The following is a 117,031-nucleotide window of genomic DNA, read 5'->3' as shown; positions in this document are numbered from 1 at the left end:
CTGACAAGCAAAGCTCCAAGACAGTGGCCTGTTGCAGTCCACGAACTTGGCAGGACCAGGGCTGCCTGTCAGACCGGCTACACCTTGGGCAGGCCTATGGAGGAAGTCAGGCCTCCAGCCAACACTTCTGAAGACTTTCATCCTTGGTCACCAAAAACACTGCCAAGGCCACACAGGTGCTTCCCAGAGACCAGACCAGTGTGCCTCCTCCCCACCCATGGCAGAGACATAAGCCCAAACTCACAGCAATATAAAACCATTTGTTTAATCTAAGTCAAATCACTTTCACAATAGTGAAAATTAGTGCCTGGTAAAGGTGTGCTGCTGTACGTATTGCCATTTTCTGACTGTGCTCAGGACTGGTTGTTGTCCACAAGGGTGGCAGGAGGGTGAGGACTGAAAACACAGACCACACACACACAGAAGAAAGGTAAGCTGCCTTGGCAGAGGGTGAGTGGTGAGTCTAGAGGGGAGGGAAAGAGGATCCCCAGGTGGCTCCGACTCCTGGCACAGGGTGAGAGTGGGGTTTGTACACAATCAAGGGTACACAGCCAACCTAGCTTTGCTAACAGCATGTTCCTGGGATGCCTTTGCTGATGGAGCTCTCCTGGGCTCACTCTGCTTCACTGGAGTCCAAATGATTGGTTCTCCTACCTGTAAGTCGTCTTCAATCTTTTGGAAACTCAATTCTGTTGGGCTCACCTGGGTAAGGTTTTCCTCTTATTAGTTGGGGCCACTGCAACTTTGGTGACTTCCATCCAGGTAATGAGGGGGTGCCCAAGAGTGTTTAAAATCCAGCAATCACACTGTAATGCTGGTGGCTTATTCCTATCACATGGACTGTGCAAGTGAGCCACCTAGTCAATACTTTGTATTTGAACACTGAACTCTGACATTGGCAGGAGAAAGAGAAGGGCGGGGCTGTGTGGACAGAGGAGGGCTTCTTGCATCTCTGCAAAGTCTTGCTTTCCATAAATTACATAGAGCCAAATCTGGAAAGAAAGCACCAGGTAAGGCTTTCTCCCATGTGTGGGCTATTGCTGTAGGTAGGCTGGAGAAGTGAGCAAGAGGCCCCAGTGGAAGTCCTTCTCCCCTTACCATCAGGAAGAATTTCTAGGATGAAGCCTGGAAGGCAGAGCGAGAATTGTCCCACTAGGCGGGCTGTCCTACCTACCTGGTACCACACTCCCACAAGCAGACCTGGAGGAAAAGCATAGGAAATTCAAAACAAATCAGGGCTTGGGAAGAGAAATTCTCCTAGATTCCAAAGGACGACCACTGTGTCACCATGCTGAGAGTCCCCAGGTCATGCCACCTGGCTTTACACATCAGGAGTTGCTTAGGAGTCACAGGCTTCCCTGGTTCTAGCATACATATAAGGAGTTTTCAGGGACTCCATCAAGCCCTACCAAAAGTAGGGTCACAGGTGGGTCTCCTTGCCCCGTCTCTTCCTAAAGGACAACTTGGCTTCTGAAGATGGTTGGTCTTCCACATCAGCTGGGCTGACCTGTCAAAGCCTCCTTTCTTCTGGAAAGTTCTGAGAGGGCGCACTCAGAGCTTCTGAAAGCTACAGGGCAGGGCTGCTTGCTTGAGCCCACCGAAGGCCTGACTCCAAGTCCTTCCTAACACACAGCATTGAGCCTCAGCTTCAGTGGCGTCTGGTTGCTTGCCCTCTGGAAGAGAGGGACAGGTGCACACAGTTTTGAGGGGAGGATGACTGGAAATCCGAGCAAAGTGAGAGGAGGACCAAAGATACAAGGCCCACAGCTCATGAAAGATCTTTCGAGTCTCTGGTAAATTCATGAAGCGACCCCAGCTTCAGCTGCTGCAGCTGTGATCTCCTGGAACAGCGATTTCTTCTGTCTCTGCTGAGGAAGGGGAGGAGAGGAAGGAGGACAGGGCAGCACTGAGATCTGGTAGAGGAACGTCTTTGTATGAGGAGCCCCGCTGGCTTTGGAGGCCACTTAAAAAGGGGTATTTAAAGAGATGAAAGAATGTTTCCATAAATACCATTTGGCTCATCCCTTTGTTTTTGTATGTAAAACTGGGATGAAAGAAACTGTGAGTTTCTTTCTTCCCATCGTTTCCCAGTGCAGAGTCAGGACCTGCAGAGTAGGCTGGAATGGGATTTCATGGTACCACACACGAGAGGGAACTCAACACCAAGGCCTGAGGTTACAGAAGGGTGTTAGAGTAGTGACAACAGTCAGGGTCCTTGCCATCTGGTCTTGAGTTCCATAGGTCTGATGGAAAAGCAAGATTCCAGGGAGTGTTACTGACCCCAGTGACTCCAGGGGTTAGGATTAGCCAGGAGTTGGGGTGGCAGGTCACCTCCAGAGGCCCGGCCGTGGGTGCAGACAGGAGCCAGGCATTAGGCAATCAGGAGCCAGAACATGATCACTAGGGCGACAAACAGGAAAAGGCGCGACAGGAACTGCTCATCCACGTATTGCGGCGTCCCAGGGACAGCTGGAGAGGCAGGAGGAAGGGGAGACGCTGTCAGAGGCTGTGCCCGTGCAGCTGCCCAATCAGGCCAGAAGTGCAGAGTACCAGTCATCACAATAAAAAGATTTCCAAACTCCAAATAATGAGAGGCAAAAGAAAAAGCATGTGGAACAGTGTAACAATAAGGACATGCAAATAAACCAGTGGCTAGCAGGAAACTCCTCAAGGGAACAGTAAACAAGAGCCGCTGGGACGCATCTTCTGCGCTGTGCTCTGCAAATGCTATCACTTGGTAGGTATTAGTCCTATTTTGAGCAAGAGGCAGCTGAGGCACAGTATGTGACCTGCTGAGGTCAGAGAGGCTCCCAAGGCAGGGCAGAGAGGCAGTGTTGTTCTCTTGCCTCTCTACACACTGCTCCCAGAAGGCTCTGCCTGCCTTTTTGGGAAAGAACTAGGATCCAGACATCCATAGCAACGTAGCAGGGGAACTGGGGTAAGGACCTGGGTCTCGTCTCCTCTCTGCTTTGAGAAAGGCTGCTATTTAGAGCTCCCTGTCCTGACTTTGGAGGAAGAAAATCCACATTCAGGATGAGCAAATTGTAGCAAACGTGACGAAGGAAAACTGTCATTGTTGTAGTGAGGAGATCCAAAGTCCAGCCTGGCTGAGGGACTAACTGGGGAATCCAGGCTGAGCCCTGGACCAGGTTAGAAGGAAGCAAGCTACCAGGCAGGTACCTACTGCCTCCACAGGGCTCTGTCCTTCCTTCAAGGCAAAAATGCATCCTGCCCTTTGCAGTCTCCTGCCCCTAAGAAAATAATATGTGAACAAAGGAGAAACATTCCAGGTAGATAAGGCAAGGAAGGGCGCCCCTATCATCTCTCAGTGTTGTACTACACTCCCCAGACGCAGGTGGCAAAGACTTAACGATCACCTGCTATATGGCAAGGACCAGGGTAAGGCAGGGAACAATTCAGTGACTTCTAAGTGGGTACCATCTTTAGAGCACAACTTATATACACAATGATGTGCCCACAGCACAGGATGCTCCAATGAGTACAAGCAGAGCTCAACAGATCTTGACTTGGGTGTCAGTTTGATAAAATCCAGGTTACCTACCTCAATGCCCTGCTCTACTCTGAATGCAGCTGGTATAGACAAATGGCTGGAGAAAGAAACGCAGAAGCAGATGACAATTCCCAAAAGGCTGAGGTTTGGGATCACGTGTCCTGAGGGAAGCTGGATAGAGATGCCAGAGAACAGAGAGAGTCGGGGGTAGATGTGCAGGACTAGGCTTTTCCTCAGCTTGGTATCATTTACACTTTTTCATTTTATGAACATAGGATGTGTAAACATGACTGAGAATTTCCTAATCTGTAAAGCAGAGCTAACCACACACAGATTCCCAGGGAGGCTATGATGATATCGAGTTTGGAACAGAAAGCACTCTGTGTGTCCTTGCCACTAGGTAAGTGCTCAGTATCATTGGCGTGAATACCAGTAATCTGAAAAGAATTTATGACATTTTGAAAAGGCTGGTTATCCGTGTAATGACAATTATCTGTAAGTTATATACTGCTGAATTCCAAGGAACTTTCAGGTAGGGTTACTAAGATACCTTCTTGATTTCTCAAGGAAGTAGGCTTACCTGGAGGAGGCCGTCCATCATTTATGTTAAATGCTGTGGCAAATATCCCAAAGGGAAATGCCCCAATTCCAAAAGACATCTGGAAGCCACCATCTCCAAATCCAAATCCCTGAAATCCCTGTGTGGAAGAAATGAAATTGAGAAAAGTAAGCATGTTCCCCCACACCTGTCAAACATGACCCATCTCAGAGGCCATGCCGTATGTGGCACCCATGTCTGCTCCTAGTTCCCAAGGGGTGGACGGTCAGCTTTTCCTCTCCGGGAATCCCAAAGCAGAGAAACTCTGAGGTCCATCTGCCCTTCCAGCTTAACTTTAAGCTAAAGAGCTAGAAATGGACCAAAAAAGAGCAGCTGTGACCAAATTAAACCACACTGAGGAGAGTCGGGATTGCAGGCCTAGAGGTTCTTTTCCAGACATGCTTTATAACACAACTGGGAATCACCCCACGCGCCAAAACAAAGGAGCACCGAAAGAAGCTGCACATTATCCGTAACAGCAAAGAAGTGGAACCCTCAATGGTCAACAATGGAAGTCATGATCAATATCCTGTTAACGTGATCTCTAGGGACCCCTATGCTGACTTACGCAACTGAACAGAACTCCTGTGACCGTGTTATCAGACAAAATTCTTTTGACCTCGTGGTGACAAATACATAACATGTAGGTATAGGGATAAGTAGTCTCTCTCAAAAATTTCTTTTAAGGACTGGCAAAGTGGCTCAAACAGTAGAGCACCTGCATAGCAAGCGTGAAGCCCTGAGTTCAAAACCCAGTAAAACCAAAAAAAAAAAAAATCTTTTCAGCTGGGCATGGTGCATGCTTGCAATCCCAGCACTTGGGCCATGTAATGAGAATCTGTCTCAAAAACCCAAACCAGAAAACAGCAAAAAGGCTTAAAGTTTTTCTTTTCATGCTGTCACACAGATTTTTTTCTCCCTGTTACTGGGGTTTGAACTCAGGATGTTGTGTGTCACACAGAATTTAAAAAATCACAACACGTTTTTTTTGTTTTGATTAAAAAAGTAACACAAGCTTGTTGTAAGAAACTCATACATTCCAGGGTCTCCCTGGCCACTCCCGGGTCCTCCCAGGTAACAGCACCGGCAAGTGGGGGCAGGTTTCCCACACCTTTCCCGTGAACAGCAGTACGGTGAAGCAGCAGCTTCTTCTTCTAAGTGCAAACTCTGCTGGGCTCAGCGCTAAACGCTGGGACACACAAGTCATGTTCAGTGCCTCTTTTCTTTTATTGAGTCAGAGTCTCACAACGTAGCACAGGCTATCCTCAAACTTGCCATCTTCCTGCCTCAGAGCCTCAGCCTCCCAAGTGCTGGGATTACAGCTGTGAACCACAATGTCTGGCTTACGTTTAATTCTTGCCTTAGCATCCTGTACATTTTAAAGAGAACTAAATTCAAGTTTGGAGAACAAGGTGTACAGTTTAAATCTAATTAACCTGATCTAAAACCTCAGCTCTTAATTACTGCATGTATTTTACAATTTTTTTTCTCTTTCCCTGTATCCCTGGTGAGATCTTTACAACAAATGATGAAAGAAACAATAAAAAGAAGAAAAAATACTGGACCAACTGTTCTTCACTAAGAGCTGATGCTTGTAAATCTTTTGCAAGTCACAAAAGTAGCCACTGCCTGTCCTATACAGAGAACCGTAGCATCAGGCTCCAAACTTCTGCTGGGCAGAACTCCCCAAAAAGGCTAACGGATGATTTAATAAGAGGGCAAACCTACTGGGAAGAAAAACAACTGGTTTCCACCTCCTTGGTGCAGCAATGCCTCCTACTTAGACCCAGCCTAGGTGAGTCTGAGGGCTCCTGGGACTGAGGCTGCCTTACTGGGGAAGGTGCAATTGTTTCATCAGGACCTACAGCTTCGTTGGTGCAATCCTGAAGGCCGACCTGCTCTCTTCCCTTCTAGCAATATCTATGTGATCCCTCAATCCTCACATTTGGTGGGTTTATGTGGCTTCAGGTGCTTGTGAAAGCTGGGGTGTACCTATGGCCACCAAAGCCCAGATCCCTTAGTAACTAATGCTCCAAGAGAAACAGAGTCTGAGAAGGCTAGGGGTTGTTGTCTGACGGTCAAGAGCAGGGTCTCCAGTAACACCCAGACCTGGGTTTAGCTCTGCCCATGGCCCTGCACAGGTCACCTCACATATCTGCACTTCAGTTTCATCTTTTAGATGACACAAGGCTTAAACAAAATCATACATATAAAGCTCTTAAAACACAGTTCTACCAATGTAAGAACCATTCAATAAGTAGTCACTGATAATATTATTATGGACAATCTGGAGAAGAGACCCTCAATTTCTATCAAGATCCTTGACTAAAATCCTAGTTCCAGGAATCCTTGTTCAAGTTAGAAAAAGAATGTATGCAAAGACTGTTACCACAGTATTATTTAAACAGTAAATTCTAGAAGCAACTAGAAGGTCCTGCAATCAGGAAAACCTAAATTATAATGCATCAAAATTCAATGGAAAAAACAGCAGCCTTTAAAAATAACAGAGCTGGGCGCCATGGCTCTGTTAATTAATTCTAGTTGCTCAGACGGCAGTGATCAGGAGGATCATGGTTCAAAGCCAGCCCGGGGCAAACAGTTCACAAGACCCTGTCTTGAAAAAAAATCCAACACAAAAAAGGACTGGTGGAGTGGTCAAGGTGTAGACCAAGTTCAAACCCCAGTACTACAAGAAAATAAAAATAAGAAGAGGAGACTGACATGGCTCAAGTGGTAGAGCACCTGCTTTGTAAGAGCAAAGCCTTGCGTTCAAATCCCACTCCCACCAAGTCATCAAAATAGTAATAATGAGGAGGCAGGAGTGGTGGCTCACACCTATAATCCAAGCACTTAGAGCTGGGGCAGGAGACTGCAAATTCTCAGCCAGCCTAGGCTACACAGCAAGACCCGGTCTCAAAGGTCTTTTATATATATATATATATATATATATATATATATATATATATATATATATATATATATATAAATAAAATAATTACAAAAATAAAAATCAAATAAAACACATCAGCACATCATGGAAAATATTGCCAAAATTAGACATGAAAGCAGCACGTCTGGTGGTGGCCACACAGAAACACAAGTGCACAGCACACAGATGAAGACACAGAGAAATAACTTATAGACTTGGTTCTGGGATTCTAGCAGTTTGGTTATTTTGCTTTTAAAATTTCTTTAAAATTTTACCCCCTTTTTCACAGTACTGGAGCTTGAGCCCAGGGCCTTGCACTTGCTAAGCAGGTGTTCTTCCTGCCTGAGCCACAACTCCAATCCTTTATGCTTTTCTTAATTTTGGAACAGGGCTTGCTTTTATGCCTGGCCAGCCTGACAGCCTCCTATTTATGCTTCCTGGGTAGCTGATCTGATAGGCGCTTGCCGCCATGCCCAGCTTTTTATTGGTTGAGACGAGGTCTCAGGGAACTTTTTGCCTGGGCTGGCCTGGCCTGGAACTGTGATCTCTGCTGTCTGAGAAGCTGGGATAACAGACATGAGCCACTGAGCCCAGCTAAAATTTCTTTAGCAATTTAACAAGAAATTGCTTTTTCACAAAAGACGAATACTTGTTTTACATGTGCATATTTTCGAGTCAGTAATTCTAAGAATTTATCCTAATAAGATACACATTTTGTGGAACTGGGGGTTTGAACTCAGGTTTTGCACTCAAAAAGCAGGAGCTCTACCACTTGAGCCACAACCCCCCCCCCCCCATTCTGCTCTCGTTATTTTGGAGAAGAGATCTCCAGAACTATTTGCCTAGTCTGGCCTGGAACCTCAATCCTCCAGATCTCAGCAGCTAGGATTACAGGAGTAAGCCACCAGTGCCTGGCTCACCTGAAATTTTTTTTTTTTTTTGGTAGGAAAAAAATGGCTTTGTACATAAGATGAAACAAAATAAATTCAACTTACAGATAAGGGTTAGCTCTATCACTCATCTCTTTAAAAAGTTTATATGACTATCCAATCAAAATCACCTGAGTATTTTTAAAGTAGAAAAAGCAGCAGCTAACTGTCCCCATGGGTTAGCTACATAAATGATGTTAAGTGCATACACTGGACACCAGTCATGACATAAAATATTCCCAGCAATGTGTCTTCAGTGAAACCTCAAGCTATACTGTTCAACGTTCCCAGTCTGGGTAAACTCCACAAGGGCAGGCACCATTGCTGTGTTCACTCATAAACCACCACTGCCAGGAATTATGAGCAGCACGCAAAAGGCACTTACTAGATGAAATTTTTAAAGTTACAAAAAGGAAAGGAGCTACACACTGTAAACATAAAAAAGAAATGCAAGCATAGTCAGTAAAATAAATATACATAATCAACAAATTTGTGTGCATATAATTATAGAAAAAAAGCAGGAACCAAATAGCCTTCTTAATTTTATAAAGTAAACAAAAAAAAAACCCTAAAAAACAAAAGGAAGAAAGAAGGAAAAAGAAAAGAGGCCAAAATGCTCCCGGTGGCTATCTCTGGGTGGTGTGGTTATGAGTGATTTCCCTCCTCCTTTTCCTTTCTGCACTTCACAAGTTCTTTACTTTTATAATCAAGGGGAAAAACTGTAGGGATGAGAGGGAAACTTGTAAAGCCATGGCTTATTTCTAGAAGCTTCTCGCAGAATACTTCTCACCCCTCTGTTCTCCGGCTCTGGCCTCTGACCTTGGGGACGAGGAGGGGTCTTCTCTCTGAAAAGAAACAGTGTAAAGTGAGTGTGCGATCAAATGTCTTTAGTTGCTCCCTGTGAGGACTGGGAGCGCTTCACCAAGAGGGTCAGGCCATGGTCCCTCTCCTGCCCAGCACATAAGCTGTGCCACTTTAAACCAATTCAATTCTTCCCAGCTGTATAGAAAACCAGCTTGTTACACAACATTTACCAGGCTGCACTACAGCCTTAGCCTTGCAGAGACTCTGATCCACATGCCTTATGGAATTCTGCTTTTGGGTTTTTTTGTTTTTATTTTCAGTAGGACTAGGGTTTGAACTTAGGGCTTCACGCTTGGTAGGCAGGCCCTCTATGGGTTGAGCCACACCTCCAACCCAGATTGGAGATGGACAGTTGCCTTCCCTGGACCTGTGTATGGGCTCATAGCTGAGGTGACTGAGGTCCACGGTCTCTCTGATCGGCCCCTATGAACCTTAGCTTTACCTCTCACTACCTCTCACTGGGCCAGTACTCCATGCTGCTCTTTTTTGCCTCTAGGTCTCAGTCCCTCCCATCACTCACTTTATGAATGCTCAAATGAGGGCTTGTTACCTGACAGGCACTTGGGCAGGATGCAACCAATCATACCGTAGGGTGGGAAGGATTAAAAGAGTGTGATGGGAGAATGGGTGAAGAAAGACTAGTTTAAGGAGCAGGTGACTTAGAGCTGAACAATAAAAGATAGGTAGAAGCTAGAGGAAGAGGTGGTGAGTGCAGTGGTCATTTGAGCAGGACTTGGGAAGGCAGAAAAGGCAGAGCAGAGACCAAATACAAAGGCTGCTGAATGTGACAGGGCGGCTGTTTAAAAGCAGTCCAATATATCTGGTGTACAGGGAATGCTGGGGTGGGAGAAGGTGAGAGATGCTTTTGGACAGGTCTGGGGTACCAGACATTAAGGGCTTATGCCTGTAGAATGCTGGAGTGACCCCCTTCTCCATTTCAACAATCCCAAACTCCACAAAGCCCCCCAGACTCCCTGTTTCTGTCTCGCCATTCTGCACATATCCCTGCTGTAGCAACCCCACCTCCTGGATGCACTTTGTGCACATGCAATAGTGATGGGACTGTCTTGTGTACTCCTGGGTCCCCAGACCCAGCAAAGCTCCTGCTTGTTGGTAGATGACACTCAAGCTGAGCAGTCATCAAGCACCAAGTAAAGTGTTAGAGGGTGCTGAGTGGGAGTTGGTTCACCTGCAAGGGGAGAATAGGTGTGTGATGCACCCCAATCCCTTACCTGGGGTCCTGCTGCCCGGTGCTGCCTCTGCCATAGAGCGGGATGACCTTGTCTCGACTGATGCCGGCTTTGCAAACTGGACACACCTGTCTATTAGGTCGTGTCTCCAACCACTGCAAACAGAGAGCAAAATGCATTACTGGCCCAAGGCCCACCACAGAACCCTCATTAGAGGCAGCAGAATACCTGCCAGAGGCCTCAAAGTGGCAAATACCAGCACAAGCAGGGACCACCTTGCAGAGCCTAACTTGATTCCTGCTCCTAGTACTCGATAAATATTTACTAGAAGCGAAATAAAAATTGCCTTTAAGTACCACATAATTAAACAGGCTTCTTCATGCTTTGTTGCTCTCTAGGGGCTGCTAGCAATACAGCAGGAAGGAGCTGCAACCCTGGGGCTGTCAAGTCTCAGGTCAGGCTGCTGGTGTGGGTATAACAAACCTTAAACCTCCATCTTCCCCAAGGATCATTTGTATTATCCTTATGTAAGTCATATTTCCTTTCTGTGATTTTTCTCATTTTTAATGGCATTTCCTCAACAAATATCAGCACCTGAACATAAGTTGATTTACTATAAGGTGATTTACTATGTTAAAGGAAAAGATTTTGCTCACTGTCAAAATTTATTTATTTATTTATATTTATTTTTGCATTACTGGGGTTTGAACTCAGAGCCTACACCTTCACCAACCCTTTTTTGTGATGGATTTTTTTGAGATAGGGTCTCAAGAACTATTTGTCAGGGTTGGCTTAGAACCAAGATCCTCCTTATCTCTGCCTCCTGAGTAGCTAGGATTATAGGCCACCCGGAGGCCAGCTCTTTATTTATTTATTTTTTAATGAACTCTCAGAGATTGTTGTATTCAACTATTTTTTTCAATATCAAAAACACCAGAATCTTGCTTGGGGTTCTGCAGGCTCTTTTTGTTGGTTACATTAAAAATATTTTGTGTAGAGCTGATGGTGTGGCTGAAGTGGTAGAGCACCTGCCTAGCAAGCTCTAGGCCCTGAATTCAATCCCCAGTACTGGAAAAAAAAAAAAATCCTGGCCCAGTGGCTCATGCCTATAATCCTACCTATTTGGGAGGCTGAGACCAGGAGGGTCATGGTTCCAGCCCAGTCCAGGCAAAAAGTTAGTGAAACCCCCATCTCCACCAATAGCTGGGCACAGTGGCACATGCCTGTCATCTCAAGCTACAAAGGAGGCTGCAATCGGGAGGACTGCAGTTTCAGGCTGGCCCCAGCAAAAAAGAAGGTGGGCATGGGTAGCATCCCAATGATGGCAGGAAGCATAAAATGGAGGGGTGACAGAACACACCATCTGGGCAAAATAACCTGCGCAAAAAGGGCTGGAGGCGTGGCTCAAGCAGTAAAGCGCCTTTCTAGCAAGAGTAAAACCCTGAGTTCAAACAACAGTATCACCAAAAAAACCAAAAAACAAAAAACAAAGTACTTAAATTTCTTAGAAATAAAAGACAAAACGCCCGTAATTATAAACCTATAATGTCTTTGTAGACATTAGATAATTTCACTTGCATATTTTGCCCGCTAGGGATGAAACCCAGGGCCTTGCATGTGCTTAAGTGTAACTCTACCACTAACAGACTCTCAACATTTATTTAGAACATAAATTGCATCCAAAGATAGGTGGTTTATTATATGAATGCCAATCTAAGGCTCAGGGATACAGAGGAAGCAGCATTTAATGACTTTATACCCTGCTTTACCTTTTTTTTTTTTTTCGGGCAGCACTGAGGTTTGAACTCAGGGCCTCACGCTCACTAGGCAGGCTCCACCACTTGAGCCCCACCTCCAGACCTTACTTATCCACTTTCTTTATCTGTCAGTGGCTCCAAACCTGTGTTCCTCCCAAACACACAGCGGATACGTGCCACCAGGTTCCACGGAGCTAGAATCTCATCTCCACCCATTCCTCCTCCTCCCACCCAGACTCTGAGCTCTGGCCGTCTGGAACTTACCTCCCATACATTCCTAACCACCTCTGAGTGGCCAGCCACCTGAAGTGTGGTGCTCCACCACAATGGCTACTCAGCTGCCAGTGACAGCCACACCCAGATGCGAATGTAAGGCCCAAGCAGGTGTGTGGATCTTGGGCGACTACTAATTGGTTTTCATGATAACCTAATGCTTGGAAAACAGATTTTCCTCTCTCAAAGAAGCTCTCTATTAATACCAAAAGTTACCCCTTCTTAACATTTTCAAGCTCTTTCAGGGAAGGGGGGGGACTGTTGATATGACAAATAATTCTTTTTTTTTTTTTTTTTTTTTGGTGGGACTGGGGTTTGAACTCAGGGCTTCATGCTAGCAAAGCAGGCACTCTACCACTTGAGCCACTCCTCCAGTCCATTTTGCTCTGCTTATTTTGGAGATGGGGCCTTGTGAACTATTTGCCTGAACTGGCCTGGAACCACGATCTTCCCAATCTCAGCCTCCCAAGTAGCTAGGATTACAGATGGAGAAAAAATACTTTTTATTTTAGAATCTTTAAAAGAAAAAAAAAAAAAGGAGGTAACACATTATCAAATCAACCCAATTTACAAAGGAGGACTTGAGACCCAGAGAGGCAGTGGCTGGGCAAAGCCAGCAGTGACATAGTACCATCTCAGGTGTCACAATGTCCCCTGATCACAGTAAGTGCCTGTCAGTGGACAGGTGTGTAAAAAGCGTTGGGGGTAAGCCAGCAAATGAGCCCAGAAGGGGGAGAGTGCAGCGTGTGACAGCAGTCTCCTGAGACAAGGGCCACCCTGTGCAACCACAGCTGATGAAAGACAGAGTAAATGGGATGCGTCTTACCTGATGTAAACACGGCCAACTGCCAGAGTCCCCAGGGCAACCAGTCATTGAGGAGAAGGAGAAAGGGGAAAAGGGAGAAAAATGCTTTCATTAGCAGAAACCCTTGATGAGTTGTCAGAATGGGAGAACCTCCCTACTGAGGTTCTGTAGGGATTACTGGCATCAGAAAAATGAAGAGAGTAGGCTAAAATCATGGGAAGAAGGTAAGCCCTAAGTCTCCACCCCAGGATCCCTCTATACGTGCAGACCCCCAGGGCCCAGACCACCCCCACCACCTACAAGTTAGCCTCCGAGAAGTCATAGACTCTGAAGGAATCCAACAAGAGCTAAGTACTCTCTGCAAGAAAACTCATGGGAACCTTGTGCAGTGCACACACTCAGACACACACACGCAAGCATCACATACACAATTTTATGCCCAGTGTCAGAGGGTTCACAGTCTCCTTGGGCTCACACAGGATCTAGTTTAACAAAGCCTTCAGGCTATCCTCAGTCTTGAGAGCAATCCTGGCACAAAGTGGCTTACAGTTCAGCCTACAATAAAACATCTTGAAGTAATGGGGAGGGCAGAAGGCTACGTGGCAGAAAGGGTTGCCTTGGGCCTGGAGAGCTGCTGTCCAGTGTCTCATTTTTCAAAGGACGAAACCCAGGTCAGAAACATGCACCAACTTGACCAGGACTAAAAACTAAGTCTCTGGATTTCCAGTTTACTGCCCTTTCAACAGCCAGCACAGCGTGCAAAAAATGACATGTACAGAATTAAAGGAAAAAGTATTCCTTTCCGATTTTCCAACGAATATCCACTGCACTCCTACCACGTCCAGGGGACAATGCAGAAGGAGTGTCTGTCCCCTACACATCATGGTTTCCTCTATCTAGGTAAACCCTGGGTGAGGATGGCTCCTTTCTTAATTTCTTAGCAAGCTTGTTTCCCAAACCAGACCCAGCCTTCCCGGATGTAACAGATGCCTCGCATCTGAGTGATCCCACTCTAACCTCTGCAGAGGGCACCCCAAGTCATGGCAGACCTCCACTGGCAGCTTCCCTCAAAGGCAGTGGGGGAGAAGTGCAGGTGGATGAATGACAATGATGGGGATTCCTCCTATTTACTAACCTCCTATTGCCAGACTGCAGCTGACAGCTTTTCCTCTCTTAATGTCACGGAATGGTCACATTAACCTACCAGGGGGCACAATTCTTTCCACTTCACAGATTTTCCCAAACATGTATCGCCCAGTCTGGAAGCCCTGCTTCATTTTTGAGTCTCTGTTCTTTCCAACGGCACCTTGCCTCTTAATTCTTAATTCTGGCACTCATTTCAAGACCTGATTTTATGATGCCCTGAAGAATTCTCCAGGGGAAGGCTGATCACAATTTCTTTATATAACCACCATTAGAACAAGAGTCTCAAGCTGGAGGCATGGTTAAGAGGTAGAGTGCCTGCCTAGCAAGCACAAGATCCTGAGTTCAAACCCCAGCACCATCAAAAAAAAAAAAAAAAAAAAAAAAGAAGAGTCTCGAGAATAAAAATCTCTGCCCCATTCTATTAATTCACCCATAAATTTATCTTTTACACTGTTGCCAACTTAAATTTCCCTAAATATTGCTTAAATGACCCTCTCTTCATATCTTCCTGCTCAAAAAAATGTACATTAGCTCTAGGCTATGTCCTGTTAGTTAAATCTAGGTTTAACAATACAGCCCAACCCTCTACAACCATCCTCTCTCCTGACAAGCCCAGTCCCCACCAGGGTGCTATGAAAGGTGTGCAGTAGCCTCAGGGACTCAGATGAGGCGAACAGCGTACATGTCTGTCTTTCAAAATTGCCTATCTTGGGGTGACACACCCTTCACCCTTCCTGCCATTCTTTCCTCTGTTTTCAGTTTCCCCTCACCCTCTGAGGTTCAGCTCAAAATCTCAATAGAAAAAAACCCACAAAACTCAACATTCACCCAGGTTCTCAGAACCAGCAGGGAACTTCTGTAACCATGGAGGGTGCCACTTCATTTTGATATACACACATATAAGTAAACTACAGTGACAATTATGATCACAGCTAACCCACAGTGTTCTTCTAAGCCTTTTGTATATTTTGGGTCATTTAATACTCACAGACAACCTGTAAAATGAGGCAGAGAGAGTGTGTAAGCACTTTGTCCAAGGTCATCAGTTGGAAGGTGGCAGTCACTCTGGCACCACAGACCTTGCTTATAACCTCTATACTCTACTGCCGCTAGGTTCAGCAAGGGGCAGGCAGTGAACGATCGCTAAGTGAGGAGATAATGGGGAGAAGCCCAGGTTGGAGATGGGACTTGCCCAAGGTCACCCAGATCATCAACAGCAGAGCTGGTATGGAAACTGAGGTCTCCTACTCCTCGGGCCTGAGTGTAACAGGACCCAAAGAGGACAAGACGCCCTCTCCTCCAAAGCTGCCCAGGACCATGGGCTTTCCAACCTTGACAGTTGTCCTCTGGGATGGCAGCAGGGGTACTGACCAGAAGAGGTGGCCACACAGGCTGATGACGGCGTCCTTGGCTGTATCCAGGCATATGTTGCACTCAAAGGTGCTGTCCTGTCCTCCACTCTCACCAGTGCCATTGCTGCTCCCGCTGGGCCCCCCTGCACTGGAGTTCTCAGGGGACGCAGAGGCCGAGGGCCCCTTGCTGGCCATCCTTGGCTGTCAGCAAAGCTTTGAGTGAAGATTCTCCTTGGAAAACCCTGAAAGGCAGAAAGCCCTCAATTGCCATTTCTGTAGCTCGCAACCCCCGCCCTTGGGTCCCCCAAACCAGCTTCCATGCTAACATCCCATCTTCTCTCAGCTGCAGAAGCAGATCACTACTGAATCCCTGAGCAGACTTCCCAGAGGGCTGCAGGACAACAGCTCTGGGCTGGTACCCATGAACTTGTCATGAACGTGGCCCAGAATATTCCCTATGAATACACAGAGCAGCCTCTACAAGGTTCTCAATAGGAGCTGTCTCACTTGTCTTTGTTTTCTCCTGCAATGCCCAATGCAGGTGGTAAACGCAAGCTCGCTTAACGCGAACTTCCAGGCTGCCCCGACAGATGGCCTCTGCGTCGGCCAGAAAGGAACGTGCTCAAGGCTGTGGCTGGTAGTGCTGGAATGCACACAGAAACCGCGTAACTATGGCACATTAGGAAGCTAGGAGGAGCAGATGATGCCTTCCGCCTTCGCTTTCCTCCTCCTGCCATGCGGGAGGACCACCTACCCTCTTTTGTCTAAGTGTATCAGCACTTTAGCCTGAGTGCATTTAAGGAGAACTTCATGTCACTGCTGGAAACGGAGAGTCACTGTGCTACCTACTCTAAGTGCAAAATAGATACAAACACAACAAAGGACAAGTTGTTGATCCTTGGGCCACCTGAAGTCATGTGGCATGCTCCCGCCGTATGTGGTCCCATCCCTTCAGGAAACTGCAGCCTGAGTTACCTTGGCTAGCTCTAACACAAAGCTGAGATCTGGACTTGTGACCCTCCATTTGTATGCAAACCACTGAACCACCACAGACCAAGCTAGACACCAAATGCCAGTGTTGACTACCACTTCCAAGTCAGAGCCCAGCCAGGAGCAGAACAAGGGACACCATCACCAAGGGACACCCAGAAATTCTGGGTACATGCTAAATATCCATCAGAAGCCCAATCTGTCTACTCTCACACCTCAGAAATTCTAGGTAGGAAATGTCATAGAACTGGAGGCTTGGAGGCTGGCCTCAGCCCAGCTTCCAGCTTGCTAGGAGGCGCCCACTTCTCTCCTGACCACACTTTCCTTATCTGTAAAATGAGGCACTGGGCTACGTGGTTTCTTAGGTGCCCCCTTCTTTCCAGCTCCAGGTCATCTCACCTACCGCCTCCAAAGCAGGTGGCCCTCCACAAGTCTAGGACTCACCACTAGAACACCTGATCTCAGCTTCAAAAGTATGAGAAGATGAGGACTGGATCCAAAACCTGCAGGTTCCTCAGACCAAGAAGCCCTCCACTGCGTCTTCATGGGGTAAACTCAACGTGTGGGGCTCCTGAGTGTCTCTCACTACGGCAACAGCTTAGTGAGTTGAGCAGGAACAGGAGGCTGGCTCTCTACCACTTTTTCACTTAGTTACATCATTTTACGTGATGTCCCAGAAGGGCAGCTGCTGCCGACAGTGCCTCAGTTCCAAGGCCTTCTCCCTGCCCGAGCTCCCGCCTTTTCATCCACATCCCTCTTCATCTGAGAACACAGCCTGCTTTTCTAGTCATGCCAGTTCAAGAACCCTAGGCACCTGATCTCTGTGTGTTCTTTTTCTTTCTTTGCCAGGGCCTTGTGCATGCTAGGCAAGCACTCTACCACTGAGTTCTCCCCTCAACCTCAGTGCTTCCTTGTTAAACATTTTTTATCTTTTAAAATTAAGAATAAGCCAGCATGGGTGTGCAGGCCTGTAATTCTAGCACTCCAGAGGCTGAAGCAGGAGGATCTTGAGTTTGAGGTTAAACTGGGATACATAGTGAGAACCTGTCTTAAAATACAAAACATAAAAACCCACAAAAAAACTACATAATCAGAGAGAAGACTACCGTAAGGCCAGGCTCACCAGTCAATCCTAACAAGTCTCCTGATATGATGCAATAGGAGGTACTCAACACCAACCAAGCACGCTTGCCTTAAAGCATATATTGTTTTGGTTTTTGTTGTTTGTTTCAGTCAGGGTCTCACTATATAATCCAGGCTGGCCTCGAACTCATTATCCGACTGCCCCCATCTCCTGACTGCTGGGATTATAGGTACACGCGATGATACCCTTCTAAAATAGGACTTTTTTTGCGGTTCTGGGGTTTGAACTCAGCACTTTCTACTTGCTAAGCAGGCGCTCTATCACTTGAGCCACTCCACCAGCTCCCTAAAACATAAAATTTTTAATCAAACCACAAAAACAAATTACTGTAATCTCAGCTAGATAGGAGAATCACAGTCTGAGGCCAGCCCTAGGTAAAAACTCAGGACCCTACCTGAAAAATAACTAACGCAAAAAAAGGGCTGAAGGCATGGCTCAAATGGAAGAGCCTAGCAAGCTTGAGGCCCTGAGTTCCAACCCCAATAATGCCAAAACAAAACCCAAAATGGTGACCATAACTGTTTACAGACAACATAGAGGATGCATGTATTAAACAGCTCCAGAGAACGCAATCAGCCAAATCCTGAATGTGATACTTTCTACAGGACAGATAACTCAAGTTCTCAAAAAATTAAATAGTGCGGGTAGGGCTCAATGTAGATCTTACTGGAAGCTGACACAAATAAATCCACTGTAAAAGAATATTTGTGAAATGAATGACAAAAACTGGACTTGTGTATTACTTGATATGGTGGCTCACACCTGTAATCTTAGCTACTCAGGAGGCAGAGATCAGGAGGACCATGGTTTGAAGCCAGTCTGGGCAAACAGTTTGCAACCCTATGTCAAGACAACCATCACAAAAAAGGCTGGTGGAGTGGCTCAAGGTGGAGGCCCTGAGTTCAAACTCCTGTACCGCAACAAAGAAACTGTGCCGGAAGGTTTTACAACTAGGCAGCTGTCTTTGCAGCTTTAAACGGTGAGGGGAGGTAGATCTCACATCTCTTCGTAGTTGAGAAGTGAGTGGCTCTGGCAGCAGATAAGCTGACTTGTAAGAAAGGGACTGGGCAGTATGTGGAAAGGGGTCCTTTGTAGAGAATGTCAGCAGAGGTTAACAATGTTCCAAAGGTCAACTTCCATCTGGGAGTGGGTGGGTCCAGCCTAGTTCAAAGATTCAACTGGGGAAGTGTCTGAGATAGAATTAACAATGGCCTTCCTATTCTGTTTTAAGGGCCTGGAATTTAAGCTCCTCACTTTCCCCGCCTTTGGCAGAATTATTAATTTTGTTGGGTATGATTGTGGTATTATGTGACTTTCTTAAAAATCTCATCTGCCAGACATATGTACTGAGAGATGAAAAGGGTAGATCTTTGGGACTCGCTTTAAAATATTCCAGGGGAAAACTCAAAGTGCAGAGAAAAGAAAAAAACACAAGAACAAGGAAGTTGGTTATTGGAGCTGGCTAATGAGTAGGGATTGTGTACAAGTCCATTCTGGTGTGTATTTCAACATTTTCATAGTAACAGGTACTTTTTTAAGAGGTCAGGCTGCAGTAAATCATGTTTATGAACTTGAACTTGTTTGGGTAAAAAAAACCAAAGTACATAAATGAGTATATGTAGATATATGCACATGCACAAACAAAATATCGAGAAGACACTAAGCTATCAACAGTTATTTCTGATATTATGAGGACCGGAAACTTGGAATTTCTATATTCTTATCTTGCTTTAATGCTTTATAACAAGCAAGTTCTTACTTTTATAATAACTTTTTAAAAAGAAATCTGTAAAATATACGTATATTACGTGTGTTACAATAACAAATATAATATTAGAAAATATCTTACAATATGCTAACAGTGGTTTTAGTTCTATATTGGTAGGGATTTTTAGTAATAACTTACATGTTCTAAGTCCTCCAAGTTGATAAAACTGATTTTTTTTTTTTGTGGGACTGGGGTTTGAACTTGGGGCTTCACCTTTGCAAAGCAGGTGTTCTGCTGTTCGAGCCACGTATCCAGTCCATGTTACTCTGGTTATTTTGGAGATAGGATCTCACAAACTATTTGCTCAGGATGGCTTCAAACCATGACCCTCCCGAACTCAGCCTCTGAAGTAGCTAGGATTACAGGTGTGAACCACTGGTCCCTTGCTTAAAACTAACATTTTCACATATATTACTTATTTTTTGGCGATACTGAGGTTTGAACTCAGGGCCCACACTTTAAGCCACTCCACCAGCCCTTTCTTGTGATGAGTTTTTTCAAGATAGGGTCTTGTAAACTCTTTGCCCTGGCTGGCTTTGAATCTCGATCCTCCTGATCTCTGCCTCCTGAGTAGCTAGGTTTGCAGGTGTGAGTCGCCGTTGCCCAGCTCCACATACATTACTTTTGAACTCAGACAAAAGAGTAATAGTACATTTAAGAAAAGGTCCCCCAATGTTCCAGTTTTCCCCAATCTTGAAAAGCTCTGAGTTCAAGTCCTGACTCCCTTACTGAGGGTTATGACTTGAATTTCTTTTCTCCCCTGAAAAGTGAGGATATTATGCCTCCTACTCACTGAGCTACTGAGGTGGCCCTATGAGGCAGCAGTGACCCACAGGGCATGCCACAGGAGTTGCTGTTGCTGAGGAGATACATGTACACTGCATTTACCATGGCTCACGATACCTGGACCAACAAGACTCTGCACGGCCTATATTCTTACACACCGCATAAGAGAAAAACGAGGATGAAGACAGGTAGAGGTGGGAATGGTCAGGAGACAAGAGATCAGCTTGGGTCAGCAAGGCGTGGCATGCTTGCAGCAGGCCAGATATTGGGACAGGCTTGTAAGTCCCAACTTTAGACTGCTCCCTTCCCTGGTCTCATTTTACTAGGCACTCAAACATCAGCTGAGTGGGTGCAGGCATCCATGACTGGTTTTGGTCAATTGCCAAGCCAGCTGCTCACAAACCTCTCTGCAATGTATTCTGAGTTCCAGAGTCACACCCATCCCTGGAACCTCCTCTCCTTACCTCCTCCCTGATCCCATGCACAAGAACCTCAATACACCAGGGTGGCAGAACAGAGATGACCAGTCTCCCCTGGGGGCCTGAGAGGAGCTGCCGCTACTCCCACCACCATCACCACCACCACCACCGAGCAACCTCATTGTGTCTGGGTCCCTGTCACTGTACCTATCCTTTTTGAGAAAGGGTCTCGCTATATCGCCCAGCTGGCATCCAGTCTCTGGGTTCGAGTGCCCCTCCTAGCTCAGCCTCAGCCTCCAGGAATGCTCTACTGTGCCTGGCCATCCCCACTCTTAGCCTGAACCACGTTCTACTTTTCAAAGCACATTCACATCTACCTCTGCTTCTGATCCTCAACAAGTTTACAGATGAGGACATCAGGCCAGAGAGGTCAGAGGAGCTGCCCAAGGCAGGTCACAACACAGTGCCAAACCGGGACTTCCCAACGCAACGTCAGCACTTTTCACACTCTCATATGCTACCCTTTTAACACACAGCTCACTAAAATGCCTAGCTTGTGGTTTCCCTCAAATTTTGTGCAGCACTGCAACTTTTGTGCTCTTTAAAGGGAGTTCGGAACAAACTCCTCACTCACTCAGTTCTGCAGTGGGAACCCCATTCACCCCTGCTTCTACCGAGGGGAGGTTCACAAAGAAGAACGCGACCACGCTGAACTCTGGGGCCTAGCGCAGGAGCTGAAGAAACCACATGGGTAACTGTAAAAAATTCTTAACAGGGGCTCCATCCAAATTACCTGGTTTTTCTAAAAAAAAAAAAAAAAAAAAAAAAAAAAGTACTTCACCCCAAGATATCTGGCTCCCAGACTGCCCTCACTGATGGAAATAGGAGCCAGATCAGGCCTAAAATCTCTCTTTTTTGGTGGGTCTGGGGTTTGAACTCAGGGCCTCCCACTTGCAAACCAGGCATTGCACTGTTTGAGCCACACCTCCAGTCCATTTTGCTCTGGTTATTTTGCAGATGGGGTCTCAAAATATTTCCCCGGGCTGGCACTGAACCGCAGTCCTCCTGATCTCAGCCTCCCAAGTAGCCAGAATTACAGGTATGAGCCACCAGTACCCAGCTTCTCTCTGTCTGTCTCTTTCTCTGATGAATGCAGTTTAAGAAACACAACTCTAGAATGGGGAGAATGCTACCAAAGGCAGAGAGCAGTGGCAGGACGACACGGTCTTTAAGAGGGACAGTAAACCTCAGGGCCTGTCCTTCAGAATGCACAACTCTCAGCTACACAGAGAAGGCAGATAAATTGGGGTGGGGGACAAGTCTGCAGAGATCTCAGACCAATCAGTATGTGACCCATTTGGGACACTAATGATCACTTAAGAAACAAGTACTCAGAGGGGAGAGGGGATAAAGAAGAATGACAGAGGGAGTAAGCACTTTTGTAAATGTCACAATGTACTCCCAGTACAACAATAATTTTTTAAAAAAGTACACACCTAGTTTTGAATAACATTCCTCAATTTGAGACTTCCAGGTGACACCTGTGGTACTGAGACTAAGGCAGATTTACAATACTTAATTATCTGTTAGTGCAGAGCCTAAAGGTGACTGAGCCAGCATCCTCACTCCAATTACCTTTGGTCTGCTTCTTGGGAACTGAGCAAGCCAGATAACAAAGAGTTGACTATCCCTGCAGGAACCACCAAAGAACTTGACCTCAAGAGGAAATCTCTTTGTAGCATTCTTTGTTCAGTTCTTAAGTTCTAGAGAACTGTAGGAATTTAGGAATTCTTTGCCCCTTTTAAAAAGAATTCCTGGCTGGGTGCCAGTGGCTCATGCCTGTAATCCTAGCACTTGGGAGGCTGAGATCAGGAGGTCAGTCCAGGCAAACAGTTCAAGAGACCCCCATCTCCAGAGCAAAATGGACTGGAGGTGTGGCTCAAGGAGTAGAGCACCTGCTTTGCAAGTGTGAAGCCCTGAGTTCAAACCCCAGTCCCACCAAAAATAAATAAAAGAATTCCTGCACCCAGGTAAGCAGAGGCACCCAGAAATATTAATCTTCATTCTAAAGATTACAAATTCGGGTTGTGCCTGTGGGGACGTACCTGTCCATATGGAAGCTTCTGCCAGGAACCTGGCATGCCTGAGCTGTCTGTGCTGCTCTAGACTGCTGCCAGAGCACAAGGAGGCAGAGATGAGCCCCACATTCCAAGAAGGTTGGGGAGAAAGAAATGAGTAGGTTGACTAGAATGTGGAATACACAGAAACCAGCTCTAAAGTGCGAGAGTCTAAATGGTGCGTAGGTCCCTAGGCTAGCCCTCAGACACCAGCCTTCAAATCTTGGACAAAGAGAAGACTGGCCTCTTTTCTTGGAGGGCTGCACGGTCCTTTCCTCTGGTACCAAGAAATCTCCCTATCTACTCAACCTCCCCAACCTTTTACATTTAAAAATTTGTTAAAAAGAAAATCCTATCATTTAGCAGGCATTCAGGATAGAGGTTTCCGTTTAAAGGGAGACACGGACAAGTGAACCAACAAGGCAGCCCAGGGTACTGGCACCGACAGAGCTGTGCACACGTAAGGCCAGGAGGTACGGGGAACAAGTGAACAGTCACAGTGCCAAGTACAGTGCAGCTGGAGCCCAGCGCACACACGGGGAAGAAGGCAGCAAGAGCTGTGACTGAGGCACGAAGAAGTCCTTAGACTCCCAGAGCTCCTCAGCCCTGGCCTCCCTGGCTTCCACTCCCAACAGGGGCGTCCAATCCAGGCCCCCACCCAACCCGCCCAAGGCTCCTGGAGTTTAAGTCTTTCTCCCCCATCCAGCTCCCATTCTCTGGCTAAGGAACCAGTACATCTGTACGACAGGTAACACTACGTAGCGTTACATGACTGCATTATCCTTAAAGAACGTTTTTATGGTGCTGGGGATCCTACGCAGAACCTCATGCGGGAAAGGAATTACCACGAAGCTGAATCCCCTCTATTTCATTATCTTTTTGTGTGTGTAGTACTGGGGTTTGAACTCAGGGCCTCACACGTGCTAGGCAGGTGCTCTACCACTTAAGCCACTCTGCCAGCCCTGTTGTTTGGTGCTGGGCTTTTTTGAGACAGGGTCCTATAAACCATTTGCCCTGGTTGGCTTCGAACTTTGTTCCTGATCTCTGCCTCCTGAGTAGCTGGGATTTGGGTAAAAGCAAACACCCTCCAGAAAGGATGTGCTGTCTGTGTCCCCATGAGAAATGCATGGGAGAGCTTGTCTCTCCATGTCCCTGACAAGCCATGCATGTTTTCTTTTTTTTGACGGCACTGGAGTTCAAACTCAGGGCCTCACACTTGCTAGGTAGGTGCTCTTACTAACTGAGCCGCTCTGCCAGCCCCAATTTTTTTTTTTTTTTTGGGACAGGGTCTCACTATGTGCCCAAACTGGCCTAGAACTCACTATATAGCCCAGGCTGGCCTGGAACTCATGATCCTCCTACCTCAGTTTCCCAAGCACTAAGATTTAAGGGTGCACTACCATGCTGTAATGAAAAGCACTGAATTGGTCACTTTTTTCCAGTGGCTGGGCTTCTCGCCCAGGGCCTTGTACACGCTAAGCAAGTGTTCTACCACTGCTATATCCCCAGCTAAGCTTCTGTTTTTTTTTTTAAGATTACCAGGTTTTTTTTAAAAGGCTGGGCTGAGGATGGTGCTCAGCGATAGAGCACTTGCCCAGCACGCAAGTGAAACCCTTGGATCAGTCCCCAGTACCACAAAGAAAAAAGAAAAACGAACAACAAACAAAAAAACACCCTGTTTTTTACTGGGCATGGTGGCTCATGCCTGTTAATCCCAGCACTTGGGAGGCTGGAGGATGAGTTTGAGCCCAGTCTGGGTTACACGGCAAGAGTGTCTCAAAAAACCAAAGTGAAATGGGATTTATATTTTGCTGGCACAAACTTTTTAAAGGTAATCCAAGAGGCTGCCTTTTGTCATCCCTTCTATCACTGTCTTAAAATGCTCCTTAACTTTTTATAGACTTTTGCCTTTAAAGACTAGTATGGCACACAGGAGTCTGATGGCTGTCAGTTCAAACCTCACTTCTGCTACTTGTTTTGTGACTTCAGACCAGTTCTTTTCTCTCCAGCCCTTGTTTCACTTGTCTGTGAAAAACGGTGCTGTTACCTTCTTCACTACCCAGATGGAAAAATTAAAGAGCAAAGGGGGACAAGTGGGAGGCACGAGCAGAGTGCCTGGCACACAGGGAGGAGTCCGAGAAGCGTCAGTCCCCTTCCCGGTCAGGTGCGCTCCCTCCCCAGAGTCCAGCACTTGGCTGGTAAGTGGTAACTGCTCTGCTGAAGGAGTGAGTCACAGCCTTCCTTTCTGAAGAAACGCCCCTCCTTGAAGCTCTTAGGTGAGAGGAAACCTAGACCTAGACACAGCTTGATCCAGGCTAGTCAGATTTTCCCCTAAAGTGTTCAAATCAGGAACATTTGTTTTATTTCTTATCACTATTGATAACACCAGCTAAACCTGCTCAGCCTTTGTATTAATGAGGTCACTTCATCCTTATGGCCTGGCTGAGGCAAACAGTACTGGAACTTTAGCCCTTCTGGAATGCTCAATGAAGGCTCAGAGGAGCGAGGTCACAGGCCAGTCAGAGCCAAAGCGTCCCAACCTCCAGCCCTCAGGGATGGGCTCTGTCCCTGTTTCCTCTGCCCTGTCCCAGCTTCCAGGTGCCTTACTCAGATCAGGGCTCAGCACCCGGGAGCAATTAGAACCACACAGCTCCACACGTATCAGTACAGCCAAATGCTGTGCAAAGTCAGTATCAGTTATGGTTTGCAGACCTAGAAATGTTACATAACTGAGTCAGTACCATTTTTTTTTAAATAATTGCTGCCCCCCAATTTTTGAGGGGGTGGAGTGGGTGGTGCTGAGGTTTGAAACTAGGGTCTCAAAACGCCAGGTAAGCATCCTATGACAGAGTAACCCCAAGTCCTGCCCCAAACTCTTAAACAAATGGCAGGGGAGAATCAAGGATCTGCAACCAGCAAACACTTCGGATCTTCCCAAACTGACTTCCCAAACCATGTCTATTAGAGACAGCACTACTCACACACTAAACTATTTACTGCCCACTTCAGTAAGATACTCCCGTGTCCATACATTACCATCCAGGATCGGATGTTAGATAAATGTGTAAGAATGAATGATAGGAATTTGGCAATTTTAACTCAAACTAACACAGATGGAAGAAACACTGTATTAGAGAAAAGCTCTTCAGTTCTGTCGATTATGAAGTGTGCAACACAGTGAAAGAAGCAATTTGGAGTCAGAGGACTGAGTCTGAGGCTCAGCTTTGCCGCTGACTAAGCCAGTGTCTCTCACCTTGGAAACAGGCATACTTGGGCCTGACCTCCTTTTATTAGGAGAAAAGTTTGCACAATGAGGGCTTTGCTTTTGTTTTTATAAAGGCAGTGGAACCTCATTAGTTCAGCGTCAATAAAATCCCAGTAATTCATATTTTACCTGAGGTTGAGCTAAAGACCTCTAAAATACTCTGAAGGTAGAACATGAAAAGAAAATGAGTAAGGTTGATGAGAATTAGCCAATTAAGGAGAGAACTTTTTACAGGTCTAATAATAGCCAATAAATACTTTACAAAGTAATGACCTCACTTCTCTTTTCAGTAAGCTGTGTTGAAGAGGACCAAGTGTGGTTAAAAGAATAAAACCAAAGTGATACCATTTTGAATAATCTATACTACTGACTTTTACAAATCAAACTTGAGTCCTAAGTCATCTCTAAGTCACTAAAGGTGTTTGCCACCAGTGCAGTTTGTCAAACAAACAAACCAGACTATGGTCAAGTCTGAATTCACCTGTTATTTTAAAACACAAGCAAGGGCTAAGAGCATAGTTCAAGTGGAAGAGCCTCTGCCTAGCAAGTGCAAGGCCCTTGAGTTCAAACCCCAGTACTGAAAGGAAAATAACTGACTAAATGTACTGCTTGGTGGGGAATGGGAGGAGTGTGTGACTCAGATGGTGGAACACTTGTGAGGCCCTGAGTTCAAATTCCCACAGGGGTGGGGGAGAGGAGGGACAAAACCAATCTTACATTATGATGTGCCTCAGCAGAAATGACAGCATTAAAAGAACCCAGAGGCTTTCCTGGGCTTTGTCTGGGACCCACTCTCATATTCAGAGGTGTACATCTTTATAAACCTCACCAGCCTACACTTCAAGGTGCTTCTGAGCAGTAACTGGGAGCACATGCTATAGAGTCCACCAAAGGAATCAAAGGAATCAACCTCAGAAGCAGTCCTAGAGGTCAAAACTGGAGACAGAGTCAGGCACCAGTGCTCACGCCTGTAATCCGAGCTACTCAGGGGGCAGAGATCAGAAGGATCACAGTTTGAAGCCAGCCTGGGCACAAGCTCCTATCTTGAAAAACCCTTCACAAAAATAAGGCTGGTGGAGTGGCTCAAGGTGAAGGCCCTGAGTTCACCTCCCAGTACCACAAAAAATAAAAAATAAACAAACCAACTGGGGACAGAAAGTAGCAGGTGGTTACCAGTGGCTGGGGCAGGAGGAACGCAGAGTTACTGCTTAGTGAGTTTCAGTGCGGCAACACAAAGAGAGTTCTGGAGAGGGATGGTGAGGCTTCCACAAAACTATGAGTGTGCTCAACAGCAGTGAACCGTAAACAAAATGGCTAAGATGTAGATTCTACGTGCATCTTAACGCAGCAAAGCTGGGGAACTCCTCAGTGTCCTGTGAAAGGCCATGTACTGGGTGACATTTTCTAGTAGGACATTTCTACACGAGGCAAATTCACACAGACGGTGGATCGAAGGTTAGCAGGAGCTTGGGCAGAGTTCTATTTGGGGGATGAAAACACTGTGGAAATAGAGATAATGTAGTTGAAAGAACATTAATGAATTACACACTTCAAAATGAGGAAAATGGGCCAAGGTGCCAGCCCCGGGGGCCTTTAGGCGACATTACTGGCGTCGTCCTCTCCCCTGCTTCCCGGGGGCAGAGAAGAAAGGCTGTCGTAACCTGCTCAGCCTACTGGACAACAACGAGATCATGGCCCTATGTGACACCGTCATCAACCGCCTAGTACAGCCTGCGGACCACCAAGGTGCTATTCATGCAAAATGTTAGAGTACAGTCAAAGCGCAGAACTTCTGAAGCGTTTTAAAAAAGTCCATCGAGAAGTCCTATTTAAGTACTCGGCAACACAGACAGTCATTCTGCCTCCAGCTACCGAAAAACATAGCATTATTCAGCATGCAAAAGATTACTGGAAAAAGCAGTCTCAACTGAAACTGAAGGGAACACCAGAGCCAGTTACAAAGACAGAAGACATCCAACTCTTTCAACAGCAGGCAAAAGAAGATAAAAAAGCTGACAAAGTTGATTTTCATCATCTAAAAGAAGAATTCTGTCACTGGCTCTTTGAACTTAATTCTCAGAATCCTTTTCTGGGACCACCTCAAGATGAATGGGGGCCACAACACTTCTGGCATGATGTCAAGCTTAGGTTTTTTTCATAACACCTCAGAACAGAATGTGATAGACTACCATGGGAGCAGAAATTGTGAGCCTTCATTTGCTATCACTGGTGAAAGAGGAATTTCTTTTTCTCAGCCCCAACCTGGATTCCCATTAGTTATGGTTGGAGTTGCAGGGACTGTCCACAGAGGAAACAGTTGTGTGGGCATTTTTGAACTAATTTTGGGACTTATTCTCTGTCCTTTTGTGGAGAATACTTGGAAAATCAAATTTATTAACCTAAGAATTGTTAGGGAAAGTTTCCTTGCTCCTGGAGCATCAAGGAAACCAGCTGTTACATTTGAGCAGAGTGATCTGGAGGCCTTTTATAATGTCATTACTTTGTGTGGCAACAGTGAAGTAAGATTTAATGTAAGGCAGGCAGCAGATAGTGGGACTGGAGACCAGATTTCATGCAGTGGAAATGAGACATTGCTGAAAAAAAGAGAACTGAGTTTGTCTAACACTGTAAAGCATTGAGCACGTAAGTCAGCCGAAAATTGCTTTACAGAAACTTCCGAGCACAACGGTAATTTCTAAGTGATTACAGATGTGACAATTGACATATTTTAGTTGAAATACCTTTCTGGACTACAAACTGATATATTATGTGAATACACGCCTATTTCTACCCGAGTACAGCAAATGTTCTTAAAGCTTATAGCAGTGCATCAAATGTCACAGTTTAGATGCTGTAAAAAAAAAAAAAAAAGAATAAGGAAAATGGTAAATTTTGTGTCTATCTTACAATCAAGTTTTTTTTTCTTTTAAATCTGTTCTCCTTATTTAAAAACATCAGTACAGCATTTTCATCCCACCGAGGACATGCTGAGTGGTGTTGCACAGTGAGGCTTACTGGCACCATGATGGACTGAATAAGCAAACGTTAAGGACACAGGAAACCATGCAGACATTAGAAGTAATGTTTGCTGAAGAAGCTGCAAGAACATGGAGACGTGAACGTTAAAACATTAATAGGCTGCCTGGCAGTGGTGGTGGCACATGCCTGTAGCCCTAGCTTCTTGGAAGACTGAGGCAGGAGGATCAATTGAGCCCAAAAGTTGAGAGACCAGCTTGGGCAACGTAGTGGAAAGCCATCTCAAAAAAAGTAGTAGCAGTTAATAGTGCTGTATGCACAGCTACAACTGTAATCCCAGCTACTTGGAAGGCAGAGACAAGAAGACTGGGGTCCAGGGCCAACGAGAGCAAAAATGTTAGCAAAACCCAATCTCAAAGAACAAGCTGGGCATGGTGGCGCATACCTGTAATCCCAGCAGGGAGGTTGTAGGTACAAGGATCTCAGTCGAAGGAAAGCCTGGGCACAAAGTGTAAGACCCTAGCTGAAAAATAACTAAAAGTACTGGGAGCTAGCAAAGGCAAGGCCCTGAGTTTGAACCCCAGTATCCCCCAAAAAATTAAATAAAAAATTAAAACTGTTAATAAGAAAAGTTAGATATACCACTGCACACAGTGAGTAACCTAACTGTTCACCATGCACCTAGTGGCAAGAGATGGGGAGGAAATACAGCAACTGTGACAAAGGCTTTCTCAGAATAATGTAAAGAGGGACAATTTGGGGAGGAGAGAGGAGGATTTCCTAAAGTTTTTTCCAAAATATCTAAAGCGAGCACACGTTACTTTCACAATTTAAATGACTGAGGAGTGATTTTGTTTTAAAGTACATGTCTAAGACAGTGTGGTTACAGTCAAATGCTGTGGGGTCAGAAAAAGCCTGGTGGCTTAGTAAGTGGTAGAGCACTTGCCTAGCATGCACAGGGTCCTGAGTTCAATCCCCAGCAAGGGGCGGGGGCATAGACTAGAAAGAAAAAAGGCTGAGGGGTGGAACAAAAAAAAAAGCTGGGCTGGAGGCCTAGCTTAAGTGTTAAGAGCACCTGTATAGCAAGCACGAAGCCCTGAGTTCAAGCTTCTGTACTGCCAAAAAATACATATAAATAAATAAGAAGAAAAAAGCCTGGGGGCACTGACAGGTCTGCAGCCAGGAGCAGCTGCCTAAGACTAGGCCGAGTGTCCCACACAGCCTGCACACTCCTCTATGCTGCTATAGTTTGTGGGCATCTGCAGGCCCCCTTCCCCTTGACCACGGTTCCCCAGCTCTGCGTGGTCAGCAGTGGCTGTGCCTGTGCCATGCTCTGCACCGTCAGCAGTCGCTGGGCTTCTGTTTGTCCAAATCCTACTACATCCAGCCTCACTCTGTCAGCTCACTGTGAGTCACTTTACTTCCAGGGCCTCCAGGGGATCTGCAAACTCTCTATTTATGCTCAAAATTGTACACGAAGGGCTGGAGGCTTGGCTCAAGTGGTAAAGCACCTGCCTAACAAGTATGACGCCCAGAGTTCAAATCCCAGTACCGCACCCCTCAAAAAACCGTACACGAGGAGAAACCACTCAATTACAAAAGGAACTAAATAGGTATTTCTCCCAGTAAGATGTAACTGAAAATCAAAACCACAATGAGGCGGTACCTCACACTCACGAGGAGGAATATGACTTTTTTTTTTTTTGAAATAGGGTTTTGTTACCTTAAACTCTTGATCCTCCTGCCTCAGCCTCCCCAGTGCTGGGATTACTTGACAACAATTTCTTTTTAAACTGTCAATAACAAGTGTTGGTGAGGATGTAGAGGAATTGAGACCTGCCTATATTGTGAGAGGGATGCAAGGGCACAGCCATTATGGAAAAGGGTTTGGCATTTCCTCAAGAACTTAAGCACAGTGCTACCATATGGCCGAGAGACTGCATGGCTAAGTACACATAAGAGGACTGAGGATCTGTTTACACAAGTACAGCATACCAAATTTGTGTCAGGCTGGTGGAATGGCTCAAGAGGCAGAGTACCCGCTTAGCCAGCCAAGGCCTGAGTTCAAACCCCAGCATCGAAAAAAGGTGAAAACAGCCTCCGTGTCATTCAGCTAAGGAATAAACTGATGGATAAACAGGGATGTATATCCCTACAAGGGAGCATTATTGAGAAAAGGAGGAGGAAAGAAATACTGAACCTTGAAAACCTGCTTGATGAAAGATGTCCACAATAAAATCAAGAGACAACAAGGTTAGTGATTGGCAGAAGGAAAGCGAGAAGAAAGAGTGACTGCTGTCACGTGCAGAGTTTCTTTTGGGGTAACAAGAACATTCTGGAATCATACAGTGCTGTACAACCTTGTGAGTATACCAAAGCCAGTGCATTGCTCATTTTAAGATAATGAACTCTGTGCTATGTGAATTATATTTCAGAAAAGCTGGAGAAACATTCTACAAAATAACTGACCAGCACTGTTCAAAAGTTTACAGTTGGTAGCCCTGGTGGAGCACACCTGTGATCCCAGCCACTCACGAGGCCAAAGTGGGAGGATCATGAGTTCAAGGCCAGCCTGGGCAACATATGGAAACCCTCCCATAGTCACCCCACCCCCCAAAAGACTAAGGAACTAACCCAGATTGGAAGAGACTAAAGAGACTTGATAACTAAATGTGATTGGGACAAATGGCAAAAGTTGACTAAATTATATAGATTAGTCGGTAGTGTTCTATGAATGCTAATTTTGGTTTTGGTGTCCTGGAGTGTGAACTTAGGACTTCATGCTTGCAAGGCAAGTACTCTGTCACTTGAGCCTCGCCCCCAGTCCTTTTTAGCTTCAGTTATTTTTCAGATAGGGTCTTGTGTTCTTACCTAGAGCAGGCTTTGGATCACAACCTCCTACCTATGCTTCCCTTATAGTTGGGATTACAGATGAGCACCACCACATTCAGCTTATTCAGTGAAGTGGGGTCTCACTAACTTTTTGACTGAGTTGGTCTCCAGCTGCGATCCTCCTGATCTTGCCTTCAGAGTAGTTGAGATTACAGGTGTACGTCATCATGCCTACCCCCACAATGTTACATTTTTTGTTTAGATACTTTTAATGTAGTTATGTAAAGTGCTAACATTAGGAGGGGTTAGGTGAAGAGGACACAGAAAGTTTGTGTATATTTTTGCAAGTTTTTTTAAATTTAAAATTAGGATCACAAAGTAAATATTGAGACATGGACTTCTGTCCACAGACATTTGTCTTTGTGGTAACTACTCAACTGCACTGTTGGAGCATTAAGACAGACAAAGACAATATGTAAATAAAGGGGTGTGGCTGAAACAGACACTGACATTCAATTTCCTATGACTGCCACGTAAAATGAAATATTATTAGTATAGATTTTTCCTTCACTTGTCTTGAGACAGGCTCTCGCTACACAGACCAGGCTGGCTAAGCCTTTAACGAGGTACTACAGACTGAGCCACTAAGCAAGGATAATGGCGTGGAGCTTTTTCTAAACTTACTTTCACCATCGAACCCTTCTTTCACAGGGATCTCTTCAGCCCAGTGGCCTGAACAGCACTTTACTACAGCACCAATTCAGGCATTTCTTTAAAAGGAAACTTCCAGATTGAGAAGTTTTTTTAAAAAACTCCAGCAAATTAAAAGAATTCTTATACAGCACTCACATATCTGAATATGCATTTCACAATTTATTTTAAATCTTGAGAAACACAAACAAGTAGAAAAACACAGGCAGCTGGGCACCAGTGGCTCATACCTGTAATCCCAGCTACTCAGGAGGCAAAGATCATGAGGACTGAGGTTCAAAGCCAGCCCGGGCAAATAGTTTGTGAGTCCCTGTCTCGAAAAACCCATCACAAAAAAAAAGCAGGTGGAGTGGCTCAAGGTGTAGGCCCTGAGTTCAAGTCCCAGTACTGAAAAAAAAAAAAAAAAGACAGAAAGACACAGGCAGGAAGTTCTGGCTAAACCTTAACCTTTTGTTCACGGTGGGGAGGGGAGTGTCAGCTAAACTTGTCCATAGTAAGGAATCTGTGCTCCTCAAGACACCACAAGCATTCTAATAACTTGTGTTGAAAAGTGATTGACTTGAAGTTTCATAAAGCACGACATAAGGAAATTTGATGCTTGATTAGAGAACTAAAGGTATACTAGAAGCATCATCTGTGAATAATGTAGTGAAGATAAGCTGGTAAGTCAAGTTCATGAGAGGACTGGTCTTACCTGCTGGATGGAAAGCATAAGCAAAAATCCCCTCATCTCCACACACAGCCTGCTCCAGAAAGGATTAAAGAGGGATTTATGTCCCAGGGAGGTGACTGCTGGCCTGCACAACTTCAAAGAGCCTCCATTCTGTGATCCGAAGAGTTCACTGATTTCTTCTGACACACAGAGTCTTCAGAGGCATTTCCAAGTTATTCTTAGAAAACAAACTAACAACCAATTGGATGGCACCCTGTTTAGTTATTCATAAAACAAACATTTCAGACACCTCTACCAGATGTTAGGTCATGCCAAAGTCCTTGGAAAAAAGGATGGCACACAGGACACCCGGGCAGAGATTACATAAGAGCAGGTGTGCTAGCCTTCCTTACTGGAGATGTAGGCTAGGGGGATGGTGGAGGTGTCAAGAAAAGAAAGCAGGACAAAGAAATGTCACATTTACTCTGAGGGCAGAGTTAGCACCAGAAAAAGTCAAAATAACTACTCAGAATCAGAGCCTTTGAGATTGGGAAGGAGCTCTAAGGAACACTTGCACTGGTTACCTCTGAAGAGTCATTCATTAACTAATTAAGTAAAATCTTCTCATCTTGTAGAACCCATCTGTTAGTCCTAGTTCTGCCCCTTTTAGTCCCCAAGATGAAGTGGCAGTCCTCTTCGCCTTAACATTTTTTTTTTCAGTTTTTAAAGACAGTTTTTTGGGGTTTTTTTTTCCCCCTTCCAGTGTTCTTTCTGAGGTTAAACAACCCAGTTCTTCCAAACTTCCTGAACTGGCTCCAGCTGCCTCAAAGCCAAGAAAGGCTGCGTCGTTTCCACAGCAGGGGAGCCCTTAAAGTCAGCAGGCTTCAAACATCAGTAGGGATAGGACCCCACCTCCAGCGAACGTTCACAACAAGCTTTCCTAGGTTCCAAACCCGGATTCTAGACAAGTTGTTGACTGGTGGCTCACACCTGTAATCCTAGCTACTTTTTGGGAGGCTGAAATTGGGAGGCTCGAGGCTCGAGGTCAGCCCCAGGACTCCCATCTGGAAAAAAACCAGAGCAAAATGGACTAGAGGTGTGGCTCAAGAGGCAGAGTGCGTGCTTTGCAAGCGTGAAGTCCTGAGTTCAAACCCCGGTAAACAAACGAACAAGTCCGCTTTGAGTCCAGGGGATTTCGAAGCAGATGGTGTTGAGAGCCGCATTCAGGGAAAGGGGTCTGGAGGAAAGGGATCTGGGCTCGAAGGCGTAACTGGCTGTCGGTGGCGAAGTCTCAAACCCAGGTCCTCTGCTTTCACCCCGAAGGTGTCCGCCCCCCGTCCCTGTACCCGTGACAGACGCGATCCCATACGGGGCAAAGAAAGGAAGCTCACGGGAGCCCCTGCCCTTTCTCAAGGCCTCAGTTTCCCCAATCTATATTCATGGGCCGGCAGACCATAATGCCAGCCTGACCTTTGTTCTGGGACTCGAGCAGGGCCGGGCTTGTAAGTCTGTGTACCCCGGACTCAGGTGTCTTAGCCCATGAGCCCCCGGAAGGCGGAACCGGGTCTCCCGCCCCCGTCCCCTGGCCTCCACGACTCCTGTCGCCGCTCCAGCCCCTCACATACCTCCCTCCGCGCAGCCAAGGCCGCCGAGGCCGCCCCCGCCTAGCTGGTCTGTCGGTCCGGCAGTCAGTCTGGCCGCCTCCTCTGTGAACTGTAACTCCGACTCCTCCTCCTACGCGGACGCTGATCACCTGACGCGGAGCCGCCCCCTTCGGAGGGACTTCCGCTCGCAACCGGAAATGGGTGGTCCGCAGCACTGTTTTCCGGGTCAGGCATGTGGCTCAAAGGTTCCGCATGCGGACAGGAAGCGGAGTAACACAGGGGCCTTAGATAGCTTTTCAAAGAGCGAGGGCATCTGCGCTCCCTGAGCTGGTTCTGGAAGAACCAGATAAGCTTGGTGCTTGGCACTCGGGAGGCACTAGGATCCAGAGTTCAGGTCAACCCCGACCAAAGTTAGCGAGATCCTGTTCCAAAAAACAGATTAAAACTGAGACCTGTTGAAACTATTCCAGGAATGGGGGGGGAGGATAAAGGAGAATGATGGAGGGGGTGAATTCAGCTATGATACAGTGTAAGAATTTTTGTAAATGTCACGATGTACTCCCAATACAACAATAATCAAAAAACCCCTTTAATTTAAAAAATAAATAAATAAATAAAAGCCAGGTGCTCACCCAGTGGCTCAAGCCTGTAATCCTAACTATTTGGGAGGCTGAGATTAGGAGGATCATGGTTCGAGGCCCCCCAGGCAAATAGTTCACCAGAGACCCATCTCCAAAATAACCACTGCACAATGGACTGGAGGTGTGGCTCAAGCAGTAGAGCGCCTGCTTTGCCAAGTGTGAAGTCCTGAGTTCCAACCCCAGTCCCACCAAAATAAATAAATGAAAACAAGAGAACTGGGGGCGTGGTTCTAATGGTAGAGGGTTCAATCCCCAGTATCACAAAACAAAACAAAACAAAAATAACGGGAATGTGTATGGTGACAGAAAGATCCCCTGGCCAAATTTGTGATTGAAACATTAAAATGCATAGCGAGTGTAACTAATTGGATAAAATAGTGATCTGACGAGTTTTCCCTCCTGGTAGGGAGTACATTTATTATACAAATAGGTGGATAGAAATAAATACGTTTTTCCCAGCACTGGTGACTCACGCCTGTAATCCTAGCAACTCAAGAGGCAGAGATCAGGAGGATAGAGGTTCAAAGCCAGCCCCAGGCAAATAGTTCTCAAGACCCTACCTCAAAAATACTCATGACAAAAAAGGGCTGGTGGAGGGGCTCAAGTGGTAAAGTCCCCTGCCTAGCACGGGTGAGGCTCTGAGTTCAAACTCCAGTGCTGCAAAAGAAAAGAAAAGAAAAGAAATGTGTTTTAATTTCTGGATACATGACAAATGTTAGGTTCAGTGCAGACTTGTGGTTCTGCCCTGGCCAGAGGACCCCTGGTGTGTTGTGCAGGTGGGGTTGCCGCACAGGGTGGGGTGAGGGTCAGGACACCTCACCCCTTAGAACAGGATGGGTCTTCCATCCTGGGGTCCCATGAGAAGCTACTCCCCTCTGGCAAGCAGGTAGGGGGTGAGGTGCTGGCACACTAGCCTTTTAAGTATTCCTGCACCAAATGGCTTAAAGCTAAGGCTTGACAGCTTGGGGGACCAAACCCCATATGAGAGCCAAGCCTGCCCCTCCCCCAAATGCTCCTGACCTCATCTCTGCAGCCAGTGCCACAGGTGGTTCCCAATGACCCAGTCTGATCCATGACCAAAGTGAACTATTAGAGTGTCCCCAACTGAGTTGGGGACAGAGTCTGAGAGCACTCACCCTGCCAAAGGTGTCACGCTGTGCAGGGGTTCCAGCTTCTGGGACCTGTTGGCAATAATGGCGCTGATATAGGACCGAGGCCCAGGCCTCCAGCCACTGGGCACCCCAAATCTAATGTACTCCCTCATGTACTTGGTAGTTTTGCTGTTAGAATGAATCCAGCAGGATCTGCCTTTTAGGACTCCTGTCTCTGGGACATCTGGTACAGCAAGGAGGCAAACTTTTCCTCCAATTCTTTTTTTTTTTTTTGCAGGGGATGGATGGGGAGACCGGGATTTGAACTTAGGGCTTTGTGCTTGCAAAGCAAGCACTTTACTTCTCAAGCCACACCTCCATTCAGTCCATTTTCCTCTGGTTATTTTGGAGATCCCATGAACTATTTGCCCAGGCTGGCCTCAAACCACAATCATCCAGATCTCAACCTCCCAAGTTGCTGGTATTACAGGCATGAACCACTGCACCTGGCCTTCCTCCAGTTCTTATATCTCACTTTGAGCCAATTCCCAATCTAACCTTTCTGATATGAAGTCCTCCTTGTAAGAGAGGACCTGCCTGTCCCAGCATCTGAACAACAGCGTCCTGCTCCATTCTCATGGCCGCCAGTTCCTGCTTCACTCTGCAGTTGTTTATTTTCTCCTCCAGCCATCTGTTGAGCCAGGAGATCTTCCTCTCAGCTGGGACTCATTGGGGGGTTGCAGCCCCTTCAGTTGCACGTGGACCCCTCACATACTTGCCCAAGCTGGGATTGCGTTGCTACTTAGCACTCAGATCTTCCATGTGAGTCATCCCTCCCTCCCTCCTTTCTTCCCTCCCTCCTTCCGTCTTCTTCCCTCCTTCAAAGTGATCAAAGTTAGCTTCACTGGTAATAGTCAAGTGCCTCCTAATAAAATACACTGAGAAAGACACACGCATCTCATCTGTTGAGATTAGGGGTGTCGATCAGGTGTAGAACACTTGCCTAGCAGTCCTGAAGACCCAGGTTCCATCCCCTGCACCACACACACACACAGAATGCACGGCCCAAATCTCATGAGGAAGCATTACATCAACCCAAATTGAAAGACACTGCTCAAAATGACTTTCAGGATCGTGAAAAAGTAAGGAACTGCTCCAGTTTAAAGGAGACTAGAGCTGGGCATGGTGGCTCACCGCTGTAATCCCAGCCACTTGGGAGGCAAAGATGAAAAGATAGAGTTTAAGGCCAGCCTAGGCAAAAAGTTAGGGAGACCTGATCTCAAATAACAAACTGGACATGGTGGTACTGCCTGGCTGAAATTCTAGCCTCAAGGGAGGCAGAGGTAAGAAGATCTTGGTCCCAGGCCAGTCCCACGCAAAAGTGCCAGACCCTATTTGAAAAATAACTAAAGCAAAAAGGCACAGCTCAGGTGACAAAGTGCCTGCCTAGCAAGCAGGAGGCCCTGAATTCAAACCCCAATATCACCAAAATGAATAATTAATTTTACAAGATTTTTTTTTTTGGCTGTGCTGGGGTTTGAAGATGCTCTACCACCTGAGCCACCAGCAATAATAATTTTTAAAAATAAAAGTAGGCCAGGTGTGGTAGTTTACACCTGTAATCCCAGCTATTTGAGAGGTGGAGCTCGGGAGGATCCCAGTACAAGGCAAGCCTGGTGAGACCCCATCTCAACCAAGAAAGAGGTGGCTGTGGTGGCCTATCATCCCAGCTATGAAGGAAGCAAAAATAGGAGGATCAAAGTCCAGGCCTGCCCAGGCATAAACACAGGATCCTATTTAAAGAAAAAAAACTAAAGCAGAAAGGACTGGGGGCATGGCTCAAGTGGTAGAGCTCCTGCTTTGCAAGCTAGAGGCCCTGAGTTCAAATCCCAGCACCATCAAAAAAAATTATTGCAATCTCTGCTCATAGGCAGCTTTCAATGCAGATCAAAACTCCACTTCCACTTCCTTCAACCTTCCCCCCAAATCATTGTTCCTCACAGCTGGAATCCTGCCACTGCCTGTCACCTGCCCAACCCCTAAGAACTGATAAACCAACCTGTCTAACCACAGGTGTGTTTGGATTGCCTCCTCCCTGAGAAGGCTGTTGTGAGAACACTTGGAACAGACTCAGCACACAGTAACCCTCAACATACATGCTTAAAAAATGGTTGCTCCTCTGGGCCGCCGGTGGCTCACACCCGTAATCCTAGCTGCTTGGGAGGCTGAGATCAGGAGGATCACGATTGGAGGTCAGTCCAGGCAAACAGTTCAAGAGACCCCCATCTCCAGAGCAAAATGGACTGGAGGTGTGGTTTAAGCAGTAGAGCACCTGCTTTGCAAGCCCTGAGTTCAAACCCCAGGAAGAGCACAACTGTTTACTTTTTCTTTTTCTTCTTTTTTGGTGACACTGTGGTTTGAACTCAGGGCCTTGCTCTTGCTAGGCAGGTGCTCCGCCACTTAAACCACAACCTCAGCCCTCTTTTTTCTTTTGCGGTGTTTGCTTTTTTGGTTTTTTTGGTGCTGGGAATGGAACCCAGGGCCTCATGCATGCTAGGCAAGCACTCTCCCACTGAGCTGCACCCCGGGCCTAACTTTCCCTTGGTCAGAAATGAGGTCTGTCTTCTGATCTTTTCTGCAAAGTAACAACCAGATCCCCGAGATTCAAACAGTAGGGGACCAGCACTGCTTATTTCATCGTGCTGTTATTAAAAACTTTCCCAAGAAATAACAGAATTAGAAATTCCAAACTCGGAAACACTTCAGCCTCAAAAAATAAATGAAGTTGAGTCAAGTGGTTTATGTTAAGTGATTCTCCTGCTTCAGTCTCCCAGATAGCTAAGCTCACTTTCTCAATAGCAGGAACAGGCAGAGGCTAGGAGTAAGGTCCAAGAGAGAAGTGTGGGTGACACTGTGACCCCTCATGGGCCTTAAGGAGGTAATGACATCTGACCACCAGGGGACAGCAGAGGCCAACACAGCTCAAACTTGATAACAGTCCAGGCTCAGGGCCCGCGTAGACTTAAGCAACTCTCAGCCTTCCCAGCGCTCCACCCCATCTGTTCACCCTCAGCCTCCTCCATCCCAGAAACTTGCTCTGCCCTTGTCCATCCATGTTCAGGCCGGAAATCCTGGAATCACTTTTTTTTTGGGGGGGGTGGGGTAGTGGAGAGACTGGGATTTGAACTCAGGGCTTCCCACTTGCAAAGCAGTGCTGCCTGAGCCACACCTCCACGTCCATTTTGCTCTGGTTATTTTGGAGATGGGGTCTTGAGAACTATTTGCCTGGGCTGGCCTTGAACTGTGATCCTCCCGATCTCAGCCTCCTAAGTAGCTAGGATGACAGGCGTGAGCCACCAGCACCCAACTTTTTTTTTTTTTTTTTTTTGAGACAGGGTCTTGCTCTGTATATCGCAGACTGGGCTTGAGTTCTCCATCCTCCCACTGCAGTTTCCTAAATGCTGGGATTGCAGGCATGCCCCACCACGCCTGGCTTGTCTCTTTTACTATTTATTCATCGATTTATTAATTCATTTATTCATTTTTGTGGTACTGGGGATCGAACCCAGGGCCTCATACATGCTAGGCAAGCAACTCAACCACAGACCCTTACTTTTTAAACTGTAGCTGGAAAATTCACGTTACATTTGCTTTTTGCTGTTGTTTTTAATGGTACTGAGATTCAAACTCAGGGCCTCACGCTTGCTAGGCAGGCGTGCTCTTACTGCTTGAGCCACTCTGCCAGCCCAACGGGTATTTTCAAAGTAAATCTCACAAACTGTCTTCCTGGGCTGGCTTTGAACTGCCATCCTCCTGATCGCTACCTCGTGAGTGGCTGGGATTACAGGCGTGAGCCACAGGCACCCAGCTCAAAATACATTCGCGGTTCATGTTAGAGTTCTAAGATCGGAGCTGGTGTGGACACAAAATCTAATTTGCTCAACTATGAAACAGCAATGTGGCCCCGTGTAGTCACCGACTGACAATCACAGCCACTGCTCAACCACAGAAGTGTGGGAGGAAAATCAGGTCAGCTCAACCTTGAACCTGTGGCTACTTACAGATCTCCCCTTCAGCCCCCTGGCTTGACACTTGACCTCTTCCAAGGTCATATCCTCCCCCGTTTTTTGTGTGTGGTGCTGGGGATGGAACCCATGACCTCACACTTGCCAGACAAGCACTGTAATTCTGGGCTACCCCCTTCACATTCATCTCGAAACCTCAGTCAATCCCCAGTGGTGTGGGGACATGAGGGTGGGGTGGGGGACGTCCTGCAGGGATGGCTAAGCCAACTTTGAAGGATGACTAGGAAGGAGCCGGGTGAAGGGACAGGAAGCAGTTTTAAGCAGGTGCAAAGGGCCTGGGGGAGCCTGGTCTGGAAGACATAAACGTAGCTGTGTGTGTTTGGAACAGGGAAGTGGGGAGTAAGCGATGCCACCATGGCTCAGATCCTTTCAGGGCTTGCCTGGCTCCAACGTGAAGGCTGGAAGGGTCAGGGGACAGATTTACACGAAAGGTGTTTATTTTTAGGACGATTGGGCTTGCCACCATTTGGGGAATCCTTATTCCAAGAGAAAACTGAGGGTCAGAGAAGCGAAAGTCCTGTAACAGATCGGGGGTAGAGATGGCAAGGACAATTGTTAGGCAGGTCCAAGTGACCGATGGCCTTCAGTAGTTTCTCAAGGAGGCGCTTGTGCTGAGTGTCCACTAGGGGGCAGCAGAGGCTGGATCAAATTCCAGGGCCTGTCATTGCTTTCTCACCACCCTCCGTCCCATCTCCCTGGTCTGGGCACAGGGACCCCATGTCACCACCCCAGAGCAGCAAGGTGAGCCTTGGATGCCACAAGGCTCAGAAACTGGTCTTTGCTCCCTGACCCTCCCTTTTGCCCCTGATCTTGGGCAAATTCATAGATAAAATTGTGCTGGAGAGCCTGAGTGCTTGGCTCTAGAAGTGGGAAAAAAGTTTGAGAGACCCCATCTCCAAAAATCACCAGAGAAAAATGGATGGGGAGGGGTGGCTCAAGTGGTACAGCGCCTGCTTTGCAAGTGTGAAACCCTGAGTTCAAACCCCAGTCCCACCAAGACAACAAAATGATACCCCAAGGAACATTCAGTTAAAGTAAAATTTCAAATAACAAAAAAATAACTGCAATGTTTGGGGCATACGCTTGCATTAAATTATTCAGTATTTGGCCAGGAATGGTGGCTCACAGCTGTAATCCCAGCTACTCAGGAGACGGAGATGAGGAGGATCACAGTTCAAAGCCAGCCCCCGGCAAACAGTTCCCAAGACCCTATCTCAAAAAAAGGCATCACAAAAAAGGGCTGGTGGAGTGGCTCAAGGTGTAGGCCCTGAGTTCAAATCCCAGTGACACCAAAAATCAAAACCCAAATGGGTTGGGGGGATGGCCCGAGAAGTACAGCGCCCGCTCAGCTCCAGTGTCAACCCCAAATGACTCAGTATTTCCTGAAATTCAGATTTAACTAGGTGTCTCTGTTTTATCTGCCCCCCCCCCAACCACTGGGGCATTGTGCGACAAGATCCGAACAGGACGACTACGATCTGATGCCTGGCACCCTACTGGCCCCATCCCGTGATCCTCTGTGGCTCCACTGTGCAGCTAGACAGACACCTCAGAGTCCACACGGCCCCTTGTTCCTGTTGGGTTTGGGGACAGGTCAGGGGCTCTGACCCTTATTGTACTCTGGGGATGCGCTGGGATTTGGGTCTTAAATGACATTTCAAGTCCCCTATACTAAACGCTTGGTCACCAAACTGTGGCACTACTGGGGGGGCGGTGGATCCTGTAGGAGGTAGAGCCTAGTAGAGGGGTTTAGATAACTGGGGGTGTACCATTGAAGGGGACATTGGGACCCTGATCCCTTACTCTTGCTATTTTTTTTGTGGGACTGGGATTTGAACTCAGGACTTCACACTTGCAAAGTGTGTGCTCTACTGTTTGAGCCACGCCTCCAGTCTATTCTGCTCTGGTTATTTTGGAGATGGGGTCTCGAGGACTATTTGCCTGGGCTGACCTTGGACCACGATCCTCCTGATCTCAGCCTCCCAAATAGCTTGGATTACAGGTGTGGCCACCAGCACCCGGCTTCTCTCATTACTTTTGCTTCCTGGCTCTCACGAGGCGGACAGACCTCCCTCACTTCATTTTTCCCTCAGTGATGCACTGGGCAGCCACAGGTCCACCGTGATGGGGCCAAGAGACAATGGAGTGAAACCTGAGAAACCATGAACCAAAATATATCTTTCTTCTTTTTAGGTTCTCTGCCTCAGGTAATTTGTTACAGGGACAGAAAGCTGAGTAACCCAGGAAGTTAGGCATGACCATCCCAACCAGTGACGATGTCACAGGGGCTCAGCCAAAGAAAGTGACATGACCAAGGCTGCCCAGTGACAAGAAGTGGAGCTGGGTATTGATTACAGGTTTATGGGTGAGGGTCTCTTGGTTTCTTCAGACCCCATGAGCAGGCGGGAGTCTGCTGGAAGAGTCCAGGTTCTGTAGCCTGGACACTGGGCACCAAGTCAGTACAATGCCATCCTGACTGCCCCCTGCCCTCAAGTGCCCAACTCAAATGGAGATCATATTTGTCAAAAGCTACTGTGTGTGACGGGCACTGGTGGTCACGCCTGTAATCCCAGCTACTTGGGAGGCAGTGATCAAGAGGATTGAGATTTAAGGCCAGACTGGAGAAATAGTTTAAAAGACCCCATCTCCAAAATAACCAGAGCAAAATGGACTGGAGTTGTGGCTCAAGAGGTAGAGCGCCTGTTTGCAGCTAAAGCCTTGAGTTCAAACCCCAGTTCCATTAAAAAAAAAAAAAGTAATGGAAAACTAGAACTTGAATTCGGTTCTGTCCTGGGCTTATTTCATTCTGTCATACTGTTCTCCCTACATCCTAGATATGGATACTTCTGGAATGTATAAAAGAAAAATCAGTCTGCAGCCAATGAGTTTGTTTCTTCCTTCCTAAGCTTGACAGTCTGTTTTCATTTTTCGTGTGTTATTGCATTGGCTGGGGCTTTCAGAGGCATTTGGTATTGACACCAAGGTGTTTCCTCATCTTTACTGACTGTTTCTATGTTAGTCATTTATTGGCTGTGTAGAATCAAATACCCAAATTTGGTTTTGATCCCAGCACTGCAAAGTAATAACACAAATAATAATAACAGCAATAATCACATATTTTTCACACGTGCTCTGAAGGTTGGGAATTCAGCAGTATCTTACTTGAGTGCCTTTGGCTCAAGGTTCATTTGGTTACAATAATTATGCTAGCTATATTTATCCAAAGGAGATACCCAAATGGCCAATAAAGATACTCAAATCACAACCCATCAGGGAGACGCAAGGATTAAAAAACAATGAGTCAGGCACCGGTGGCTCACGCCTATAGTCCCGGAGCTGAGATCAGGAGGATCGAGGGTCAAAGCCAGTCTGGGGCAAAGAGTTCACGAGATCCTGTCTCAAAAAAACTCTTCAGGAAACAGGGCTGGTCGAGTGGCTCAAGTGGTAGAGCACCTGCCTGGCGAACGTGAGGCCCTGAGTTCAAACCCCAACACCACAAAAAAAAGAAAAACCACAGTGAGATGTGACTTCACAATAAAATGGTTATAGATTAAACACAGACATACAGACAACCACAATAAGGATTTGAGAAATCGAAACTCTCCTACACTGTCTTGAGAATCTAAAATGGAAATCAGTCTGGCCGTTCCTAAAAATATTAATTATAGAGTGGCCATATGACTCAGCAATTTCACTCCAAAGTATGTACCTAAGAGAAATAAAATATGTCCACCCCAAAACTTGTACATGAATATTCATAGCAGAAGTATTCATAAGAGTCAGAAGTATAAACAACATAAGTGTTCACCAGCTGATGAATGGATAGACAAACTGTGGTACATCCATACAGTGGAATACTATGCAGTCATAAAAAAGGAACGAAGTGCCAGGTGCCGGGGGCTCACACCTGTAATTCCAGCTACTCAGGAGGCAGAGATCAGGAGGATCGAGGTTCGAAGCCAGCCCAGGCAAATAGTTCACAAGACTCTAGGTTGAAAATATCTAACACAAAAAGCGTTGGTTGAATGGCTCAAGGTAAAGGCCCTGAGCTCAAGCCCCAGTACTGGAAGAGAGAGAGAGAGAGAGAGAGAGAGAGAGAGAGAGAGAGAGAGAGAGAGAGAGAGACTGCTTTACAAAGGTGAAGCCCTGAGTTTACATCCCAGGGCCCGCCCTTCACACACACACAAATACCAGGGAAGGGTCTGATTGGTCCAACTGAGTCCCATGTCTCCCCCTGGACCAATCAACTGAGAGGTCTGTAACAACATGGCAGCCTCCATGGGACGGTCATGGTTGGAGTCAGAGGGAAGCAGAGCCAGGCAGGGGAGGTGGTGAAGAAGACGTTGGGTGTCCTGACAGACACGCAGCCATGACACTTGAAAGAGTGTCAAGTGCCAGAGGAGCGGCTCAGGTGCTAAAGCGCCTGCCTCGCAAGCAAAAGACCCTGAGTTCAAACCCCAGTGCTGCCAAAAAGAAAAAGGAAAACAAAATGTACCACAGGCACTGAGGGGAGAAAGGCACGACTCGTGGGTGGAGCAATCACGCAGAGCTTCCTGGAAGAGGCGGCGTTTGAGCTGGGCCTTGAAGCTGAGAGCAAATTGGAACATCTAGAGCTTCTAAACGCCATCTCAGATTGCTCTGCAGTCACAAAGCCCTGAGTTCAAATCCAACCCCCACCAAAAAAAAAGGAATGAAGTATTATATGCACAAACCTCACAAACCTGATGCTAAGAGAAAGAAGCCAGTCATCAAAGTCCCCATGTCACCCGCCTCTAAACACAGTCAAGGACCACGTGACAATCAACGACCGACTACATGCACACGGTGGGGCCTGGAAGGCTGTGGCCTGGTGAGGCTGTACCCAGGGTGGTGTTGAGGCAGACCGTGCGTTCAGAATGGCAAGTCACATAACGTGTGCAGTGGGGACAAATGACTTACTCATTTACATTTGTTATATTTCCATCGTTATTTCAGAGGGCTTACAAAAACAGTTCACTGAAAAGCATGCCAGCCTGCTATGTGGGCAGCAGCCATATCTAATGCCATTTATTTTTTTTTGGGTGGCACTGGGATTTGAACTCAGGGCTTCACACTTGCAAAGCAGGTGCTCAACCCCTTGAGCCCCACCTCTGGCTATTTGGGAGATAAGTTCTAAGAACTGTTTGCTCAGGCTGGCCTCGAACCTCAATCCTCCCTATCTCTGCCTCCCAATAGCTAGGATTACAGGCGTGAGCCATGGCGCCCGGCTCCTAAGCCTCGTTTTTACCAGGTCTCTCAACTGTATCACGACCTTGTCAAGTGATTGACCCGTGCCGTCTAGGTGTGCATAAGGGCACCCTGAGAAGTTGGCACAGTGACAAAACTGGGTCACGATGCACTGGTCAGAACTTAGCCCAGTTGTTAAACAACGTGTGACTCTACATGGAATGTATAGAAAGGTAACGCACAGAAACACAAGGTAGCTGGGCGCCATGGCTCACGCCTGTAATCCTGGCTATTGGGAGGCAGAGATAGGGAGGATTGAGGTTCGAGGCCAGCCTGAGCAAACAGTTCTTAGAACTTATCTCGCGAATAAGAGATCAGGAGGATGGCAGTTTGAAACCAGAGTGGGCAAATAGTTCGAGAGACCCTATCTTGACAGAACTCATCACAAAAAACGCTGGTGAAGAGTGGCTCAAGGTGTAGGTCCTGAGTTAAAAAAAAGAAAAAAGAAAAAAAAAACCAACCAAAAAACCACAAAGTAAATTCATGGTTACCAAGAGATAAAAGAAGGCAGAAGGACTGGAATTAGTGGTGCCTACATTGTCTACTTTTAAAATTTATTTTTTTATTGTTATGCTGGGGTACATTCTGGCATTTACAAAAGTTCTTAAAATGTATCAAATATCAATTCACCCCTGCACTTTACTTTTCTTTAATTTTTTTTTGGTAGGTCTGGGATTTGAACTCAGGACTTCACACTTGCAAAGCAGGTACTTCACCACTTGAGCCTCACCTCCCGTCCCTTTTTTGCTCTGGTAATTTTGGAGATTGGGGGAATCTCATGAACTATTTGCCTGGGCTGGCCTCGAACCTCGATCCTCCTGCTCTCAGCCTCCCAAGTAGCTAGGGTGACAGGCGTGAGCCACTGGCACCTGGGGGACTTTGTGTACTTCGAGAGGCTAGATTGCATGGTACGTGAATTCTAGCTCTAAAAAGTCATCCTGGCTGGCGGAGTGGCTCAAGTACTAGAGCGCCTGCCTACCAAAACTCTGAGGCCCTGAGTTCAAATCCCAGCACCACAAAATAAATAAATAAATAAATAAATAAAAAATTTAAAAAGTCATCGTGCACACACACAAAAGCCACTCGGGGGCTGTGTACTCCCTAGGACTGGGGTTCGAGGCTCTGATTTCAAGCGACCCTCTCCCAAGGCTGTGGACAGGAAACCGTTCCTCTCTTGTCCCATGAGCCTCTGCTTAGGGCTGCCTGGGTGACATGGCCCGGCTTTCCCAGAGTGAGAGTTGCAAGAGAGCAAGGAGGAGAGCAAAATGCCTTTTAGGACTGTCACTTCCTCCAGGCTAAGTAGAGTTCGTAGGCAAGGGAGGGCTTTTAGGTTCGCCCATTTCAAGAGGGAGCTTCAAAGAGTTACTGTATTTTTAAACCACCACAATTGTTGCTCAAGGTGGCCAAATTATTTTTTGCTTTTCTTTTTTTTAGCAGTACTGGGGATTGAACTCAGGGCCTCCATGCTTGCTAGGCAGGCTTTCTACCCCCTAGCCTTTTTTTATTTATTTTTTTTTGCTTTAGTTATAGTTCAGATAGGGTCTCGCTTTTTGCCAGGGATTGGTCTCGAACAGCAATCCAAATAGCTAGAATTACAGACTCACCCAATTTATTGATTGAGATGGGCTGGCCTCGAACCGTGATCCCCAGCAGCTGGGATCACAGGCATGCCCCATGATGGTTGCATTTCTCTGACTTTCCTTCTCTTCTATTTTGGTTTAATAAGCTGTTGAGCTGAGTCTAATATATTTCTTCCTGTGCACTGGATGTCCATTAGGGTAAACTGAGTCCCAGGGTGGGCATAGCTGGACTCAGGTGAAAAAGGTCTAATCCTACCTGGAAATCCTACCGGGGTGGCCCTGAACCTACAGATTCCTACTCCTTAGTCTGAGTTCTCCTGGAGGAAGACTGTCTTCCTAGCAGAGTGGTGGTGGCTCACACCTGTAATCCCAACTACTCAGGAGGCAGAGATCAGGAGGATCGCGGTTCAAAGCCAGCCCTGAGCAAACAGTTCAAGAGACCCTATCTTGAAACAACCCATCACAAGAAAAGGGCTGGTGGAGTGGCTCAAGTTTAGTGCCTGCCGAGCAAGCGTGAGGCCCTGAGTTCAAATCCCAGTGCCTCCAAAGGAAAAGAAGAAGGAGGAAGAGGAGAAGAAGGAAAGCCCTCTGGGCTTCCCCTGTCTGTCTTCCTAGGTTTTCTCTCCTGGTCCCACCAAGATGGGTGACTGAGGTCCCATGCAGCAGCCACCAGCTGTGACAAAACTCTGGCCACAGCACCTGTAAAATTTTCTACATCATTGGAGCAGAGACCACCTTCTTCTCGGGGAGTCCCCAGCCAATGCCCAGACACAACTGGGTCCCTAAGGCCTGGCTCTTTCTGCCACACTGGGACTCATCTGTGGGAAATCTTTGCTCTGGAGCCCTTGCCAGCTGGGGTGGGAGACTTCTCAGCCATCCTCCTTTCCTTCGCCCCTCTTCCCACAGATGTCAAGGCTGAGGCATGGCCGGAAGGCGTTCCCTGCCCTGTCCTCCTTCCTGTCCTTTCATCCTTCCCTGGGATTTTTTTCCCTGGGAATAAGTCTCTAACTCTGTCTTGGTGGCAGTTTCCTGGGGGATTCAGCTGACACCAGGCTGTGGCCTTTCTGGGCCTGCCAGACCCCTTTCTCCCAGGGAGTGAGGGGGAGTCCCCTAGCCTCCCCCATTGCCCTGGGGATGCTCAGTCCTTCCTGCTTCTCTCATAAGCTGTCCCCAGGGTGTCACCCTGTGCCTGGCCCCCAGGAAACTCAGCCACTACACAGCGAGCTCTGAGGCTCTGGCCCACTTCCCAGCATGGAGAGCGCAGAGAACCTTCCAGGTAAGGCTGGACGGAGGGAGGACACCCTTCAGCGAGAGAGAGGACGGCCCTAGGGTGGGCAGTACCTCTCTCGGGTTCTACGGAGGTGTCCCCACCTGCCAGGGGAAGTCACAGCTGGTGTCTCTCCTGATTGACTGGGTGACACCCAGTCACTCCTCTCCTTGGGCCTCCATGTCATCTCCCTGCCTGGGGCCAGGCTGGGGTTTGTGAGCCTTGAGTGAGGTCACACCCAGGGCTCACTGGGTGGGGGACTGGGGTCATTGTGTGTGTGGGAGGGGGGCAAACAGAAAGAGAGAACAGGAGAGAGGAAGAGAGAGAGAGAAATTTAGAAAGTTCTGGGCTGGGGTGGGGTGGAGCTCAGAAAGAGGGAGGAAAGCAGGAAGAGAAGGAAATGGAGGGTTGGTGAAAACTCAAGAGAGAAAGAGAGAGAGAGAGAGAGACAGAAAGAGAGAGAGGAGAGAGAGAGAGAGAGAGAAGGAAGGAAGGAAGGAGGGAGGGACAAAGAAAGGAAGAGAAAGGAAAAAGAAATGGGGCAGAGAGCCAGGGAGAGAGAGAACTAAGTTCTCCCACAGGTCCTGCCCCTCCCTCCATGTGCCAGCCCCACCCCAAGTGTGTGGGGACACTCAGAGCAAAGCATGGCCCTTTTCCTTCCAGCCCAGCCCTTCCTGTCCTGCTGGTTCCGCCCCTTGTCCCTCTGAGGGGCACCCAGTGGGAGACAGTAGGCAAAGTACCTGCAGGCTGGCTGATGTGGCACCCAGGTGCAGCGTGGATGGAAAACCCAGTGACACCCTCCCTGCAGGCCTGAGCAGGCCCCAGCCTGCCTCCCTTTGGGGCGTAGACAGGAAGAGCCCTCAAAGGTCAACCCCACTGTACCTCTCACTGCACAGAGGAGGAAACTGAGGCCCAGAGAGGGGCAGGGACAAGTCTGAAGTTGCACAGACAGGCAGTGGACCAGTCACTAGTCACTAGTCGCCGCACAGATAGAACTGGTAAAAATACTGCAGATACTGTCGCCTGAAAAGCCTGGGGACTTACTTTCTCCGGATTTAGCCTGGTTTCTTCCCAGAAGTGTCCTGAGGCGGTAGTGACAGGGCTCTGGATGTCAGGTGCCTTGCTAAGCCTTACCTGACATCCTGTGAAGCGCCTGTCACACAGAAGTGGAAACTAAGGCTCAGAGAGGTTGACTTCTAAACCCGGGGTCACACAGTGGCAGAACAGAAGCTGGGTCCATCTGACCTCCGAAGCGGGGTTCCTGCTATGACACCTCCCACCCGGCAGGAAAGATGTCTGAGATATGGAAGGGATAGGGGGTGCAGAGGTGGATGGCACGCTTCCTATGATGGCAGAAAGTACTAGAATGACAGATTGTTTTATTTTTTACTTTGGGCAGTACTGAGGATCGAACCCAGGTCCCACGTGTTAGTGTTAGGCAGGTGTTCTAACACTTGGGCCATGGCCCAGCTTTGTTTTATATATATATAAATATATATATATACATATATATATATATGTATATAATATATACATATTTTTTTGTTTGCCGTACTGGGGTTTGAACTCAGGGCCTACACCTTGAGTCACTCCACCAGCCCTTTTTCTTTCTTTCTTTTTTTTTTTTTGTGATGGGTTTTTTTGAGATAGGGTCTCTTGAACCATTGGCCCAGGCTGGCTTCGAACCACGATCCTCCTGCTCTCTGCCTCCTGAGTAGCTGGGATTACAGGCGTGAGGCACAGCTCCCAGCATTGTATTTTTGCTTTTGAGATACGGTCTTGCTAACTTTGTCCAGGCTAGCTCCAAACTCTAGATCCTCCTGCATCCTGAGCAGCATACGCCACCATGCCTGGCATTTTTTTTTGTCAGAATTCTTCCCAGAGGGATACAATTTGGTTCACTTATGTCCTGCTGCGGGGAGCCCCGGGTGTTCTCCAGCCCCCCCCAAACCACTTGCTCTTCTCTACACCCCCTTTCTCAACCTCTGGAGAGTAGGACTTTGGCGCCTGAGCTATGTCCATCCTTTTGTCATTGTCCCCTTTGGGCCCCAGGGCCTATCCACCCTGCAACCCCTGTCCCCCGTCCACTGCACACTGACTTCCCCCTCCCCAGCTCTGCCCCTGGCTCTTCCTCTTCCTCCTGGACGGAGATTAAGGGAATGTTGGGGGAGCAGTGAGCTGCCAGGCAGAAAGACAGACAGACAGACAAACCACTGACGCAGCCAGCCCTGATTCCCAGCCAAGCCCTGAAGACCTGCTCTCCTAGCCTCTGACCCCTCCCCAGGTGGGGCCCATGTGTCACCCAAGGTTTTCCCAATCTTATGAGCCTCGGTTTCTTCATCTGTATTATGGGTGTGAGCACCCAGCTTTGCCAGAGGGTTGAATGACACATTGGCTTGAGGATATGGGAACTGGTGCTGGGTATAGCCCCTTCCTGACGGAGAAGACCCCTGGCTCTTGGGGGACAAGGTGGTCGCAGTCCGGGGATAGAGTTGGCTGCAGACCTAGACCCCTGGGCCACTCTTTGCTACCTTAGGGGCCCTAGTTCCTTCAAATCCCCATCATCAGCCCTGCTCTGTGCTGTCAAGTCCTGGCTCTCCCCTGTCCCTAAGACCTGGAGGGTTGTCACTGGGCGTATCCGTGCTTGGAGTCCAGGAAGCGGGGGAGGGGAGACCTGGGTCGCTGTCTCCTAGTTGAGCCAAGAATTTTTCTACGAGCCAGGACCAGAACCTGAGCTTGGGGACAGGTCTCCCCTTTCCCAGAAGCCTTGGGAACTCCCGGGGTGGCGGCCCCAGAGCCCTAGCCCTGCCCTGGTCTCCTTCATCCAGGACCTTGATCCATGGTCTCCTTTCAATCTGATGGAGTCGGGTGTAGCAGCCACCACTGGGTTGGGAGGACAAGGACAATTTAGGAGGAGGCACATCCTCCAAGCCCCCCCACCCCAACCTCAATAGCTCAGGGCCTTGGCTCTCACAGTCCCCATCCAGGCGGGGCTGTGGCAGTAGGTGACTGGATGGTGCTGAGAGAGCAGGGTGAGTGGAGGCGTGGGCCCCACAAAGTGCATCCCTCAGCCAATCAGCAGCCTGGATTCGGTTACAAGCCCAAAGATCACCCCATACTTCTGCCTCCTTCCTCCTCCTCCTGCAGCTCCATTCATTGGCGGCCACTCTGGCCTGCTGGGCAGAGCCAGGCTGCCTCGTGGGCAGGCAGCCAGGGGGCTTTGTTTGACAGGGCTGGGCTAGGGCAGAATGGGGGTCCTGGCAGTGTTCCTGGGGGTGCTGGCCTGCCTCTGGGTAGCTCCAGGGGCCTCCCCCACCCACTACTGGGACAGCACCTCCTGCCACTTGGCTAGGGTCATCCCTGGCAGCCATCTGGGGTCTCTGATCTTCCTAAGCAAGGATGACCAGGGCCTGGCTCTGTTCCACGCCCACTGGGACGCACGTGGCAGGCTGCAAGTGTGCAGCCGGCAGGATGAGCCAGAGCTCACTGCAGCCTTTGGTGACCTCTGTGCTCGTGAGCCCACCCGGGGGGCCTTCATCCACAGCCCCGGGCCGGAGCTGCAGGCAGCACTGGCCACCCTGGGGAGTCAGTGGGAGAGCTGTCGAGGGTCCGAGGAGAGTCCTGCAGGGGCCAGGGAGAAGCGAGCAGCAGGACAGAGAGGAACGGCTGGCAGGGGACACCTGCGAAGGAAGAGAGGCTGGACCATGCCTGGCACGCTGTGGTGTGGCCTTGGGGACTCGGCCGCGAACTCCTCGGAGCTGGGTGAGCCACTGGGGTGTGGGTGGGCGTCTGATGGGGGAAGTGCAGGATACAGTCCTGGACCCCATTCTCTCAGGCTGTGTGTCCTTAGGGGAGTGACTTAGCCATTCGGAACCTCGATTTCCTTGTCTGTAAAACGGTGGTGACTATGACTCTTAACCATGGGACGCTTAGATGAAATCATGGATCAAACCTAGGATTCCACATTAGTCACCATCTGAGGGAGGCTGGGATGGATCCAGGGTCTGCTGAGCCAAAAAGCCACTACCCAAGCGGAGGCTTCAGTAGAACGGTGCTGTGACTCAAAGTGCTGTGTTCAAATCCCACCTCAGCACTTTCATGCCGAGGAAGTCACTTTCCTTCTCCGAACCCGTTTCCTCACCTGCAGTTGTCATTGGGGGTAGGGTCTCCCTAACTAGCCCTGGCTGGCTTTGAGTTCACCATCTTCCTACCTTGGCCTCCCTGGTGCTGGGATTACAGGTGTGTACCACCACGCCCAGCTTCCTCGCCTGTAAAATGAAGGTGACACTCCCTGGCAGGACGGTTGAGTTTGGGTGTGGAAAGTGCCAGGCACATGGGAACTGCCCAGTCAAGGCTTGGACTGCAGTGAGTCGCTGTCCGCGTGTCTGCACGGAGGGTGGGGAGAGGGTTGGGAACCTGAGTGGGACAGGCTGCCACCCAACTCCTCTTTGTGCTAGTGAGAAAGGTGGCACCCTGCCTCTTCGTCATTCTGTTACACAATCCTCACTTTGGAGTTTTATTTGGGAACTCTAGGGATAGATTGCAATCCCCCCAAGAAAGACAATCTCATGTGCTCACGGGTGGATTGACGTGCACCCAAAAGGGAACGCAGCTGGGCGTTCTCTGTAAGCTTTTTTTTTTTTTTTGGTAGGACTGGGATTTGAACTCAGGACTTGTGCGCTTGCAAAACAGGCAATCTACTGCTTGAGCCACACCTCCAGTCCATTTTGCTCTGGTTATTTTTAGAGATGGGGGGGGTCTCGTGAACTATGTGCCCAGGCTGACCCCAAAATGCGATCCTCCCGATCTCAGCCTCCCAAGTAGCTGGGATTACAGGCGTAAGCTTTGAAATTGTGAGGGTCTCATGGGAGAATGCCTTGCCCAAGGCTACCCAGGGAGGATGGGGGGGCGTTGCATCAGGACTGGGGTCAGGATCAGGCGGGCGTAGGTGGCATATGGTGCCTGGGACACTGCTGAGCTGCTGCTCCTTTCCCTCTGCCCACGCAGGTCTCTTCCAGGGCCCCGATCTCTGCTGTCGCGAACATGACCGCTGTCCCCAGACCATCTCGCCCTTGCAGTACAATTATGGCATCCGGAACTTCCGCTTCCACACCATCTCCCACTGTGACTGTGATGCCAGGTTGGTGGCCGGCAGGGAGGGCCTGGGGCCGAGGGACAGGACAGAGTTACCCAGTTCCAGAGTGTAGGATCCCAGAGATTCCCTGGAGATCAGCAGCGAGCTGAGTCCCCAGAGAAGGAACTCTTGGAGCTCCAAATGCTGGCCGGGTGGCAGATGGCCTGCAGGAGGAGCCAGGAGGCCCCTGTGGTGCAGGGACCTGAATGTCAGCCCTGGGGCAGGTTCCAGCAGTGTCTAAGGAACCAGCAGGACTCCATCTCGGACGTCGTGGGGGTGGCCTTCTTCAACGTGCTGGAGGTCCCCTGTTTTGTGCTGAAGGAGCAGGAGGCGTGTGTGGCGTGGTACTGGTGGGGCGGGTACGTGGATGTCCCCTTGGGTCCCCTTCCTAGCCAGTTCCTTCCTTGGGGTAAATCTGAGCCCGACCCTGGTGAGGGAGGGCTGTCTGTCTGTCTGTCCTCAGGGAATGAGGTCCTCCTTTCTTTAGGTCGGGGTCCAGGGCCTAATTAAACCCTTCTTGGGTGCCTCCTATAACCCTGTGGGATGGGGATAGGACTGGCAGAGACTTTGTCTCTGTGGGGACAAACCTGGGGGTCTCTGGGAGCAGGGAGTTCAGATCACCAAATGCCTCCAACTGCCACCTTCCAGGTGTAAGACGTACGGCCCAGTCGCCCTCGCCCACCTCCAGCCCAGGACCCTCTACAACGCCTCTTGGAATTCCCTGCCCACCTCCTGGACCCCCAGTCCCCAGAGCCCAGCCCCCAGAAAACAGCGACACAAGCAGCGCCCTCAGAAGAAGTGGCCACAGCATAAAGGGTCCAGGCACCCCAACAGAGCCAACGCTACAGCCCCCCGGAAAGCACGGGATGGCCTAAAACCTCAGAGTAAGCTCAGAACCTAACTTTGGGGGGGTCCTAATGTGGGGGGGTGGCCCTACCCCCGTGTGCACGGAGGGAGTTGCCCCTTTCCCTGCTCCATACGTTTCCTGGGGTCTCCCCACCCTTTCCCATCAAATCCTTCCCTCCGTAATCCACAAATCGACTGTGTCACTCGCGCTCCACTGAGCCTGTCCCCCTGCCATCATGGCTTCTTTGTATCTCAACTGACAAAGTCCCAACACCCAGAGGCTCTCAGGCCTCTCCGGTCTCACAAAGTTCATTTGGTTTCTCAAATGCAGCCTGCATTTGTTGGGGGGGTGCAACTTCTGCCTACAATAAGCACATCTAAGAACAAAAGCAAGGCCAAGAATGGTGGTGCAGCCCTGTAATCCCAGCTACTCGGGAGGCAGAGGTAGGAGCATCGTCGTCCCTGGCTAGCCTGGGCAAAAGTACAAGACTCTAGAAAAAACACGAAATGAAACAAATTAAAGTAAAAAAGGGCTAGAGGTGTGGCTCAGATGAGGTACTCTGTTCAACCCCTAGTACCTCAGAAAACAAAATAACAAGCACAGCTTGCTCTCTGTCACCTCTGGGCCTTTGCACACGCTGTGCTGCCTGAAGCCCATTTCCTCTTCTCTTCCTCTCGCAGTCTCAGATTAGCAGTCTCTGCCTCCAGGAAGCCTTCCCTGATTGCTCTCACGGTGGCACTATTTATATGTGTGTGTATGTGTGTCTCGTATGGGTGACACTCAGATGCACAAAGGACAGGAGACAGAGCGTGACAGAGCACATGTACTGGTGGTGTTTTCCCTGGATGGATGGGGCCTCCCCGGTTGGACCTGGCTCCCCTTACTACCACCCCCTCCCTCACCCCCAGGTGCCCACCGGGCCTGCCGCGGCTTCCTCCACCTGGACCACTGTGAGCACCGGATCCAGCCCCAGGAAACCAAGTTCCAGCTGCTCAGTGGCGCCCGGGAGCCCCTCTTCCACTGCAATTGCACACGCCGGTGAGGCCAGCTGGGCCCCGTGGGGGTGGGCGGCCTGCTGCCGGGCGCTGGGAAGGGACACCTGGCTGGTGACATCCTGCCCCAGCCTGAGCCTGCCTCTGCCCTCAGTCTGGCGCGCTTCCTGAGGCTGCACGGCCCAGCCGTGGGCACCATGCTTGGGGAACGGCTCGGCACGATCTGTTTCAAGCTGGCCACTCCACTGCACTGTGCTGAGGTCAAAGGGTAAGTGACAGCGGAGCCAGGAGGGGTGGGGGGCTTTCCCTAGGGCCAGGTTGCCTAGAGGTACCCCAGTTGTGTGCCTGGACCAAGGGAGTGGGAAAAGGGTCAGGGGATCCCTAAGTCCCATTGTGATCGTTGTCCTGATCCATCCCCCAGGTCCTGTTCTGCACCTGGCCTGGGGAGCTGCATCCTGGCCCTGTCGTTTAGTCCTGGGTGTCCCAGACGACTTGAAACTTTCCAAGTCTCTGTTTCCTTGTCTGTAAAACAGCTGGAGGAAAGTCGGGTGTGGCGGTGCACGTCTATAATCCCAGCTACTCTGCAGGCAGAGATCAGGAGGATCGTGGTTCAAAACCAGCCCGGGAGGGGAAAAAAAAGTTAGTGAGACCTCATCTCAATCAACAAACTGGGCACGGTGGTGTATGCCTTTCATCCCAGCTAGAAGGAAAGCTGTAGGTAGGAAGATTGCAGCCTGAGGCTGGCTCCATGCAGAAATAAAAACCCTACCTAAAAAGTGATGGCGCCATGGCTTAAGTGGTAGGAGTTCTGCTTAGGAAGTACAAGGCCCTGAGTGTCCACTCCAATACCCCTTCCCCCCCAAATAAGCCCCCCAAATGCTGCAGGGACCAAAGGCATGTGTGTTACGGTCACAGCTCGAGACCACCCGCACATCGCGCTTGGGTTCTGAGTGTCAAAGCCAGCTCCGTAGTAATTCCCATTTGACAGATGAGGAAACTGAGGCCTCGGTGTCTGGCTCGGGCTTCCACAGTCAGCTAGTAGCAGAACCCAGGGCTCTGGATAGCAGCCCAGGTTTATTCTGCCTTCTGATAATTTTTTTTTTTTTTTTTTTTTTTGGTGGGACTGGGGTTTGAACTCAGGACTTTGTGTTTGCAAAGCAAGCACTGTACCCCTTGAGCCACACCTCCAGGCCATTTTGCTCTGCTTATTTTGGAGATGGCTGGCCTCGAACCTCCATCCTCCTGATCTCAGCCTCCCAAGTAGCTGGGATTACAGGCGTGAGCCAATGGCGCCCAGCATATTCTGTCCCCTTCTGGGTGTAATCCTACCCTTCCTACCTTGCTGGCGACCATGACCCCATCCCTGCTCCGCTCTGGGCCTCGCTCTCCCTTTCTGCAGAGTAGGGTGGTCTTCTGCTACCCCTGACCACTGTCCCCTCTGTGCTCTTCCCGCAGCTGTTCCAGTGACCCTAGGGCCATCAAGGTGTCAGCTCGGCACCTGCGGCGACTTCGGCAGAGACGACTGCAACTCTGGGATAAAGGCACAGGCGAGGGGCAGGTGTGGCCTTCGGAGTCCCCAGGGACCCCCAAGTCATTCTATAACCAGTGCCTGCAGCTAGCTGAGGCAGCCCAGAGACCCAAAGGACAGCAAAAATTCAGGAGCTAGCAGGCTCGGTGACAGCCTGGTCCCCAGAAGCCTCGGCTTCGGGTCTATGGTTTATACTGCAGTGTGCCAGCCGGGAGGCCAGGTGGCCACCTGCAGTGCTGGACCTTGTCTCCTGCTGTGCTGTGGCACAACCTCTCTGAGCCCGGGTGTGGCGCTGTGGCAGCCTCGGGAGGTACCAGAAGTCGAGGTCCATGCTGTAAATTAACACGAGTCCCCGGGAACCTGGCTGTGGGGCCTGGGGTAGCAGGCGGGAAATGAGGGGTGTCCCAGAAGTGTCTGCATCTGAATCCAGGATGGAGGGAGGACAGTGAGAAGGACTCCCCGACACCCTCCTCCCTTTTAATAGCTGCTGTGCCCGTTCCTTTTACCCTAAACCTACATTCAAACCCCATCTGTGCTCTGGGGCAGGGATTTCCCTCCCCCGTACTGAGTCTCGGTTTCCTCCTCTGAAAAAGGGAGCTGTGGGCAAGAGCTACCTCGTAGTGCTGCTAAGGACTAAGTGACTTGATGTACGTGGACTGAAAATGTAACACGCAGGGCTGAGGGCCCAGTAAACACCACCTCTCTCTCACACACACCCGAAGTGTTGTTCTCTGGTGTCTGATCTCGAGCCGTTGGCCTGACTTCTTAGAGGCCTCAGTGGTGCTCATCTGGGAAATGGGTCCAGCTGAAAGGAGATGACAGCTAATCCCGCACGCTAACGAGTCAGGAAGGAGCCAGAAGTGAAGCTGGAGAATTTAATTCCAGGACTGGACGTCTGCCAGAGCTCCCCTTCTCATCCCGGATTGGGGGGCCCCGGCTGGACTTTGCCGATTGTCACAGTTGAGGTGCCAGGACTGAGTTTTGGGGGACCATCAGTTGGCCACCCCTGATGTGGGAGCAGCAGGAGAGAGGCAGGCTGGTTTGTGACCTTCGTCCTCAGGGCCCGGGTGACCTCCCTCCAGCCCCTGCCGGCCCTGGGGACTGGGAGACAGGCTGTTGGGGTTGGTGGGTCCCCAAGAGCCACCACCACCGGGGTCCACAGACTCCAGGCGAAGGGCTGGCAGCAGGCCCAGACTTCGAGGCACAGCTGGTGGGAAAACCCAGGGGCCAGGCGGCCCCAAAGGTGCTTCCTCACTGCTGCCCCGGCTGCCGTCACCACTGCCCCTACTGGGGGCCACCCGGGGCAGCCGGCGACCCTGGGGCGAGGGGCTGCGGCTGGCACCACGGCATTCACGGGATGAGGGCCGGAGGGCCAGCCCAGGGAAACGGGCCAGGCCTGGGCTGCGACTACGGTGTCGCTTGGACTTCCCAGGACTGGGACTGCGGGACTTGGGTGCCAGAAGCTCAAGGGTGCTGTCATCCTCCCCGTCCGAGCTGGTCCCCGAGCTGTCGGCGGTGCTGCTGGCCGACTCCGAGGTAGGCAGCAAGATCTGGGGTGAAGACAGGGTGCAGTGGGGGGACCCTGCTTCACCCTCCCTCTTGGCAGACCTTGGGAGGTGGAGCTGCTGAGGTCACAGATGTGACAGTGATGACCTTGACGTGGGGCTCAGGCCTGGGTACCTGGAATGGTTCGGTGACACCGATGAGGATGCTATGGTGATGGCTGTAATAACCCAGGATGAAGACCCCATGGTCCTTGGGCAGAGACTCCTCACTGAAGGTCACCTGGTGGGCACAGGGGCTCGGGTCAGGTGGCTCCCAAGCCGAGTCCTGAGGTCCCCAGGGCAGTGAGGAATTACCTGGTAGACACTCCCAGTCACATCTTCATGTTTGGCCCAGACATAAGCCACATAGTCCTTGCAGTGACGAAAGCCTACCTAGAGCGACAGCAATCACGGCTGTGACCCCTCACACCGAGGGCCGGATCCCGGCAGCCTCTTTGTGACCCTTGAGGCCCAGCTGCTCCTCCAGGCCCCTTTGTCCCCCGAGTCACGCCCCACCCCTGCCCTTCTCACCCGGTACAAGCCGATCCAGTCCCACGAGCTGCGGGCGAACACGGTCTCTATGCGGTACCTCACCACGGCCTGCTCGGGTCGCAGCCACTCGTCTGCCACCTCCAGCCGCACCAGAGGCACGTCGTCCCTGAAGGCAAACTGCCCACGCAAAGCAGGGACAGGAGGGGACGTTAGGAAAGACCCCCTCTAACATGCCATGCACCCAGGACTGAAGTCAGGGCACATCAACTGAGATGTCTACTTCACAGACTGGGAAACTGAGGCAGAACAGGTCTAGGATAAATGTCAAACATCCAGCTTGCCAACTCAGGGTTCCTTCTGCCCAGATCCTCTTTACAGGCTAAGTGCAATTCGGCTTTTTAATTTTTTTTTTTTTTTGCCAGTACTGAGATTTGAACTCAGAGCCTTGCACTTGCTAGGCAGGTGCTCTACCACTCGAGCCACGCCCCCAGCCCTTTTTACTTTGGTTATTTTTCAGATAGGGTCTCTTGCTTTTGCCAGGGGCCAGCCTCATATAGTGATCCTTCTAATTCCTCCTCTCTAGTAGCTGAGACTACAGGCATGCACCACCGTGCCCAGCCCTGTCTGGAATTCAGCTTTGAAGTGATCCAATCCTATATATGGTCATTGTCAGGCTCTTATCCAACACATGAGTCACTGAGACACCATTTGTAAAGCATTCACAGCTTCCCAGACTAACAACAGGTGCTCAATCAATGATTTGCCTATATCCTAAAAGGGAGACAGGTAAAGTCCCACATCCGGGTATTCTGGGGTACGCTGAGCATAACTGGGCAGACGAGGAGAGCCCTAGGTGAGCGGCTGGAGATCTTACTTCATTTGTCACTAACTTGCTGTGTGACCTCAGGCAAGGCCCTACCATCCTGAGACTCAGTTTCCCCACCGAGTCTTAAGTACTAAGGGCCCATTACTGACAGGCCATGAACTATCTGCCCCCTGGGAACAGCCAGGTCAGAGGTGGGGGTAAGCGCGGAGGCCATCCGAATGGTGGTGTTTCTGCCTGGGGTGGCAGGCAGCCAGGGTTTTGGCCACCTGTGTCCCTAAGGGAAGGGCTCAGGTGGTGCCAGCTCAGGCCTTTGTCTGCTCCCTGTTGAGCTGGTTTCAGGTTTTCTTCTCTCGGCTTCTGAGCCAAGTTGTTCCAGAAGAAACTGGAACATTCTCTCCCTGCCTCTGGACTCCTTGCAGAACGGCTGCTTGAAATGTCCTCCAGGGCCTTGCAAGGTCAAAACACTCAACCACATTTTGACTGTGTTGCCTCGGGTAAGGAAATTAAATTCTCTGAGCCTTGGTTTCCCTCCCAGGAAAACAGGAAGGAGACACTAGGGTACCAGTGGCTTGAGCCTCTAATCCTGGCTACTTGGAGGCTGAGATCAGGAGGATAGAGGTTAGAGGCCAGCTTGAGCAAATAGTTTGTGAGACTCCTTCTACAAAACAACCAGAACAAAATGGACTGGAGGTGTGGCTCAAGAGCAAAACTCTGAGTTCAAACTCCAGTGCCACCAACGAGGAGCAAACAAACAAAAAACAGGAAGAACTGGACAGCTGAGTCCCAAGATTTTCAGAGAGGGGGCATAGGTAAAGTGCCTGAGATACAGTTGGTGCTCAATAGGCAATGATGCTTTTGTTATTTTTTGAGATGGGGTCTCACTGTGTAGTCCAGGCTGGCCTCAAACTCATGGTCCTCTTGCCTCAGCCTCCTGAGTGCTGGGATTACAGGTGTGCACCACCAGGCCCAGCTCATGGGAAGATTTAAAATTATTGTTGTTTTATTAATTTCTCTTTTTGTGGTCCTGGGGATTGAGCCCAGGGCCTTGCACCTGCTAGGGAAACACTGTACCATCGAGCTGGAACCTCAGCTCCAGGTAACAGCATTTCAGGGACAGTGTCCTGGACAAGGCAAGAAGGTCAAGGTGAGGCACCCAAAGTAGTAATTTTCAGGGTGAGGTTCCCGGTTGAGTGCCAAAACTCATGCCAGGCCCTTTACCAAAGGTCACAGGAGGTCAGGCACAGGCAGATCTGCATTCCCAGCTGCGGACATTGGCCAGTGTCCCACCGATGGGTCATGTGACAAAGTTGCCAGGGAAAACATTCTCTGGCCTACACAGCTCCTTATCAGATCCAGAGACGCAGAGAACCCCGAGCTCGGTTTCAGGGTGGAAAGATGGGACCTAGCCTGCTCTGCTTCTCTCACGGAGCCCTGCTGTGCCGTGGGCCCCAGATGCCTCCTGAGAAAAACAGTAAGTTAACACTTCATGGTCTTTCGCTTCTAGTTCTGATAGTCTAGGACTAGCCCTTTTTACTCTGGCAACCAGGAAACTCAATCTGAAATACACAGTCATCTCTCAGCAATGTACCAAAATCCAGATACCTAAGTCCCTCATATAAAGGGGTTTGTAATATGTGCATATAAACATGTAATCTTCCTGTGCATGTTAAATCATTGCTAGACTACTTATGACAATTCTTTATATGCAAATAATTGTTACACCGTATCATTTAAGGGAAAAATGACCAAAAAAGTCTAAAACTGTTTACTACTTTTTTTCTGATTTTTTTTTTTTTTTTTTTTTTTTTAGCTGTACTGGGGTTTGAGCTCAGGGAGTTTGCTAGGCAGGTGCTCTTACCACTCGAGCCACTCCCCAACTCAGAACCTACACCTTGAGTCACTCCACCAGCCCCTTTTCGTGATGGGTTTTTTCAAGATAGGGTCTCGTAAACTATTTGCCCAGGCTGGCTTTGAACCGCAATCCTCCTGATCTCTGGGATTACGGGCGTGCACCACTGGTGCCTGGCCCTCTGAATATATTTTTTAATCTGTAGTTGATTGAATTCCTACATACAGAACATGGTGGCCTGGAGGGTTAACTGTTCTAAACTCACAGAGCCTGTTTCAAGTTTGGGTTTGTATTTTTAACCTCTCTGTAATGAGCGACACGTGGGGTTTTGACTCTGCTGGTCTTGCTATACATGAATTTTAATATAAGTGGCCCTAAGCTTTTCTGAGAAGAGAGACAGTCAGAAATTAGTGGAAAAGACATGGAGTCTGCAATCAGATTGGCTTAGATTCAAATCCTAACCTTTCCTCTTCATAGCTGTGTGGCCCTGGGCAAGTGATGCGGTGTCTCTGAGCCTCACCCGCCTCCTCGTCTGAAATACGGCTGAGGACAGGTGCAGACAGTTACTGGGGAACAGCAGGATGCTCAGAGGGGCCAGAAGATGTCATAAGGGAAGGATGAGGTCAGGACTCACCTGCAGGACAAACTGGGCGGCCACCGGCTTGTGGTCACTGACTGTGTATTCCATGTGGCTGCAGTAGCTGTGCTGGGTCACTTGTAGCCGGTGGCTCTCCCGACCAGAGGGGCTGGGACCTCCACCTGGAGCTTTCACCTTCCATAAGATGCGATCCGTCCAGGCTGGCTTCCGCTTCTTGGCACTGCAATGGGTGCAGTAGCCTAGTTTCAGGGGTTGGGGTGTGAGGTCAAGGCACAGCCCCTCCTCCCCCTGCCTCCCCCTTGCCTCTGGCTCCTCTCCCTACAGTCTCCCTTTTCCAGAATACTTCAACCCACATCCCCACCCCATCCCAGGCCTCACCTGGTATCGTATTTGTTGGTACCGACATCAAACTTGAAGGTGGGTGCGAAGTTCAGCGGCCCCTCCTGGAAACCCTTCAAGGTGGGCCAGGTATTCTTTGCCATATTGAGCTGTGGGAATCCAGAAGTGGACAACACCTTGGGTTTTCCAGAATCCAGAGATGAGATGGGGCAGGTGAGGACAAGGACCATAGCTTTGAGGTACAAGTGCGTCTGTGTGCTGGGGTGGGGGCTGGGGAGAGGCTGGGGTTTGGGACTAGACTTTCCCCACCTGGTCCTTTTCCCAGAGCTGATGTAGCTGGCCACTGTCGATGGCGAACTTGACAAAGTGAAGATCATAGCTCTCAATGCGGAAGTTCAGATCGCCAAACCAGAACACAAGGCTGTTCATGGGTGGGGGGCAGTGGGTCCATGGGGTGCAAGGGATCAATCCAGATCCTTCCTGCACCCCCCCACCCCCACCCCCACCCCCACCCCCACCCCACATCCAACCCGGTGACACTGGCGCTTTTAGAGATGTTGGGTGGCACCAGAGCCTTCAGTCAGCCAAGGAGCAGAGGGGAGTGTGTACAGGGTGGGGGGCGGGTCTGGAGGACATGAGTTTGGGGGTGGAACCCCCTCCGCAAGGCCACGCCCCTCTCACTGAGAGCCCCGCCCCCGCCCCGCCCCTACTCGTGATCCAGGATGCCTTGTGCGCCGGGTCCCTGGAATTGCTGGAGGCTCAGGATGGTTTGAAAGTTGTCCTTGCGCTGCTCGGCCTTGTCCATGTGCGCGGGCAGGTGACAGTTCAGGAAGCAGAGCATGTGCCCGAAGGTCGCCAGGCGCACGCTCACTCCGCCCTTGTTACCCTAAGGTGGCAGGACGGGACAGGTGACTGGCAGGTGGGATACGTGGCAGGGCGGGACAGGTCACGGGCGGAAGATCATCCCTGGGCGGGATGGACAGGGGTGCGTCCTAGGGAAAGTGCCTGAACCCTGGATGGAAAGGGCGGGGAGAGGACGGGGCGTGGCCTGCGCCGGGGGGCGTGGCCGTGGGCGGTGCTTGGGGAGGGGCAGGCTGCAAGGGGTAAAGGGTGCAGTGTGCGTGCGGAGGGGACCTTGCAGGTGCATGGGGGACCGCGGAACGTCTCAAGGGCCACCTGTGGGTCGCATTCCCTCCCGGGGCGCTCCCACGCTCACCCAGTAGCCACCCAGGCCGGTGCGCGTGCAATCGGTCTGTACGTCCCGCAGGAAGGGCAGGTGGTAGTACTTGGCGAACAGCAGAAGGATAACGCCTTGCATCCTCACTGTACTCACCTGCAAGGGCAGGTGACACGGTGCGGGGCGGGGACACAACACATTTGCCTCTCCTGGCCCTTTCCTTTTAGGGGTGCTGGAACTTGAACTTGAACCTGGCGCGATCCCTAGGCCACTGCACGACCCTCCCCCACAAGTCCACTTCCTCTGGTCCCTTAAGGTCTGCTCCTTCATTCTCCTATTTCACAGGCCACCAGTGAGACCCACTGTCCCCTCATGGGGAGTCAGGGCAGAGCTGGGGCCAGGAATCTGGCTCCAGCTTGTGGGAAGGGTGAGAGAGGTCATTACCAGCACGAAATTGAAGGGCCCCAGAGCGTCCATGAAGAGCTCGCTCCACTGGTCGGTGAAGAGAGCATCCTTGAGCCGTTTGTTGATCATGGAGTTCACTTCCTGCAACCTGGGGAGGGGGACGAGGCTGTCATCATATTGGAAGGACATCTGCCATGGGTGAGGGTTCTGGAGGCCCCAGGGGCTTAGGAAGGGGTCCACCCGCCCTGCCTCTCACCCTATGGCGATCATGTCTGCATCGTCACTGTTATCGCCACCTCCAAGGTGGAGGAGGGATGTGACATCGTCAGGGGGCATGGCAGTCCCCACATTCCATGTAACCACAGTGATCCTGGGAACAGAGGTACAGGAGGTAAATCCCGGTGCTGGGTACCACTTCCTCACCCTCCCACAGAGCTCACTGATAAACTGAGGCAGGGTGGGTGTAAGTCCTTAGGAAGATGGGTGGTGGGCTCAACCTCCCACCTACCAGACTCCCTGAGGAGATAGACTGAGGAAGGAGCCAGTTCCCTTCATCAGTTACAATTCATCACCACCCCGGAAGAGCGGCTAGTCTCCAGGCTCAAACCCCAATGACCGAGAGACCCTCACCGGAATCCGGGGTCACTCTTGCAGGTAGGTTGAGCTGACCAAGAGGAGGAGGATGAGGAAGATGTAGGAGGAGAGATGGGGACTGGAGCATCTCGGGCCTGAAGGTTAGGGCTTAGGCTCCTGCCAGGTCCTGTAGGCCCTGTACCCGGGTTGCCAGGCCCTGCACCTTGGGTGGCAGACCCTGGACTCTGGGTGGCAGGCCTGACGAGGGCCACTTCAGGGGCCGGGGATACACAGGAAGAGCGGTTGGGGGAGCGGCTGGGGGAGCGGCTGGGAGACCGGGGTGGCTTGGGCAGAGGTGGGGGTACAGTTTGGCCTGAGGGGGTCCCTGGCCGGAAGGTAGGAGACAAAAGTCCAAGGGAGCGGGTGCCAGGCTCTGGAAGACCAGAGCCCACCTCCAAGGGCAGGGTCTGAGGTGGCCGTGGCAAGACAGGATCCTCAGGTCTGTTACAGGGGGCTTCAGGCCGGGCTCGAAAGGAAGAGGAAAACTGAGGGTCAGGGGAGGTTTGGATCAAGGATGGGGGACTCATAGGACCAGGTGCCTGAGCTGGAGGCTGGAGACACCCTTCGGCAGTGGGGAGAAGGCCGGGGGCTAGGGTGTCTCTCTGTCTAGCTGGTGTCTGTCCCATAGAAGCCGGGGCTGATGTCGTGAATGCTAGAGCCAGGGTCTGCTCCTGAGAGGGTGACAGAACTGGACTGGACACTGGGGAAAGACTGGAGGGGGACTGGAGGGGATGCTCCTGAGAGGCCAGAGCCAGACTCAGGCCTGAGGCTGCCAGCGCTGGCTTAGATCCTATGGAGGTGGGTGACAACTGATTCTGGTCCCTGGAAGTTGGAGACAGACTGGGCCCCAGGGCGGCTGGGGGAGGCCTTGGCACAGCCGAGGCAGACATGACCAGCTGACCCACGGAGGTTGGAGCCAGGCTGGAACTGTGCTGGGCAGGAGTTCTCTTCTGTCCTCCGGGGGTAGACGGTGGAGTCAGGATGGGTCGGGGAGATGATAGAGCCAGCTCTGGATCATCTGAGGGAGGTGACATAGCTGCTCTTGGCCCCACGGGTGACAGAGCAAACCTTGGTTCTGACGGTCTTGGGGCTGTGTTCTTTGCTGGAGGCTGAAAATTTGAGTCCACCTTGAAGAGGGCAAGTCAATGACTCAGAGTGACCCTAACTAGGGGGGTGGAACCTCGACTCCCACATGGACTCCAGCACAGACCCCATCTAGCTGAGAAAGGCACATCTTTACCAAGAGAGTTCTTCCTATTATCTAACTCAAACCATTCTGCTGCAGGTCAGTTTCTTTCTTGGAGGAAAAAGGACAGAAAACCCTGTCCTCTCCACTACAAACTACATCCCAAACTCCTTGCCCCGCTCTGTCATCAACTCCCTGCATCCAGAGGCAAGAACTGCTGGGCACCAGTGGCTCACGCCTGTAATTCCAGCTACTAGGGAGCCTGAGGTAGGGAGGATCGAGGCTTGAGGCCAGACTGGGCAAAAAGTTCCTGAGACCCCCCCATCTCCAAAATAACCAGAGCAAAGAGGACTGGAGGTGTGGCTCAAGCAGTAGAGCATCTGCTTTGCAAGAGCAAAGCCCTGAGTTCAAATCTCAGTCCCACGAAAAAAGAAAAAGGGCGCAGAAGCAAGATTTGGGGAATGAGGCTGGCCATGTAGATTCCCAGCCCAGTGCTGTGTAACTCTAGGCAAGCACCTCTCTCTGCCCAGGGCCTCAGTTTCCCTGTCTGTAGAACAAAAGGGCTGGGAGAAGGGTCCTTGATCACACCATGTCCTGAGGTATCATTTATTCGAATTCCACAGAGCGCTGTGCAATCAGTCCACCCCCGCCAAGTGTCACAGCTCTCTGTGTCCGGGCTGTGCTCTCTTACCCCACCACCCTCTCCCCCACCTGTGAGGACAGCAAGCAGGTCCCTTTTATGTCTGGCAAGCCGGGCCAGCAGCAGAAAATCTTCAGGGATCTGCTTCCCCACCCCATCCATCCTGTATCATGAAGCCAGGATAAAGTGTCTTTTGGCAGGGAGGACAGAAGAAGGTTTATATTCACCCTAGGGTGGACCATCCGTGCCTCCAGAGATGCAGCTCTGTCTCTGCCCCATGTCCTTCTCGGTTCAGAGAACCTGAAACTCCACCTTCCTGCCCCAAACTCAGTTCTTTGAGACTGCATTCTGGACAACCTCCTGGGCTCCAAGTGTCTCACTGTGTGTGTCCCCTCCTCCCCAAGCACCACACCGCCTCCAGAACTAACAACTTAAGACATCCCAGATGTCACAGTTCTAGTCTTCAGACACAAACCCCCTCATTTTGCATTGGCTCAGAAAACACAAGCAACTTGCCCAAGGTCACACAGCAAAGCCAGAGAACAACTGACGCCCCATGCAGGGCTCTTCAGGGCTCTTCTGGGGACTCTTGGAGATGGCTGACTCCATCTCTCTCTCTGGGCATCCCATCACTGCCCCTTAACCCCCAGGATGACCTCCTGTTTGTCCCTGCTTGGTGGGTATAGGGGAGTGCCAGCTCTTTAGCCAGGGGCACCAGGGTGCCTGCAGTGTGTGTGGGGGTGTGAGAGCAGGGATCAGAAATAGAGGGCCAGGTTTGAAGGGGTCTTACCTTGGAGGACATCCCAGTTTTAGAAACCACATGGGGTGCAGGTGAGGGGCCCAGGCCAGCCCGGGTCCCTGGTCTCCTGCTGCCACCGCTGCTCTGGCCCTCCATGTCTGCAGCCCCCAGCAGCCCGGCTCCCTTGGGCTCCAGCTCCAGCAACTCAGCTCCCGGGAACCAGTGATGTCACCAGCCGTTTCAACCTGCTGAGAATTTAAAGGTACAGGCACAATTCTCAGCCAGGAGGTGGCCAGGACGAGGTGGCTTGCCCTATGGGAGCCCTTCTAGTTGCTGCTGGGGCTGGAATAGCCAAGGAGAGGGAGGAGTGTCCATCAGCCTAGCCCAGGTCCTAACTGGAGAAGGTCCTCTGTCTGTTCCCACCCTCTATCCAGGAAGCCTGGCCAGCCCTGGCTTCAGGGAGGGGCACAGATACACCTGCCGATAAGATAGGGACAGGTGGTTCTGAGGTCAGAGCCCTCTCCAGGGCCTCAGAGACACCTGAGTCCCTGCTCTGATCCACTGACCTTCCTGACTCCAAGCTAGCTCGGGCTTTGCTTTGGCCCCCACCCTTGCCCCATTTTCAGGTCTTGCTGTCACCCCCTCCATTTCCTCCCCCCTTCCACCTCCTGCCTGGCTCCATTCTTCCCATTCCAGAAGCAGACAGCCAGGCTCCAGCCACTCTCCCATCTTAGCCTCAGCAGCAGCTCCTTCTCTTCTGCGGACACCTCTTGCCCTCAGATGTCCCCACACCAGGCCTGTATCACCCCCCCACAGCTTTCCTCTGTCCAGCACTCACTGGGTGTGGTTTGGGAGGCCACTTGCTCAAGGTCACCTGGGGAACTAGGACAATCTGAGTTTCAGGGAAGGAAACTCAGTGATCCAAGTTAGGCAGGAGGTAAATTGGAGGTGTGGGGGAAGGAAGTGGGGTGGAGAAGAGTCCAGTACTGGGGGGAACAGACTTGGCAGGAAGGTCAAGGTGAGAGCTGCAGGGGCCCAGTCTGCAACAGGCCTAGAGGAATGTCTGCTGATTGAACAAATGAATGAATGAATGAATGTGTTAGAAGTGTGAGTGAGTGATGAGAGTCAGACCTGGACATGGATGCCTGTGGGCTGTTTCTGCCTCCAGCCCCTGAAATCCAATAACTAGATTGCTTAATTCAGTTCGGATAGAAAATGGTCAGACTTCTGGACCTCTGCGTCTTCTTTGGGATCCCCCATGTGAAGGTCACGTGGACAGATGCCTCCTGCTCCTCTCCTGCCTCCTCGGGACTGTCTCTGGGTCTAGTTTGCATTTCCCAGCTAGCATCTTTGTGAGACTGAACATTCCAGGGACAAAGACTCAGGCCAGGCCCAGCACTGGTGGCTCACGCCTATAATCCTAGCTACTTTTGAGGCTGAAGTTGAGGATTGAGGTCCAAGGCCAGTCTGGGCAAATAGTTCTCGTGACCCCATCTCCAAAATAACCAGAGCAAAATGGACTGGAGGTGACGCTCGAGCGGTAGGGCACCTGCCTAGCAGTATGAAGCCCTGAGTTCAAATCCCAGTTCCAGCCCCCAAGAAAAAAGACTCAGATCGTATTAGGGTCATATTAGAGTGCTGGGGTAGACAGGTCTTTGGACGGTGATGGTGGAGATTGTGATGGGGGTGTCTAGTCATGGGTGTGAGGTCGGTGATGACAGAAGTGGGGGTACTGACACTGATGTGATCCAGGTGGAGAGGTAGCGTGGGAAAAGTGGGAGGAGATGCTGATGGCGGGGTGGGGGTGACAACAAAGGCACAGGGGATGGTGGAGGTAGTGGCCTGAAGGTAGAGTGACGCCTGGTGGCCAGGGGCCTGGTGGAAGAGGTGGGGGTGGAGTTGGCCGTGAAGGTGGGGGTGGCAGTAAGTGACAATGTGAGAGTGGACTTGATGGTGGTGCTCAGATCACCAGAGAGGGAAGGAAAATTTGAACGGCCCGGTCCTCTGACTCCCTTTATACGAATGAGGAAACAGGCACCCAAGGGTGCCAGCTCCTGATGCAACCCTGTGAAACCTCTGGGACCAATCCTAGGCTGGAACCGGGACAGCAATGCTCTTTGAAAGCCACGCAAATGTCGTGCAAATGAGCGTGCAGAGGGCTCCTGGGCCCCAGGGGGACAGCGGAGAATTTCTCAGCATCTTTGTTCCTGACCTCTGACCTGCAGTGGGGGACTTTAATTCTGGCCCTGCCACTGCCACTTACCTGGAGAGGTCACTGAGATGCCTAATTTGCATAAGGGAGATAAAAAATTGGTAAATATCTCCTCCGTTTGCTGGGAAAACTAAGCAAGATGATGCATATGAGGTGCTTGGCATAGAGGTGGTACAAGCAAAGACAGCTTTCAGTGCTGTCACCATTGTCACCATCGTCACCATCACCGTCATCATCCACCCATTTGGTGGATGCTGAAACTGAGGCCTGGAGTGGTTGTGTTCCGGGAAGGGGAAGGGGGTGGCATGGGGAGGGCCCCTGCTGAGAGCACAGCGGGTGGGAGCTATATTTGTGCTCTTGCTGTGATGACTAAGGAGGTTGATAACAGGATCTTGGTCTCAGGGCGGCAGGCTGGGGGCAGCTGCCAGGGAGAACCGCCCCCCTGGAGACGGCTGCTGTCTCTGGAGGCCCCCTCCTGGCTCCCTCCCTCCGCTCACTCTGCAGGGTGGGAGTGAGGATGCAAGGAGGCAGAGGGTACTTGGTCACCCAGGCCTTTCCCCGGGTGCTCCTCAGACTGTTCAGGTCAGTGACACTTTGCACAGTTCCTCTGTGAGCCTGGTCACAAGTCTTCCGTTGGATACAGGAAGAAAGGTGGCCCAGTAGAGCACAAAGCATGGATGCTGTTTTGAGGGAGCTAGTGGGAAAATTCTCCCCCCACAGAAGGGGTGACCCTAGAACCCCAGCTTAGGGGGACAATCCAGGAGGCCCTGGGAGTCAGAGAGAATGGCAGATGTCAAGTGCTGGGGTGTGCATTGTTCTGGCTGAGAAAGGATGCAAAATTTGGCCCTGTGCCCTCCCAGCCTTTTGGCTCCAACTCAACCCATCCTGAGCTGGGAAGGGAGAGAAATTTCCTTTTTCCTTCCTCACTCCTGCCAGGGGCACCTGAGATGGTGATGTTACAGCAAGCTCTGCTTCCTTTTCTTTCCCTGGTCACCCCGGTCTACCATGAAGGTCATGCCCTGAGAAATGTCCAGAAAATGTATAGAGCGTGTCATCCTGTTACATGACAGGATGAATGGAAAAGAGCACACACACACAAAAAAGCATTTCTTTCAAGACCTCACACGGAGGTTTCAAGTGCCATATGTTGTGTCACCGGCCCCTTTCCCACCCTCTGGGGCAGGCAGTCATCCTCGCCTGCCGTGCTCCCACTCTGGAGCTGTGACTTTCCCAAGGTCACACAGCTGGGGCTGAGCTCAGGCCTCTGTCCTCCCTCTCCTCAGCTCCCCCTCCTCCTAGGCAGCCCAGCACCCGCTGTCAGCTGCTCTGAACTGAGTGGCTATTTTTATTCTGGTGCAAGGGGACCTCAAGCAGCAGAGCCATGTAGGTTAGAAGATGCTAACAGGCAAGGGGATGCTTGCTGTGGGTACCTGCTGCTAAGCTGGCCTGGGGACTCTCATTTCTTATAGACTGACCTCTCCTGGGCTTCCATGTCTCCAAAAACTTCTCCATTGGACCCCAGAACACAGCAGAGAGCTAGAATAAGCCCTGATCCCACTTCCAGCTTGAACCCTAATCTTGTTATTGACTGAGCCTTGATCTCATGTCAAGACTGAGCCTCTTCTCCAGCTGTAGACTGGGCTCTGATCATCACCTTAGAATTGAACCTGGACTCTAATCACATACTGAACCCTGATCTAAGCCTAATGAAAGACTGATACAAACTTGAGATCTTGATTCTGGACTCAAACTAAGCCCTGATCCTAGCCTAAGACTGAGCCCTAATCACAGACTGATCTCTAACCCCAGTTCAGATTAATGCTTGTTTTAGATTGACCCCTGGCTCTGGTGGAAGATTAACTCTGATCTTGGTCACAAACTGAGCCCTGAGTTTAATCATTTACTAAACCCTGAACTCAGGCTGATTTCTGACTCTGAGCCATGCAAATTCTGCTTATTCTAGTCATACCCTGAGCCCTGACCTTAAACCCTGAATCCGATCAAAATCTGAGCCCTGAACTTAAGTCATTGACTGAGCCATGACTCTGGTCACACACTGAGCTTTAATCCTTGTCACAGATTGAAGACTAAGTGCAATCATTGCCTCAGCCCTGACTCCATGCTGCTCGAACTCATTTCTAAATCCTCTGATTTTTGTTTTGTTTGTTTGTTCAATTGTTTTCAGACCTGGTTTCGCTATGTAGCCTAAGCTGGCCTCAAACTTGTGATCCTCCTGCCTGAGTGCTAGAAATGCAAGTACTTGTCATTGGCTCTTGCAAACTGACCTGCTTTTTCTTTTCTTTTTTTTTTTTGGTGGGACTAAGGATTTGAATTCAGGGCTTTGCACTTGCAAAGCAGGAGCTCTACCTCTTGAGCCTCACCTCCAGTCCATTTTGCTCTGGTTATTTTGGAGATGAGGTCTCAAGACCTATTTGCCCATGCTGGCCTTAAGCCGTGATCTTCCCGATCTCAGCCTCCCCAGTAGCTGGGATTACAGGTGTGAGCCACCATGCCTGGCTTCTTCACAGACTAACTCCCAGTCCTAGCCCCACCTAAGGAAGGTTGCTGGCCGAGAAAACATGCTGCTCACTAAGGGCATATGGATTAAGAGCAGAGATCTGTCCTGGGAGGTCTTGGGCCTACCAGGCTGCTGATGACAGAACGTTCCTGATACTGTTCTGCCCACTGTCTCCATGGCTGTTCCACTGGCTGGCTGGTCAGCCCTCAGCAGCCCAAGCGATGGTCCCTACAGGCCACAGTGTCCAGGTTAATGCAATGAGAGTGGTTTGGTGGCCTCTGTCCAGCAAACAACAAGGGACCCCGGGGTATAAACCACAGGCTCTGTGAGGCACTGGGGGGTCCTTGCTGGGATATATAGGGGTTTGGGTAGGGGGAACCGATTGCATATGTTCCATTGTTTTGTAAACGAGGTTTATTATTTGTGCATAGCTAATATCTACTTTTTGTAGAAAATACAGAGACTGTGTAAAGGAGAAAAATAATTCACCAATTATCTCATGCAGCAAGAGATGGCCATTTTTACTTTGTGGATTTTTTTTTCCTTTTAGCTTTCTTTGGGGGTGGAAAGATTGAACTCATCAGGACCTTGACCTTGCTAGGCGGGGGCTCTATCACTTGAGCCCCACCCCCAGCCCCTATTGCTTTAGTTATTTTTCAGAGAAGGGCTCATGTTTTTGCTGTATCCTGCTGCCTGGCTGGGATTACAGACATACACCACCATGCCTTGGCTTAAACCTGCTTTCAGCAGGGAGGTCATGCTAACTCTTTTTGCCCAGGCTGGCCTCGAACTGAGATTCTTCTCGTCTTCACATCCTGAGAAGTTGGGAATTACAGGTGTGAGACCCCAGACTCGGCCGCCCACCTCCTTTTTTAACAGGAACTGGAACATGATTGGCTCTGCCCGTGCCCTGGCTACGGCTTCAATTGAGGAATGGGCTTCAGTTGGTGAAGGAGACGACCAATATTGTGCCACATGGCTTCGACATGAGGGGACTGGTGAGATAAAGGAGATGTTTGCTGGGGATTTGGAAAAGAAAACATTTTTTTCTCCTGACAAGTTTGCAAAAAAAAAAAAAAAGACTACCCTTCTATTAGACATGGCTGAGGATGCCTGTGACTTCATTAGCTACCTACGATCTTCATTCAGCCATTTTTTTTGGGTGGGGCTGGGATTTGAACTCAGGACTTCACCCTTGTAGAGCAGGTGCTCTACCACTGGAGGCACACCCCCAGTCTATTTTGCTTGGGTTATTTTGGAGCTGGGATCCTGTGAACTATTTGCCCAGGTTGTCCTCAAATTGCAGTCATCCTGATCTCAGCCTCCCAAGTAGCTGGGATTACAGGCGTGAGCCACCGGTGCCTGACTCATTCAGTCAATCCTGACAGGGGGTCGATCATATGGGTCAGCCGACGCTATGAAAAGTAGAATGGAGGGAGACCAGGTTTTGGTTACTAAATTACTGGATCAAACCTTACTTGACAGTCACAGTCTATTGGGATTTTAAGAAATTATTTGCAAGGCTGGTGGAGTGGCTCAGGTGGTGGAGTGCTTGCCTGCCTAGCAAGCAAGTGGCGTTTAGTTTAACCCCCAGTACTGCCAAAGTACTGCCAAAAACAAAACGAAAAGAAATTATTTGAGCCAGCAGATTGCCTTGAGCAAGTGTGTGATTTGCAGTACAAAGCATCACAATTCCCAACTGACGTTACATTGCTGTTTTATCACCTTGTTCTTTTTCTGGTAGCATTGGGATTTGAACTCAAGGCTTCACGCTTGCAAAGCTAGCATTTTACTGCTTGAGCCACACCTCCAGTCCATTCTGCTCGGGTTAATTAGGAAATGGGGGATCTCATGAATTATTTTCCTGGGCTGGTTTTGAACCTTGACCCTTCCAAATCTCAGCCTCTGGAGCAGTTAGGATTACAGGTGTGAGCTACTGGTGCCCAGCTGCAAAATCCAATTTTTTTTTGTAGCGGTACTGGGACTTGAACTCAGGGCCTCACACTTGCTAGGCAGGCACTCTACCACTTGAGCCACTCTGCCAGTCCTAAAATCCAATTTTTGATATACATTTTTTTAATGGAGGAAGATGTCCAGGAAGGCAACAACACTTGTGATCTATGAGAATCACAGTGCAGCCTTGGCTCGGTGTCGAGAAGGATTCTGTAGATTTATTGGGTTTGAAGTTTCTTTTTCTTTTGATTTCTTTTTATTCTTGGCAGCACTGGGGTTTGAACTCAGAGCCTTGCACTTGCTAGGCAGGTGCTCTACCACTTGAGTCACTCTGCCAGCCCTGCAGATTTATTGGGAAACAGCACAGAGAACTCCTATCTGCCAGGGATTGGCTCTAGGACCCAATTTATAAAATGGCTGCGTGTGTCCTCCCAGGTACCTTAAACCACCTCTAGGTAACTTATAATAAACGCTATGTAGACAGCTCTTATACTATATTGGTTGGAAAAAGGACAAGAAAAAAGTGCACGTGTTCCGTACATATGCAGATTTTATTCTCTAAATATTTTCAACTTGATCTTGGTTGAATCTACAGTTGTGACAAAGAGCTGCCTATTTCTTGTGTCTTCCCTGATGGAGTCAGATAACAAGATTTAGTTATCTTTGGTCTGGGGAGATGAGCACGGGAATGTTTTGAACTTCACAACTTAATCTATTTCACCTTTTTTTTTTGAGGGGGCGAGCATAGAGCTGAGGTTTGAACGCAGGGCTTTGTGCTTGCAAAGCAGGTGCTCTGTTTGAGACACACACAAACTTCCTTTGGTGGGGAGAGATGGAGTCTTGCAAACCATTTGTCAGGGCTGGCCTCCATTCAAGATCCTCCTGATCTCAGCCTCCCAAGTAGCTAGGATTACAGGAGTGAGCCCCCAGCGTCCAGGTCTGTTTCATCTTTCTGAGCCTGTGTTTTCATCTGCAAAAAGGAGTTCATGGGGCTTTGATGAGTGAGTTGATAAGGAGTTTTATGTATATTATTAACTTTCTTTAGCAAAGCTTTATTCAATACTTTTATTATAATTATTCATTTTTAAATTTATTAGCCTGTTATAAATTGTACTGGGAGTACACTGTGACATTTACAAAAGTGTTTCCAGTACATCTTGGTTAGATTTATCCCCTCCATCTTTTTCCTTTCTCCTCCCTCCTCCCCCCGACTTTCACTATTAATTTTTATTTCCCCTTCCCCCCACAGAATAGGTCATCTTCCTGTCACCACCATGTGGGGGATGGAAATCTTGATCGCAATTGCATCCAAACACGTGAAATGTACAAACAAGGATCTCCCAGGCTTCAGTTTCCCTGTCTTAGAAAGTTCTGACCCAGACACCTTGGTGTCCATCTGCGTCCCGCCTGCACCCCCTGGTGGCGTGAGGTGACGCTGCCCGGTCACATCCTGTGGGAGGATTCACTCCCTCAGTCGGCAGGAGCAGGGACATTTTGGGGACCCGGAAAGTAAAGGTGCGAGGATCAGCGAGAAGCTGGGTCAGCACACGTGGAGCTGGCGGGAGGGGGGCGTGGCTTATTGAGGGGCGTGGTCTTTGGTGGGCGTGGTCCGCGGCGGTGGGGCGGGGCTTCCGGCAGGGGCGGGGCCAGCCTGCGGGCCCAGACGTGGCGCAGCGGCCGGGGCGGTTTCGCCTCCAGCTTGCGGATCATCCTCTGCCGGGTACCGATGAGCCTCCTGCTGCTGCCGCCGCCACTGCTGCTGCTTCTCGCAGCAATTGTGGCTCCAGCCACTGCCGCCACCACCTACCGGCCTGACTGGAACCGACTTCAAGGCCTGGCCCGGGCTCGGGTGGAGGTGAGAGCTCCCACGCCAACCTCACCCCTCCCCCACCCTGCCCCCCCCACCCCCGGGCCCCCGTACTTTGGGCCTCTGCAGCATCAGACCCTTATATGGCCCAGAAACACCCCGATCCCCGAATCCCCTTCCTTCCCTCTCCGATGAATCCCGCACCATCCTTCCCGCTGCCCCCAGCTCATGATGCTCTGGCTCCAGTGAGCAAGTCCGAGACACCGACATTGCGGCCTGGCACCCCGAACCCTTGCTTTGCTCCCCATCTGGTCAGACAGCAGGCCCCTGGACACCTTGATCCCCTAACTCTTCTCCAGTCTACATGCTCCCAAACTTGCCCTGGGGAGTCCAACCTGCCTTCCCCATCTCTCCACTTTTTCCTGGAATTCCGGTTCTGGAGTCTCTCTTCCTTCTCCTGGGGGAGGGAAGACTTTCTGGGAGCCTACTGTCACAGTCCAGGAGCCAGAGAAAGGAACTGGGAACTTGGTTACCAACACTTAGTTCACAGCAATCCCCGACTCTCCCCAGGCAGGAAATTGCCCTCCTAAGCCTGTCTTGTGAAGTGACTTGGACCATCACAGCCTCTCTCTGGGCCTTAGGGTTTTTTTTTTTTTTTTCTTCAATACTGGGATTTGAACTCAGGACTTGCACCTTGAACCACTTCACTAGCCCTTTTTTTGTGACTTTTTTTTCTTGAGATATGGTCTCATAAACTTCCCCCCTGCCCACCGGCTGGCTTCAAACCTCCATCCTCCTGTTCTCTGCCTCTCAAGTAGCTAGGATTACAGGCGTGAGCCACTGGTGCCTAACTTGGGCTTTAGTTTTCTGAGAAGAGAGGGTAGAATAAAGGAGGCCTGGAGAGGTTGGCTGGTCCTGGGGTGCTCTCAGGGAATGTCAGGAGGGACCCTGCCATCCTCCCAAGTGAGGGAAGCAGGCAGATGGTCTGTAGGACTGGGGTGCAGGTGGCTGGCAAAGCCAGCCAGCTCTCCATGGGGTTGGGCAGGGACCAGATGGCAGGTGCCTTTAATGGGGGACCCCATCTGGAGTAGTACTGCGCTGTTTTCTTCTGGTCTGCCTTATCCCCTGAGGTTTCAGGATCCAAAGACCTGGCCTAGGTCTCTATTACCTGAAAGTAGCAAAGCCATCATGTCTGTCTCCTGGGCATAGGGAGTCAACCATAAATAGGGTGTTCAGGCAGGAGCCCCAGGGCTGACAAGCTCCCTGTGGGTCTCTGCTCTTGGACCTCTTTTCCCTGGTGTCTCTAGTCCTGAGTTTTCCCACCTGTACCCAGTATCTCCTGCCCGCAAGGGACTCTACCTCTTTCACACCTTGGGACCTGCTCTTCCAGGGATAATGCACAGCCTCACTCAACTCAGGGATGAGGTCTTGGGAGTGTGGTTGGGGTCAGATGTGACAGACCCCTGATTTACCCCTTTTATTCCCCCCCCCCAGACCTGTGGAGGATGACAGCTAAACCGCCTGAAGGAGGTGAGTTTGAAGGAGGGATCCTTGGCTCTTCCCCCCACACCTCTTAAGGAGTGGGCAACTTGTTTTCAGTGATGACAGGCTGGGGGTCAGGAGCCTGGGCCTAACTTGCTGTATGACCTTAGTGGCTCTCTGTGGAAGGGTCATTTTTTTCTGATGTTCTGATTCCTCCCCAGGTGAAGGCCTTCGTCACTCAGGACATCCCACTCTAGTATCCTTCTGTTCTGGGGATGGGAAGATGGGGAGGGTACCTGAAGAATTTCCTTCCCCTTAACTGTGAAAAGATGGCACATGAAGCCGGGCGCTGGTGGCTCACGCCTATAATCTGGGCTACCCAAGAGGCAGAGATCAGGAGGATTATGGTTCAAAGCCATCCCTGGACAATATCTCGAAAAAAACCCATCACACAAAAAAAGGGCTGGTGGAGTGGCTCAAGGCATAGGCCCTGAGTTCAAGCCCCAGAGTTCAAGCACATGGTTTTCCTCTGACAAGTAGAACTGATTACTGTGGACTGTCCAGAGGAGTCCGAGGTGGTGTCCAAACTGGGGAGGCGAGAGAGACTGACTAATAGAAAGGCCTTTTGGTTATTTAGAACCCAGGGCACAGAATATGCACTCAGCAAAGGAGGCATTGCTTTCCCATCAGAAGCCCCCCGAGTCCCCCACCCCCTTCTGCCCACCGTCACCCCCCTTAACGCCCCCCTGCAGCCACAACCTGGTGATGAAACACCTCCCTGGGGCCGACCCGGAGCTCGTGCTGTTGGACCGGCGCTATGAGGAACTGGAGGTGAGGCGGCCTTGGGAGGCGGGCCGGGGGCGGGGCTAGGGGCGGGGCCCGCCGCGCTGACCACGCCCCCTCGCCGCAGCGCATCCCGCTTAGCGCGATGACCCGCGATGAGATCAACGCGCTGGTGCAGGAGCTCGGCTTCTACCGCAAGGTGGCGCCCGACGCGCGGGTGCCCCCCGAATACCTGTGGGCGCCCGCCAAGCCCCCCGAGGCGGCTTCGGACCGCGCGGACCTGTAGATCCGGAGCCTCGGCGAGCTGGGGCGAACCTGCCTGAGCCCCGGAGACCGAATGACGCGCTCAGCATCCCGGGACTCCTCCCTTGCTGAGGGCCGACGCCGGGTCCCCGAGCCAGCAGGAATGGGATGGGGGGGGTGTCCTCCCTGCCACCCTCCACCCTTATTCCCCTCCCCCAGCTCCACTAAATCCTTCCGCCTTCACCGAGGCTCCCCTCCTTCTTTGCTGCGGGAAGCCGGACACCCCCGGAGACCTCGCATCCCTGGCTGCAGGAGTTGGGGACCTTCCTGGGGCAATCAAAAGAGGCAGAGAGGAGTCAAGATCGTTGAAAACCAATAATTTATCAAAAGGCTGCGTGTGGGGGCGGGGAGGGTGTCGCGACGACGCGGCAGCGGTGGGCGCGCAGGAGGCTGACGGTGCCGGGGTGGCGGCGGCGGCCGGCGGCGTGGGCGGTGCGGGGCGGCGGGCTAGACGTTCTTGCCGCGCAGGCGCAGCTCGTGGCGCCGCAGGTGGTTGTAGAGCGACTGCACGTAGGTGAAGACGCACTTGGGGTCTGGCTTCTTGCCCATGACCATCATGTCCTCCACCTCCACCAGGGGTACGCAGTCCACCAGCATCCTGCGGGGAAGGGGCGGAGTGGGGATTGTCAGCGGCAGCCCCCCTCTTGCGGCGCCCCTGTACCCCGAGATCTTTGCATCGCGACATCGTCCACCCTGCTCAGCGATTGCAGGGAAAGCCTTCCAGCAAGGCAGGACGGCCCGGCCCCAGTAGCCCAAGCCTGGGGCAGGCAGTGGAGGAGCCTGGGGTGGGGGAACAGAGCTGTGTCCCGCCAATCGGGCAGGCTCTGGGGCTGACCCTCCGCCCGGGGAAGGTCCTGGCTTTAGTCCCAGCCCACGTTCTTTCTGCAGGGCTGTCTCCTGCTCACCCTCGCTGGCACACACCAGTTGGTAGTGGCCTCTCAGCTGGGCCAGCGCACCCCATGGCCAGAGTCAGGGCTCAGCCCACCAGCTCCTGCCCCTGTTCCTCTGGGCCCCTGAACATTATCTGCCTGACCTGGTACTTCCTGCCGGGAGGTCCTGGAACCCTGGCCCTTCCCCCAGTGGCAGCCTTGGTGCTGGAAACAGGGAGGGCATGTGTACGGGGAGTGGTTTTTTTTTTTTTCTTCTTCCGCACTGGGGTTTGAAACCAGGACCTACACCTTGAGCCATCCTACCAGCCCTTTTTTGGGAATGTTTTTTTGAGATAGGGTCTCGCAAACCATTAGCCCGGGCTGGCCTCGAACTATTATCTTCCTGATCTCTGCCTCCTGAGTAGCTAGGATTACAGCCAGCGACTGGCTGGGGAGCATTTTTTTTTTTTTTAAACCCCTACCGCCTGCCTTGGGTAAAGCAGGGGAGGCAGATGAGGGGGCCACCCAGTACCAGCTGGACCATCCTTTTAGAGTGCAAGCTACACTTTACAGATGGGGAAACTAAGTCACAGAGCAGAAAAGCTTGTTTTAAACCTCACAGCTCAATAGGTGCCAGGCTGAGAGCTGATGGGACCCAGGCCCCCCAACCTTGGGTGTTGGCATTTGCCTGGACCCTCCAGTTCTCTACCATGGGAACCTTTTCTCCCAACTCCGGGGTGACTAGTTGTGGCTGCTATGAAGCTGACAGCCCAAAGAGCAAAGCTGGAATCTGCTCTCTGGCTCTATTTTCCTTCCTCTCTCACAGCAACACCTCCTTGTTTCTTGAGTGTATGTAGTCCAGACTGGCTATCCTCCTGTCTCCACCTCCTGAGGGCTGGATTACAGGTGTGTGCCACCATGCCTGCCTACAAGACCTGCCTTCTCTCTGCACTCTCTTGCCTGTCATGCCTGGCACGAGGCATGCACTCCGTGTTGAATGAGTGTGCTTTGGCAGGGATGGGAAGAGCAGGGGTTACAGTATTTCCTGTTCCCAAGACATGGGAGAGCCCAAGACCACTTCCCATCTTGCAACTTGGTCAAACTCAAGACTGTTAGTAGGGCTAGGGCCTACACCCAACTTACCTGGACTCTTTCAAGGAAGAAACAAGGGGGCAGAAAACCTCTCTTTCAGCCCCAGTTCTACCTCTGACCATCTGCTCTGTTCTATTCTGTTTCCTTTTTTTTGGAGGCACTGGGATTTGAACTCAGGGTCCCACGCTTAGTAGGCAGGCGCTCTACCACTTGAGCCTGCTGTTCCCTCCTCTTTATAACAATATAGTCATTCCCTACCTCATCTGAGACCTTGAAAACACTTAAGATGAGTGACAGGTGCCTGACATGCCTTTGGGGTCATCCGTGCCCCACACTGGGCTTATCTCCCCAGCTGTACCATGGTGCACAGGCAGCCTCTCTCTGAAGCTTCTTCCAGCTCTGGCTATCTTTCTGGGGTTCCCGGCCTCCCTCCCCCAACCTGAATCTCCCTCTCATTCCTGGTGCCTTCCCTGGAGACCTTATAAAGCCATTGTTTACACTGGGGCACACGGCTCAGGGCTCAGGCTGCCCCAGTGACAGGCCAAACACCAACAACTGCAGCAACAGCACGCTGAGTCACACTTTCCAGCTGGGGCTGCACCAGGCCCCTCTCCCTCCTAAGTCCATATATGACCTGGAGACAGCACTGAATTCATCTTCTTTCACCTGCATCTCTGAGTACACATGTGCATGCGTGGGTGGGCTGCCCTCCACAACAACCCCAGGCCTGGAAGGGCATCTAGCTGGCTCTGTCCCTGACTCATTTACTTTGGGCACTCCTTCTGCTCCTTCTGGGCCTCTTTTCACTTTGGTCTACAAAACAGTGATAGGGCAAGAAAAAGAGTCACCAAGTGAAGAGGTTTTGGTCCCGGTTTCTGGCCCCAGCTCTGATCTAATCCACCACCCCTGGGGACACTCTTGAACTCCAAATTTCTTGTCTGTAATGGTGCAGTTTAGGATCTGATTTCTCTTACTGTGCCCCTGAGGTAAGATGACCAGAGAGGAAAGCCATAGCTGGCTTGGGGAAACTGGATCCTCAGCCAGAAACATTTTTCTGTTGAACTGGCCCTGTCCCCAAACTCCCCACCTTGGAGTAGGACACCACCAAGTCCCATACTACAGGCTTGGGTGACTTCCTGATCCTCCCTCTCCTTTTCCAAACCAGATCCAGCAGGAAGGCTGTCCACTTCTGATGCTGTCTTAGTCACCTAGTTTATCCATCCCAGGCTTCTTCCAAAGATTGTTCTAGAATGCTAACCTGAGTACCCCCATCCCTCCTGTTTGGATAGCTTTTAGGACTCCTGTTGTCCTCAGGGGGACGGAAGGAAGTTCATACTCCTGACAGTGGCCCCTTCCTCCAACCTGACAGCCAGATTCAAGTCCCTCTCCTTCTGGGGTACACCATATCCTTCCTCTCTCTTGTCCCGGGTTCTCTGGACACACTGACCCTTCCGCTTGGAACTCCTTTAGCCTGATTTTCTCGTTCACATCCCAGCTGCCTCTGCAGTTTTTTTTTTTAGATAGCCATGGTGGGCTTGCAGCCCCCACCCCTCCCACACCCTCCTGGTTTCCTCCATCATCGTCCTCCTCAGTACCCACTGATAATGGTTTCACCTGCTAGGCCTTGAACTACCCAGAAGACAGGGCCCTGTCTGCTTCCTCTGGCTTTTACAAGGGTCTCTCTCCCTCCATACTCCCCCATGCCCCCCGGCCCCTCTTTGTGCCAGGATAGCAGATTCTGGTGAAACAGGGCAGGTGGGAGAGTGGCGTTTCTCACCGTGGGGCCTGGAGCAGGGGTTAGGACTTTTTGGTTTTTACCAGCCCCTTCTGGACCAGACAGCGGTAGAACTCCTGGATGTACGTGTACACGCACTTCCAGTCGGGCTCTCGAAGCCGCACCATGTCCTCTGTATCCAGGAGCTGCGGGCAGTCCGCATGGGTCCTGGGGAGGGTAGGGGGGCCGGGAAGGGGCGGGGGGGGGGGACACAGGGCCCAGTGGGGGAAGAGAGGGAAGAGACGGAGAAGAGAGAAGGGAGGAGAACAGAGAGACACACATACACACACACACACACACAGAGACATGAGTTCAGTTACATTGTCGGTGCTGCAGTCTGCCAGCCCCCCGCCCCGCATGCCCCCAACCCCATCGTGGACGTGCTGCTCACTACCCATCACTAACGGTGTGCGATGCAGACAGGGGTGGGGAGGACCAAACCAGTCACAGGTGCAGAGGATTCTTGGGGCAAGCGGGGACGCAGGGTGGGGGGACGATGGAGCTGGCACCGAGGTTGGAGAGGAGGGCTGTGCCCCGGGGATGGGGGGTGAGGGAGGCGTGAGAGGAGGTGGGGAAGGAGGAGGAAGAAGTCTGGAAGGAACCAGAAAGAGGAGAGAGAGGATGAAAGAGATGGAGGAGGGTGCTAGGGTGAGGTGAGCAGAAGAGGCAACGATTCCAAAGTGGACGGCTGGTGGTTTTCTATATAAGCCTCTCTCTGTGCCTATATAGACCGCACGGGCATGGTGCCCGAGCAAGGAGCCTCCTTTTGGAATCTCCAGCCGGGATCCCGTGGGAGCAGGAAGCTCTTGTGACAGTGGGAGGAGCAGGACAGAGAAAGGGAGAAAAGAGGAAGAAGGGGCACAGGGAAGAGGGAGGGGACAGGGACTAGGGCCACCTGGTGGGCTTTGGCCTGGGCTGGTAGGCGGGCCTGCCGCTCCTTCCTTCCGGCGGGCACCTGGCACACTCAGCAGCAGGTGGGCAGGGACAGAGGAGGATGGGGACTCTCTGGGCAAGGGGGTCTCAGCTGCAGACCCAGAATGGGGCTGGCCACTTCTGGGGTGTGTGGGGGCTCTCAGGGCAGCTGAGCCCAGCCGACACCAGCAGGGCCGGGGCCCACACTTACTCAGCAGACGAGAAGGCCACCTCGAAGTTTTGGCGCCGGTTCTGGGGGCTAAGCTGCCCGTAGTCGAAGGCCTCAGGGAAGAAGTTGTGCACCAGGGCACAGAAGGCCATCCCGTCACTCCAGCTGGAGGAGAAGTTCTGGATGTCCACATGCTGTGGGCAGTAAGAGGGACAGGTCAGGATCCAGGGGGGCAACTCCTCCATGCCCACTGGGTTGCTTAGACGCCACGTGTCTTGCTCAAGGCTGCACAGGACATGGGCCTCCGCCAACTCAGAGTGCTCACTCCCACGTCCATGATTTAGGGGCCCAAAGCGACCTTCCCTCATTTACAAAAATGTGCCCAATGCCCCCTCAGTGCTACAAAGACAGAGTGGGGTCTGGCCTTGAACCATACCCACCACCCAAGGGGCCCTCATTAGATATGACCACTTAATCACTGATCCTGGGATAGCACGCATGTCATAATTCCTATTAATTAATTTATAGGCAGGGTCTCACTATGTAGCCCAGGCTGGCCTTGAACTCATGACCCTCCTGTGTCGGCCTTGACAGTGCTGGCATTACAGGTGTGAACCACCACACCTGGTTTAACATACTCTTTTCTTTTTGGATATACTGAGGAGTGAACTCAGGGATCTCTATCCCTGGAGCCACGTCCCCATGTGTCTTCTTTGGGCCTCAGTTTCCCCATCTTAGAGGCGTTCTGCCAGGGCCGAGGTGCCGAGCTGGGGTGTGGGAGGCCACTGGGCGGCTTGGCCCCCGGGGCTCACCTCGTAGCCACGGGTCTTGGCTCGGCACCAGTCCAGCAACATCTGCTTGATGCTGTTGGCGTTGGGGACCCCGAAGCTGGTGGAGCGCTGCACAGCTGTCCGGGGTCCTCCAGGGCTCCTGTGGGAAGGGCGGTGCTGGGTCAGGGTCACAAGGCGACAGGGGGTGCCACCTCAGTGGGCCCACAGTGCGGGCCGGGCCCGCCCTCCACGACCTTCGGACCCTTCCACCTGCCAGAGCCCAGGGCCTCAGCATCTTGGCCCCGCCCACCACCACTCAGGCCCCGCCCACCCTCACTGGGGCCCCGCCCTCCACGACCTTCAGACCCACCTGCCGGAGCCCAGGGCCTCAGGTTCCTGGCCCCGCCCCCCGCCACTGGGGCCCCGCCCCCGCCCTCTGCCACTCACCCCGCGGCCCCCTCCTTCTCCAGCTTCTCAATCATGGCCTTGCGCGCTTGGGACGCGGAGGTCTTGGGCAGACTCTGCGCCTTCATCAGCTCTTTCTTCTTCTCTGCTTGGCGTTTCTCCAGCGCCGCCAGGCTGCCCGGCCGTGGACTGGTTTGGTCCTCCCGGTCGAAGATGCTGGAGGGTGAGGAGGTGGCTGTTAGTCGGAGCAGGACGGCCATCCCTGCCCCTGCTTGCGAGGGAGGGGTCGGTACTGGGTCAAAATGAGGTGGACAGGTCTTCACCACACCCATTCCACTGAGGGCACCAGGAACGGGGGAGCTGGTGGCTCACGCCTGTAATTCCAGCTACTTGGGAGGCTGAGATCGGGAGGATGGAGGTTTGAGGCCAGCTCGAGTAAACAGTTCCTGAGACCTCATCTCCAAAATAACCAGAGCAAAATGGACTGGAGGTGTGGCTCGAGTGGCAGAGCGCCTGCTTTATAAGCACAAAGTCTGGAGTTCAAATCCCAGTTCCACTAAAAAAAAAAAGGGGGGGGGGCGGCCCAAACAATGTATACACATGAGTAAATGTAAAAACGATAAAAAAATTTTAAATTCCCATAAAAACCCAAACAAACAACAATCCCCATAGAGTACACCGAGGCTCAAGTGAATCTTACAATGTATAAAAACGACCAGCATAATAATAATAGTAGTTCGTGTCCCCTGAGGCTTTTCTGTGTGTCATTTCATTTGTTGCCATGTTTGGGAAGAAACTCCATGTCTCCCCCATGCTGGAGGAGCCTCTACCATTAAGCCACACCGCCAGCGTCCCTGTGCCATTTAGACTGCAGGACGGGAGGGAGGGACCCATTCTTCGTTATACTGAAGATGAGGACACTGAGGGCCCTTGCCTAAGATTTCAGAGGACGCGCCAGAGCTGGAACTTGAACATGGGTCTCTGATTCAGTCCCTGGAGCCTCTGGTTCCCTGCTGGATTTTACTCAGTCTCCTTTTTCCTTTCCTTTTATTTATTTATTTTATTTTTGTGGCACTAGGGATTTGACTCAGGACCTCATGCTTGCTAGGTGAGCACTTGGTACCCACTCGCCCCCACCCCCCAAGCCCTTTTGCTTTTAATGTGTTTCAGATGAGGCCTTAACACTTTTTTTTTTCCCCCAGCCAGCCTGCAATTGGGATCCTCTGGGATTACAGGTGTGTGCCGCCACTCCTGGCCCTAGTCCCTGCTTTCTGCCAGTTCCCCCCCATCCTGTGTACCATGGGGCTGTACCCTCCTTCATGAACACTTCGAGTAGTACTCTGTGACCTTGAGGTGGTTTTCAGACATTGGGAAGTGGCAGTGCCAGCAGGCAGCTCAAGGTGGCACACAGCTGTGCGACTCTGGGCAGGTCTCTGGCCTCTCTGAGCATCCACCTCCCCCATGGTGTGGCTGAGGATTAAGTGAGATCACAAAGCAACTAGGAGTGGTCTGACCCACTTTGTCCCTCCTTGACTGTAGGCCTGTCACCTCCTGGCATCTCAGTCTGCCCCTCTGCAGAATGGGTATGCACTGAGGTGCTGACCCCTCTGTGGCCTGGGAGTGGATGCCCGTGCTCACCTGCCCATTTTCTTGGATGAGGAGGAAGAAGAGAAGGTCTTGGTTTGCACTGTGGTACTGCCACTGCCATCTGCAAAAAAAAAAAAAAAAAAGGGAAAGGGAGCAAGGTGAGTGCCTGGGTGGATATCAGGATATGGGAAGAGAGGCTGCCCAGAAGGGATGGTGATAACCACAGGCAGAGACGAGAAAGTCACAGCACAGTTGAAGACCCAGAGAGAGTGCTTGAGGAAGAGGCCAAGGAGGTGACAGGTGGGCACAGGCGGTGTCAGGCAGCCTTACTCTCTGAGCGCCTCACGAAACTCGACTCCATGGTGGTGGTGCGGGCTGTCCGTGTGCCATCATCTGGAGGGGCCAGAGATGAGAGGACAGGTGTGAGAGGCACAGGCGCTCACCCTGAGCCCACCCTGCGCCCTGGGCCCTGCTTGGCTCCTTACTGGAGTGGACAAGCCGCTCGGTCTTGGTAACAGTGCTGACAGTCGAGCCATCAGCTGCCCGTTGGCTGTGCCTTGTGGTGGTCTCTGTGGCCGTGTTGCTTCGGCCCTCCCCTGGCCGGGCCCGTGCCTCCTGCAGCCGCCGTTCTCTCTCCTTGTCCCGCTGGTCTGGGCGGGGAACGCCCCATGGATGCCCAGAAGAGCCACCCAGTGCCCACACAGCACATATGCACAGGCACAAAGGGCACAAAAAGATAGGGTAGACGGCAGCTTGTTAGAAACACTAATGACACAGGGAACAAGGGCCTCTCTAGGGACAGCTGAGGGTGAGGGGACAGCCATAACTTGGCAGAGAGCAGGCTGTGTGTTGGAGGTGAGTGGACTCAGGCAGATGGGTAGGGAAGAAGGAACAGCAGACGTCATCAAGGTATTTGGATCCAAGAAGGAAGTTTCTATGGGAAGGAGCAGCTGAGTCAGGGGGAGTTCTAGTCCCAGGGAGGGAGTAGCTGCCACCCCGAGGAGAAGCTGGGTGAATGCAACAGTCCACCTGGGTGTTTTATGGGGGAGAAGAGCAGCTGGAGGAAGGACTCCCTAGATCCAGGGAAGGAGCGGTTGGAGGTGTCAGAGAAGCGATCTGAGCCACGGAGAGAGAAGTTGAGAGAGAAGCTGGTTAACTGGGTCCCTTATGGGGGAGCGAGGTCAGCAGTGGATCCTGGAGGAAGTGGCCAGCTTCAAAAAGGGAGCGATTGGGAGAAGGAGTCCGAGGGAAAGAATAGCTGTGCCCAAGGAGGAAGTGTCAGAGGGAGGAAGGAGCTGTGTCCAGGAAAGGGGAAGCGGGTAGGGGCACAGGTGGAGGTGGCCATCAGTGGCCCTCAGGGAGAGAGGAGCATCTGGGAGAAGAAGCATCTGGGCTCAAGGAAGGGGCAGTTAGTTGACAGTTCTGAAAGCAGTTGGGAGGGTCTCGGAAGGAGGGGAGAGGAACTAAGGAAGGAGGCGAGGTCATGGCTGGATCTAGGGGAAGCGAAGCTGCACGGGACAGTTGCTGGACTGCACCGTCCACGAGTGGATCCCAGAGGGGGCACCTGGGGCAGGGGAGGCAGCAGCTGGCTGTGGGCAATGGCTGTCTACCTCTCTTCCTTTGTCGGAGCTCGCGGAGTGCGGCCCGGATGAGTTTCCGCTCCTCGAAGTCCGTGGTCTGATCCAGCTGCAGAGAGAGCTGCGTTGCACCCCTGGGGTCTGCCAGTCCCACCCCCTGCCCACCGCAGCCCACCAGATCCGCCATACCATCTTGTCCAGGACGCCTTCATCCTCGATGGCCATCAGCTGCTCGCGGCTCAGAGGGCTCCGTCCCTCTGGTGCTTTGTCCATCCGGGTCTGGTCTGTGCCATTAGCTGCCTCTATGGCCACCGAGGGGGGCTCTGCGGGCTCTGGCTCCATCTATGGGAAGGGGAGAGAGAACGGACTTTAAGTGGCATCTGTGTGAAACCCACCATGTCCCCAGTCGACAGAGTACCAGATCCAGTGGCTGCTGGCACAGCCTGGGGAATTACCAGTAGCCGGCCAGCCCACGATGGCCATGCTGGTGCCAGGCTTAGGATATCGGTCTTGTTGTAGGGTTTCTCCCATATCCAGAACCATACGAAGATAGTAGCAATAATAACGGTTTCCATTTATATAAGCACTACGCATTTTCTTTTTCCTTTTTTGCCATACTGGAGTTTGAACTCGGGGCCCAAACCTTGAGCCACTCCACCAGCCCTTTTTTTGTGAAAGATTTCTTTTGAGATAGGGTCTTGTGAACTGTTTGCTCAGGCTGGCTTCGAACTGTGATCCTCCTGATCTTTGCCTCCTGAGTAGCTGGGATTACAGATGTGAGCCACTGCACCCGGCTAAGCACTACAAATTTTCTTGTCCTTATTCAACAGAAGGGAAAAAAACTGAGCTCAGGGTAGCTGACACATTTGTCCACAGTCCCTTTGTAAGTGTGATGCACCCTGGGGTCTGAGCAGAAAGGAGTCTGACTTCTGCACCTGAGATCTTTCTGCTGCTGTGTCCCCAACTCCCTTCTGGGCAGGCCCTGTTCCTGAGGCCTGGGTCCTCAGGCAGCATGCAGCCCACCCTTCCTTGGTCAGGGCCCCGGGACTCTTAACCAGGTGTCTGACTGGGGCTGTCATGAGTCAAGACCTCACAGAGGCTCCCCTCTGTACCACCTTCCCTCCTAGTGCTCCCCACTCCCCACCAGGGCATCTCTCCAGCCCCCGAAGCCGAGGTGAGGCCCCAGCCCAACAATTCAAGCCCCTCCTCTCCTGGCAAGGCCTCTCTGTCAAAGTGAAGGAGAGCCAAAGTGGCAGCTGTTTCAGGGAGGCTGGGCCTGGCTGGGGTGGGGGCACGGGGGTGGGGCTGGGGGCTGGGCCATGCCAGGGGCAGCGGCCACGCACGCCTCAGGGCAAGAGCCTGGCATCCTGCTGCTCCAGGCTTGGAGTACCAGTGCCCTAGTCCCCTGCGCAGACAGGTAAACTGAGGCTCAGAGAAGTTGCCCAGGCAGAAGCAGGGCCTGGCTTGAATAATCCACCCCCTCCCACAGGCTGGGGAACTTACGAGACCGCTGTTGCGGGTGGGCCCGGCCGAGGAGCGGCGGCGGGTGCTGAAGGCAGGTGGATGGGCCACAGGAGTGACAGCACCCTCGGCCGCCTGGAACAGGGCCTCGGGGTCGGCGGCAGCCAGGAGCTGCTCGCTGGGCTCCAGCTCAGGCTCGAGGTCCGGCACAAGTGGGACCCCCAGCCGTAGACTCAGCACCTCCACCTGCCTGCTCAGCGCGTCCAGCCGCCGGTTCAGGGCCACTGTCTCCGCACGCAGCTCATCAGCTGCCTGGGCCACCGGCTCCAAAGTGGCCATGGCTGCATCGGCTGCCTGGGTCACCGCCACCCGGCCTGCCTCAGCCACTGCCCGCAGCTCCTGCAACGCCTGGCTTAACCGTTCCTCGAGGGCTGCAGCCATGTCAGGCCCAGGCCCTGGTACCCCCGGCATAGCGCTTGCTGGGGACTCTTGAGTGGCGTAAATGGTGGGGCGACAGTGGCAGGGGTGCTGCCTATGCTGGCAGTGTCAGAGACTTTGCAGCTGGTCCGAGGGCGAAGGCAAGGGCAGCGGGCCTGCCCCGCCCCTGCCGGCCTCCTAGCCTGCCACCAGCCAGCTGGAGCTGTGGCCCAAATAGAAACCTATTCTGGGCTCCTCTGTGGAGGGGACAATGGGGGAGGGGAGGCCTGCTCAACCAGGCGGACCGCCAGGCCTGGGTCTGGCTCTGGCCCTGAAGCACAGCAAGGTTGTACAGGTTCTGCTGAAGGACTTGAGACCAGGGCCACCTGCCTCACAGGTAGGGAAACTGAGGCAGGGAGCAGCCCCTGTCTAAGACACCGTGTTACATTAGCTCTAAGAATCCGGTCTGGCAGACTTCAGAGTCTGCCCTCTTGCCAAGCTGTAAAGCCTTGAACAGATGGGGGAAATGAAGGCACAGAAAGGTGAGTCTTGGAACCAGGGCTGGAACAAGATAACATCCCCTAGCCTGCCGTGGTGTTCAGATTCAACCCAGAGTTATTGTATAGACACGTCATCTGCTCCCCCCTAGATGGGGAAACTGAGGCAAGTTGGTGGTGCCAGACTTGAATCTTACTCTGGCACCTTCCATCTTCCCCCAAGGGCCACAGCTGCACCCTCCCTTCTGCTACCCCACCCCAATCACTTCGCAGAGGGCAGCTGAGTCCTGCTTTGGTGGAGGAAGTGCACTTTCTTGCCCCCACTCTCTCCCGGTCACCCGTCTGAAGGCCCAATGCTGGCTCTAGCCACCTCACCTCAGCCAAAGTCTCACTCTGTCTCCGGCTCAGCACAGAGGACATTACCTAGGTAGCCGGGTGGCCCACTGGGGATCCCTTCTCACCCAGCTGAGTTCCTGGCCAGGCTATCCTGGACTAGGGAATGAATAATGGAAGGACTTGGCATATTCAGTTCCTGGTGACACCTGCTAGGCAGCTGCCTCACCTGACTGGTGCTCCCTGCCTGTCGGTCCCCATCAATTCCTCTGCCCAACCCCCACGGGGAGGTTGACACAGACACTAATCGCTAATCTCCAGTCTCTTCATGGGCTCGGCTGATCTCGGATGAGCTGCTGGGCTTCTGATGTCCAGGCTGGGGTGGAAGCAGGGCCCTGGGGCTCCACAGGAAGGGCGCAGCAAGCCCCCACCACCCTCTCGGAGCCTCAGTTTTCCCATCTGTTCATTAGGCATGAACCAACCCATTTTGGAACAAGTGGGCAGAGAGAGCTGTAGATACGCCTGGTGGCTGACACGCAAAGGTTCTGTGGGCTGTGGGCAGCCACTTTTTCTTTCTGGGACTCAGTTTCTCTGTGTGTTCAGTAGGGGAGGAGTAGAGCTGAGGAATTCTGCTAGCCCTACACCAGTAAGCACTCACTGAGGCTGGTGGGGTGGGGGAGCTCGCTCACCTTAACGCTGTAGCCTCCTCGGCTACCAGGGGAGGCATGGCTGAAGGTGGTGACATGAGTGACACTGCCCAGCCGGGCCAGGGTCCCAGGGCTGCTGACACGGGCGATAGTGTTTTTATCCTCGCTGTTGGTGCTGAGGAGGGTGGGGGATGTCTGCATCCCTAGTGTCAGTTCTGGGTGAGGAGAAGAGCTGCTGTCAGGATCGCGGGTAAGGAAGGTGCTAGCCAAGGTCAATGGCACCCTCATCCCCAGCACACACCCTTTCAGGCTCCCTGAGCCCTGGGGCAGCACCTGTCCCATGCACAGAGCTGGGCAGTGTAAGCATTCACCCCCAGCAGGGGGGAGCGGCGGGGAGGCCTACCTGCCCGCTGGTTGCCTGAGGGCAGCAGTACCCGGCCCGTGGAGGCCTGGCCACGGCCATGCTTGATTTCAATGGTGAATGTGGTCTTCATATTGCCCCCTGGCTCTGCAGTGCCGACAGGCACAGGCAGCGGGGCACTGGGCTCCTCTGAGCAGGCCCTGGGCCCCCCTGCACTGTTTTCAAGGGACCTGGCAGCCAAGCCCCGCCCCCCGGGGCCCTCCTCTTGGGTGCAGCTCTGAAGCTGGGCCAGGGGCTGAGTCGTTCCTCTTTGCTCCTTGCTGAACCCGGAGGAGGTGTCACTGGGGCCCCGAGAGGAGGAGCTGCTGGAGGAGGAGGCAGGGGTGGTGCTGATGACGGAGGGGCCCAGGAGCCTTGTGGGGGTCTGGGATGCGAGGGCTGCCCGGGGTGGCCCATCCTGGAGCCTGGCAGCCATAGGAGAATCAGACGTGAACTTGCGGACACGGTCTCGCACGGAGCCAGCCCTCTGGAACGGGGAAGGTCCACTGGCACGGGGGGTGGACTCTAGGAGGGACAGGAGGGCCGTCAGGGCCTGGGTGGGACAAGGACTGCCCAGAGTCTGGGGCTGGTAAGAACAGACAGTACCTTGATTCTGGGCTGGCTGTCGGGGGCTGAGCACGGACAGGGAGCGTTGGCAAGGCTGGGGCCCAGTCAGGTCTGGCAGGTTGGGGAGGGGATGGTAGCGATAAAGAATGAGAAAGGAAGGGGTGATGGGGGGGGGATCCATTTATCATTTCCTCTCCTCCATAGCCCCCAACCTCCCCCTGCTCAGGCCTGCTCATTAAGTCGCATCTCTCCTACAGGTTCCTTCCCCTCCCACGAGGACCCCAGTGTGACATGGGCTCTCCTAGGGGCCAGGACAAAGCTTGGGCAGGTCCTTCCTGGCGATGGGGATACAGGACAGCCCCCGTGGCCAGTACTGCCCATGGATCCGGCTGAGAGATGGGTGCACTCCCTTATTGGGGAGAAGAATGTGCCTGAGGCCTTTGCCTTTCAAGGCTGCAGGGAGGCCTCTGGCCATGGGTGACAGGGGTGGGCCTGGCCGGGGGCGGGAACATCACAGGGGCAGTGGTGGGGGAGTGTCCAGAACTGCCTGGACCCAAGCAAACTGGAGCTGTCCAGGCACCACGGCCCTTTCTGCAGGCAGGCAAGAGGAAGTTGGGGCAGGGGAAGGCAAACCCTTACCTGCTTTCTTGGTGTTGGAGAGGCCTCTGGTGGTGCCCTGGGTAGCAGGAGGGTCTGTGGGGCCAGACAGGAGCTGCAGGGACACACAGCATAAGCAGGGCTGACTTCCAGACTGAGGCACTCACATGCCTAGCATCCAAGACCCCTCTCAAACTCACCTTGACCACTTGCTCCTCAGTGCTGGGGGGTACCGGCAACCCTGGAGGCTCAGGGCTGGGGGCCTCCGGGGTGCTGGGAGCTGGCTCAGGGCTGCCCGGGGCCTCAGCAGCAGGACACTGGGCCCCAGCAGGCTCTGGTGGAGGCTCAGGAGAAGCAGTGGTAGGTGAATCGTCGGGTGAGGCAGGCGAGCTGGCTGTGTCTTCAGGTGGGGCCGTCAGCACGAGTGTCACTGTGCTCACATCCTGGCTGGTGTCCTCGGGAGATGGAGTTGGCACTGGGACCTCTGTCAACTGCTCCTGCTCCTTGTGCTCTGGCACCTGTGGGAAACCCATAAGATGTACCCAAGGCTTCCCCGACCTTGAGTGCTACTCCCACCCAGGGAGGACCAGTGCATGCAAACAAGGCAGGGGGCCAGGCCTGGCTTCCCTGTGGGCACACCTGCATAAGCAGGTGGCAGTCCCCAATCCCCAATCCCCACTCCCCAGTCTCTCAGCACTGCCTAGCCAAAGAGAGCCCAGAGAGGCCCAGATGGCAATGGCTGGGGATGGCAGGAGACCTGCTGGGGACCCTTGGAGCAGAGGCCTGGCTCTGGCCTTAGCCTGGTTAATCGGGGAGTAGCTGTGTCCTGCCAGGACTCCTAGCGACCTCTGCTGGCCACTTGGGGAAACTGCATGGCGTGACTTCTAGTGCTCCACCAGCCAGCTGGGGCCTCATGCAAAGGTGAGGTGAGCTAAGGTAAGGATGCAGGTTGTCTGGAGGTGAGGGGCCTGGAGAAGGGTTTAAGTGGTCAGACGAGCACTTCCGGGAGATCCCTCTGGCTGCTGAGTGGGAGGCTGGATGGCAAGGGTGGGGGTAGGAAGTAGGAGAGGAGGCGGGAAAAGTGGGAAAGGGGCAGGACCTTGGCGGATGGCTTTGAGGGGAAAGCCTGAGTGGAAACGGAGTCTGGAGTGGAGCTATCAGTGGGCACAGGCCTGAGAAAGAGAAAGAGCTCCAGTGTCTCTTAAACGTGGGCTGCGATCCCCGCTGTGCCCCTGGCACCTGTGGGCTCTGGGCCACCGTCCCGGCACACCACGCTCCTTACCTCACACCGGTCCAGCCTGTGTGCTGCCCGCACCTTGTTGTCCTCTCCGGAGTCACCGTTGGCACGCCCACTGCGCAACCTCCCAGCTACGGTGGCAGCTGAAAGGGCAGGGGCAAGTGTCAGGAGAGTGGCTGGGAGGTGCTGGAGGCAGAGCAAGGCAGCTGTGGGGCCAGGACAGGACACCTACCCTCAATCTCCTGTGCCCGGACCCGACGGATGGCAGCTCGGATCAGCTTGCGCTCCTCGTACTCACCGGCGCTCCTCAGCTGTGGGTAGGAGGCAGACAGAGGGAGGCTGGGCTATGGAGTCCAGGTCTTCACCTGCCCTGCCCCCATCCCCTGCCCTGGCCTGGGCCTCACCAGAGTGGTCAACTCCTCCACGTCATTCATGGACTCCAGCCGCCCCGCCAACCGTGCCAGGGCTGCCCGCTGCTCGGCTTGTCGCTGCTGAGAACTGGGGAGACATTCTGACTGTGACCACCACTGGCGTGGAGGGTGAGGGCTCAAGGTAGGAGCTGTTGCGGGGTACCCGGAACCAGAGCTCCCTATGCGTGTCTGTGCAGACACTCTGGTTGCACACTGATCCGTGTACACCCCTGGACATGGGTGCCACACCCCAGACTCGCTGTCCACAGCCTGTGAGCACGATCAGCACTTGTTCCTATACCCACAGACCTCCCCATTTATTCCACACACTGCCAGGGCACACGGTGGGCGCACACACACCTGCGCCCACACCTGCGATGCACGAGCTGAGCCCCGGCACGCGCCTCCCCCCCACCCCCCAACTGCACGACCGACTCTCTGTCACTCACTGCAGCCAGTTCTCCTTGTGATCCTGCCGCTCTGCACGGAAGCGTTTGGATGCCAGCGCTTCCTCCTCTCGCTCCAGCTCCTGCCGCTGCAGTTCCCGGATGGCGGAGCGGATCCGCCGCCGCTCTGCCAGGTCGGCTGTGACCTCTAGCTGCAAGGCAGGCGGGGGCGAGGGGCAAGTCATTTCGGCAATCAAGGGTGGAGGGCTGGCACCAGCTGCCCACTGATCTGCCTGGGGCACAATGAGTGGCCTGTCTTTACTGCCTCTGCCCCAAGGCCTTCACGTGCCTGCCCACCCACTCAGGGTCTAAGGAGAGACCCAGATCATGGTGCCAGGGACCCTGGAGGGCCTGGTGTGCATTGTGGTTCACGGAGCAGCTTCTGTGAGTGGGCTGCCAGCAACCACCCACCCGTGTGGGTGCCTAGTAGCCAGGCACTCCTTCCTGCCCTTCATCAACCCCGAAAGGAGCCACTGACAAGGGTCCCTGGAGCCAGGCACTGTGGCTCCTATCTGTAATCTTAGCTCCTCAGGAGGCAGAGATCAGGAGGATGGCGGTTCCAAGCTAGCCCCGGCAAATAGTCTGCGAGACCCTGTCTCAGAAGGAACCATCACAAAAAAGGGTGGTGGAGTGGATTGAGGTGTAGCTCCTGAGTTCAAACCCCAGGACCGCCAAAGGAAAAAGAAAAAAGAAAGAAAAAGGTCCCTAGAGAGGGAAGGGTGACTTGGGTCGCTAAGTTCTCCAGTAAACAAGGGGGACTCCAATGATCTAGTGCCAAAGCACCACAGCTTTGCTGGGGGTTTGGGGATGACAGATGGGGAAACTGAGGTAGGGGCAGAGGCTCACAAGTCCTAGCTCCCTGCCTGGATGGGGACTTTTCTCCCCCCCCGCATTGCCCTTGGCCTAGCACTAGCTACCACTAGATGACTCCGAGTGGGGGGGCCAGTTCCCCAGAGAGAGAAGGCGGCTGGCCCCGTGGCTACCCAGAGCCCTAGAGAGGGTATCCACAGGTGACAGGATCTCTGACCGGCTTTTCAGTCCCATGGTCACTGGGGATTTGGGGGTGGCTGGTGTAACAAGGTCCAGAAAAGAGCAACTTCCCTGGGCTGACTCAGCCAATCCTGGTAAACAAAACCCCCGCCCCCAGGATCCTCTGTAGCTCCAGCGGGAGGACTGGCCCAGGGCCCCCAGGAAGGCAGTAGCTAAACTAGGCCTCCGGTGTGGGTCTGATAGCCAGATGGGAACAAGTAAAAGCAGGGTGACTTCCTTGTCTCCACCCCACCAAATCATTCAGGGGTAGAGTCAAGGAGCCATCTATCCTCTCTCTTCCTTTTCAGCCTTCCCCTCCACCGCTATTCCTTCCTGTTCAGTGGGGGAGCTGGATGGTGGGGGGTAGGTAGAGATACATAAGTTTCAGCACCGAGTATGGGCTGGCCCAATTTAGCCATGGGCCAATTTGATCTGGTCTGAAGAGAGTGGAGGGAGCTTTGGGGGACAATGCTCTCCGGCCACAACATTCTTGAGAAGCTATGGGAAGGTCCCCTGAAGCCCAGGCCAGAAACTCCAGCTGGTCCTAGCCCTACCTGGGTAGTCTGGGGCATAGCCTTTAATCTCTTGGCGTCTTCATTTTCTTATGTGCTACAGGGAACAGTGGCCTCCATCCCGGGGCAGGGATGGGGGAGTGACAGGATGTACTGTAGATACAACAAACATCCCCCACCAGTCAGGGGGAGGGAGACAGAGGCCAGGACAAATAGGAAAGGTGGTATGCTAAGCCTTCACTTCTCCTCATCTGCAAAACCCCTGTATACAGAGTCGTTCCCACCTGACAGAAGAGGAGAGAGAGACCCACGGAGAAGTGATTTGCTCATGGTCAAATGACCAGAGGCAGGATTTGAACCCAGGTCTCTGACTCCAGGGCCTGTCCTAGACTGAAGATGGCTGTGATGCTGGGGTCTGTTTGTTATGGCGGGGAACCCTGAAGAGCCTCGTGCCGTGTTGGGGAGCCCTCTGACCTGGTCTACAGAAGCCAGAGCCTAAGGGAACCTAGTACAGCAAAAGGAAGAATGAGACTCAACTCCCCAGCACACTTTAAGATGGGGGACCCAGGGAACAGTTGGTCCGGCCTGCCCTATGCAAAGAATAGAGTCCTGAGGTACAATGAGTACCGTGTACCCATTGCCAGTCCCCTGGGATCGGGAGACAGGGTCCTTGCCTCTGCAAAAAACCCTGAGGTGTTAACTTGCCAATGCTGCAATCTCTGGGAACCTCAGTGTCTCCATCCAGAAATGGGGAGCCTCCTTCTGATCCCCCCAAGTGGGTGGGGCGGGGCTGAGGAGGAATGGGCCTCATTCCACTGGTCACCCCCTGGAATGACCCTTTCCTTCAGGCCTGCAGGGAAAGGTCGGCCAAAGTGTCCCTGCTGTGTGTCCTGCTGTCTGTGTGTCCCCACCCTCTCCGGCACCACCTCTGTGTGTGGAAGGGGGTGTGGGACGGAGGGAAGGAAGTACAAAGGGCCTTTGTCCACCAGGGGGAAGGGGAAGGGGACTGGGCGGTTTCCTAAACAGCCTAGTGAAATTCTCCCGGGAGGAAAGAAGGTGCTTCCTCCTCCTGGGGGGCTGGGAGGGGACGGATCTCCGGTACTTTCTGCTGTCGCGGCTGGGGACATGAGGCAGGCCCAGCATCTCTGTGGGCTTCAGTCTCCCCACCTGCACCAAAGGTGACCGTGCAGGCGGTCGCTCAATCCCGGGACCCCAGTTGCCGGCGGGGGACCCGCAGGCAGTGCAGCGATGCCTCGCTAGGGGGCGCTCAAGGGTCGCGGGGTCCGCCCACGCCTCTGCCACCCAGCCGCGGGGCGGGGACAGCCAGACAGGAAGCCCCCGCCGCCGCCTGCTTTATGTCCCCATCCGCAGAGGGACCTCAGCTGCTTTTCCAGGTCACCCAGATGGAGTGCTGGAGCTCGAACTCCAGCTCAGGAGCAGAGGTGGCGGGAGCTCAGGCATGACGGCCGGGGGCACGCGGCGTGCATGTCCCCAGGCGCCCCGGTCCCGCGCAGCCCACCGCCCCGTCCTCAGGAATGTGCGGGAGCCGAGGCCGGAAGCAGCTGCCCGGGTCCCCGCGTCGGAGGGGGCGCGGGGCGGGCGGATCGGGCCCAGCTTTCCCTTATAAGGCCCGGCCCCGCAGGGAGGAGCCCGGCTCGGGACGCCCCCGCTCCTGCCACGAGGCGGGCGGGAGCGATCGGGTGGGGTGGAGGACCGGGCCTCCGGGGAGGAAAGGCTTTGGTGGTCCCGATGACCAGGGCTGGGGTCTCCTTTGGCCTTTCCCAGGAAGGGGATCCGGGGAGGGGTCAGAGATGGGCTGATTTAAAATCACCACTCCAGTTTCTTCCCTGAAATCCTTTCCCACGCCCCAAAACTCTTGGGAGAGTGGGACCTGGTGTGTGTGTGTTGGGGGGGCGGCAGCTGGAGAACCCCGAACCTCACTGTGGACCCCTGCGGGGGATGCCGGGAGACCTGGCCTGGCTTTGGCTCTGGTTCCCCCATTAGGTCTCTGACTTCTAGAAGGGAGGTGGAGCTGTCTGGTGCACCTTTGGAAACCCACCCCTGTCCCCTCCAGGCTGCATAGAGCCGGCAGTGGCATATACTCAGAGAGTTTGATCCCAGGACACACAGGCCAGGTACCTTGGGCTAGTCATGGCCGGGTGGCAGGGCTAAGGGGTGGCTCCAGCTTCTGCCTCTAGGGGAGAGGTATGGCTGCAGAGTGGGTCACTTGTCTTCTCCTGGGGAAAGTAAATCTTTAATTTTCTCCTCTGGACAAGGGTCAGGGGCTATGGGCAGTGGGGTTCTGGTTCCTGGCCTTGCTGGTGAGCACTTCCTTCCCGGCACAACCTCTCTGTGCATGGGGAGGAAGAGCGGGGTAGAAAGAAGCTGGGAGAAGAGGATGGAATACACCGATCCTGCCTGCCTGCTCCCCAAGATCTGGCCCATACCTTGTTCCACCCGTTTGCCAACCCAAGGACCTAGATTTAGGGTTCACACATTTCCTCCTCATTTTAGACTGTCTTTCTTAAATGTGCTCTTTCAACCTTGAGTTTCCCAGGACCCTTGGTGCCCCATGGCCCCCTCTGAGGTTTGGATGCTGGCACAGTTTCTCCCTGGGTGCTTTTGGGCAGGTAATTTCATCTGAGTGGCAGTGTCCTGGCTCTTGGAGTTGCTGTGAACATTCTGTGAGATGGTGCACCCAGCCCCCAGCCTACCCCCTGCAGGGCCCTGGCATTGCTGCTAACCTTATCACTGGGCTAGCTTCCAAGGGTGGGCACTGTCCGGGTAGTTGTTGGGGAGAGGCAAGTCCTGCCTCCCCACACCTGTGGCTGCACATGGGCGAGTCCTCAGCAGTTACTGTTTAAACAGGTGGTGGCAGTGGAGGGGGCGGGGTGGAGCTGGGAGGGACCATACCTCAGCATCTGGTATGGACAGGCACATGCCAAAGGGGCCTCTGTATCAGCCAGGTGGAACTGGCCTGGCCCTGTTCCCCTGATCCTTCCTTCAGACCGCTTCCCCAACACCTCTTCTTGTCAGCTTACTGGTCCTGCCTCTCTGGCCTGGCTTGCCCATTCACAGTGGGGTGATGGAGGGGGAACTTACCATTTTCCGGAGGGCCCCCTCGTCCAGTCCAGCTAAGGCCTCGTCTGCCATCTTGCCGGCTGCTAGCTCTGCCGTCACCTCCAGTGCCTGTGGCAACTGATATACCAGCTCAGGGAATTCTGCAGGATACAGATATGAGTTAAGGGCTGCTGGCACTTCCAGAAGCCACAGGCATGTGGACTCTGTGCCTCCGTTTCTCTCTTTAACCCAACAACATCTCATTCTGTGAGGTGGTTCCTGGTTGGGATTTGTCTATCTCCGGTCCTGGAGTTCCCTGGAAAACTCACCAATTCAAAAGTAGGTGTCCCTGTCCTAGCCTTGCCAGCTTGGCTGTCAGTCTGTTCTGTGGTCTAGGCTGGCATCCTGTGTAAGCCTCAAACAGGGACATGGATTGAAAAGTGGGACCCATTGAGGCCAACCCAAGCTGTGCTCACCACCAGGGGGTGCACGCCAGTCTCCACAGTTTCCTGCCCCACCCACCCAAACTCAGGGCCTGCCCAGCACTCATCCACTCCCAGTCCACACACTCAGCCTTTGCTATGGGCAGCCACTCTTACCCCCCCAGGTATGGGAGCTACCTATGTCTATCAGTTCTTGAAGGCAGCTCCCTGTGCACACCCTCTTCTCCCTCCTCCCCTGTCTCTGTGCCAACTGTCCTGATCTCCTGAAACCAGGTGTGCAGACACCCAGCTCCTTCTGCCAGTTCACACACTTGGAATTCATTTCCAAGTGGAAGGGCCGTCAGAAGCTGACCCGCCCAATTGTAGGGATCAGAAGGACCAGGGATTTGTCACAGGAGAAGGAAGATTCCAAAGACTCAAAGGGCAGGAAGGACTCTAATAAAAATCTCAGTCACTTCCCCCTTTTGAAGCCCCCTTTCAAAGTGTCCCCAAGAGAACAGGACACTTCCTCTTGTCCCATTACTGTCCATCAAAGTGGACCATAAATCCCAGCCCAGTGTGTCACAGGAGCTCTCTCCTTCCTCTTGTTATCCCCAATGTCTTAGAAAGTACATGGTGACTGAAATGGCCTCAGGATCTCCCCCCCCCCACCCCACACACACTTGATTCATCCGTCAGTCATCCCTTCCCTCTCCAAATAGTCACTTGGCGAGTCACTCATCTGGCAAATGAGGCTGGGGGAGTCCCAACCCACACAGTTGAAGTTTGCCCTGCTGCGTCTGTTCAAATGACCCCTTGCTTCTCCCATCCTGGTAGACTCAGATGGGTGTCAACTTCTCAGCCCCTTTCTGTTAGGGTCCTGGCCTCTTGTCTCCTTACTTTGTTTGGGATAATCGCCCTCTCAACAATGTCATTTCAGTGGTCGCCAGCCTTAGGTTCTGTGGACATTCGGTGCTTCCTCCTGTTTTCTGAGGGGCAGGGGTTGCTATTGCTTAACCTAGGACACCCAGGAACCTTCAGGGATTCCTGCCACTACCCTTTTCCACCCCCCCACCCCCCAGTCTTATGGCTCCCTGCGACATAATCTGGGGTCCCTGAGATTGTGAGGGATGTCTGGGGTCGGAGGGAGCTTCCTGAAGGTATGTGCCCCCATACACTAAGCGTCCCTGGGGGTCGTGGAACCTCTTGGAGGTCCGTGGGTGTCCTCCCCCAGGGTTTCAGAACCTTAGCGCTCCCGTGATGGGGTGGATGCTTCCAGGTCTGGGAGTTCCAGAACCCCTGTTCAGATATCCAGGTTCCATCCCCCGCTGGACCCGTTGGAGGGGTGGTCCTAAGTGTAGCCCCGAGGTCCGCACACCCACCTCTCAATCCGGCTTGCCCGTCCGGCGCGGGTCGGGTTAGCTAGCCCCGATCGATGGTGTAGAGACGGTCGGGCGGGAGGCGCCGCGACCTGGGATCCCAGGGCCGCTCAGCAACCGTCCCCTGGACTCTGGTAGAGCCGCCTGTCCAGCCGCGCCAGGAGCCTCGCTCGTCCTGCCCCGCCCCGCCCCGCCCCGCCGCCCCAGCCAATCCCCGGCTGGGTCCCGCCCATCCCGGTGTCCTATTGGAGGATTTCAATTTGACGGCCACGCCTCGGAGAAAACCCCGCCTCCCATGGGCCGGGCATGTTGGGTATTGTAGTCTTAGCGCTGCTGCTGCTGCTGCTGCTTCTGCGGAGTCTTTGGCGGGTCGGGTGGGCGTCGGCAGGTTGGATGCAGAACTCTATGGCAAAGTCAAGGAGGGTGTCCCAAGCCGGGATTAGTGGCTTGGGGACGTTTGAGTCCCAGAGCTGTCAGGATAGCTCCTCCCCGCCCTCCTCTTTGTTCCTGGGACCACGTCCCCTCCCTCGACTCCACCCACTCCTGGCGTCAGTGCTCCCTCTCCGCGGTTGCCCCGGGCCGCCTTCGCGACACCTGGTCTGGCCATTTAACAGCTGGGACTAAGTGACTAGCAGCACTTTGATCCTGTGTTGTATTTGCCTGGGACCATGTGAGACGAGCAGGATCGATCACAATGCGCGCCTTCCCCAGACCGCACACGTTTGCACAGACTCAGCCACAACCCTAACCCTAACCCTAGCCCTAACCCCAACCCCAAACCCAACCTCAACTCTAACCCTAACCCCAACTCTGACCCCAACCCCAACCCTAACCCAACACAGCCCTCACCTAGCATCCCTCTCCCTCCAAACCCTGCAGGGTCTGCCCTGTGCCTTTTGGATCTCTGGCGTCTTAAACAGAATACGAACTCCAAATGCTCATTCAACAAATGGGGCTGGGGGAGGGGAACTGAGGCCCAACATTTTCAAGACCCAGCAAGAAATCAGCCAGGGGACACAAGAAATCAGATCCACTAGGGAAGGTCACTTAGGTATCCTGTGCTAGGGGTCCTGGAAACGCCCACAGGTCTCCATGGAGATCAAAGAGGGGTGGAACCCGCCTACGGGTCTCCATGGTTACCAAAGGGCCAATGGAGTCTGGAATCCTGCCTGGCAAATGAAAAGTAGAAAAATACAATTCATTTATTTTGCACTTTCTGTGTGTCAGGCCTACAGTGCCCATAATTAAATGATCCCCGAATTATTGTCCCATTCTACAGACGAGGACAAAAGGCCATAGGGAGTGGAGCTGTGGTTCACAGCCCCTTCCGAGTGTAGAGTTTGGAGCTGTGCTTCTAACCACAATAATGTGGGATTTCGAGGAGGTGGTTCCTGTTGGGATCCTCTGTGACCTTCCCACACTCTTATTTTTTTTTTTTTTTTATTTTGGTGGTGATGGGGTTTGAACTCAGGACCTCACACTTGCTAGGCAGGAGCTCTACCACTTGAGTCATTCCACCAGCCCTGTTTTGTGATTTTTTTTTTTTTTTTCAAAACAGGGTCTTACGAACTATTTGCTAGGTTTGGCTTTGAACCATGCTCCTCGTGATCTCAGCCTCCCGAGTAGACAGGATTACAAGAATGAACCACAGGCTTCTAACACACTTCTGAGAGGCCTGTTGTCCACTCTGAGACTCTTTCCCATGGGTCTCTTTCCATCCCCACATTCTTAAAAGGTGTCCAGTTTCACGCATTGGAAACCCAAGGTCCAGAGAAGGAAGCAACCTGCAGGACACATGGGAGGGGAGGGGTAACAGAGCCCAGTTTGGAGAACATAGTTCAACGTCCTAGGCCTCTGTACCTGGTCTAAGTGCCCTCTTAATCTCCAGAAGGAGAGTGGGTGCCCTCCAAGGCCACCTCTGTTGTACTGCAAACCTCGTGCACCTTGTTGGGACCATCTGGGACACATCTAGACCGCCTGGGGTTCTCAGGGCCTGATCCACCAATGGCGCCAGTGAAAAAGCTGTCCTCACAGGGCCTGGGAGGAATTTTACAGGTGAGTGCCTCCTTGCTGCACCTAATGTCTCGCCCTGAGGCTCGTTCACTCCTGGCTGTACTTCCTCAGGGATTTGTGGGTCTCACCCTGGAGTCAAGCCTGTAGGGCCCAGGTCCTCCTACAGACTTAGCTGCCCACCTTTTTCTCTTCCTCCTTTCCAGGGGTGGTGCCAGGAGAGGGGGTGACTGGTGATGGCAGTGATCTACAGATCGAAAGGCAGCCCAGTTACCAGTACTGAGAAAGGCTAGAGCCACAGCCCAGGAAAGGGTAAACATCCCAAGAGGAGGTTCCTGATATCTGCCCAGCACCTGTTGCATGTCTGCCAACTATTGCATTCTGACTACTGCGAGATAGGTAGTCTATACAGACAAGGAAATTCAAGTTCAGGGAGGTGAAGACACCTGAGTCAGTAATGACACCCAAACAGTGAAATTTGCCCAAAGCCAAAGCCCCTTCTTTCTACCTTGCTGCCTCTAGAATGGGGGAAAATCCTGGAAGGCTTCTTAGAAGAGGTGATGTGTAAACTGATCCTTGAAAAAGAGTGCAAAGAAACTTTACCCACCTACCCCGCCTCCCCCACCCTCACCCAGAGAAGAAGGGAAAAGGCATAAAGACATTTTTGGCAGAGGAACTTTGTGAAGAAAGTCTGGGAGTGGAACAAAGGAGGCGAAAGGACTGTGGATGGAGCAGGAAATGGAGGTGATTCTATCTGAGAAGAGCCCTGAATATCAAGTGAGCAGGGTGAATGAGTCTTGAGGGTACCCTGGAAGGCCTGGGCCTCCAGCTGCCCATCTAGAAAAAGAAAGGATTGGACTGGTCAGCTGCAGGCTGTCCTAGAGCAAAACACCGTAACAGGAACGGTTCCAGTTCTTCCAGATTCCATCCGGACTGGCAGAGTGGGGTTTATCTGGGGCAGCTCCGGGGCCAAGGGTAATGTTTTGCTCCAGAGCCCAAGTTCAAGTGTGTGGTGATGGATCCCTGAGTCACTTGGTTCCCCTCCCTGGAGTCAGGGTCCAAGAGACAAGAAGGGTGATGGGTCGTAACCCTGGCTGTGCCCGTGAGGCCTGTTCCGAGCCTCAGTTTCCCTATCTGATTAATGGAAGGGATGTGCTGTGGGCTCCTTATCCCCCTCTGCTAAGCCTGGACTATAGAAAATCCCAAGACTTTCAAAGACCCCCATCTTGTGCCTGTACGGCCAGGCGAGGCCAGGACCTTGGGCTCAGGAGGGACCCCTGGAGGAGGCCAGGCAGTAGGAGGGTTGGGAGGTGAGATGTACGTTGGAGCGGGGCCTGTGGAAGTTGGGGTGTGGTTCCTGGACTCTGGAAGTTTAGAGCAATTACTTGTAGGGAGGACCAAAGAACAAAAGGCGGGAAGGGAGGAAGAGAAACAGAACGACAAGGACCTTGTAAGGGAACAGTCAGGCTACAGAGGTCCCTAGAGGGGAATTGGTTGTTTTTTTTTTTTTTTTTTTGCCCCAGTACTGGGAATTGAACTCATGGCCTTGAACTTGCTAAGGCAAATGCTCTACCATTGGAACCACGCTCCCAATCTTTTTGCTTTTAGGTTATTTTTCAGATAGGGTCTCGTGCTTTTGCCCAGGCCCAGCCTCTGCGTGGATTCTTCTACCCACGTAGCTGGGACTACAGGCGCACAGCACCATGCCTGACTGAGAACTGGTTCTTGTTGTTATTGTCTAGATCCAAGGGTTATGACCTTCCTCCTGGGCACAGAACTTGGGGCTCCCAAGGTCGCAGTCAGAAGATCGAGGAGGATTGAGGACCTGTTTCTCAAACCAGTTTGGCAAGGCCATCACCTCCATAACGCCATCCAGCTTCTCTGGGCATCAGAGCCACACAAACTTCCGGTCTCAGAGGAGGGAAGGGGCCCTGACGTGCCCACCAGGCATCAATTGACTCCAGGATAACAGCCTCATAAACAAGGGGAGGCCTCTGAATGGGCCAGCCTGGACCTCTTAGGACTTCTAAGGGATCCCTGGTGCCTGGGGTGGGGGTGTCTAGGTTCATGGTGGGGGCACTGTGCAATTGTCACCTGGTTTCCAGTCACCCTTTGTGATCTTTGTGGTCGTTTTATCTGGTGCCCCAGATCCCGGCTTTCCAATTCCCTGTCTCTTCCTTGGGGCCTGGGGCACCCAGATATGGAAAAACAATAATAACTGGCACATGTTGAGTGCCTACTGTATACCATTCAATCACTTTTATTTACCTATTTATTTTGGCAGTACTGGGATTTGAACTCAGGGCCTCATGCTTTCAAGGCAGGCACTCTACCACTTGAGCCACTCCACCAGCTCTCCATTCAGCCCTTCACCACAGCCCTATGAAGTAGATGCTAAGATTATATCTGTTTTCAGATAAACAAACCAAGGTTCAGAGAGGGGAACTCCCAGGCCTGTACAGTGTCTCACGCCTGTAATCCTAGCTATTCGGGAGGCAGAAATCAGGAGGATTGAGGTTCAAAGCCAGCCTGGGCAAATAGTTTGCAAGACCCTCTCTCAAAAATACCCATCTCAAAAAAGGGCTGGTGGAGTGGCTCAAGGTTTAGGCCCTGAATTCAAACCCCAGTACTGCTCCCCACCACCCCTCCAAAAAAAAGGCATGCCTCCAGCAGGTGGAGGCCCCTTTGCAGGCTGCAGAGGACAGCGTCTGACTCTGAGCCCCTGTGCGGGCCTGGCCTCCCTGGGCCGGGCAGAAAGTGCTGAGGCTGCAGAAGGGGTTGCAAACCTTCCCAGAGGAGGCGGCCACGATGGGAGGGAGCGCTGAGCACCAGCCTCAGAGCCAAGTGTAGACGTGGCTGCTGCTGGACCAGCTGCAGGCGGGGTGGGGCCCAAACCCTCACCCAGCCTCCCAGCCACATTCCCAGTGAGTCGCCCGCCTGCCAGGCCCGGCCCTGTCCGCCCTTCTCACTCCCCATCTGGATTTGCGATGAGGACACTCAGCCTAATAATAGCCAGAGGCAATGATTGGAGCCACAGCTGGGGGTGCTCACCCTGGCCTCCACCTCAATAATAATAGAAAACGCTAATGAATATCAAGTTCAGTGCCAGGCACTGGGCTAAAGCCCTGTTGATTCCACCCCAATAGTGATGGATGGGGGAAAGAGGCGCGTTGAATTAAGTAGGTTGACCCTGTTGGCAATATGAGTTTGTCAGCCTGTCATTGCCGAGTACACACGATGTCCCTTCTGAGCTTGGTGCTAAGCATTTCTCATGGATCGGCCCATGGATTTCCCCACAGCATTGTGAGGCAGGTCCTAACCTATGATGAGGAAAAAAAATGTCAGGTGCAGTGGTTCGTGCCTGTAATCTCAGCCACTCGGGAGGTGGAGGATCATCCTCTGAGGCTGGTCCAGGCAAAAGCATGAGGCCCGATCCCAAAAATAAAAGCAGAAGGACTGGAGGTGTGGCTCAAGTGGTAGAGCGCCTGCCTAGCAAGCGTGAGGTCCTGAGTTCAAATCCCAGTACCACCAAAAACTTAAAAAGCTTAGCTCAGATTCTGGTATAGGAAATGGAGATCAGCTTAATGTGAACCACCTAGAAGTTACGCTGTCTCTGATCTTACCTGGCTAGGGTAAATCCATTTGTGGTGGGGGGTTATCATGTTTGGGGGCATATCCCGGCCCTTTTTCTTATCTCTTGTGGTGGAAATGGTTTTATTTATTTGGTTGTAGAGTTTTCACTCAACAAACCTTTATAAGCACAAAGCCCCAAACACCTGTGCCTGGGTGGCTGACAGAGGTCTGAAATACCTTCATTATTGCTTCCTCTAGACTAAAGCTTGGTTCTATAAAATGTGTCTCTGAAATTGTTCTCCTGCTGGGAAGAGGGTCTGGACCTGACCAGGGCTCGAGCAGATGCGCTGGGTGTGTGGTCTGAGCTTCTTGGAAATTTCCACTCACCCAGAAGAGGAGATCCAAGATGGTCGAGAGATGGCTTCACTTTCTCTCTCCTTTGTTTGACCTGTCATTTTAATTAGAGGTACTGGAACTAGAACCCAGGGCCTTGTGAATGCAGGCGAGTGCTGTTTGCCTTCAACCCTGCCCCAGTCTTTTTGCTTGTCGTTTGTTTTTCAGGCTTACCTGAACCTGGATCGTTCTGTCTCCTCCGCCCGATTAGCTGAGGATGACAGGCTTGTACCACCACACCCGGCCCTAAAGTTTTGTTTTGAATAAGTAATCCTAGGAGGTGACAGGAGGTGTCTCTCAGGAGACAATTATGCTCAGATCTGGAGGATAAAGAGACATTTGCCGAACAAAGAACTTGGAACACCTCCAGGAGCTGATGGAGAACCAATGTGATTGGAGTTTGAAGGGTGAGGAAGGAGTGGGTTTGGAAGAGAACAAAGAGGGGAACATGGGCCAGTTGGGAAGGGCCCCTGTGCACACAGGACTGGCTACAAAATGACATCATGGGGTTCTTTGTTCAAAATTATGAATTTCAAGGTGGTGGCAGCAAAGCGCTAAGCTAAGCATGGGGCCTGTGCATCTGCACGGGTCGCACACCCTTGAAGCTGGCTCTGCCAGTGACCATAGTAAGAAAGAAGGACTTTGTTGCCAGGGCTGCTGGGGCCGATGGGAGGTGTCCGAGCCACAGGTGGTAAGATCTGATTTGCATAAACCTTAGTTGGGGTCCTCACTGCACCACACCTGGATGGTGTGTGCCTCTCTGCACAGGTGGCCTGCTACATTTGCCTTTTCTGCATGCTACCCCCCTGCTCAAGAACCTTCTGTGGCTCCCACTACCTATCAGATTTTGCCCAAATTCCTTAACCAGGCCCTCAATCTGCCTACATTGGATTTAGTTAACTTCACGTCAGCATAGGCTGTGTGCCTAATTCCATAGAGATGATGAACACAGGACACACACCAATTACAGGAGGGCAAGTTAGCACTGGAATCCAGCTCTCCTGAGGTCTGCCCACCCATTCCTGGAGAAGAGTGCCGTTTCCCAATGCTCTTCATACCTCCCGATCTAGCACCTAACCTTCAGCCGTGCACACAGTGGGTGCTCAATGTGTGCCTGTGGTGGATGTTTCTGACTCCCCTGCCTCGCCTCTATTTCTAGGCATTTAACCAAGTCTCACCGCTCCCTAGCTGACAGGCTAGGGCTTGTCCATAGACAATGCTGTGTTTGGCCTCTACAGTATTCATTTTTAAAACTCGTTAAGATGTAAAAAAATCAGGAAATTTCACATGGCAATCCTCATTTTTGTTTCTTTGAGGTCTCAAGCCCGGGTCTGGATCCCCCCAGGGCAGTGGTTCCCAGGGGGCTCCCTCTCTCCCCACCTCCCCACCCCAGTGCCAAGAGAGCTGAATTTGGAACCTAGAAATAAGAGCACGCTAGTTACCACCAAGGACCAATCAGGAGCTGGCCAATCAGATGCATGACTCCTCCTCTTGGGGCGGGGCCATAAGGTGCAAACCCCGCCCCCGGCCTCTGCCAATGGGAGCAATGGGAGTGGGAGGGGTGTTTTGCTACAAGTCTTTTTTTAGTAGAATTTTTTTATTAGGATATATTCATTACACAGGGCGGGGGTTCATAGTGACAATTCCGATTAGATTTATATTGGTCATTATTTTCATCGTCCCCTCTGTCCTTCCCCCTCCCCGCCCACTTAAAGCAATTGCGAGAAGTTTCTTAGCTCTGTTTCAGCTAGGTACATGAAGACCAATCAGCATTCTGGAAGCTGACCAATCAGGTGCGTGACTCCTCCTCTTGGGGGCGGAGCCAGAAGGCGAAGCCCCGCCCCCAGCCTCTGCCAATGGGAGTGGGAGGGGTGTTTTGCTACAAGTTTTTAATGACCCGGGCAGACTTGATGGCTCGCTTCTGAAGCCCCTAGGGCTTCATGGATGTCACAGGGGCCCTGTGACAATCCGTGCTGCTTCCTCCCTCCTTGGCCTTTGCCTGCTTCTCTACCTGATTGGTAAATCCGGTCTCAACTCCAATGTCACCTCCTTAGAACGGCCTGCCCTGAGCACCTGCTGGAGCTCTGAATCCACCCCCAACACGGCAGGCTATACGTGAGATGATTTATTGCTCGCAGTCTGTCCCCTGGAGACAGGGTCTGAGTGATCGTGCTCAACACAGAGCCCCCGGGACTGGCCATGAAAGGGATGGACACACTTGTGGAACAAATGAACAAGTGAGTTCACAAAAGACCTTTCTCTGTCAGCCAGGTGGGTGGGAACCAGCAGTGCATCTGCAGATTGGCAATTAGGCGTCAATTAGTCACTAGCTAATTGATGCTGAAGACAGCTGAGGGGTTGGGCGGGGTCTCAGAAGGGAAGGGGGCCCTCAGGTCTCTCTCTGGGGGAGAAGACCACGGGGAAGCCCCCCTCTGGGGAGGGACTTCTTCTGTCTTATTGTAGGGGGGTTGCGTGAACTGTAGTCCCTAAAAGGGACTTGGCCCCTTTAAGAAGCAGGTGGGTCTCTCTGAGCTGGAGGAACTGGATTCAGGTGAGGGGGTGGGGGTTGGGCTGTGAGATCCCCTTGGCTGTATGGGTCTGGGGTGTGACTCAGTGGTAGAGCCCTTGTCTAGCATGGGTGAAGCCCTGAGTTCCCTCCCCAGCATCACAAAAAAACAAACAAACAACAACAAAATAAAGTGCCAGGGCGTGGTTTACACCCGTGATCCTAAATTACTGGGGAGGCTGAGATCGGAAGGATAGCAGTTTGAGGCCAGCCTGGGCATATAGTTCTCAAGACGCCCATCTCCCAAACGACCAGAGCAAAATGGACTGGAGGTGTGGCTCAAGTGGTACAGTACTTGCTTTGCAGTCCAGAAGTCCTGAGTTCAAATCCCAGTCCCACCAAAAAACCAAAACAACACCAAAAAACTTTTGTAAATGTTAGAAACCTCCCTGGATTACTCCATGCAAAAAGGGAACTTTATTGGAAGGCCGTCACCAGAAGTGGTATCAAGATTGTAAAAATTTCATTGAAAGAAGAGGGGTCCCCTCAAGTTCATTGTTGTTTCACTGAAAATTGTTTTCTGAGTCAGACACTGGTGGCTGATGCCTGTAATCCCAGCTACTCAGGAAGCAGAGATGAGGAAGATCTCGGTTTGAAACCAGCCCCGGGCAAATAGTTTGAGCTACCCCATCTCCAAAATAACTTGAGCAAAGTGGACTGGAGGTGTGGCTCAAGTGGTAGAGTGTCTGCTTTGCAATCCAGAAGCCCTGAGTTCAAATCCCAGTACTGCCAAAAACAGAAAAAGAAAAAAAGAAATTGTTCTCTGGGGGCCAGGGTGTGGGGCCTGCTGAGCACATGAGAGGTTCTGGGTTCGATTCCCAGCACCAAAGAAACATGCTTTTTCCGGTCTCCAGACCTCCAGGTGAGCCGGTCAGTTAGAGCTGTGCATTCAATGTGGATCCCTAAGGAACGTGCTGGAAACAGTCTTGGGCCTCACCGTAGACCCCAAACCAGGGTATGTGCTGTACCCCCCTTATTCACAGTTGCACTTTTTGTGGTTTCAGTTGGCCACTCCGCAATCATGAAATAGAAATTTCCAGAAATACACACTTTATCTGAGCTTTCAGCCATCCATGGGGACCTTGGAACGTATTTCCCACGGATAACTTTAATTAATCATGATCTCAGGGGATCAGAGTGCGATTAAAAGCCACAGATGTCTTGGGGACGGGGCTGGGGGTCAGTTCTTGAACCTGAAAGGTTCTCGGGCCTTCCAGAAGAGCTGCTTGCTTGTTCCCAGGGGCCCAAGTGAAGAAGGCAATAAAGTTGACAAACAGCTTGTCACTAATTGTCACTCAGGTACTGGCTGGACAGGACCCCAGCCTACAGACTACTGTTCGTCCCATAGGACACAGCCCCAGGGAAATGCATGTCTGCAATGGACCAAGGGGGACAGGGCCAGGGACCAGGGGAGTGTCCTGTATTGAAGAAAAATAGGCCTGGCTGGGCTGGTGTCGGAGCTCGGGGACTGTCAACTTCCCTTCTGAGCGCAGGGTAAATAGGTCCTAAAAATAGGCCCTGTGGCCACAGGGTGAGAGTAGCTGATATTTACAGGGCCCTGTCGGGGTTCCAAAGCACTTTTGTCATTTGATCATTGTGCCATCTTGGGTGGAAGCAACGGAGCCCGGCATGACGGCACACACGCCTGTAATCCCAGGTTGGAGGAGTGAGGCTGGCTGTAATGGCTGACTTTAGTCACAGCCATTATTTAGCCCATTCCTTCCTTCCTTCCTTCCTTCCTTCCTTCCTTCCCTCCCTCCCTCCCTCCCTCCCTCCCTGCCTCCCTCCCTCCCTCCCTCCTTCCTTCCAGGACTAGGGTTTGAACTCAGGACTTTACACTTCCAAAGCAGGTGCTCTACTGCTTGAGCCACACCTCCAGTCCTCTTTGCTGTGGTTATTTTGGAGATGGGGGTCTCAGGAGCTATTTGCCTGGGCTGATCTTAAACCTTGATCTTCCCACTCTCACCCTCCCAAGTAGCCGGGATTACAGGCGTGAGCCACCTGACACCCAGCTCTCTCTGTGTCTTTCAACTCTTGACACAAATTAAGAGTGCTTTTGGAGGGCTGGGGGTGTAGCTCTATTGGTGGAGCACCTGTCTAGCAAGTGCAAGGTCCTGAGTTCAAATCTCAGTGCCTCAAAAAAAAAAGTGAGGTTAGAGCATCATCAGGCTTCTTTAGCTTTGTGGAGTTGGGCTGGTTTTTTTTTTCTGCAGTACTGGGGCTTGAACTCAGAGCCTACCTGAGCCACTCCAGCGGCCCTATTTTTGTGAAGGGTTTTTTTTTGACAGAGCGTCTCATTGAACTATTTGCTTGGGCTGGCTTTGAACTGCGATCCTCCTGATCTGTGTCTCCTGAGTAGCTGGGATTACAGACGTGAGCCACCGGTGTCCACTGTGGCCTCTTTAGAGCCAATGCACCACACCACTGGAGGGAGGCGATTCCTACCTCTCCCACTTGTTTCCGCCAGGGGAGGAAGGACCCCCTGTCTGCCATCCACATGTCCCCAGGGGTCACTGGGCACCTCGGGGCAGCCCCCAACTTGCAGACAGAGGCTCCAGAAGGACAGTGTCCGTTTCTCCAGGGCTCTCCTTGTCTCCAGACCTTTGGAAGTGACATCACACTTGAGTCTTGGCAAACAGGATGAGGGCGTGTCAGTGAGGACAGACAGAAGCCCCAGGGCACGACAGAGGCAGGATGGGAACAGACTGCAGAGAGGGGCAGGTGAGGCCAGGGCCAGCCTGCTGGGCATCACGGACGGCTCCCCACAGCCTCAGCTGCTCTGGGAAGCAAGGTTTAATTAGACCTATTTTACAGATAGAAATGTCAAGGCCCTTAAGGTCACAGACACACAACTGAGGCACACACATGCGATCCGTGCTGTCCACCCCACAGGGCTTGACAGGTGGTACACACCCAGGCGACCTTTGCTGAATAAAGGTCAGAGGTAACACTTTCTTTTCTTTTCCAGTACTGGGGTTTTGAACTCAGGGCCTTCACCTTGAGCCACTCCAGCAGCTCTTTTATGTGACCAGTATTTTCAACATAGTCTCTTGAACTATTTGCCCGGGCTGGCTTTGAACCAAGATCCTCCTGATCTCTGCCTCCTGAGTAGCTGGGATTACAGGCGTGAGCCACCAACACCCAGCTCCGAACCCTTTTTAGCTTTAGTTCATTTTGCAGTGAGGTCTCCCATCTATTCCCAGGCCTGCCTGGACTACCGTTCTCCTATTTATGCTCCCTGAGTATCTGGGACGACAGGTGTGCCCCACCACATCCCGCTATTGCTTGAGATGGGGTCTCTTGAACTTTTGGCGCAGGCTGGCCTTGAATGATGATTCCCCTGGTGTCCATCTGCTGAGTTGCAGGGATTACAGGTGTGAGTCACCACACCTGGCTGCAGGTATGGCATTTGATAGCACTTTTTTAAAAAGAGCTATACATGGTGAGAAATTTATACACTTTTTTAAGGTCCTAAGCGTCTCCCCCCACAATACTAATTCTAAAAAGCACTTTGCAAGCGAGCAGATACCTCCATAACCCTGTGATCAGCAGTCACATGACGGTAAGAAGTCATACGGGCAGGACATGGCTCTTGAGCTGACCTACTAAGAAGGGCACGAAGAGCTCTTCCTTGATATTCCTGCCAAAAATCCATAAGCTCAGTGTAATTAGAAGAAAAACCATGAACCGTTCAAATCCAGGGATATTCTTTAAAATGACTGAGCAGGACTCTTCACGGCCAAGGTCAAAAGGGAAGAGGGAGACTGAGGAACCGTCACAGATTGCAAGAGCTGAAGAAGATGTCACATCGTGTCTGGACGAGACCAAAAGGAAGATGGGCAGATTTCAGGAAAGCTCTGTGATACCAGAACGGGTTTCCCGGTTTTGGTCATTATAAGGTTAAGAGGATAAAATATTAGGGACAGCTAGGTGAAGGTGGAAGTGAAGGATTTGGAAGCAGTCTTTATTTTCTGTGAGTTTACACTGATTTTAGTAGAATAAGTTTACTTTTAAATTTTTGGCAGTGATGGGATTCGAACTCGGGGCCCTCTGCAGGCTAAGCATGCATTGTACTACGAAGATATATCCTCAGTCCTTGATTTGTTTGTTTGTTTTTTGCGGTGCTGGGGTTTGAACTCAGGGGCTTCACCTTGAGCCACTCCACGAGTTCTTGTTTGAAGAGTTTTTTGAGATAGGGTCTCTTGAACTATTTGCCCAGGGCTGGCTTTGAACCATGATCCTCCTGATCTCTCCCTCCTGAGTAGCTGGGATGACAGGCGTGACTACCAGCACCTGGCTTGTCCTTGTTTTTTTGAGACAAGCTCAGGCTAGCCTTGAACTCGTGATCCTCCTGCCTCCGCCTCTGAGTCCTGGGACTACAGGTATGCACCACCATACCCAGCTAAAATAAAATGTTTCTGCACAAAGCAATGAGATATGTCCGAAGTGACAGGTGTGCTCACTTTCCTGCATGGAGAGTACACATCGTATCTGTGTGCTGAAATGTGACTCTGTGCCCCATAAATATGTACAATTATTATGCACACATTAAAAACGTATTAACAAAATCATTTTCTTTGGTGGGGGTTGGATTTGAACTCAGGGCTTTGTGACTGCAGAGCAATCTGAGATGGCGTTTAGAAGCTCTAGGTGTTCCAATTTGCTCTCAGCTTCAAGGCCCAGCTCAAACGCCGCCTCTTCCAGGAAGCTCTGCGTGATTTCTCCACCCACGAGTCGTGCCTTTCTCCCCTCAGTGCCTGTGGTACATTTTGTTTTCCTTTTTCTTTTTGGCAGCACTGGGGTTTGAACTCAGGGTCTTTTGCTTGCAAGGCAGGCGCTTTAGCACCTGAGCCGCTCCTCCGGCACTTGACACTCTTTCAAGTGTCATGGCTGCATGTCTGTCAGGACACCCAACGTCTTCTTCACCACCTCCCCTGCCTGGCTCTGCTTCCCTCTGACTCCAACCATGACCGTCCCATGGAGGCTGCCATGTTGTTACAGACCTCTCAGTTGATTGGTCCAGGGGGAGACATGGGACTCAGTTGGACCAATCAGACCCTTCCCTGGTATTTGTGTGTGTTGTCCTTTGACATTGGGCCTGGGTGGGTGTCTGCTTGCTGAAGTCCTGGGAGCTCAGACCTGGGAGCCATGGGCCAGCTTGGTCCCCGCCACCAGGAGAAGGCCTGACTGTGTGCAGGTGATGAGGGAGCAAATGAGCGGGGACAGAGAGAGAGAGAGAGAGAGAGAGGGAGAGAGGGAGAGAGGGAGAGAGGGAGAGAAGAGAGATACCTGATTTCCTTCTTTTGGAACTTTCCTGTCCTTTCCAGCAGTGGTGGTTGGCTTGTCCCTTTGTCCCTCTGTCTACTATGTGACCCCCAGAACCCATTAAATCTGTCCAGTAAGTCTTTGTCCTCAAAGGAAGGAAGCCACAAGAGTTTTTTGTGACTCTCAACCCAAAACAGCTACCTGAGCTGAGGCCAAATGCCACCTGAGACAGGGTTCTCACGGGTCACCCCGCAGAGAAATCTAGAACACTGCGCTGAGTTACTCACTCGGGTCGTTTTTGGAAATTGCTGAATTCGGACATTAGTCCTCGCCCTTGAATTTTGTAAGACACAAGTAACAGCAGAAAACAGCCATTGATTTCTCCTTTTGGTGAGCGTTCTGGGATGAATAACAAAACGCTGTCAACGGTGTCCCCCAGCCTAGGAGGTAACTTTGGTGGGACATGAAATTCCACAGCAGGGGAGGTGTTGCCAAGGTCGTGGTCCCTGGGCCACGACATCTGACGGGGCAGGCAGGGCCTGACATCAGGTGGACTTGGTTCAGAACGGGCACGGCTTGTTCGTTCACCTGATCCCTTCAGGATTTTCGGAGATTAATCTCTTTATCCCAGTCATCTGCCTCGGGGTGAGAGGAGAGGTGAAGTCTCCCCTCTTATAATGAGGAGGATTATCTCACTCTGGTGGACAGAAAGGTCTGGAATGGGAGTCAGGTGGCACTGCTTGCTCCTCTGACTGGTGGCCGAGGTCTCAAGGAACTTGTGTCATTTCTCTGAGCCTCAGTTTTCCTATCTGTGAAATGGGGATGACTTCCTAGCTTACATTGGTTTTCTTTTATTATTTTTGGGTGGGACTGGGGTTTGAACTCAGGACTTCTGCACTTGCAAACCAGTCCATTCTGCTCTGGTTATTTTGGAGGTGGGGTGGGGGGCGTCTGTTGCACTATTTGCCCAGGTTGGGCTTGAACTGTGATCCTCCTGATGTCAGCCCCCTCAAGTAGCTAGGATTCCAGGCTTCTCTAGTTCTTTCTCTTACACTTCTCTGTGCCTCAGTATCCTCATCTGAAAATCCAGGCTCACAGTCAGGAGGTCACTGTTTGGATATCGCACACGGGGCCTTGAAGGACGTGTAAGAGTTGGTTAGAGAGAGAGGGCCTGTGGGTGGAGGGCACTCCAGAAGCAAAGGCTTGGAGTTACCACTACTGTGGGGTAGGTGACAGACACAGGTCTCACGTGACTTGTTTCGTAGGGACATTAGTATTTGTGTATGGTGATAAGAATGACACCAGCCATGCCTCCAGGGCACTCAGCAGAGGCCAGCACACATCCGGGCTCCTTCTGACACTATTTTATTTTATTTTTTTACAGTTTCTAAGAAGTGGTGCCCCAGCCCAGAGTCACGCACTCCCCAGTTTTCGGACAGGATTCGAACTCACATCTTTTTGACTCTTGAAGCCAGGCTCTGAACCACTGCTCCAGTCCCCTGACCGGGGGGCCCCCAATTCTGACCCTCGCTGCCTCGCTGACTCAGAGACTGTGGGTGGCCCTGTGCGTGGGCCTCAGAGTGTGCCAGCCGCTTCCAAGTTCTCTGAAAACCAAATATGGCCAGCCCTGGCCCTCTGAGGCCAGACCCCCGGGCTGGGCCTGCTCCTGCCTGACGTGGGGCCCTAATTCCTCTTCCGCCTCCTGGCTCTGCTCCAGAGGATTCAGTGAGGTTCTGTTCCAATCCCTTCTCCTCAGGACCCTGCTGGAGTCACCAGAAGAGGACACGAGCCCAGTGTCATTTGTGCTGTGTTACTGCCCAAGTCCAGGCTTTTCCTGTGCAGTCCCTCTGCCCAAGTGCCTCTCTCTAACGAGCTCTTACGCATCCATCAGTGCCCTGAGGCAGCAGCCGGATGAGTTGCCTCATGACTGTGTGACCTGGAGTAAGTCACTCACCTCAACCATTTGTCTGTCTATCCATCCACCCATCCACCCATCCATCATCCACCCACCCGCCCATCCACCCACCCACCCGCCCATCCATCCACCCACCCACCCATCCACCCATCCACCCACCCATCCACCCACCCATCCTCCCACCCATCCACCCACCCATCCTCCCA

At 51.9% G+C, this 117,031-nt stretch overlaps 5 protein-coding genes, 1 long non-coding RNA gene, 1 other non-coding gene and 1 pseudogene across 21 annotated transcripts; 4 read left to right on the top strand and 4 right to left on the bottom strand.

Moving 5' to 3' along the window:
* Window positions 1-240: 240 nt before the first annotated feature.
* Rnf185 (ring finger protein 185) lies at window positions 241-34,779 on the bottom strand. Of its 4 annotated transcripts, XM_074061048.1 has the most exons (9): window positions 34,640-34,744; window positions 33,057-34,078; window positions 15,374-15,596; window positions 12,878-12,896; window positions 10,064-10,176; window positions 8,758-8,812; window positions 4,092-4,209; window positions 3,563-3,682; window positions 241-2,469 (listed from the first exon to the last, which is right to left on the bottom strand). In XM_074061048.1, exons 3-8 carry the CDS (start codon window positions 15,547-15,549, stop codon window positions 3,564-3,566), a joined length of 600 nt encoding a protein of 199 aa, XP_073917149.1. In that variant the 5' UTR covers window positions 15,550-15,596; window positions 33,057-34,078; window positions 34,640-34,744; the 3' UTR covers window positions 241-2,469; window position 3,563. The 4 variants fall into 4 exon arrangements, with proteins under 4 accessions (XP_073917149.1, XP_073917148.1, XP_073917150.1 ...); XM_074061047.1 differs by lacking the exon at window positions 33,057-34,078 and having other exon boundaries at window positions 34,640-34,779; XM_074061049.1 differs by lacking the exons at window positions 3,563-3,682; window positions 33,057-34,078 and having other exon boundaries at window positions 34,640-34,779.
* On the top strand, window positions 27,119-34,944 carry LOC109696906 (uncharacterized protein C3orf38-like; annotated as a pseudogene).
* Window positions 34,945-51,699: 16,755 nt separating this feature from the next.
* On the top strand, window positions 51,700-57,916 carry Pla2g3 (phospholipase A2 group III). Of its 2 annotated transcripts, XM_074060997.1 has the most exons (8): window positions 51,700-52,309; window positions 53,555-53,687; window positions 53,906-54,040; window positions 54,330-54,565; window positions 55,437-55,566; window positions 55,675-55,788; window positions 55,942-56,159; window positions 56,976-57,916. In XM_074060997.1, the coding sequence occupies exons 1-8, from the start codon at window positions 51,796-51,798 to the stop codon at window positions 57,137-57,139; spliced, it is 1,644 nt and encodes a 547-aa protein (XP_073917098.1). In that variant the 5' UTR covers window positions 51,700-51,795; the 3' UTR covers window positions 57,140-57,916. The 2 variants fall into 2 exon arrangements, with proteins under 2 accessions (XP_073917098.1, XP_020035783.2); XM_020180194.2 differs by lacking the exon at window positions 55,942-56,159.
* Inpp5j (inositol polyphosphate-5-phosphatase J) lies at window positions 57,910-67,660 on the bottom strand. Of its 2 annotated transcripts, none has more exons than XM_074060992.1 (13): window positions 67,528-67,660; window positions 64,909-66,020; window positions 64,535-64,648; window positions 64,318-64,426; window positions 63,913-64,029; window positions 63,407-63,582; window positions 63,006-63,117; window positions 62,736-62,845; window positions 62,394-62,577; window positions 59,124-59,261; window positions 58,908-58,985; window positions 58,729-58,833; window positions 57,910-58,598 (listed from the first exon to the last, which is right to left on the bottom strand). In XM_074060992.1, exons 1-13 carry the CDS (start codon window positions 67,630-67,632, stop codon window positions 58,041-58,043), a joined length of 3,018 nt encoding a protein of 1,005 aa, XP_073917093.1. In that variant the 5' UTR covers window positions 67,633-67,660; the 3' UTR covers window positions 57,910-58,040. The 2 variants fall into 2 exon arrangements, with proteins under 2 accessions (XP_073917093.1, XP_020035782.2); XM_020180193.2 differs by having other exon boundaries at window positions 64,909-66,038; window positions 67,528-67,655.
* Window positions 61,230-78,717, top strand: Selenom (selenoprotein M). 4 transcript variants are annotated; one of them, XM_074061001.1, is made up of 8 exons: window positions 61,230-61,381; window positions 73,086-73,204; window positions 75,409-75,674; window positions 75,858-76,014; window positions 77,461-77,496; window positions 77,670-77,704; window positions 78,201-78,279; window positions 78,359-78,717. In XM_074061001.1, exons 4-8 carry the CDS (start codon window positions 75,886-75,888, stop codon window positions 78,515-78,517), a joined length of 438 nt encoding a protein of 145 aa, XP_073917102.1. In that variant the 5' UTR covers window positions 61,230-61,381; window positions 73,086-73,204; window positions 75,409-75,674; window positions 75,858-75,885; the 3' UTR covers window positions 78,518-78,717. The 4 variants fall into 4 exon arrangements, with proteins under 4 accessions (XP_073917102.1, XP_020035800.1, XP_073917100.1 ...); XM_074060999.1 differs by lacking the exon at window positions 61,230-61,381 and adding an exon at window positions 67,603-67,738 and having other exon boundaries at window positions 68,173-73,204; XM_020180211.2 differs by lacking the exon at window positions 73,086-73,204 and having other exon boundaries at window positions 61,235-61,381.
* Window positions 78,718-78,874: 157 nt separating this feature from the next.
* Smtn (smoothelin) lies at window positions 78,875-101,267 on the bottom strand. Of its 7 annotated transcripts, none has more exons than XM_020180207.2 (21): window positions 101,107-101,129; window positions 99,345-99,463; window positions 94,705-94,853; window positions 94,250-94,343; window positions 94,078-94,156; window positions 93,891-93,988; window positions 92,809-93,126; window positions 92,651-92,723; window positions 92,051-92,122; window positions 91,448-91,969; window positions 91,087-91,259; window positions 89,193-89,285; window positions 87,879-88,031; window positions 87,723-87,798; window positions 86,598-86,762; window positions 86,443-86,505; window positions 86,164-86,233; window positions 84,568-84,741; window positions 84,163-84,280; window positions 83,393-83,544; window positions 78,875-79,132 (listed from the first exon to the last, which is right to left on the bottom strand). In XM_020180207.2, exons 2-21 carry the CDS (start codon window positions 99,393-99,395, stop codon window positions 78,982-78,984), a joined length of 2,844 nt encoding a protein of 947 aa, XP_020035796.1. In that variant the 5' UTR covers window positions 99,396-99,463; window positions 101,107-101,129; the 3' UTR covers window positions 78,875-78,981. The 7 variants fall into 7 exon arrangements, with proteins under 7 accessions (XP_020035796.1, XP_073917094.1, XP_020035792.1 ...); XM_020180204.2 differs by lacking the exon at window positions 89,193-89,285 and adding an exon at window positions 82,273-82,437 and having other exon boundaries at window positions 78,993-79,132; window positions 101,107-101,265; XM_020180203.2 differs by lacking the exon at window positions 89,193-89,285 and having other exon boundaries at window positions 78,882-79,132.
* Window positions 93,122-105,386, top strand: LOC141418859 (uncharacterized). The gene is made up of 3 exons (XR_012443521.1): window positions 93,122-94,397; window positions 102,992-103,158; window positions 103,320-105,386. It is a non-coding gene; the product is annotated as an uncharacterized lncRNA (long non-coding RNA).
* A 5-nt stretch (window positions 105,387-105,391) lies between these two features.
* Window positions 105,392-105,464, bottom strand: Trnas-uga (transfer RNA serine (anticodon UGA)). The gene has a single exon. It is a non-coding gene; the product is annotated as a tRNA-Ser (tRNA).
* Between the last annotated feature and the right edge of the window lie 11,567 nt (window positions 105,465-117,031).

This window comes from Castor canadensis, chromosome 18 (assembly GCF_047511655.1).
Source record: "Castor canadensis chromosome 18, mCasCan1.hap1v2, whole genome shotgun sequence".
In the NCBI taxonomy this organism is placed as follows: domain Eukaryota; kingdom Metazoa; phylum Chordata; class Mammalia; order Rodentia; family Castoridae; genus Castor; species Castor canadensis.
Note: the sequence above shows the minus strand (reverse complement) of the source record. Positions and strands in the feature narration are given on the sequence as shown.

Coding starts and splice junctions, on each gene's coding strand:
- Rnf185 (XM_074061047.1), bottom strand. CDS start 15,549: ATGGCCAGCAAGGGGCCCTCGGCCTCTGCGTCCCCTGAGAACTCCAGT. Junction 4,210..8,757: donor CAGAGCCGGAGAACAGAGGG/GTGAGAAGTATT, acceptor TCTTCCACACAG/GGATTTCAGGGATTTGGATT. Junction 3,683..4,091: donor TGATGGACGGCCTCCTCCAG/GTAAGCCTACTT, acceptor ATCTCTATCCAG/CTTCCCTCAGGACACGTGAT.
- Pla2g3 (XM_074060997.1), top strand. CDS start 51,796: ATGGGGGTCCTGGCAGTGTTCCTGGGGGTGCTGGCCTGCCTCTGGGTA. Junction 54,041..54,329: donor GCGTGGTACTGGTGGGGCGG/GTACGTGGATGT, acceptor GCCACCTTCCAG/GTGTAAGACGTACGGCCCAG. Junction 55,789..55,941: donor CACTGTGCTGAGGTCAAAGG/GTAAGTGACAGC, acceptor TCCATCCCCCAG/GTCCTGTTCTGCACCTGGCC.
- Inpp5j (XM_020180193.2), bottom strand. CDS start 67,632: ATGGAGGGCCAGAGCAGCGGTGGCAGCAGGAGACCAGGGACCCGGGCT. Junction 64,030..64,317: donor GGCCCTTCAATTTCGTGCTG/GTAATGACCTCT, acceptor CTGCCCTTGCAG/GTGAGTACAGTGAGGATGCA. Junction 62,846..63,005: donor AGCTCTGGGAAAAGGACCAG/GTGGGGAAAGTC, acceptor GGATTCCCACAG/CTCAATATGGCAAAGAATAC.
- Smtn (XM_020180207.2), bottom strand. CDS start 99,395: ATGGCAGACGAGGCCTTAGCTGGACTGGACGAGGGGGCCCTCCGGAAA. Junction 91,260..91,447: donor CTCAGGCAACCAGCGGGCAG/GTAGGCCTCCCC, acceptor CTCCTCACCCAG/AACTGACACTAGGGATGCAG. Junction 84,742..86,163: donor TCATCCAAGAAAATGGGCAG/GTGAGCACGGGC, acceptor CTCACCCTCCAG/CATCTTCGACCGGGAGGACC.